We start from the raw sequence: 121,896 nt of genomic DNA on the forward strand, positions 1-121,896 counted from the left end.
CATTTTCAGATCACAATGCTATGAAACTTGAAATCAACCACAGGAAAAAGTTTGGAAAACCTCCAAATGCATGAAGTTAAAGAACATCCTACTAAAGAATGAATGGGTCACCCAGGCAATTAAAGAAGAAATTAAAAAGTGTATGGAAACAAATGAAAATGAAAACACAACAGTCCAAACCCTTTGGGATGCAGCAAAGGCGGTCCTAAGAGGAAAATATATTGCGATTCAGGCCTATCTCAAAAAAAACAAGAAAAATCCCAAATACAAAATCTAACAGCACACCTAAAGGAACTAGAAGCAGAGCAACAAAGAAACCCCAAAGCCAACAGAAGAAGAGAAATAATAAAGATCAGAGGAGAAATAAACAATATAGAATCCAAAAACAAACAAAAAAACAGCAGCAGCAACAACAACAAAGTAGAACAGATCAATAAAACTAAGACCTGGTTTTTTGAAAAAATAAACAAAATTGACAAACCCCTGGCCAGACTTCTCAAAAAGAAAAGAGAAAGGACCCAAATAGATAAAATCACGAATGAAAATGGGTTTATCACAGACAATCCCTCAGAAATACAAGCAATTATCAGAGAATACTATGAAAAACTATATGCCAACAAACTGGACAACCTGAAAGAAAGGGACAAATTCCTAGACACCCACACACTACCAAAACTCAAATGGGAAGAAATAGAAAATTTGAACAGACCCATAAGTAGTGAAGAAATTAAATCAGTTATCAAAAATCTCCCAACAAATAAAGAGTCCAGGACCAGATTGTTTCCCGGGGGAATTCTACCAGACATTGAAAGCAGAGTTAATACCTATCCTTCTCAAGCTGTTCCAAAAAATAGAAACAGAAGGAAAAATACCAGACTCATTCTATGAAGCTAACATTACCTTGATTCCCAAACCAGACAGAGACCCCACAAAAAAAGAGAATTACAGGCCAATATCCCTGATGAACATGGATGCAAAAATCCTCAAGAAGATATTAACAAATTGAATTCAACAGCATATAAAAAGAATTATTCACCATGATCAAATGGGATTCATTCCTAGGCTGCAGGGCTGGTTCAATATTCACAAATCAATCAATGTGATACATCACATTAATAAAAGAAAGGATAAGAACCATGTGATCCTCTCAATAGATGTAGAAAAAGCATTTGACGAAATACAGCATCCTTTCTTAATAAAAACCATCAAGAAAGTCAGGATAGAGGAACATACCTAAACATCATAAAAGCCATATATGAAAAGCCGACAACTAATGTCATCCTCAATGGGGAAAAATTGAGAGCGTTACCCTTGAGATCAGGAACACAACAGGGATGTCCACCCTCACCACTGTTGTTTAACATAGTGTTAGAAGTCCTAGCATCAGCAATCCGACAACAAAGCGAAATCAAAGGCATCAAAATTGGCAAAGAAGAAATAAAACTTTCACTTTTTTCAGACTACATGAAACTCTACATGGAAAACCCAAAAGACTCCACCAAAAGGCTGCTAGAACTGATACATGAATTCAGCAAAGTCGCCGGTGAGAATGCAAACTGGTGTGGCTACTCTGGAAGACAGGATGGAGGTTTCTCATAAAGTTAAAAATAGGCTACCCTACAACCCAGCAGTTGCACTACTAGGTATTTGCCCAACGGTTACAAAAATACTAATTTGCAGGGACATATGCATCCCAATGTTTATAGCACCATTATCAATAATAGCCAAACCATGGAAACAGCCCAAAAGTCTATCAAATGATGAATGGATAAAGAAAAATGTGGTATGCGTGTGTGTGTGTGTGATGGAATATTACCCAGCCATTAAAAAGAATGAAATTGTGCCATTTGCAATGACATAGAAGGAGCTAGAATCTATTTTGCTAAGCTAAACAGGTCAGTCAGAGAAAGACAAATAGTATATGATTTCATGCATATGTGGAATTTAAGAAACAAAGAGGAACATAGTAGAAAGGGTAAGAAAAAAAGAGAGCGAGAAGCAAACCATAAGAGACACCTTACTATAGAGAACCAAGAGAGTTAATGGAGGGGGCAGGGTGGGGGATGAGCTAAATGGATGATGGCATTAAGGAGGGCACTTGTGATGAGTACTGGGTGTTGAATGTAAGTGATGAATCACTAAATTCTATATCTGAAACCAATATTACACTATATGTTAACTAGAATTTAAATAAAAACTTGAAATAAGAAATGAAAAAAGCAAACAAAGACAGTTACCATGTGATAAAAAAAATCAACAATTCATGTTTAAATGGACTTCATAGCTCACAGTCTCAGGAGAGAGCCCTCTATTGCTTTTGATTTCTCAAAAGAAATGATTTCCAGTGAGTCAGTGGAAAGGTTGCTTTTAGTCTGCTTTTTACTAAAAGTATAATAGTTACCAATTGCTATTGCTGTATTAACAAATTTTCATAAAACTTAAGTAGCTTAAAATGACATAAAATAAAATTAAAAAGTCATTTTATGATCTCACGGTCTCTCTGGGTCAGAAACTTGACACTGGTTCCCTGGGGAAGTTCTGGCTTAAGATTTCTCAAGTGGTTGTAGTTACATAGTGACTGGAGCTAGAAGTGAGGTAGGGGAATGGGGTCAGAAGGAGCAGATGGGAGTTGGCCAGGCATCTCTCTATATATATAGTTTCAGGGCTTCTCCATGTGGTCTTTCCACATGGGATAATTTGAGCTTCCTCATAGCATGATGGCAGTTGGACTGTTTACATGGCAGCACAGGACTCCAGCATACATATTCCAACAAACAAAGGAAAAGATGCATCATCTTTTGTGACCTAGACCTAGAAGTCATGCTGCATCACTTCTGCAGTCTAATTGGTTATAAGTGAGACATGAGAGATTTAAGAGAAGAGAAGTTAGACTCCACCTTTTGATGGTGGGGCAAGTATCTATAAGAACATGTGGAGTGGGGATGTCAGGTAGGCTCAGTCAGTTAAGTGTCTAACTCTTGATTTCAGCTCAGGTCATGATCTCATGGTTCATGGGTTCAAGCCCCACATTGGGCTCTACACTGACAGAGCTGAGCCTGCTTGGGATTCTCTCTCTCCCTCTCTCTCTGCCCCACTCCTGCTTGCCGTTGTTCTGTCTCTCTTTCAAAATAAATAAACAAATAGGACAAGTGGGCTTAGAAATATTCTTTTGGCCACCTTTGGAGAATGTAATCTGCCACAGCAGCACTTATAGGGCTCTAGCTTGATTCAGGAACCTCATTTCTTTTTTTTTTCTTTTTTTTTTAATTTTTTTTTTCAACGTTTATTTATTTTTGGGACAGAGAGAGACAGAGCATGAATGGGGGAGGGGCAGAGAGAGAGGGAGACACAGAATCGGAAACAGGCTCCAGGCTCCGAGCCATCAGCCCAGAGCCCGACGCGGGGCTCGAACTCCCGGACCGCGAGATCGTGACCTGGCTGAAGTCGGACGCTTAACCGACTGTGCCACCCAGGCGCCCCTCAGGAACCTCATTTCTAATGTATACCTTGCATAGGCTCAGGTTATCATGATGTCATGCGACAAACATGTTTCTCTGATTTCAAATTACCTCTTTGTTTCAAGCATTCAAGGATTTCTATTTCTTTTCTTTTTTTTAGAGAGATATGATTTAGTTGTGTTTCTATTCTCGTATTTTATCCATCAGGCCCATGTGTTAGTAGTGGGAGGAGAAACAGCCCAGTTCAAATGCCCAAAACTGGATTACAACTCTGTTCCTTGTCTCTGGAAACTTCAGTCCCATTTGGCAAAGATTGCCACCAAGATTAAGTTTATTCTCAAGTTTTAACTTGAGACAAAAAAGCACATGGATTCATTAGCTTACTGTTTTAGTTCTCTTGTCAAAGGTGAACCCAGATATAAGTACAATGAGTCTTGAGCAAAATAACTAAAATAGAGTCACGCCTATATGTCAGTGAACTACAGAACATAAAAAATATGAAAAAGTCTTGGGGCGCCTGGGTGGCGCAGTCGGTTAGGCGTCCGACTTCAGCCAGGTCACGATCTCGCGGTCCGTGAGTTCGAGCCCCGCGTCGGGCTCTGGGTTGATGGCTCAGAGCCTGGAGCCTGTTTCCGATTCTGTGTCTCCCTCTCTCTCTGCCCCTCCCCCGTTCATGCTCTGTCTCTCTCTGTCCCAAAAATAAATAAACGTTGAAAAAAAAAAAAAATATATGAAAAAGTCTTGAAAGCAAGGAGAAAAGATACATGACCTACAAAGAAACAGTCAGAAATCACTCATTTCAAAAGTAACAATGTGAATTAAAATGCAGTGAATATTGCCAACATGTTGGCCAACAATAATTATCAATTAAGATACTATACTGAACTAAAACATTATGTGATTGAAAATGAAAGTGACAACAGATTAAATTAACAATCATTAGCCATATCAGAAAGAACTACTAAAAAGGAAAAGAAGGAAATTAAATTCAGAAAGAAGTGAGTTGTAAGAAGCAATGATAAGCATAGAAATTGTAAACATACGGGGCATAAATCAGCTCATTCAGAAGTCCTTTCAAGTCATTAAGGCACAGACTAAATACAATAATGGTCAAGACACATCCCTGATAATATTCCTTTCAACATTTTATCTGATACATTAGGTGGTGTTTCATACATGTGCTGACCCTTGCAGAGGGTAACCACAGATCCTGGAACTCTATTAATCTCTGTTAATTATGACAGGAGAGACAGAGAAATAATTACACGCAAACTAAACTCTCAAACTCATTTCAGTGATTGGTTTCATCCTTGTTTACTACAGTTCGTAAATTATGAAATATACTCCTTTTGGTATTCCCCTGTATTTCCCTCCACCCAGATAGAGGTGCAAGTGAAAAGTTAATACAACACTTCTAGTTTTCTTCAACATGTAGAGAGCTTAGAAGTCAAATCTCCCATCCTTACAATCTAAAAAAGCAAAACAAACTGAAAAACAACTTTTCCTGGGCCCATCAGGGAACTGACACTGCAGGGTAAACTGCCAATCCAAAATCTGGAGAGACAGCAAAATCCAGAGTCACAGATGAGATCCGCTTCCCTGGAGGAGGAGCTGCTGGCACTAGAAGCTGGTAGGAAACGATCATTGTGACAAATTGCTGAGGCTGACAATCGAGCAGCCTGAGACTGAGAAACTCCTGGGGGCCACACTGTTGGGGGGGGGTTCCCCCCACTCCGTTGGATTTTACCTTCAAGAAAACTACCAAGTTCTCATGGTGAAGATCACAGAAAGACTGGGTGGATTTGGCAGAGGAAGGAGAATAATCATTATGAAAAATGTCCAAAGTGCTCTCTATAACACAGGTCTACTTCCCAGGGAAAGAATGAAGCAGAGCTTTATCCCACCTGGGGGGGGTGGGGGGGTCAGAGGATATTCCTCCTACTCCACCTCATCTAGCTCTCTGGCCTCATGTCAGGAGGGAAAAAAAGCTCTTCCACCCTATCAACACTTAAGAAGGTCACAGCCCTGAGACATAAAAGACTTATGGTTTCATCTTAAAGTTGTACAATGCTTCCCCTCGCCCATACCATACCAGCTCCCCAATAGGCCTCCACTATCACAGCAGGTTACAGATGTAGGAACTATGACATGCAGACTCTAAGAGTTCTAGGGAAACCCAAAATCTACAGGAGAGAGACATCAAGGGCATTAAAGGAATATGAAGCCTCTGGTACCTATAGCTACAGCAAACATGAAATGCATGCTACCTCCTAGCCAGGTTAACATAAATTTTCCCAAATCCTATTGAACTCACTTCCTATATTACCCAATACAACATGACCAGCTTTCAACTAAATCTTACAACCAAAGGCAAAATCAAAGGAAAGAAAAAACACACTCCAAAGAGAGCAAGCATTAGAACCAGATTCAGATATGACACAGTTGTTGGAATTATCAGACAAGTAATTTAAAATATCTGTGATTTAATATGTTAAGGAATATGAAGAGTAGACAACATGCAAGAACAGCTGGATAATACAAGCAGATAGATGAAAACTCAAAAAAAAAAAAATCAAAAGGAAATTATAGAAATCCAAAACACTGGAACAGAAATGAAGATTGATTTGGGTGGGCTCATCAGTAGACTTGACATGGCTGAGAAAAAAATCAGTGAGCTTGAAGATAGGTCAACAGAAACTTCCCAAACTAAAAGGCAAAAAAGAAAGAAAAAGAGCAAAACATCTAAGAGCTAAGGGACAATTTTATTTTCAAAAGGCCTAATGTGCATAATTTGAATGTCAGGAAAGAAAAGAAAGAGAAAGGGAGGGAGAAAGGACATCATTAAGCTCATTGTTAGGTTAATGTAGATATAGATGTTTACACATAGAAATATTTGTAAATATGTATAGGTACACAGTCTAATATACACATATATATTTGCTTGCTCTATTAGCTAAGAGGGCATGGAAGCAAAGACACTCCAGTAGTAGTTAGCACACTTAGTGCTCAGAACTTGATTTCCAATACCATTCTCTACTAAAAGGGCTGGTTAGGATTCTTTGGAGAAATGGCTAATTCTATACTGAGAGCACAAGTGCTATGCCTAGCCAGCCGCACTGTATCACTCAGAAGCTTTAGAAATGCAGAATCTCAGCCCCCGGAGGGGGATGGGGGCGTGGGGGAGGGGGTACCTACCAAGTAAGAAAATGTATTTTAAAAAGATCTATGGGTAATCTGTATGGATGTTAAACTTTAAAAGGTATAATTTAGGGGCACCTGGGTGGCTCAGTCAGTTGAGCTAAGCATCTGACTCTTGACCTCTGCTAAAGTCTTGATCTCAGGATTGTGAGCCCAAGTCCCATGTTGGGCCTGCCTGAATTAATGAATGAATGAATGAAAATAAAAGGCACTGACTTAGTGGCTACCAAATATAAATCGCCTATCCTCACCTCCCCCCAGCAAAATTCTTCTACTGGTAAATCTCAAGAATTTAGTTCTTCTGATAGACACATTTGCTACAAAAGTTGTTGAACTTACCAAAGATTCTAACTGTAAATATATTTCTACCAGGACTAAATTTCTAAAGAAATTTTTAACCTTACTCTAAGTTCTGTACTAGTTAACCATCCTTCTAACAACTTAAAGAATTGGGATAGGGAGTGCCTTTTTAACAAGCTAAGTATGCATTAATCAGTTCAAGGTATTGATATACATGAGCTGACTCCAAGAGAGGGGGAAAAAAAAAAAGGGCTTTTTCCTCTGCCCAGGTGAAGGTGTGTTCACCTCTATCTACAGAGTAGAAAATCAGGCAGAGTAATTACAGGTGGAATAAGGACTATAAGCTCCAGATTACTCTCAGGAAACATTTCTGAGTCTAAACGCACTTTTTAATTAGCTCTTCCAATAGCATCATGCTAATTGGCTAATTTGGAAATGATATGAGACCCTGTGCGCTTTAAAGAAAATCTGTTTGTTGATATATTTATTTGCACCTGAGACAGTCTTATTGCTGGCAGGACAGATATTATTAAAACAGAATCACCTGCTTATTTTAACCAGATTTTTTTCAACGAACACACATGAATTGGATTATCCCTAGGGTTTCAGGAGGAAGTATTAACATTTTGAGTGATAGGAAATTGCCACTTAGCTGGGAAATAAATGAGCTTTAAATAGATCCCATTATTTTTTACAAGGCTATTATTGTAAATGTTTCATAATAGAAGAAATGCCCTTCAAGTCTATCCTCATTGGTGGTTTATGGTTGGGGTGTTAACCTCTAAGTAGCCCAGCCCTTCACATCCAGCCACAGTGAGTTTTCATATTTTGACTATATAAAATAAAATTACCTTTTATTGGCCCACATAATATTTCCAACAAGTTTCTCTCTTTGTTAGCTATGTTGTAAAGAAAATGTATTAAATTCATTTGCCTGGGCTAGGAAACTGGCTTTTTAAAGTTTTCATGGGTTTAATATATTTTACCTTTAACAAGACTATCTGAACACTATAGAAATATGGATTTAGGTGAGAACGTGGTGATATATTTGGATATTTATTTTTGTCTCACTTGAATATTTCTCCCTGCTTTACTTGTGTCACTCAGAGATAACACTTTATAATCCAAACAAGCCTCCACTCTAGCTTACTATTTAAAATGTTCCTTTCCAGCCTAATTACTGCCACTAAATAATAAAAGAAGAAACTGCGTGGATCATCCTGGATTTCACAAAGTACAGTGGTAAAAAGTCTCCTCCCTCCAGTTTAACAGTCTTTTTACTCAGTATTATTGAGCCTCTGCAGCTATTCTGCATGTGGGCTAAGGCTCCTCAGTAAGTTTGGAAATGCTAGGGTGCCCCCTACCGTTGTAAATGGGGAAGCATGTTTCTTTGCATCTCCATTCAGAGAACAGCATTCTCCTGAGAATGCTATTTAACCAAAGTTCAGATGCGGGATGGTTAGTCACGTGGTAAGTGGATGGATGGATGGATGGATGGATGGCAAGAAAATAAGGATATACATGAAGCCCACCTGAGGATAAAATTTAAATTTAGCTACTTAAATGTTTACCTGGTCTAGAGGTCTATCTATGGGGGGAAGAAGGGGAATTGAGTATTACATGACCAAAAATATTTGCGTGTGTTCTTTTCTAAAATAACAGTGTATATCTTTCATCATGATTTCAAAGGGATATGAAACCAGGGTCATTCTCTCTCTGTTACCTTCCCTGTCGTCTTTCTTGGTGGTATCAATATCCAGGTAGGTGATCCTTCTGCTTAACAATGGACTTCTCACTTTTTGTACTCCTTTCCTTCAATGATCCTATTCTCCACCTGTTTAAGTCATGCAATCCTATTATCACATCCTAGACATTGTCATTACCAACAACTACCACGTACAGAATTTCACTTTGCGAGCATTCCACTTTGTGATCACCAACTCCTATTTTATATATAACTTTTTCATATATATATATATATATATATATATATATATATATAACTTTCCCACAATTCTTTGACTGGGATAGCCCAATCCATTAATCCTGCCATTTTTCACTATCATTTATTTCTGAACTTCCTCTTTACTCATCTTAGTTTCCATGTTCTATCACTGGAATCAACTCCTTGCATACACTCAACTCCTTGGTCCCTTCCTCCCACCATTTTATTCACCAGGTTAAATTCCACCCCTAAATTCATATCTCCACTTATTCCAAATCTGAAGTGCAGCAGTTGCATATGAAGAAACTAACCAAAGAAAGATACAAAATCAAGTGATTGGTCTCACTTTCAATTTATGATCACCAAATTCAGGAGGGCTGGCAATTTTGCTATATTATTGATAAATCATATTTCACCAAAATTTTAAGCTTATGTTCTTTGAAAGACACTGTTAAGAAAATAAAAAGGCGGGGCACCTGGGTGGCTCAGTCGATTGAGCAACCGACTCCAACTCAAGTCATGATCTTGTGGTCTGTGAGTTTCAAGCCCCACGTCAGGCTCTGTGCTGACAGCTCAGAGCCTGGAGCCTGCTTTGGATTATGTGTCTCCCTCCCCCTCTGCCCCTCCCCTACTCTGTCTCTCTCTGTCTCTCTCTCTCAAAAACATTTAAAAAAAATTTTTTTAAAGGCAAGCTAAATACAGAATAAAATATCCACAAAACACATATCTGATAAAGGATTTGTATCTATAATACATAAAGAACTCACAAAACTCAATAATAAGAAAACAAGCCTTTTAAAAAAAATAGGCAGTGAAGTGCATGCATGGCTCAGTCGGTTAAGCGTCTGACTCGATTTCTGCTCAGGTCATGATCTCATGGTTCGTGAGATCAAGCCCCACATGAGGTTCCAAGCTGACAGCACAGAACCTGCTTGGGATTCTCTCTCTCCCTTTCTGTCTACCCTTACCCTGCTCATGCTTTCTCTCTCTCCCTCTCTCAAAATAAATAAACTTTTAAAAAAACTAGGCAGCATGTTAGAATGTATACTTTACCAGAGAAGATATATGCATGGCCAATGAGCCCATAAAGGATGCTCAACATCATTAGTCACTACAAAAATGTAAATTAAAACCACCATGTGCTATTACTTCAGACCTATTAGACGAAAATAATTTTTTCAAACACGATACCAGGATGAACTAGAACTCTCATAAATTGCTGGTGAAAATGCAAAATGATAGAGCCATTTTGAAAACAGATTTTCAGTTTCTTATACAGTTAAGCATATGCTTACCATATAGCCCAGCAATCTCACCCGTAGTTATTTTCCCAAGAGATGAAGACTTAGGTTTACACAATACCTATTCACAAGTGTTCATAGCAGCTTTATTCAGAATTGGTAAAGACTGGAAACAACTCAGATTTCTAACTGGTAAACAGATAAATTGTGGTGTATCCATACAGTGGAATATTACTCAGCAATAAAGAGTGAACTCCTGACCCATGCAATGACGTAGATGGATCTTAAAATCATTACTAAGTGAAAGAAGTCACTCTCAAAATGCTAGCTACATATTCCACGATTCCATTGATATGACATTTTCAAAAAGGTGAAAACTACAGGACAAAGAAACAAATGAGTGGTTGTGAGGGGCTAGAATGTGGAAGAGGAGATGTTTACCGCAAAAGGGTACCAGAGAATTTTGTGACGTGATAGAACAGTTCTATGTTGTGTTTGTGACAGTGGATCTTACTGCATGTAAATGATATCTCAATAAATCTATTTAAAAATTGATACATTGATGCCTGGGTAAGTCGGTTAAGTGTCTGACTTCAACTCAGATCATCTTGTAGTTCATGAGTTCAAACCCCACATGGGGCTCTCTGCTGTCAGTGTGGAGCCCACTTTAGATCCTCTGTCCCTCTCTCTCTCTCTCTGCCCCTCCCCTTCTCCCTCTCTCTCTCTCTCAAAATAAATGAACTTTAAAAAAATAAATACTTTAAAAAAATAAAAAATAGAATAACAACATGAAAATGGATACAATGTATTATAAAATCAAGATACCAAATACCTAGGAATAAATCTAACAGAAAATGTACAATATCTCAACATGGAAAATTGAGAAGAATTACTGAGATAAAGAAAAGTTCAATGAATGTATGAATGTATCATATTTATTGTTTGGTAGTCAAAACATTATAAAAATGTCAGTTCCCCCTAATTCATCTTTACACTCAATGCAATCACAGTAAGAATCCCAGTATATTGTTTGTGTACACATTTTTTTAAAAAATAATAAAATGAGGAGCTCTGCTCAAAACATAGTGATAGACATGCCAGGTGGATTCTAAATTACCTAGAGCAGTAAGTCAGTGGGGATTATCGAATCTGCCAAAATCAATGGTGGACACTTACTTAAGAAAAAGAATCAGGGGGATGACAAAACGAAGAAGAAGTCAACATAATTATATTAATATATGGAGAACAAAATAGTACTTACAAGTAAGTGAGATGAGCTATGACCTGAATCACGTCTTTTGACTCATATTTATTGAGCTAAAATGGTTCTAGGTGCTCACATATGCCATCAAAGCTGCCTTACAAGTTCATAAGGGACTTATATTATTTCCATTTTGTAAATAAGAAAGCCACAGCTTTGTAAGTTTAGGTGTCCTTCCTAAGGTCACGAATCCAGATTTGTTATTCATATCAAATGCTCTCAGTTTGCTCCTCAAGAAGAGTCTGATTGATAAACTAAAATTGCTAAGCATTTTATGACACCATGTGGCCAGATTTAGTGAAGCATGAGGGCCTGAAGACCGTGTCATGCCAGGACCGTAATTCTTACAAATAGGAATCAAGAAATCAGCACTACTTTTCTGATGCAACACAATCTGGGGGAAAGGATGTCACTTTAGCAAAGAGTGGAAAAAAACTAAATGATGAATTAGAAATCATTGAAGGCATGAAACTTGATTGAGATGACAGTTCCTCATACTTTCTTAATATAGCCAAATACAAGATGTTCATCTGCATGAAAAGAAAATCTCCAGCATCATGCACCTCACAGCATCCCAAGCACCATGAGCTGTTTGATTCCAGGAGCTGACCTGGTGCAGTGCAGCTGGTTTCACGGTTGGGCTGTCCGCTTTTTGCTGAACCCTGGTCAGAGATGGCATACTGCTTACGGCAGGTTAGTTCACATATTAAAGGCTGGGTTTTTTACCCCCCAATTATAATTAACATACAGAGTTATATTAGTTTCAGGGGTATAATAAAACTATTCAACAATTCTCTACAGTTCTCAGTGCTCATCAAGATAAGTGTAATGTAAACCTCTTTTTTTCACCCGTCCCCTCACCTACCTCCCCTATGGCAACCTGGTTTGTCCTTTTGTCTTTATTTCTTTGTTTTGTTTCTTAAATTCCACATATGAGTGAAATCATACGGTATTTGTCTTTCTCTGGCTGGCTTATTTCACTTAACATTACACCCCCTAGGTTCCTCCATGTCATTGCAAATGGCAAGACTTCATTCTTTTCATGGCTGAATAACATTCCATAGGTATGTATGTATACCCACATACCACCTCTACTTTATCCATTCATCTATGGATGGACACGGTTTGCTTCTGTATCTTGGCTGTTTTAAATAATGCTGCAATAAACATAGGGGTTCATATATCTTTTTGAATTAGTGTTTTCATTTTCTTTGGCTAAATATCCAGCAGTGGAATTACTGAACCATATGGTAATTCTATTTTTAATTTTTGAGGACCCTCTATACTATTTTCCAGAGTGACTACACCAATTTGCATTCCCACCAACAGTGCACCCAAAGGTTCCTTTTTCTCCACATCCTTGCCAACACTTGTTTTTGTTTTTGTTTTTTGCATGTTTTTTTATGTTAGCCATTCTCACATATGTAAAGTGATATCTCATTGTGGTTTTAATTTGCATTTCCCTGATAGTGATTTTGGCCATCTTTTCATGTGTCTGTAGGGCCATTCTAATGTCTTCTTAGGAAAAATGGGTATTCGGGTCCTCTACCCATTTTTAATTGGACTATTTTTTATTGTAGTTTTAAATTTCTTTTATTATTAATATTTTTTTGGTGTTAAGTTATATAAGATCTTTATCTATTTTGGTTATTAACCCCTCATCTGATGTATCATTTGCAAATATCTTCTCTCATTCAGTAGGTTGCCTTTTTGTTTTATTGATGGTTTCCTTTGCTATGCAAAAGCTTTTTATTTTGGTGTAATCCCAATACTTTAATTTTCCTTTTGTTTCTCTTGCCAGAGGAGACATGTCTAGAAAAATGTATCTATAGCTGATATGAAAGAAATTACTGCCCATGTTTTCTGCTAGGAATTTTGTGGTTTCAGGTCTCACATTTAGGTCCTTAATCCATTTTGATTTTATTTTTGTTTATGGTATAAGGAAGTGGTCCAAATTCACTCTTTTCCATGTAGTTGTCCAGTTTTTTCAATACCATTTGTCTTTTTCCAACTGTATATTCTTGCCTCCTTTGTCATAGATTAATTGACCATAAAAGCATGGGTTTATTTCTGGACTCTTTATTCTGTTCTATCGATCTACGGTGTCTATTTTTGATGCAGTGTCTTTTGTGGTTCCATATGCATTTTAGGATTATTTGTTCTAGTTCTGTGAAAAATGTTGGGATTTTAATAGATATTGCATTAAATATGTGGATATTTAATGCTTTGGGTAGTATAGACATATTAACAATATTTGTTCTTCCAATCAATGAGCACAGCATCTTTCCACTTGTGATTTCTTCAATTTCTTTCATTAATATATAGTTTTCAAAATACAGATCTTTCACCTCCTTGGTTGTTTATTTCTGGGTACTTTATTATTTTTGGTGCAATTTTAAGTGGGATTGTTTTCTTAATTTCTCCTTCTGCTACTTCATTAATAGTGTATAAAAATGCAACATATTTATGTATATTAATTTTATATCCTGTGACTTCACTGATTTATCAGTTCTAATAGTTTTTTGGTGGAGTCTTTAGGGTTTTCTATATTTAGTATCATGTCAACCGTAATTAGTGAAAGTCTTACTTTTTCATTACCAATTTAGATATCTTTTATTTCCTTTCCTTTTTTAAAAAAAAGCTTATTTATTTTGAAAGAGAGAGAAAGAGAGTGCAGAGGAGGGGCAGAGCAAGAATCCCAAGCAGGCTCCATGCTGTCAGCACAGAGCCCAATGCGGGGCTTGATCTCATGACTGCAAGATCGTGACCTGAGCCGAAATCAAGAGTCAGACCCTTAACTGACATGACTATTATACATTTTTGATTTGTGGTTATCATTAGGCTTATATATAACATCTTATGCACATAGCAATATTGATTGTCAAACATAGGGTGTGAACCCATTCTAAAAGCACTAAGTTTTTACTCCCCACCAACCATGTTTTATGTACATAATGTCATACTTTGCAACCTTTTATTTTGTGAATCCCTTGACTGACTTTTGTATAATTGATTTTACTGTTTTTGTGCTTTAACCTCCATACAGTTTTATAAGTGATTAATCTACTTTTTTAGTTTTTTTTTTTTTAAGTTTATTTATTTTTGAGAGAGAGAGAACATGAGCAAGGGAGGGACAGAGAGAGAGGCAGACAGAATTCCAAGCAGGCTCTCCACTGTCAGTGCAGAGCCCAATGTGAGGCTGAACCTGAGCTGAAATAGATATGTAACCAACTGAGCCACCCACGTGCCGCTTGTCTAACTTCCTGTGTTTGTTCTTATGTATTAGGAGAGTCAGCTATGTCCCTTAGTCTTGAAAATAGTGGCTTTATGGGGCGCCTAGGTGGCTCAGTTGGTTGCATATCTGACTCTTGATTTCAGCTCAGGTCATGATCTCACGGTTCATGGGTTCCAGTCCCACCTCAGGCTCAGTGCTGGTGGCATGGAGCCTGCTTGGGGTTCTCTCTCTCCCTCCCTCTCTCTCTCTGCCCCTCCCCTGCACTCATGCATTCTCTCTCTCTGTCTCTGTCTCTCTGTCTCTCTCTCAAAATAAATAAACTTAAATATTTTTTTAAATAAATTACCCATATAATAAATGAATTATAAAATTACATTTTCTAGAGAATGGGCAGTTTTTTAAACTTTAGGTCTCTCTCTCTCTCTTTTATAAGTAATGGTAGACTACACTGTAACGACAGTATCTTAAACAGTAATTTTTCATACTAATAGACAATGAACAACAAAATTCAAAGTCTGTCACAGAAAAACATTGACGGAATACATTTTATTGATAATTCAATTAATCAAGTTGTATTACTAATCAAGCTTCAGTGGTGGCTTTAACCCACACTGGTGCTTTTGATGTACAGGAAGAACACACTATGCTGAGGTCACACCTTCTCACCATCCCTGCTTCATCAGGCCAGAGCATCAGAGGGCCAAGGCATGAGAGGAAATGATTGTGTGCAATTTGCTACTAAGTGTGCTCTAAAGCTGCAAGTAATGGTGGGTCAGCTGTGTCCTCTTCACAGACTTTAAGGGCAATATGCTTTTCTGGCCATAGGAAGACTTTTTTTTAAGTTTTTATTTAAATTCCAGTTAATTAACATACCGTGCACATAGATTTCAGGTGTACAATACCTGGTGCTTATCACAAGTGCACTTCTTAATCCCCATCACCCATTTAACCCATCCCTCCACCCACCTTTCCTCTGGTAACTATCAGTTTGTTCTCTATAGTTAAGAGTCTGCTCCTTGGTTTGCCTCTTTTTTTTCCCTTCACGCATTTGTTTTGCTTCTTAAATTCCACATATGAGTGAAATCATATGCTATGTCTTTCTCTGACTGACCTATTTCATGTAGCATAACACACTCTAGTTCCATCCACATCAGTGCAAATGGCAAGAATTCATTCTTCTTCGTGGCTGAGTAATATTCTAGTGTGTGGGGGAGGGGGTATGTGTATGTGTGTGTGTGTGTAAACACCACATCTTCCTTACCCATTCATCAGTTGATAGACACTTGGGCTCTTTCCATAATTTGGCTAGTGTGGATAATGCTGCTATAAATGGCCATAGGAATATATTAAAACTAATGGCTATCGTGTCATTGTTGGAACCCCAGCTTTTCTTCTCTAAATTCTGCTCCTTGTGTTTGTTTTCCTCAGATGCTAACACGGATTGAAAGCTTGCTAAGCTTACATTCTGTCATAGTGACACCTCAAGAGAAAAATAACAAAAGATTGAAGGCAAAATTTTGTCAACCTAGTATCACAAACTAGACTTTGAATTTCATTCAACCAACTAAAATGCATAGACTTCTTAAGCATCTGTCTACAATGCTTTCATTACAAACATCTACATCATTCTGAACTAGGCCTTTGGTGAGATGAAAGATTAACTCTAAGTGCTCATCAAGTTGTTTGGTGTTTTACAGAAAACAATACAATAAATCTTAAAATCCCAAATCAAATTTATTAGCAATACACATAGGCATATGAGTCCTACTTCAGTGACTACTGACATCTAACATATCTAAAACCAGAGTGGACTCAACATTTTAATGTTGAATACAGATTTAACATTTCTTTTTTTAAATGAATAAACTCCAAAAATATCACATGGTTGTTTTACACTTGATCCGGTCTGCATGTTGTAGCTCGTCCAGAACATTTCTGATGGTCTCTACAGAAACTTCTCCTCTGTGATGTTTTTTTGATGCAAGATTCCATACATTTTCAAATTCTTCATCAGAAAGCCTGACACCAATGTTACATAATATCTCTGCAATCTAGGGGAAAAATTGAAAGTCAGACTGAGATCTATGTTTTTAAATTTGTATTTTAGTATCTTTAATATTTTTAGAGTGCCTGGGTGGCTCAGTCAGTTAAGTATCTGACTCTTGATTTCAGCTCAGGTCATGATCTCATGGTTAGTGAGATCTTAATGAGCCATGTTGGGCTCTGCGCTGACAGACTGAGATTCTCTCTCCCTCTGCCCCTCCTCCACTCACACTCTAACTCTCTCTCTCAAAATAAATAAATAAGCATTAATGCAATTAAGAGGGTATTCACCTATACTGACCCATATATAAAATTACTTTCAACTATTTAAGTGTTTCTGGTTATTTTAAAAGGTAGTTGGTGCCTGAGTGGCTCAGTCGGTTAAGCGTCTTTGGCTCAGATCATGATCTCACAGTTCGTGGGTTCAAGCCCCATGTCGGGCTCTGTGCTGACAGCTCAGAGCCTGGAGCCTGCTTCGGATTCTGTGTCTCCCTCTCTCTCTGCCCCTCCCCTGCTCGCACTCTGTCTCTCTCTCTCTCAGAAATAAATAAACATTAAAAAAAATTTTTTTAAGGTAGCAGCCAAATTCAAGCAGAAAGAATAAAAAGTTAGAGAAGACACATTGGATTTAAGTTCCATCTCACTCACTTCTTGTCACTAGGATCTTGTGTATGTCATGTAAACCCCTTGAAAATTCCCTTCTCTAAAATAGGATCATTTATAAAATGTCCCTAACTGGCCCGATATAAACTTTACAGTTGTGAATGTGCAAATGCCAGAGAGATAAAGCATGCATGAACAACTGAGCAAACTAAAATCTGAACATACTGAAAGCCAGCAAACTTTGGTTAGCAACCTCTCTGCAATGATAATTATTAAGGGAAAACATAAGGAAGGAAAGATAAGACATAGACGTAGAAAGAAATGTTAGAGTGAGTAGAGGAAATAAAAGATTTGAAAAAAAATTAAATTTAAAGGAGGAAAAACATTTATTATGAAGCACACAGAAAAAAAAAAGCAGAGGGAAATAGAAAGAAAGGTTAGACAGTGAATAGGAAAGCCAAAGAAATAGAAGAGTTGCAGAATACATCTATTAAGCAGAATCTTAACAATTTAAAGATCCTGGAGAAATGATGTGCCCTCCTGGGAAATTCAGGAGAGCTGCCAGAAGCTGCAGTTGTACAGCAAAACACCTCAGTGCCCCTGTGCAGAACAGCGTTTTCCTGCTGCCCCACCCACAGTGACAGGTAAGGAGTGTCCCCACAGAGTCAACTCCTGAAGTGGCCTCCTCCTCCACTTCCTTTCCCCCTCCTCAGGAGGCATCCCTCCCTTAGGTCCCCATTCCATTGTAATACACAGATTAGCTGATCTTTCCAGAAACCCGTCCATTCTCACTCCAACCACTCATCTGGGTTCTTTTTTTTTCCAGATGTGTGAGACAAAGGATGACTTCCTAGTTAAAAGAATTTTAGGCAACATGCAACAAGCAGGAGATTTTTGTTTCTTTTGGCAACCCTGAACTTCTATTTCATATGGCCGTTAGAGTAATTAAGGGATGTGAAAACACAGTCTGGGGTGTCCCTTCTCTGATCCCCTGGGGTGGTCCCAAAGGCCAGGCAAAAGGCCTCTCCTCTGAGTTTCTCCCTTCCACTGTCCCCTACCTCAGTGGGGATGAATTGTTACAATGAATCTGTTATAATTAAGGTAGGAGTTAGTAAATTTTCAAGTAATCAACTCTTCATCTGAAGTCTCAGAAAGCATCATATGTCTACATGTCTCCTCATATCATTCCTAGCTCTGGATATGAGAGTTCTGAAGCAGCAGTTGTGTCCTAGAGTACACGCTGCCTTCCACGAGTGCAGATCAAGCAGGCTGACCATGCATTGCTATTAATCCTTGGCCCTAAGAACCCTAGTGGCTATTCTGATGTAGCTGGTCACTCCTGTTTTCTAACCCACCTAGGAAGAAAACCACCTGGAATATGAGGACCATGTTTTCTAACAAACAAAACAGAAACAAGATACATGGGCTGACAAAGGACGTGGCAACAGGATGGAATATTTTAAATCAGATAGCAGTATATAAGGAGGGTGGCAGAGTGGCCCTTCTCATGCCTACTCTTTGGTTTTGGAGATATAAAACCATGAGATACTTACACAAGGAAAGGAGTGATCCCTTTTGATTGAGTTCCTTAGGAAAACATTTCTTTTTATACATAGGTCCTAGTGGATGTATCATATGAGAGTAATGTTTCCTATCACAGAGGAAACTCTGCTCCAAGAATTGTACCAAAATGTCACAACCAAACTAAATAGTATCCTTAAGAATCCTCTATTTGGGGATCCTGATGACTTTTGTAACATAAAAGCTCAACTTTTTAAAAGTCTAAAGTTAAATAGTTGTTGATAAATAAGCATTTTCATCTTTCTGTGTTTATGCAAAGTTGACATGTCTTTCAACTCTTTTGAAATAATACGCTCTACCTCTTTTTTAGATCTTGTCTTGAAGAAGTCTCTTTCAAACACTCCTTTCTGGCCAAAGATGGTAGGATGTAGTAATGAATAGGCATTGCCGTCTTCACCATAATTAGTTCTATCACTGATGCGACGAATTCTGGGGGCAGGGATATCAGACCGAATGGTTGGAACACCATAGATGGGATAACCTAGGACATCAATGAGAGAGGAAAACAGACATTCTACAACTGAGCTATACAATACAGTAGCTACCAGTCACCTGTCACTATTGAGTACACACTTGAAATGGGGCTAGTCGGGGGTGCCTCGGTGGCTCAGTCCGTTAAGCATCTGACTCTTGATTTCGGCTTGCGTCATGATTTCATATTATGAGATTGGGCCCTGCATTGGACTCTGCATGCTTGAGATTCTCTCCCTACCTCGCTTGCATGCATGCACTCATTCTCTCTCAAAAAATAAAAAATAAATATTTTTAAAAAAAGAAAAAAAGAAAAAGAAATGGGCTAGTCCAAGTTGAGATGTGATGTAAGGGTAAAATACACACTGAATTTCAAAGATTTAGTACTCCCAAAAAAGTGAAATATTTAATCATATTGTATTGATTACTTATTGAAAAGGTATTTGGAAGATCTATGTATTATATATAAAGTGTATATACTATTAAAATTGATTTCACCTGTTTCTTTTTCCTTCTTTTTTTTGTGAGAGAGAGAAAGTGCAAGCAGGAAGGGGCAGAGAGAGAGAGGACAGAGGATCCAAAGCGGGCTCTGCACTGAGAGCAGTGAGCCCAACATGGGGCTTAAACTCACAAACTGTGATCATGACCTGAGCCAAAGTTGTATACTCAACGACTGAGCTACCCAGGCGCCCCTCCCTGTTTCTTTTTCTTAATGTGGCTACTAAAATTTTTTAAATACATATAACTCCAATTATATTTTTATTGGACAGTACTATTCTAATGGGAGTAGAAGCTCATTACACCAGAATATATGGCATATCTAAAAAATCCAGTTAAGAAAAACATGCAAATCCTTAGTCATGTCCTTAGTCTCAGGAAGTGATCTTAACCAACATAAAATAATCTTTCTAACTAACCAAGAATCATCATGTTCAATATTAAGATAATGAGGTGTTATGAGTTGAACTATATTCTCCCCAGATTTATATGTTAAAATCCTGACCACCAGTACCTCAGAATGTGACCTTATGTAAAAACAGAGTAATTGCGGGGTGCCTGGGTGGCTCAGTTGGTTAAGCATCCAACTTCAGCTCAGGTCATGATCTCACGGTTTGTGGGTTTGAGCCCCACATCATGCTGTATGCTGACTGCTTGGAGCCTGGAGTCTGTTTCCGATTCTGTCTCCCTCTCTCTGCCCCTCCCCTGCTCATGCTGTGTCTTTCTCTCTCTCTCTCAAAAATAAACATTAAAAAAAAGAAAATAAATAAATCATGAAAAAAATACTCATTGTATTTGTGATTAATTAAGATGAGGTCATACTGGAGTAGAGTAGGCCACGCATCCAATGTGAGTGGGGTCCTTACAAAAGGGGGCATCTCACACAGGAGAACACCATGTGAGGGTGAAGGCAGGTATCAGGGTGATACAGAAGAAGCCAAGGAACACCAAAAATTGTCAAAATCTAGGAGAGGAGCCTGGAACAGATTCTCCCTCACAGCTCTGGAAGGAACCAACTCCCATCAATACCCTGGCCTCAGACTTTCAGCCTCCAGAACCATAAGATGATAAATATCTGTTGTTTGAGCCATCCAGTTTGCAGTACTTGTTATGGCAGCCCTAGCAAACTAGCAGAAGGAGAATGAAGATACAGAGAAGAGTTTTGTGACAGCTCTTCAAATATTTGAAGGCAAATCTGTTTGTAGCTAAGAATCACATGGTTTATAAGTCTCCTAACAGTTGGTGAAGTCTGCGTAATATTCAATATTCTGCTCATCATAGATCAATTTCATTAGTGTTGAGAGAATCATATTATTTGGGTCATCATTAACAATAGTTCAGTTCTCCCTACATTTACTGAGACCCCCCTGGTTGCTTCAAATACAGAACTGAATGAAAGGTCCTAGGCTTTGAGAAACAGCCTAATGAAGATAAGAGACTGGGGATAATACAAGGACAAAGAACACTTCTATGTTTGCTGATCCTTTTAGAACTCAGCAAATAACGTGACATACTCACAAAGAGAAGGAACAGCTCCTACAACCGCATTGATCTCAGAAGAAGTTGTCTTATAGTGATTAGAAACTTTATCACTTGGCCTCAGAAGTGTCCGGAGAGTCTTTTCTGAGCTCCCTGGTTCTTTTAAGACAGTATCTTCTGGCTTTATCAGGAGAGTTGGTTCAGATTCTTCAATATTAGCCTCCGCAGGGTTTGCACAATCTGGTTTTCTACCTTCAAGTAAAGAGGGAAAGGCGGGGGAGCCGGGGGGGGGGGGGGGGGGGGGGGCGGGAAGTACAGGAAGAAATTACTACTTGGTGCTTACTGCTCTACAGCAAAATCCATTTTCCTGGTTAGTCCCTCCTTGCTGGTGGAGACAGAGACTGGGCTGATGGAAACCCTCCACTGAAGCCAGTGTCCCACTGTGGGAGAGCAAGGGCAGGCTGATGACATATATGGGAATCCCAATGTAGCCTAAGGTTTCTTCTTGCCACTCCACTCGCTTTACTCTAAAATAAAGCTTTTAAATCTGAGAGACCAAATGAAACCATGGAACCTATTTCTCCTTAAAAAAAAAAAAAAATTAGAATTTATTTTCATATTTAACTTGAACTACAGGATTACCAGAGTTGTTTCCAGAGTTCTCCCCCAAGGAGGGAGGGAGAAGACATATGGGGGTTGTAAATTCCACCCATGCCTGATGGTGGCAGGGAACCCCATTTATTGCAACATTTGGACTGGCAGTGAGAACACAGCGTGAGCTCAAGAACCGATTATATAAATCATATAGGGTTAGGTTATATACCTCCTCGAATCGGTATATAAAAGAAAACCCTGAGGTAAAACTCCAATTCTAAGACTCTGTCTTTTTGAAGATTTACTTTACTGAGTCATTCCGAAATTTAGGACTGAATTCCTGACACAGCTTTTTCACAGACCTGGTAGCTACACAGGCAGCACTAGAGGGCGCTGTGGTCTTTCAATTTCTAGAAGAACTCTCAGGGTTCTGGGAAAGCCCAAGCAAGGGTTGCAAAGGCAAATGGAACCCCAGTATCAGATTGGGGTGAGAACCATGGCAAACCAGAAAAGACATGCCTATCTAAAGTCTGCAGCCCCTATTCAGCTCCTGCCAATTGTTGCCATGAACACTTTCAGACCTTGTGTTCCAAAACCTCTAATGCTGTCCCTGCACCCCTCAAAAGGCAGAAATCTGGACAAAGTATGAGAAACAGTTTCTCAGAAAACTGTTAGAAAGCTACTTCCTTATTAACTAACTGGAATTTTTTTTTTAATTTCAAAAGTAAAAAAATAATAAATAAAAAACAGTAACTTGAAAGAAAGAAATGAAGGAAAGGAAAGGAAAGAGAAAAGAAAAGAAAAGAAAAGAAAAGAAAAGAAAAGAAAAGAAAAGAAAAAAGAAAAACAAAGAAAGGAAGGAAGAAAGAAAGCCACTACCTTAGAACACTTACCTCTTTTCCTCTAGAAGTCAACAGTAATATAGAATTTGATATAAGAAAATTCCTGTCAGGGGCACCTGGGTGGCTCAATCAGTTGAAATTCAGTTGAAACTTTTGATTTCAGTTCAGATGGTGATCCCAGGGTTGTGGGATCGAGCCCCACGTCAGGCTCTGCACTAAGCATGGAACCTGCTTAAGATTCTCTCTCCCTCTCCCTGTGTCCCTCTCCCCGCCAACCCCTACTCACCTGTGCTCACACTCTCTCTCCAAAAAATTAAAAAAAAAAAATTCCTGGCGAAACATTCCTGAGCCCTTCCTGACTAAACCACTGGCCACTATCTTAGAAGATTCTGAGAAGGTGAAAAATTTCAAGGACTCCATTGAAAATGGCTGATGAAGTCAGAACCCAAAAACCAAGAACAATTTGAAAATCTGGTTTCAAACCAGCTTCAGCCCTCGGCCACTATTCCATGAGTTGTGCCAAGAAGAAAATAAATCTATCAACCCTTTGTATTTCTGAGAGGACGAGGGTAGAAATGTTTTCCATAAAATCTTCATTAGGCAGAGAAGAACTTCCTGCTTTCCTTGTGGTTAGAATAGAAAGGCCATCTCAGAAACCCATAAGGGGTCACACATCATCAATAAAGCCCCAAATTTGGTTTTGACCTTGCAGGAAGGCATGACCCAGAAATAAAAGTAAAAACAGTAATAACTTCACTTTTTAGAGAAAAATATTCCAAGAGAAGATAAAAAACGTAAACAGTCTTTTAAAAAAGTTAATCTTCCTTAATAATCAAGATTGGAACATTAAAGCAAACAAGGTATCATAACAACTAAATTACAAGAATGTTTGAAATAATACTCAGTGGTAGCAAAGTTAGGGTCAAACCTCAAAGATTTTGCTGATACAATCACAGACTGCTACAATCATTTAGAAAAGCAAAATGAAAATACAGAGTTCTTCTGGGACAATAATAACATTCATAAGAAATGAGATATAATTAGAAACAAAGCTTTTTGAGTGTTATCAATATTACTTTCAAAATATCTGGAAACAACCTAAATTTCAAAGAGTAAGGAAATGGCTTAGTAATTCATAATATATCAGCATGAGGGAACTGAAAATGAAATTTACAGAAAAGTTTACCATAAAACTATTTCTTAATTCCATAGAAATTTGAAAGCTGAAGTTTAAAAAGTCAAATAAAAATGGTACATTCACTGTGATTTTAGCTACATTTAAAATATACACACATGTCCATATACATAGTATATATGTCTATCAATATACGGTTAGTGATGTAGGAAGTCAACGTAAGAAAATGTAAAAGAAGAAGTGTTCTTACGTCAAATTCTGTTTTACTGTTGACTTTTCCTGGGGGAGGGGAGCTAATTAAGACAATGGTTTTCCAACAGTTTTCTGAGGAACTGTCTTTAGTGTTTTAGGTCTCTGTGTAAACTGTTTTGCTTTTAATTTTTTTCTTCTGAATGAGGAGTACATAGTTCCAAATTCAAGAGATACAAACACCTAGATTAAAATGTGAGTCTTGCTGCCACCGTGTCCCTTAGCTACCTGGTTCCCCTTAAATGTCATCAAACTCTTTCCTGTCCTTCCACAGGTATTCTATGGATAAACAAGCAAATAATATATGTATGTGCATATTTAATATTATATATTAAAGTTGACAAGAGTCAAGCTTCTAGAAAAGTAAAAATATAAAAGTCCCTTGAAGAAGTTAGCAAATCTTCAAAAATTAAATACCTTTAATAATGACCCTCTCTTCATACTCTTTCAGAGGCATTTTATCTTTCCAGTTAAGAAAATTTGCAAACTCTAGGTAGTTAATCAGTCCATCTTTATCCACATCACAGTAGTCAAATAGCTGGGCCAGGAGCGTCTCATCTAAGTGCAAGCTGACCTGATCACAAGCCTCCCGAAGCTCAGCTTTATCTATCGCCCCGTCTCCATTCTGTTAGACACAAAGCAGAAAACGATGAAACAAGCATCATCTTTAAGAGCAGAGTATGCAACATCTATTATTTCATTTAAGAAAAAAAAAGAGATCTATCACATAAATTCAATGAATTTGTCTTATTTTTTTACAAAAGAGCAGGCAGTTATTAAGGTAAGTCTTCATTGTGTCATCCTAACATGCGCACAGTAATTCCAACGCTGGTTGGAGCAGGGTGTGGCTCAGAATCTTTGTTCATTCTATTTTAATAATTTTTTTTCCAAATACTTTTTTTCTTTAAATCACGTTGTGGTAGGGCAGGTGTAACCATGATTTGTGCTTGACATTTCATTTAACCAACATCTTGTGCTTTTGACAGCTTTCTACTATTCCCCATACTTTCAAAGTTTTTAACACCTCTGGTGCTCAAACAGCACTAAATGGCCCTCCACTCCACTCTCTGGTAATGAGGGGAAATTGGGGAAGTAATTGTAGGCCAAGTGCACGGAGGTACAGCAGACAGTTGCCTGCTTGTTGTTAACATTCCTATGGGCAAGAGGGACATGCTACCAATCTGGCCCATTGTAACAATCAGCACTAAGATTCATCCTGGTAGGGGAAGCAGGAGAATTTCTACCTTCTTCCAGACAACAGCTAAAGGAGTACCTACACTGTGTGTGGAAGGAGGGAAATTTATGAAGGCTATGGGCAGGAACCAGCAGGTTTCCCTTGGGAACTAAAGGGGCAGAACACGTAATGCTTGTTAAGGAGGAAGGGCAAGAGCTGAGACGTCTTACCACTCTGGAGACTCCTCCTGGAGTCTATCAACCCTTAAGTGCATTTGGAGAGGAGAGTAAAAGGTCTGAGTATTTTTGCAGTGCGTCCTAGCTGCTATAAGGGAGCTTTGGCCCTCTCAGAGAAATTTCCCTGAGACAAACTCCCAAGAGGTGATAAATGACTCATTGACTAGTATTCAGCTCTTACATTCAGGACTGGGTTTACAGTGCTGATGAAGGTGATCCCTGGAGAATGAGGAACTGACCAATAAACTCTAGATAAATTCCTGCAGTCAGATCCCTAGTCCTGGAAAACATCCCTGATGCCTGTGTTGAAAGAGAATGAGAATTTAAAACATATTATCTCGACAGGGGGGCTGCAAATTCCCTGGACTAATGTAGACTACTTTATAAAAATCTCTGCTGCAAGCCCAAGTCAAACAAAAATGTAAACCCCATAGCCCTAGCTGAAAAGCTATGTAGGATATGGCTGTTAAATCAAAACTGAAACAGATGGTGCCAACAGTGATGACTTCAATGCCCAATATAGGGATTTGCGTGGAATGAAAACTTTGGTGGTTTGTTTCATTGAGCTACATACCACTCAAAACTCAAAGTGAATGTTTCTTATTCACCAGGTAGTGAGTCACTCTCTCCCTCTGCACCCTTGATTCCTCCCTCCTCCATGCGCCAACCTCAACTACTCTAAGGAGAAAGATGACTAGATGTGGGACCAAGGTCTCCCTGTCCCCAAGGGAGATCAAATGCCACATTCATCTGTTCAAGTAAACTGCCTAACTTCAGAGGGGCGAAGTCACGTACTTTTATGGCCTCTTTGGATATGAGTGCCAAATTGATCATCCTACTCAGTCTCTATGGGGAGGAGATGTCTGGATTCAGCTAGTGGGGTGTGGGCAGGGTTTGCTCAAAGTGGAGAAGGAAAACTAGCAATATATTATTTCTGTAGCAGAATATATTATTCCACTACTGAATGTATAACTGGTACTGATGCTTTACGTGTTTGTATTATGAATGAGCCACAAGTAGAGGATGCTAGTACCTTTGGGGTCACACAACCCTAATGACCCCTTTGAGTTACAAGTCTCTGTGACTAATGATTTTGACACTTAGAGTCTCTGGGTCTGGTTTACTAACATGCTGTGGTTTTTAACCTCAATGAGAGCTATGGAGGATCAAAAATGGACAGTCAATCTACTCAGTGGGCAGAACTCAAGGCTACTCTCATTGCTCTGGCCAATATTCCCCTTGATGAACCTGTTATATTTTTACTGACTCTTGGACTATTGCCAATGGCCTGCTTGTTTGGTTTGCCATTTGGAAAACTACAGACTGGAAGATTAAAAACACTTCTTTTTGAGTCTGAAAACTATGGTAACAAATCATAGCTCCTGGCTGAACCATGTGAGTAAGTCATATAGATGCCTATGATAAGGGTCCCTTCTCTGCCCATTCTCAGACTGAAATCAAGCTTCTGACTGAGCGTAAATCATCCACAGTGCCACCATTGCTGCCTGGATCCGTTGTTGTACCAGACACGACGACACACCAATCATTACAAAGAAAACCACTCCACGTCTCTGAGGCAGAGGCTACCACACCACACGCCTTACTTTGACTCCTGCCAAAAGTTGTCCAATCTGTCTACATGGAACCTGTGTCCCCTCTCAGAGCTATTAGTGGTGCATCACACTGTTGACACATTTTCAAGCTATGGAGTTGCTATTCCAGTTTAATCAGCCAGCTCCAGGCACAAGACGATGGCCCATGAAACTAATCTGAGTCTTGTGTTTTGCTTTCTGGGCCATTTTCAGCCTGACAATGGTGTGTCTTATAGCAAAAGTGTTACTCAACAATGAGCTACTGGTCAAGGTATTCAGTGAACCTTTCCTACACCCAACCATCCATAGCCATCTGGTAGGACTGAGCTTTGGAATAACCTTCTCAAAAATTGTCTGTCTACCTCACCAGCTTCTGGCTCATATCCAATGGGTCTCATCACTGAATACTGCTGGCCTTAAAAGGAATAATGTCATCTCAGCTACTTCCTGGGTAATACTTAGAATAAAAGGATTTGGAATGATATAGACCTATTTTGAAAATTTGGGACTCTGCTGTGACCATGATGAGTCTTTTTATTTCCCTTCTAGATTTTAAATTTCTGAAGTCAAAAGTCTACACATAATCTGGAACAATGTCTGATGTACAATGAGAGTTCAATAAAATAAAGAATTAATCCTCTAAGCTAAGAAGATTCATTCAGGAAATCATGGCTTGTTTATTCTGTTTCGTTTTGTGTGTTTCATTAAACTAAATCTGGGCATCCAATCATATAAGATTCAAATAATCAAAAATTATCCTACAGCTGTACCAGGAAGACCCACATCTTATTACCCTCTCAGAAAAAAAGCTCCTCGAGGACACTGAGCACTACATTGTACATATTAAAAGTTAACTATTTAAAAGGTATATCAAAATTAAATAATTCTCAGTAATTTCCTTTCTGCTTAATTTAATTTTATCATGAAGAATGTGCCTGGTGGTTCACTAAGATAATCAACAGCTATTAAGATGATCGTCTTGCCTATAATTACATTTTAAATGAAGAATTTTTAAAAAGCAGAACACCATGTATTGTGGTAGATTCTCTTATTTGTATCAGTGCTATCTAAATTTATCACACATGGGGCACCTGGGTGGCTCAGTCGGTTAAGCATCCGACTTCGGCTCAGGTCATGATCTCGCGGTCTGTGAGTTCAAGCCCCGCATCGGGCACAGTGCTGACAGCTCAGAGCCTGGAGCCTGTTTCGGATTCTGTGTCTCCCTCTCTCTCTCTGACCCTCCCCTGTTCATGCTCTCTCTCTGTCTCAAAAATAAATAAATGTTAAAAAAAAATTTTTAAATAAATACATAAATTTACCCCACTATGATCTTTGTAAGATACTTGTATTTGAGTCAAGTTTAAAATGTACTTATTTTAGCTTACATATTTTAAGTCTGAAGATTCATTTTTAAATTACCTGTAAATAGAATTTGTCTCTGTTAAAAACCAGAGAAACAGTTGAATGCTTACATTTTCTTTAAACACAACTTTGCAAGAAATGCAGTGGGTGACTGATTGGTGTTTGTCCCTGCATAATTGGTACAAATATAAATGAGACAGTTAACCCACTTTTTATTCATCAGTACAACACAGGCACACAGACCCCTAATCTAAAAAAACAAAGAAAATGAATGGATTAAACTGAATAAGCCAATGAGTAATCAAGATTTTTTTTTAAGATAAAAAATGTGAAGTGTAACTTTTCCAAAACTGTGCTCAACATTGGAAGGGAGATATAAACATTATCTTTTCTCTTTAAGATAAACTAAAATCATTCTGCTCAGGGTTTTTTCTTCTCAAATCAAAATTATGATGCACTGCATCATTACAGGTTTATTTAGGAGCTTTTATTTGTTTATATTGGACTCATTCTAAAATAGTTTGAGGCTGCCTAGAAAAATGAGTACAATGAAACAGAGCCCGAAAAGTGAGGAAATCAGAGCAAAGAGAAAATAAAGATGGACTAAAATAAGAAGAAACTGGAATAAAAAGAGTACACAAAATGTATGCTGTAAGATCGTGTTCACAAAACTAGATGTGTGTTGTTGAATTGGCTCTGAGCTTCCTGGAGGCCAACTCAAAAAGGTATTCACAATCAGTACAAAATCCATGCTACTCATGAGGTAAAAACAAACCAGATACTTAAATGAAACACAATTATTTCCTTTAGAAAGAATGGGTTTCTCTATATAAAGAGGATGCATGTGACAAAAATAAATAACAGCCTCATCGGCATACTAATAAAATTGTGCCATATTTCACAAGAGATTTGCACAATAGTGCACCTTAGTATAAGCCAAAGGCAGTGCAGCTCGGTAAAAACAATCCTGTGATGGCCTAAAATGGTGTGAGGTTATTACGCAGCCCTAGCTTTATCTGACTTTTTCAAAGGTTACAATTTAGAGTAGATTGAAAACTGAATGATTTTACACTCTCAAAACTGAAACCACAACCACTCCCCCAGGGGAGAGACGTTCTAAGTCTGACTTGGACCTTGACAGCACTACGTGTACATACTCAGCTTTAGGTATAAATGACCTAGACCCAGGAAGTCTTCCCTGGGGACCTAGGGTGCCACCCCCTCCCCTTGCTCCCAGCACAGTACAGTTAAATCTGCCTCAGCGGTTCTCAAATTGAATGTGTATCAGGGCTGCAGGGCTTGTTAATCAAATTGAATGTGTATCAACCTGCAGGGCTTGTTAAAACACTGTCGCTAGGCCCCAACCCCGTGTTCCCCAATACAGTAGGTCTGGGGTGGGCCTTAGATTGTGCATTTCTAACAGGTTCCCAAGTGACCCTGACAGTGATAAAAGAACCACATTTTGCTAACCACTGATCTACTCCAGGGGTCAGTAAACTTTTACCGTCAAGAGCCAAAAAGCAAGTATTTTAGGTTTTGCAAGCTATTCAGTCTCTGATGCCCTATTCGGCATCTATAGTGCAAAAGCAGCCATAGAAAATATTCAAAATAAATTGGCCTATAAAACTATTTACAAAAACAGGTGGTGGACTGGATTTGACCCATGGGCCTTAATCTGCTGACCCCTGATCTACACCAACCTGCCAGAATCTGTAAGCCCATGCATAGTCCCAAAAGTTCTGTTCAACTACTGACCTTGTCATAGTGCCTGAAGGCTGCCAGCAAAGTGTCAAAGTTCTGGTAGTTAACTTTCTTCAAGTGGTGTCGCACTGCTGCAATCAGGGCTCTCTGTCTATCCTTGCCTCGAAGATACTCACCCGGAAGTCTGTTATGGATGAGATCACCAGCTCCTATTAAAGAGGGAGAGAAAAAGTCTTTCATCTGAATTCAGATAAAGTCTGTCAATATTATTCCCATCCTAAAAGAGAGAATGATCTTCTTTGAATGAAAAAACCTCATGCCTAACTCTGATTCTATTATGCAGTGTGTTAAAAACAAAAACAAAAATCTTGTATATGAGGGGGACAAAACATAAGAGACTCTTAAATACAGAGAACAAACTGAGGGTTGCTGGAGTGGTTGTGGGTGGGCGGATGGGCTAAATGGGTAAGGGGCATTAAGGAAGACACTTGTTAGGATGAGCACTGGGTGTTATACATAGGGGATGAATCGCGGGAATCTATTCCGGAAATCATTATTGCACTATATGCTAACTAACTTGGGTGTAAATTAAAAAATAAATAAACTCGGGGCGCCTGGGTGGCTTGGTCGGTTAAGCGTCCGACTTCGGCTCAGGTCACGATCTCACGGTCCGTGAGTTCAAGCCCCGCGTCGGGCTCTGTGCTGACAGCTCAGAGCCTGGAGCCCGTTTCCAATTCTGTGTCTCCCTCTCTCTCTGCTCCTCCCCTGTTCATGCTCTGTCTCTCTCTGTCTCAAAAATAAATAACCGTTAAAAAAAAAAATAAAAATTAAAAAAAATAAAATAAAATAAATAAAATAAAAAATAAACTTTAAAAAATCCTTGTATATAAAAAAGAACATAAAATAACTGATAAAACGTAATACTTCTGACAAAATGAATGTGGGGGGAGGGGATTCATCAGACCTCCTAGGCTGTCTTTCTTAAGATCGTGAAGCCTTGCCTATCTGCCTCTTACCAAACATTTGTCTACAATGCTGAAGATCTGAAAGTGGGGCAGAGTCCATAAGGGACCACTCTATATGCCTTGAAGTTAATAAACCTCTGGGATCCCTTATAAAAATGGAACTCAAATTACCTACTCCCTTCTAATATGAATTTCCAGTCTGCCTTCATTCTGCATATCAAGTTTCCATTTCTCAGCCCCGCTTCCCCAGTACAACCACCTACACAGGAGACCAGCCCTCATCACAGTTCCATTAATTGAGTCCTGACCCACAATCCCCTCAGTTATCTGGAAGTAATAAAGTCTCCAGTCTACCTACTACATGCCCCCTAGACCTGGACCTTGCTTCCACTTATCCTTCACGACTTAAACGAACTTCCCCAGATTATGACACAAAGAAAGTACAAACATAAACTCTGCCTCTAAGCCCCATTCCTTGTCAGAAAATGGATTCCTTGGATGTTAATGGTGACAGAGATCAGAGTAGAGTTGACCCCATTGCTTCAGATGTGATGGCTTGGTGGATGTCACCAGAAGGAACCTTTTGCCTCCATTCATGCCAATGCCCTTCCTTCCTGCTTTCTTGGGGGCAGGGTCGTGTTGGCAGTTGACTGTCATATCCTAGATGGAATCATTTAAATCACTACATTGGTGCAGTTTGCAGCAACTAGTATTTATACCTGCTCTGTGTAAGTCCCTATATTAGGCTCTGTCAAGGGTCTCTTTTAATAGGTGCTCGTTGCACCTCTGAGATTCGTACTTACTATAAAATCAGGCGCTAATCCCACCTATTCTGATAAAAGTCATGTTTTTACGGGTAGATATGGGTGAGAAGCCTACAACTAAGGCTGGCTCCAGGAACTTGGGAAGTGCCTCAGAACAAAGTCATCTGAAGTGGAATCAGCTATCATCGGACCACCCTGAAGTGGGCAAAGCATAAGTGGCTTTGTGAGAGGAAATCATGACAGTGAAAGTGATTTTTGACAGGTAAGCATGGCTTCTTCTGTTCCTCCACATTCCTTCCCCCTAATATAAACCCTGTGGGTGGCTCTTCTGTAAAACAGAGGTCCTCATTCCTCCATAAGATGGCTCTTGATTGAGTTTTTACCTTCAGAGGCCTTCCCTCTCCATTAACATCCAAAAGGAACATTTGAATGATGGTTTTTTTTCAACTCCACCTGGTTTTGCCACTATACTCTTCACTAGGTATAACCCCTGGTGAGTGATATATATGCTGATATCTTCTCCTGGCCTGGCCCTGAAAGAATATTTTATAAAGCTCATGTCAAATCACTTGCAATTACTCAAGAGTCATCTCTAAAGAGCTGAAATCAGGAGTAAAGTTCCGGCCCCGAGAGACCGTGACCTGGCTACCATTCCACGGCCATCAGAAAAGCCAAGCAAGCTCTTTCATTGTACTCTGCCTGCAACCAATTCCCATGATGCAGCACTGTCCACTGGTCTTGGTTCTGGTGCATACTCGGAGCTGGGCACAACCCTTACACGCTTCCTGGAGGCATCTTAACATACCCAGTAACTCCAGGCCTTAAGGATGAGACATTCTTTGCACAGCTGCCTTTATTTCCATAAGTAAGTGTAAAGGAGAAATTCAGGCCCAGTAAAGAAATCAGTAAGTCCCTAGAAGCAGGAGCTTTCTGCAGAATAAATGCTATTCATTGACCCCAACAATGGTCACAAAAGGTGAGAACCTACAGTTAATCTGTCTCCATCCATAAACTCCAGAAAAAGTCCAGAGAGGACTTATCAGTCCCCTTTCACAGTTCAACTATGCAGCACCAATGCTGGTACTGATACTTACATCTTTTTAAAATTATTAATGTCAGTGTTCTTCCTTTTCATTTTGTAACACTATCTTATTCAATTTGTAAGGATAACTTCGATCAACTATTAGGAAACTTGTCAGTGCTGTCAAACCGTCAAAATGATAAACTATGTGTTGGATTCACCAACTCATGCTATAAATATTTGTGAAAAATGTACTCTATGCTAGACCCCAGGGATCCAACAGATAGCAAGATGAAGCACCCACCAGCATGAAGCCTACCCTCGAGTAAGCGGAATTTACCATGATTACCTATTTACTTTTCAGGCTCATTGATGCATTTCCTAAATCATCTCTTAACCACTCTTACAGGTAAGAAGAGCCTCTAAGACAGTTAGGCATACATTAAACATGCAACAATTCATCTAAAAAACAGACCCAAAATACAATCTCCTAATTAATGTGATTAATGTTGGTCGAAAACACTATTGCATAAGCTCAATAAATATACATCTTATTTGTCAGTGAGTGGGCTTTAGCTAAAGCCTTTTCAACAGCCGTTCTTCAACTTGAGTTTAAGCATACATAAGAGCCTGCTTGATCAGCATGTCTGGGCACAGGTTCCAGGAACCTGCATATTTCATAAATTCCCTGGGTGATTTTAATGCAGGTAGACTGCAGACTCTTTGAAAACCACTGATAGACAGCCTAATCCTGTCAAGCCTTAGCCTAGTCTTGCCTTTGGATATCTACCTTACAGATGGCTCAGAAAGAAAGACAAAATCCTGGCAAGTTTCTTCTGCCACTTTATGGATTAATCGATTGATTGGCTGGTGGGAAGAGAGTGGTTCTTAATTATGTGATTGTAGAGTAGAGGGGTTTCTCAAATTTGAATGTGCCTACAATTCATCTGGGAATATTTCAAAATGCAGTTTCAGATTCAGTAGGTCTGGGGTGGAGCCTAGGACTCTGTATGGCTTAGAAACTCTCAGGGGACACCAACATTGCCAGTCTGCACACCACATTGAGTGACAAGAGCCTCGTCCAACGTTTGAATTCACCAAAAAGCTGCTTCGCTCACTTTCGTGTATTTAATACAGGCCATATTTATTTTCTAAATAAAGTTCTGAGCCTTGACTACACTTTAGGTATTCATTCACAAAGGCTTTAAACTGTACATATTGCAAACGTAATATGAACATTTTTTTCTCTCCTGTGCTACAAATTGTTCTCATTAATGTTAATGTAATGTTTTAAGCCTTTAAAATTAGAAGCTTTGAGGGAAGGAGATGGTGAATTTAACAGCATAACTTTGTGGGGATGTTGCTGTTTGTTTTTTAAGGGGAAAGTTTGTATATTTACCATACTCCTCGGCACGGAGACAAGATCCAAACGTGTGGTCTGGGGGAACATTCATTGTTTCTGCAATGCTATCAAAGAAAACAAATCCTTTAGTTAAAACACTCAGCACATGGCATCTCTGGAATTTAGAATACACTTGCCATATGTTTTTAATAGCCTATATTTCTCCTATAACCAACTATGAAGATCAAACAGAAGTTCTCCAAAAGATCTTCTGTCCAACCTCCCCCTTGCATTAGCAATGGCTATATATGCTTTCCCTGGCCTTCAGAAGCCCAGAGTTAAGAAGAAAATTAAGAACAGACTCAAAGCAGAATACGGAAATAGAGACAAACAGGCAGACAGACAGACACAGGGAAGAGAGAGAGAAAATGTAACATGATAAATTAAATTTCTAATATCCCAGAAATAAAGCTTTACACAAAATTCTCCCTCCCTTTTCTCCGAATGCCCTCTTCATTTCAGAGGACTCAGCACTTTCCTTGAAGCCCAGGCTCTACGGAGTAGAGTCCCCTGATTAATATGAAAGATGACTTTTTAAATTAACGGATAGCACCTAACAGAAAACAAACCAACATGTACCACAAGAGCACTGTTTAAATTCCATCCAAAGACACTATCAATTCAAAGTTAATTATTAACTTACGGATCTAAAACTCTTCCAAGTTGATGTTGAAACTTTTCTGTGAAATCATCAACTCTCTTAGATACAACCTTAGCTCCTCTTTTCCTATAAAATTAGAAAATTGTCAACCTAAGTATTCTTGGTTGCCAAATACACATATGGTGAGGAATACCATAGTATCATTTGAGTCATCAAAACATACATCCAGTTTCAAAAAAAAGCTGTATGCTAAAAATATCTGTATATGTTCATTCTTCTGTCATTTATATTCTATTATAAAGATAAGTTTATAGTAGAATATAAAATTTTGTGTAAAGAATAAGACAAGCAGATTTAACATTTTTTTCAGTAAACACAACCAAGGTGTTAATATCATTATCACAAATGCAACTCCTAAAATTTCTAAGTTTAAGCAACAAATAAATAACCAAAGAATATAAATAGATAACTCACATCTAGTAAGCAAATATATGGAGAAATTATGATACTCTCCAGTAACAAATGTATAATAAAAGAATAACAAAGTGGCACTTTTAACATAGTACATAAGCAAATATAGAGACAGACAGACAGAATACCTAACATTGGTACAACTTGCAGTAAAACACTTGGTAAATGCAAATTACTGTAATCTTTTTGGAAATAATTTGGTAATATGACCCAAAAAGCATAAAAACGGTCATTCCCTTTTATCTATATCTGGGAGCCAATCATAAGAAGATAATCCACATAACAACTTAAAATGTGGGAAAGTTTTATATATATATATATGTATGTGTATGTGTATATATATATATATACATACATATATACATACACATATATATGTATATGTATATATGTATGTATATATATATATTTGTAGCTCATTGACTACAAATGAAAAAAAAGGAGATAAATGTTTAGTCATGGAGGGTGATTAAATTATGCCACAATAACAAGAATACACTCTGCATGCATTTTAGATGTTGGTTATTAAGAATATACAGCAATATAAAATTATTTTATGTTAAGTGAGAAAGCAGGGTATAAAATAGGATCGCATGGTGATTAAAGCTATGTCAACATTTACACAGGAAGCTACACTAGAAAGAAATACATTAAAAAGATAATAATGGTTGAATTTTGGTGACAGGATTATGGCTGATTTTATTTTGCCAATTTTCTGTAATATAATTTCATTACTTCTATCACTGTGATTAAATGAACAAGGTTTCTTTTGAGAACTATAAAGTATAACACTACTATTTAATAACATTAAAATTATGGGGCGCCTGGGTGGCGCAGTCGGTTGAGCGTCCGACTTCAGCCAGGTCATGATCTTGCGGTCCGGGAGTTCGAGCCCCACGTCAGGCTCTGGGCTGATGGCTCGGAGCCTGGAGCCTGTTTCCGATTCTGTGTCTCCCTCTCTCTCTGCCCCTCCCCCGTTCATGCTCTGTCTCTCTCTGTCCCAAAAATAAATAAACGTTGAAAAAAAAAAATTTTTTTTTAATTAATAAATTATTGTTTTGCTAAGACTAAAAACAATAAACATTAAATTCTTAAACTCCATTTGCTTTTAAAACTGTTTCCTGTGGGGCGCCTGGGTGGCGCAGTGGGTTAAGCGTCCGACTTCAGCCAGGTCATGATCTCCCGGTCCATGAGTTCGAGCCCCGCGTCGGGCTCTGGGCTGATGGCTCAGAGCCTGGAGCCTGTTTCCGATTCTGTGTCTCCCTCTCTCTCTGCCCCTCCCCCATTCATGCTCTGTCTCTCTCTGTCCCAAAAATAAATAAACATTGAAAAAAAAAATTTTTTAAACTGTTTCCTGTACTATAGAAACACCAAGCCGTATAAATTTCTGGAGAAGAGTGACACTCTGTGGAGAAACAATAGATGAAATATAAAGTAATTCATCTCTTATATCTCCATTAACTTCCCCTTGGTTCAAAAAGGGGGAAAAAAGAACAATATGGGTAAAGTCAGAATAAATCAATGGCGGTTTAAGGGCCATAATTTGAACAAATAAGGTTGACATTCTAAAAACCACCTCCAAAGGGCATAATTAGGAACATGTAGGGATGAAGTGGGTAAGGATTATAAATCACGGAGCTTACTCCTTTCACCCTAAAAGTGCCTAGATTATGTTTCTGGGAGAACTATGAAGTATCTGTTAGCAGCCATGTCTGTCGGAATATCCTTAACTTCAGCATCATTGCACAACCTCACAGCATTTCACTAAACAACTCAGAATAAAGGCCTCCGTGTGAATTTTCACACACACACACACACACACACACACACACACACACACACTCTCGCATCATCTGAAGATTCTGATTCTTCAAACCAAAGATCGTAAACAGACTATAGATAGAGGTAGCTTTACAGAGGAAATACATCCCTTAAAAGCTGAGCGTAAACCAAATTTACATTAAAATATAAAACTGAGATACCTTAAATTGTAAACATGCTTAACTCCAAAATTATAATAGACATCACACTGTAGAATGAAGAGGTGAGTTCTTTTTAAAATCCAGCAACCAGGGGCACCTGGGTGCCTCAGTTGGTTAACTGTCCTACTTTGGCTCAGGTCATGATCTCACGGTTTGTGAGTTCAAGTCCCCGCATCAGGCTCTGCACTAACAGTGTGGAGCTTGCTTGGGATTCTCTCTCCCTCTCTCTGCCCCTCCCCTACTCTCACCCCCTCTCTCTCTGATTTATATATTAAAACAAACTTTTAAAAATCCAGCAAACCAGAGCAATGAAGAATCTCTCTATTGCTTTTGCAATAATTAAGTTTCAAAATACAAGAAATATGATCAAATAAAGCATTGTTCCATCAATGATGTCTCCTTGGGGGTAGAGACAAGTTGGAGGAAAACGATCCCTGCATGTTACCTGCTTTTACAAATTCAGTGTTTGTTTGTTTGTTTTTTTAATTTAGATATAATTGACACATAACACTGCATTCATTTTGGTTGTATTCAGTGTATATTTCTATGACTATCCCACCAAATCATTGATAAATATGTCCTTGTTAATAACCTAAAGGCTCTGCTCTAGGACATTCTTAAGGACCACATTGCCATTGTGTTTATTTTAGATCTTTTATAAATTGATAACAGCTTTACATTTCTAAGCTTTCAAAAATGGATAAACCACATTTTGTTATCTCCCTTTAGGCATTAATTTCTATATTTAATTCATATATCTATAATCCTTAATAATCCTTAAATAATGGTTTAACTACTTTAATATTAACAAGTTAACCAATGTTTGCTATATGGGTTCTTCTTCTGTACTCTAAAGAACACTATTTCATATGGGTTTAGTATATAATATTACAAGAATTTGTTTTGGGTTTATGTTTTACCATTATTGCTTTGAATAATTCAAGCATCAGAAACTCATAATAAAAAAGTAGACGAGGAATGGAAATCAGTATTTCAGGCCTGTGATCACAGAGTCCAGTGCCTATAAACCTGGTATGGGGGTTAGAGGCAGCCTCTGGAGCCACGCTGCCTGGGTTTCATTTCTACCCCTAGTATTTTTTAGCTGCATGATATTGGGTACACGATTTAACTTCTTTGTACCACAGATTCTTCATCTGCGAAATTGAAAGGATAAAAATTATAACACAGCTACCTCAAAGAGTTGTTGGAAAAATTAAATTAATAACATGTAAAGTATTTAGCACCTTGCCTCTAACATAGGGAGCTGCTATCACAGGGGCCACACAGATGAATGAGCCAGGCAGGTTGAGTATCTGTGGGCATGCAAACTTTGTATGCACACTGAGGCCCATGGAGACTTGGATGGCCAGTGTCTCCTTTAAAGAGGGCAGAGGGCAAAACAAATCTACTTCCACAACTGGTGTGCAGAAGTACAGGCACGATGTACTGGGTTCCTGTGGTTGCTGTAACAAATTCCCATAAACTGGTGGCCTTAAATGACAAGAACATTCTCCCACAATTCCAGGAGGCCAAAAGTTAGAAACCAAGGTGTCAGCAAAGCTACATTCTCTCCAAAGGCTCTAGGGGAGAATCTATTCATTGCCTCTTCCAACATCTGGAGGCAAATATCATTCTTTGGCCTTTCTTGGCTTGAGGCCACATCACTCCAATCTCCCCCATCTTCACATCACCTCTTCTCTATGTGTCTTGTCCTCTTCTGTCTCAAATCTCCCTCTGCCTTCCCTTATAAGGACACTTGTCATTGGATTTAGGAACCACCCAGATAATCCAAAAATGACCTCTTCATCTCAAGATCCTTAACTTAATTACACTTCCAAAGACCCTTTTCTCACATAAGGTAACACTCATAGGTTCTAGGAATTAGAATATGAACAATGTCTTTTTGAGGGACCACCATTCAAGCCACTATATCAGTATTTCCAATCTTATGGTTTTTTAAGCATAGGAGGAAATATGAATTATTATCAGTAATCTCCCAATGCTTAAGTGTTAATCTATATATAAAACATAACACAGAAAATGAAAAATTAAGGAACTTTATTTTAATTTTCTAGGCAAGTAGTCCTATCTAGAATTCAGGCATAAAAAGGTCACAGTTTGCAAGAATTAAGTCAGATACTCAGGTGCCCAAATAACTATGAAACAAAACTGAATGATAAATAACAATTCAGTTATATATGATATGACCATCTTATAGAGATATGAAAGCCCACATCTTTAAGAAACATGAATAGGGTTGATGCTATAGATTAAAAATACGTCTTCAGATTTGCTTGCAAAGGCATGAAATAACCATAGAATGATACACATACACACACACACATACAGTATCATGGTTATCTCTGGGAGAACTGGGAAGTTTGGAAGACATATCACTGCATATCTTTTTCTATTAATTTTATGTTTGAACAATATCAATGCATTGCACCTCTTCAAAAAATAAATTTAATCAACATACTATTCTTTAAGTACATGTTCCATGATATTTAACACCTGTTTCAGGATACAATATAATTAAACTTACATTTGTAGTTCATGGAGCCAATATAAAGTTTTTGCCATGGCTCGTCCATCATTAAAATGTGGTGTTGGGACCCCATACAAGTTAAACCTATGGAAACTTGATGGGTTATACTTTCGGTTCTTTGCTTCTCCTATGATAAAAAAGAGGAAGCAACACAAATAACCTTATCTTGCAAGAAGCACATTATGCTCTCACTGACAATGAAAATGAGAGTGGGAACCAAATGGAATTGTAACAGTGCCAGGATTGCACAGATTTGGCAAGGGAGGACAAGCATCCTCCCACGTGAGCTGGGAGACTGGTGGAACAAGAGTCCCTTGTCTTCATATCTGGAAAGTAAGTACAGAAATGATGTAGGAGAAAGACATATGAATGATGAAAAATCCAGGCCCCATTAACGTTGCAGAAATCTTAAAGATCAGGGGAGGTACTGCCGTGCTTTGGGATCCCAAGATTCCCTTTCCACTGTGCTAAGATTTGAGAGCCTGGTGTTTTGTACTTGCTGATTTGATGAGACCATCAGAACATTGCAACCCTCCCATTTCATTGTATTCACTTATCTCATATTAGAAACTGAAACCTGAGAACCCAACAGGGAGCTTTTTATAATTAACATCTAATACTGTACTTTTTCCATGTCATAATGTGGAGTTAGTCTTCTAGATAAAAATCTTCTAGATAAGGTGTTAGTCTTTCTAGATAAAACTAGAGATCAGCTAAAAGGTTAAAAAAAGGATGGAGATTCAGCCTCACCAGTAATCCAAACAATGTAAATAAAAACAATAATGTGAAATCATAATTTGTCTCTCAAGTAAAAATAAAGAAGATTGGCAATGCTCACTGTTAAGGAGGATGGGAAGTGGAAACTCTAATACACTATGGGTGTGCGGGCAAACTGGGGCACCTATTTTGGTGTATCTTTTGGCTTTCAGAGTTAGTATTTCAAATGTTCATAAATCTAGGAATATATCCTAAAAACATCACATTCACAAAGATATATAAGCAACATATTTTGTGATACTGAAAAATACAATATAGATACTGATATGGAAAAACAACTACAGTGTTACATTAAATGAGGGGGAAGCAAGTAGAAAAAAGCATATATAGTGGGGAAACAAAACACACATATATACTCCTATGTGAATGCACAAAAAAAAGCATCTATGAAAGTATCATCTGTGAAAGACTGGGAATTGTGGGAGATTTTCTTTGTATTTTATAAAAGAAATATGTATTATTACAGTAATGACTAAAATTAAGTGTATTTGAAAGATGTTATATATTTATTGTTATTGAATGGTGCCCTTCACATATTATTTTTTAAATATTTATTTATTTATTTTTGAGAGAGAAAGAGAGAGAGGGTGCATGTGTGCAAATGGGGGAAGGGGAGAGAGAGAGGGAGACAGAGAATCCTAAGGGGCTCCGTGACTCAGGGCTCAAACTCATAAACCATAAGATTATGACCTGAGCCGAAATCAAGTCAGATGCTTAACTGACTGAGCCACCCAGGCACTCCATTTTTTTTTTGACATATTATTTTAAGTAAAAAATGTTTAATGTATATACATTAAAGTTCCCCAAAAGCATGGAGAATATTACGCCGTTCAACTAAAGATAGATGGCTTAGTGCATGCAGGTTAAAAAGATGTTTAAGATATAAACTGTAGTTATCTCTGGCTAATGGGATTTCAAGGTTACATTTACTTTCTCTTCCAATTTTTTTGAGATATTTAGGTATGTATGTATGTATGTATTTGTTTTAATATTTATTTATGCAATATGTACCCCCCAGTGTTGGGTGCAAACTCATGACCCTGAGATCAAGATTCACATGTTTTTCCAATCAAGCCAGCCAGGCACCCCAAAGATTTAATTTTTTTATAGTAATCTCTATACCCAGTGTGGGGCTCAAACTTAAAACCCCAAGATCAAGTGTCACATGTTCTACCAACTGAGCCAGCCAGGTGCCCCCCATTTTTTGAGATTTTTAAATTCTCTACAATTATTATATATTTTTTATTTTTTAATGTTTATTTATTTTGAGAGAGAGAGCATATGTGTATCTGCCATCAGGGAAGGGGTAGAGAGAGAGGAAGAGAGAGAATCCCAAGTAGGCTCTGTGCTGTCAGCACAGAGCCCGACATGGGGCTCAATCTCATGAACCATCCTGAGTTACCCAGGCACCCTGGATTTTACACCTTTTCAAGAGGCCAATGAAACTTCCATAAAAAACAGCACATGGGGGCACCCAGGTAGCTTGGCTGGTTAAGCGTCTGGCTCTCAATTTCGACTCAGGTCACGATCTCATGGTCCTGAGATCAAGCTCCACCTCGGGCTCCACACTGGGTATGGAACCTGCTTAAGATTCTCTCTCTCTTTCTCTCTCTCTCTCTCTCTCTCTCTCTCTCTCTCTTTCTCCCACTCTCTCCACCTCACCCCCCTCAAAAAAATTAAATTAAAAAAAATTTTAAATCATCAAATGAAAGTAATGTCAGTCATTTTATAGTCCATTAGAGCTCTTCTAAATATAAAAAAAAAAATCTATGCTCATTTTCCTCTAATTGCTAAATATATATAAGGTATCTAGTTACAAGTTGTCTGTATTATGTTGTACATACATATATGTATATATGTTTGATCACAAAAGTGCTGGATTTTATTGTGCAATACATGCTCAGCTTTTTCAAAAAATGAATATAGTATTTTCACAAAAAGGGGGAAAGGGAAGGAGGAATAAGAGGAGGGAGGACTGGAGGGAGGAGAGGAAGAAAGGGAGGGAGGGAGGGAGAGAGCCAGGGAAGTAGAAGGGGTACCCACGACTGAGTGAGGGAAGCAGTGGTGTGAGAGTGGGAAGGCAGAAATCATCTCAGGACTGGATGTGTTAAAGTGTAGGGAATCAGCAGAGATTGGCCATGAAAGAAGAGAATGACAGATTCCGACAGTGGAGCAATGAAAATAGGAAACAGGCCCAGCTACCAACAGAATTAGGAGGAAGAGCACAGAGAGGGACTATGGTATGAGAGGGTGGTAGAGGAGAAAAAGTAAAGAAGTAAGAGAAAGCAAGGGAGAGAGGGGCCTTGCGCTGCAGTAAAGAGCAAGCCTTGCTTCTAGCTAATGAAGACTGAGTTCATGAATCAATCACATATAATCCATCAACTTTCTCGGGACATATATCGGAGTCTGATTCTGTCTTCTATTAATTTCATCAAGATTCCACTTAGCACCGACATGCCAACAATTAAGCTGTATTTCACAGCACTCTAAATATCTAATGCCTTTTAGTTGTGCTACAGAATAGTTCTAGTGATATGCTACATCAGACAAGATTACATCATAATAGTAGGAGTAGGAGTGGGAATAGGAGTAGTAATTGAGCCCCTTCTATGTTCCAGGCACTATGCTAAGCATTTTGCAGGCACTCCCCTAATCCTCACAATATTATCATCTCCATTTAAGAGATTAGAATAGATGATGGTAGGATAATTAAAATATCCAAGATTTAGAGACAGTAAATAGATAAGCTAGCACTTGAACCTGTGCTATCTGATTCAAAAAACTGTGCACTTGACCATTACCCAATCTTAGTACTTAGAATAATCCTGACCTTTGAATAAGAACAGTATTTTTTTAAACCTAAAACTACCATGTAACCTTTCTAAGATGTTTTTTTCCTTTTAATAATACATACATTTCTACATTTAATATACAAAATGCATAAGTATATATGTACCTAGCTATCAGGGGTTATGACCTTATGATTAATAAGTTATTATTTACTGATCACTTATTATATGCCAGGCATTTAACCTTATACACATAATCTTTATTCCTCTCCACAAATCTGAGAATCCTATATGCTCAGGCCTATTTTACACTGGAGGGCACTTACCCACATAATAATCATTGTGAGAAACAATATACAGATCATGTCCTTCTTTTCCTTCTTTACATACTTCTTCATAGGGTTTTGGTGGATTCACTACATCTCTAGCAGATAATTCTAAAGGAAGAATTGATGAAATCAGGTTTAAGGTAATTTCCATCTATTTATAACATATTTAAATTGACTAGAACAAATGACAAATGAGGTATGCCAATGGCATAGGCTACATGGGCACTCTGAGAGAACACAAATGAAGATTTAGCAAGAAAGACAGGGCACAGCCTATACACAAATAGTGAAGAATACCAGAAAGCGGGTCAACTCAGAATAATCCTGTAAGACAGTACTTTTTGTCTCATAGATGAATTATTACAGCTATGAATAGACATATGCACATTTTAGAACATTCTATTATGTATTTAAATGTGGTATACCTTGACACTACTTTCACATTGAATGGTGTAATCCTAGATAGCAGTTATGATATAATAATTATAATGTTGTAATGCCATGCCTACATAAATACAATTTTTAAATACTAGTATAAAGGAAAAAGATCATCTATCCTAAAATACATTTTTTTCAAGCCTCAAATTTTGCCTAATTTTAACTTTAGATCTGACATGATGAAGTGTAGATTTTGCAGATTTTTCATCCCAAGAGAGAGGCATAATTTATTTCCAGAGTGGGTGTTATTATGTTAAGGAAAATAATCTATTGGCCCTTTGGGTGAAAACAAAGGTAGGGTTCCTGAGATAGAGCCTTAAGGGGTGCAGAAAAACAAAGAGAACCAAACTTCTTTGCAGGATAAAGAAAAATGTAATTTGAGGTCTCCTGTGGTAAGATTCCTGGAGAAAGAGGAGAAGAGACCTGAAAAGGAGAGGAGGGAATAAATGTGAAATGGGTGTAAGGAAAAGCATCCAACAACATGGCAGGAGGCTGGGGCTTCAGAAGAAACAATGACCTGTGACCAATTCCATTTTAACTTATTGTTTGTTGAAAGATGTGCTCCACTCCTCTCCAAAGAAGAGTGAAGTTCTGCTCTACACACTGCCTACATTTGGTTAACATACGGTTGACACTGTGGATCTGCATGGATGGAGTGTGGTACACAGCACTGGTCAAACTTACTTGTTCTGTGGTCTGTTTCATAAAAAGTTAAGAGTTATGAGCACATCAGAAGCATCGGTGGAAATAAAACACACAAATGGATGTCCATAGAGATGGGATTGCAGACTTCATAGCTGGCTACAATATTAACTTTCTTGAATCTCTCTCCTGTTTTTATATCATCTCTTGCTGAATCTGCCTCCAAAACCTGAAATTTTACTGCTTGGTACACATAAACTCTAAGGATTCTGGGTCTGAGACTAATTTTCTTGCTATGATCCCATCTTTCATTCTGAATCATCATTTATTTGTACCACCACCAAATGCCATGTCAACAAGATATTCAATTCCATTTTCTAAGAATTCTTTTTCTTTCTTTTTTTTTAGAAGACTCATTTTATCATCCAGCTCCCCACCATTTTTTTTTATTACCTCTGACGACTGCTGTCCCAAATGTCGTATGGAGTACATCCAGGCCTTTAGGTAATCCTGGCGTTTGATCATGAGATTTTCCTAATGGTGCCCTTTGATTGCTGAAATATACTGATTCCTTTTTATCTTTAATTTTCTGTTGAAATGTTGTAATGGGCTGTGGATTTATCAATACCTTTGCCTAAAGAAATCATATAAAGCACAGATGTAACAACAACCAAAAGCAAAAATCTGAAAACTGAAACTAATCAATAACTGGGAAGAAGAGAATATGATTATGGAAAAACATTTCATTGTCCTTGCCTTTGCTCATCTTCAAATGAACTGTCAGAATTGGAGCTATGAAGCTGAACCATGCCTACACATGAACCTTCAAGGAGGCTCTAAGGTTTATGAAGAGAGCTCCGTGGTTACTTGACTCAGAGTCTAGAAGTATGGGAACGACAAGTGCAAGAGCCACGAGGCTGCCACAAGCTCTCTCCAGATATATAGATGAGGGGTTCTGAATCTGGACTGCCCAGTCAACATTCAGCCTGCTCCCTGCAAAGTATACACAAGCACCATGTAGTGCCTCAATGTGGTATCGCCCAGCCTTCATCCTCTCTGTGTTCTAACAAAGCCCAACAGCATTTCTCTCTACTCGGAGAGAATGGAGAGCAACTTGGCTCTTAATTATCTGAGGGGAGAATGTGTAGTTTATGGCTCAGACCATTAATATCTTGTGTCTTGGCTGTTGCTGCTTGGATTTTTTCACTACTCAAGAGTATGAGAGGGAAGGAAACTGGAACTGATGATTTCATTAATACCTCATTTGTGCAATTTCACTTCGGGAAGTTAATAACATACAGGGAAAAAAGGAAAAGACGTTACCGGTATTGAAGTTTTAGATCTTATTCCATGTGTCAAATAAGGTGCGATTTGGGGATCATTTGCTCTGCCATAAAATACTCTTTCAGCTCCAGCAGGTGGATATCTATAGTTGAAAAATTTTTTTGCCTCAGGTGGAGTAATTAGCTACAGTGAGACAAGAAAATGAAACTAAGTAGTTTTGAAAATATTAGCAAGATTAATCTATACCAATCAGTGAGCACCCCCCCTTCATTGCATGAGTAGAGTAAGTACATGAGGAACTATAGACCCAAATAATGAAACTTCCTAACATGTGTTTGTTTTGTAGAAATAAACATCATATTTTAAAATTTATATTAGAAAACAACCAGGAAGTATTCAAGTTAGAAAGCATAACATAAATGACTATTTTCTATAGAAATAAACAGTATTTTCAATAGTTTTTGTAGAGCTGGAAATTTTAAGCCTGAATTTTTACTTCCTTGGACAAAATCAATAAAAGGACTCAAAATACAGTAAATAATCAAAATTGACCACATTAAGTTTATACAACTTTCATAAGAAATGTTGGGAGTTGTCTAATGCTCACAAAAATCCATATTGAAAACGCTCACCCTGGGAAGTTTTTCAGTCAAACAGGTTGCAACTCTGTCTCCAATAGGAATAACTTTCCCTGCCTAAGGGGAAAAAGAAAATAAATAGTTGGCCATGTCAGTGTAGAGGTGGAACATTTTAAACAATGGCATTTATTTCAAATTTGGGCTATGCTTCTAATGCTACAAAGTTACTTTCAACTATTTAACACAATTAAGAAAAAAAGTAAGAAATATAGCAAATCTACAGTAATCCTGATATATAACATAATAAATATTAATTGCTAAATATACCACTATATATATTATACCCACATATAGTTTTATACACACACACACACACACACACACACACACACACACACACACACATGCATATAGTGGTAGTATTGTCAGTGATCCTTCCAGTTATGGGATCTCTGTGAATATGCTGAGGGAGTCAACTTTTAGAAATAATGTTTATCAGTTGCATGATATAATCAGTACAATGAGAGTACAGCTGCATTCAAACTAAGCTCAAGAAAAAGTATTAGGTACTTCTGAATGTGTGTGGTATGTTTGCATTTGAGTGTATTTCTACCAACACCCAACTTTTGGCATATGCAACTATGTCCTTCCTGGCCAAGCTCCTTCAGTGAATGGCCCCAATGCACTTGGTTTTGTTCACTTAATTCTAACTTGGTTCTTACCTGTTCTTCCTTTGCCCAAGACAAAGATTATAATTATTTATTCCCAGAGATACACTTTTTATCTATTTCTCCTTTGTCATTTCAAGGCAGCTGATAGTTATTTGTGCAAAGCATAAGTTTCTTTTTAAAAAAATTAGAGAAAGAAACTTCCCATAAAGAGTGTTCTGGGTCTTTGGAGGGTCATGGAGGAATCAGGATGGAGAAAAGCAGAAAGATTGAGAGTTGGGTGGATGGATAAATGTGAGATGTTGGCAAGGGGATAGATAGATTAAATGGATAGCTGGATAAAAATATAAACAGATACATGGATATAGATGGGTATGTGAAAGCTTTTTATTATGTTAAGTGTTGAGTACAGAATTCCTCTTAGGAGGAGAACCAGCAAGATTTAAGACAGTATCTTGACAACATCTCTGGGTATAAAAGAGGAAGCCCACAGACATGGGCAGAGAATTTAATTGCTTTGCTAAAAAACAGGAGAGCGGCGCTTGGGTGTCTCAGTTGGTTGCATATCCAACTCTTGATTTGGGCTCAGGTCATGATCCCAGAGTGGTGGGATTGAGCCCCATGTCAAGCTCCATGCTGAGCATGGAGCCTGCTTGAGATATTCTCTCTCTCTCTCTCTCTCTCTCTCTCTCTCTCTCTCTCTCCCCCCACCCCCGTCCTTCCCCTGCTCATTCTCTAAAATAAAAAAAAATTAATGTGAAAAAATATGAACTATTGATGGGCTAGACTAAGGAAGGATTAAAGGAAACGACAATATTGAGGAGAAGGTGGGAAAGGCCTTCAACAAGTGAGAGGCCAGGAGGACCAATACAAGAAATTGGCCAGTGAGAAGCTTTAATGCCAAATCTTAAGTAAATTCAATTTTTTAAAAGTCTTTAACACATGCTTATTTATTTATTTATTTATTTATTTATTTATTTATTTGAGAGACAGAGAGAGCATGAGGGGGGGAGAAGGGCAGAGAGAGAGAGAGAATCTTAAGCAGGGCTCCATCTCACGACTCTAAGATCATGACCTGAGCCGAAATCAAGAAAAGGACGTTCAACAGACTGAGGCACCCAGTCATTCTAAGTAAATTATATTCATACAACTACATTATGTGAGAACACTGTGTGAAAAAAGGGAAAGAGACTGTGTTGTAAATTGGGCTAAAGCAGCATACAGAAAAGGGAGGACACATACAAGTGATTTTTAATTCAGCTAAAAAATTGTAAGAAACCTCAGAGATATCAAGGAACATAAAGTCTCTCCTGCTATACCTGTTATAGGCGCTCCAGCCATTCTTTTAAATATTCAATGGAAAGATAGCCTCATGAGGCTGAAGAATATGGGAACACTCACGCAGCTAATTATGTGGGTGATAGACAGTTACAGAGATAGAAGCAAGGATGGATTGATTGATGGATCAATCAGCCCATGGCCTCATACAGAATTCTACCTGTCCTTCATACCGGCTTCCCTTCCAAGTGTTTGACGGTAGATATTCTAGGTTTTCATCATTGTAAACATTTTGTGGGCAGAAATGCCCTTGGGATTCCTCATAGAGTTGCCTACATGAAAAGCAATTTGATTGCAGATCAGTAGCTATGAGTAGGTTGATGTCCTCATGCCATTTGACTGGGGACACAAAAATGGAAGCCATTATGTCTGATTTCTATCTAGTGTCATATAATATGTCTGACAAGTCTCCTCCACCCCACTTCAGTCATGGATCTCTCTTTTTACTTCAGTTGTTCTCAAGGATGTCTGTCCATCGCTTTGAGGTATGAAAGGTAGCAGAAAAAAGATTATTCTGAGCGGACCATTCTAAGAAACAGCAGATGGGAAAGAAGCTCTGCAAACAAGAGTAGAAGTGACCCTTTCATAAAGGATATTTATGTTTTACAAAGGAAATCATTTGTAAATGTGTCTCCCTCCCAGTACCAGGAAGAAAAGGATGGCTGTAAGACTCCACTCTTATCAACAGGGAAACACTGACTTAAATCTGCATGACAAACCTAACCCTTGTTTACTCTACTTTTCTTGGCAACCTCCCACAACTGAACTTCCCTTTGTCCCAACACCTTTCTTTTGTTTTTAACTTAAGATGGGGTTTAAGGAGGTGGCTTGAGCTATCTTGGGGAGTTACTCAGTTTTTCTGGGTATCTCTCATGTATGCATGAGGTATACATATTTAAAAAACTTCTGTTTTTCTCTTGCTAATCTGTTTTTTATGGCAGGGAGTCTCAGCCAAGAACTCAGAAGAGTAGAGAGAAAATTATTTTTCCTCCCCTAAAGTTTCTCCATCAAGCCCCACAACAAAAATACATTCTGTCCTTCATAGCCTACACCTGAATTTGGCTATCCCAAACATAGGCCCCAAGTTTGGTGAAAATTTATTGTGTCATTTTTCATGTGGTCCACTAAGAGACAATAGTGTTTTATTTACATAGACATAAACAAGCTCGGAGCCTGGAGCCTGGTTCAGGTTCTGTTTTAGGTTCTGTGTCTCCTTCTCTCTCTACCCCTCCCCTGCTCACACTCTGTCTCTCACTCTCAAAAATAAACATTTAAAAAAATTATATAAATGTAAACACACTAAATATGGAAAAACAGGCAAATGGTTCAATAAATTATGGTATCTTCAAATGACATACTATTGTGGGGCACCTGGGTGGCTCAGTCGGTTAAGCACCTGACTTTGGCTCAGGTCATGATCTTGCAGTTTGAGAGTTCAAGACCCCCAGTGGACTGTCTGCTGCAGCACAGAGCCTGATTCCAGCCTGTCTGCCCCTCCCCTGCTGGAGTGTTTTTTTTTCTCTCTCTCTCTTTCTCAAAAATAAATAAAACATTTAAAAAAATAATATACTATTGTATAATCATTTAAAATGATGGATATAAATAATTTTGAATAGTATAAAAATGTTCATGACATAATGTGAATTAAAACAAAGATGTAAATTTGTATCATACGGATACACACAGGCAGCTCTTTCTGCCCACAGGTCCCATCCCCATGCTTTAATAAAACCACCTTTTCTGCACCAAAAAGCAAACAAACAAAAAACCAAAATACACAGAATCACATCTCTATATGCAGCAGTACACGCAGAACACATAGACAAAAAGTTGCTAGTTGTGATTCTATTTGAGTGGTGAGATTATAAGTGACTTACTTTCTTCTTTATACTATTCTTCTTAATATTTTACTACTATATATTGCTTTATAAAGCAAAAGAAAGCAATAAAAGGTTATCAAAAAGCCTACAAACAACATCAAATAGAAGGAAAACAGCAACAAGAGCACCAGAAACTAAGAATAATAATCAAGTATATGCAGGCCCAAGACAGAATTTAGAAGCAGCTTTAATGGCCACCTTGAGTCTACTTCCCGAACTCTAAAAGGTAGCCTAGGGGGGTCCTAATGACCTTCCTAACCTGAGGAAGAGAGCAATGATCTTCCTGAAGATTTTCTGTTGACTCAGGGAGCTTTGGTGTCAGGATCCAGCCAAGAAATGTAAACAAACATTAAGTATAACCCTATCCCCCAACACACCATAAAACACACTCTCCAGGACTGTGAACTCCTAAGAGGGACCTCTTCTTGCACCACCAGGGATGGGTAGAATTCCTTAGCCCTGTTTCTCAAACTTTAGTCACATGAACACCTATAGTTAATGTACGTATTTTTAAAATTATGCTGGCAGGGGCGCCTGGGTGGCTTAGTCGGTTAAGCATCCGACAACTCTTGATTTCGGCTCAAGTCATGATCTCACAGTTTCATGGGTTTGAAGCCTGAATGGGACTCTGGGCTAACAGAGCAGAGCCTGCTTGGGATTCTCTCTCTCTTCCCTCTCTCTCTGTCTCTGCCCCTCCTCCACTTGCACTCTCTCTCTCTGAAAATAAATAAACTTTAAAAAAAATGAAAATAAAATTATGCTGGCAAAAACTTGGGAAATGCTGGATCTTTAATATACTAAGGTACATTTTAAATCTCAAAAGGAAGGACCATTTAGTGCTCTACCATTAATTTGACCTCGGAGGTTTTATTTGTCTGTGTCACTAAATTAGCCTTGTATGAAAAGCCATATATAGGAACCCCTAGTTGGAGTTTCGTTTCTTCAAGTGTTTCTACCACTGACTTCATTTATAAAATAAAAGGCTATTTCCAAGGTTGGTAATCGAAGAAAAAATCTCCATATAGGTAAGACAGTGGGTTTTTAATAACATAAATCTTGCCTCCTTTCTCTGAAAGATTTCTTCCCAACTACTATCTCTCAACCACAGATTGGTTTCAGAGGAAGAAGTACTGCCCTTTTAATCCTTGGTTTCAAACTTATTCCCCATAATATGATTAAGGCCAGCCTGGAATAAACACTTTAATAAATACTAGTAGATTTTTCAAAGGAGAGAGAGGAAGATAAAGTCTCAAACCCAGGGAATAAAAATGAAACCAAATAATCTATTTTACAAGGTATATTCATGTACATCTTTGCAGTTTCTATAGCAAGGATTCCCTACCTGATTTATCACTCATCATTTATCACTTATTTTAGCACCTATCATCCAGAAGGACAAGCCTATGCACCCCAAGTTCAAGTCAAACATGTATGTACACCATACAGATGTGTCAAGATTGCCATCTGGTCTGGTTCAAAAGACTTAGAAGAATGAATGTTATTTTCTCTCTCTTTTTCAAAATTAACTTTGTCTAAATAATACATGTACTCTGTTCAAAAATCAAAGGGTTGTAATAAAAAACAGCATTTCCCCACCCCACTTGCATCTAGTCCTACCAACTGTCTTCTACACTTTCAGCCACTTCTGGTATTTATCTGCACGTTTCTAACCCTTATACTGATACATAGTGATTAGTCTTAGACATCATCTACTGGTACCCTTTTATGATGGAGAAGGCTGGAGCTCTTATACCTCTCAGTACAGTTACATCATACTTTTTGATAAAGTCAATGGTGTTTACATTATGATAATTAGATTATTGTTCACGGCTGAAATAAGTAAGTATATTATATATTGTCATGTTATGTTATGTTACATTATTTTTTCCTAATTGTTGCTTTTGCCTTTGCTTTTTGTGTTTTTTAATATGCCTATTTCTAAATTTTTCCAAGTACTCCAACCAAACTGTCAAATTTCTAGGGTGTATTTGTTTGTTTTTTATTTTTTTATTTTATTTTTTTTTTAATTTTAATCCCACTCTAAATTTTTTTTTTTAACGTTTATTTATTTTTGAGACAGAGAGAGACAGAGCATGAACAGGGGAGGGGCAGAGAGAGAGGGAGACACAGAATCCAAAACAGGCTCCAGGCTCCAAGCTGTCAGCACAGAGCCCGACGCGGGGCTCGAACTCACGGACCTCGAGACCATGACCTGAGCGGAAGTCGGCCGCTTAACCGACTGAGCCACCCAGGCGCCCCTGTTTGTTTGTTTTTTAAATAAGCTCTCCTATAGCACTTTGTCTTCTTGCTTTAATCTCAGCTGGTTGCTCTTAAGTCTGGTACAGAGCTCTTGTCCTGGGAATTTTTCCTTTGCCATGCTTCAGAGTTAGGTTTGCCTATTCCCTAAATCCCATCTATCCCCATTTCACTGAAGTAAATTCTTTAGTATTTTCCTAAAAAAGAATAAAAATCAACTTTTGATTCCTTGCATGTTAAAAAACAAAAAAACAAAAAACCAACAGGCTTAAAATGGAGCCATTTGTGCTAAGCCCCATGTTAGCAAACTAGGACTCAATATATAACCTAATTGCAGTTTCAGCCTTTCCCAGGAGTGGAATTTTAAATCAGTCTGGAATTTCCTGATCAACCCTTGTGAGGTCATCTGCTTAGTAGACCCCACCCTTACCAAAAGAAAGGTGACCTTGCCTGAAGTAATCCTTTCTTTTTATTAATGACTTCCTTATCCCTGCCCCTTCTGCTTATAAAAGAGTTACATTTTGAACAGCTCCTCATAGCTCTTTTCCACTTACTAAAAGGGATGCTGCCTGATTCATGAGCTGTTAGAAAAAAGTCCATTAGATCTTCAAATTTACTCAGTTGAATTTTTTTTTTAACAGGTTCCTGAAAATATCTTTATGCTACTCTTTACATTTGATTAGTGGTTTGGCTAGGTATAAAATACAAGGTAGCAAATAATTTCTCTCTCAATTCTGAAAGCATTATGCCAATATCCTTTAAGAGGTGATCTAAGGTGGGGCACCTGGATGGCTCAATCAGGTTAAGCATCCAACTTCAGTTTAGGTCATGATCTCACAGTTTGAGTTTGAGCCCCACAGTTGGCCTTTCGGCTCTATGCTGACAGTTGGGTTCTGTGCTGACAGTATGGAGCCTGCTTGGGATTCTTTCTCCCTCTCTCTGCCCCTCCCCCACTTGTGCTCTCAAAATAAATAAACTTTAAAATACAAAAAAAAAAAAAAAGAGTTTGTCTAGGGTACCTAATGGGCTTAGTCAGTAGAGCATGCAACTCTTGATCTCGGGGTAGTGCATTAAACCCCCTTGGTGGGCAAAGAGATTACTTTAAAAAAAAAAAAGAAGTGATCTTGCTAATTAGATGTCTAAGGTAGTTCTGAATTTTTCCATTATATGTGATTTTTTCCCTCTATGGATGTATTTAGAATCATCTCTATATCCCTAGTTTTCAGAAATTTCATAGTAATGATCCATGGTATGGGTATTCTTTCCTTCATTTGGCTTGACCCTTAATAAACTACTTGCAAACTTTTTTAAACATTTATTTATTTTTGAGAGAATGCTTGCACAGGAGGGGCAGAGGGAGAGAGAGAATCTCAAGCAGACTCTGAGCCGAGCTCAGAGCCCAACTGGAGTCTCCATCTCACCAACCATGACATCATGACCTGAGCCGAAATCAAGAGTCGGACACTTAACTGACTGAGCCACCCAGGCACCCCAACTCCTTGCAATCTTGATTTGTATCCTAAAATCAAAGAAATGTGGCTGTATTTTTTGATAATTTTCTCTACCTCGTTTTACCTATTCTCTCTTTCTGGCCCTACTATTAAATCAAATATGATGAGAGACCATAAGGCAAGCTGAGGGCCAAGCACAAGCTAGCACAACCCCCTTCCCTCCAGGGGGGATATGTGTGATATTCCTCAGCCACTTCTGGTTGCCCAAGGACATAGGAAAGGGAAAGAAAACCAACAGTTAACTGATAGAGGTCACAGTTGGGTAGGAAATAAGTCTCTACCAGTTTACAAATATCTTAGTACAATTAGAAGAAAAGGGGGATCTTATCAATAGCCTAATCTCCAGGAACTCTCTACTCTTTTTTGTTTTCCTACTGTCTTAATGATAGTGTTTTGCTAGAGGGAAAAACAACTCTAGCCAGACAATAGCTAGGCCTCCAGTAATCTGTGAGTCTTCTTTAGCATATGGAAATCCCTTTAAGAAACTTCTTGAATCTACCTCCCCCAGCTCCACAGTATGTAACCAGTCACTCTGCACAACCCCAGTGCAGCTCTTTCTGCCCATGCATCCTGTCTCCTTGCTTTAATAAAATCACCTTTTTGCACCAAAGACTTCTTCAAGAATTCTTTCTTGGCTGTCAGCTCTGAATCCCCATGACCACTCCAAAAACCCATCAAAATGTATCTGAATATTTGTGGGGTGCCTGGGTGGCTCAGTTGGTTAAGCCTATGACTCTTGGTTTTGGCTCAGGTCATGATCTCACAGTTTCCTGGTTTTGAGCCCTGCATCAGGCTCTGTGCTGGCAACGTGGAGCCTGCTTGGGATTCTCTCTCTCTCTCTCTCTCTCTCTCTCTCTCTCTCTCTCTCTCTCTCTCCATCTGCCCCTCCCCCACTCACACTGTCTCTGTTTCTCTCAAAATAAATAAATAAACTTAAAAAGTATTTTTTAAGATGTATCTGAATATTTCTAATCATTGTTTTAATGTCTGGGAAATATCTTTGATTTCATCCTCTGAGAGAGAAAGCCAGGGAACCTGCATTACAGAAAGTATATTTTTATTTATTAATGACCCATTTTCAGCATGGAGCTACATCCCTACCTTATCTTGGCCTTGGCATTTTTTACTCTAAAATCTGCTTTGGGAAAATAAATCCAGATTTGGTGGAAGGGAGTGGGAGCTGGTGCAGAGAGGTAGGGAGTCAGGCTAGCATAGGATAAAGAAGTGGAACCAGAAGCCCAACTGTGCTGAATATCAACTTACAACTGATCTTTTGATTTTCAGATCCAAACTTTACTACACTTTCTCCCAAGGGCTGGGCTTCTCAGGGATTATCCCAGGTTCCTAATATTGCCTTGTCTTTCATGACCTTGACATTTTTGGAGAACAGGCCAGTTATTTTATAAAATGTCGTCCTTCGGTTTAGGTTTGACTAGTGTTTTCTTATGATTAAAGTTATACGTTTTTGTCAGGGGTGTCACAGAAACAATGCTGTGTTCTTCTGTCAGGGAGCACATACTGTCAATCTGTCCGATTACTGATAGTGTTAACTTCAGTCACTGAATGAAGGTGATATCTGCTACATTTCTCTACCATAAAGTTATTTTTCCTTTGCAATTAATAATTATTCTACGTAAATATTCAGTTCCATACCAAACTTTCACTTACTGTTTAAGATCCATTGATGATTTTTGCCTAAATCATTACTATCATGATGGTTGCCAAATGGTGACTTTCTAATTCCATCATTCCATCCATACTTATTAATTGGCATTAATTATACTGCAAGGAAACTTTCTTTTCTTGCTGGCTGTTCAATTTTTCATGTATTTACATAAGTCTGAGTTCATGGATTTCTATTTTACTCAATGCCCCAAACCCAACAGTTTGGTTCACTAAGAGCTCCTTCAAGCTTGTTTCTGTGCCCCTTGACACATCTGCATTATTCTTTGAGAATTTTCTTACTTTTTGGCTCCCAAAAGTGTTCCAAGTTCATACTGTACTGCACCAGCCCTAGAGTCAGCCATTCTTCCAGAGTCCTTATTCCTTTTAATACAGATGATATTCAGAAATGAAGGTCTGGTTTTTGGTATGTTCATTTGTTACCAGATAAACATTGCTTCTAGATCCTCTTAGAGAATAGAGGTAAGGTATGTATGTATGTATGTATGTATGTATGTATACACACACCCCCATACTGGCATCTATATCAATTTGATAATACCCTGTTTTATAAAATGCATGCAGATACATAGACATGGATTCAGACATGGACATAGATACAGATATACCATGAGTGTCCACCAATTAAAATCCAACCAAGCAGGATTCCTTCTATCCTTTTCCTTTTTCATATTGGTAACTTTTTTCTCTATCAGTGAGAAACTTGGCTGTTTTCCTCAATATATCCACTCATCTTCTCAGGCCCTCTGTATGTAATCAAACTTCCAACTGTACTGACCACATCCTTACTCAACCACCCCTTTCTCAGTTCCTAATCACAGCTGTTCTGCTTCATTTGGCCACCTCCTCAGTCAGTTCCCACTATTACAGCTTTCAATCACCATGTCTATGATTGGTTCCCAAGATTCAAGTCCACTCAGGAAGGTTGATACAAGACCATTTTTAGGGGCACCTGGGTGGCTCAGTTAGTTAAACATCTGACTCTTGATTTTGGCTCATGATTTGTGAGCTCGAGCCCTGCACTGGGATTCTCTCTCACACACAAAATAAATAATAAACTTTAAAAAAAAAATAATAAAGAGTTAAAGAGACTCTTCCTTCCAACTTGGGTCCCTGCTTAAAAAAAAAAAAAAAAAAAAAGAGATCATTTCTAGCTGCTAAAGACCCCCTGACCCATAATCATATGCCACTTTCCCCCCTCCAAACTCAGTGTGGGCTACCACAATAGTCTCATCTCTCCCACGGGGCCTTGGTCAAGATCACTCTGTTTTACCCATAGATACCCTTAACTCTGAATATCTCAGAGAAACAGGAGTGATAACATCAATTTCTTTCTGCCCAAAAGGCCCTGAACCCATTATGCAAATGAAACCACTCAGTTCTCAGAATTCTGCAGAGATTGGTTCTTTGCAAATTCTGACAAAATGAATCTTTTCCCCAAATAGCTATCAGCTACTCTTATGAATGAAAAAAATAATAAGGCATCCCCATTACATGACATTTACTGTATTATAAAATCATTTGTCTATTGGTCTCAGGTCTGTAGACTCTAAACTCCTTGAAAGTAGGCATCCTTGTAGCACCAATGCCTAACATACTGTCTAATCATTGTAGATACTATTTTTACTTATTTATTTATTTATATTTTTAGACAGAGAGCATGTGCAAGTGGGGAAGGGGTAAGAGGGGGAGGGAAAGAATCTTAAGCAGGCTCCATGCTCAGAGATGACACAGGGCTCAATCCCATGACCTTGGGATCATAACCTGAGTGGAAATGGAAAGTCAGACACTCAACCAAATGAGCCACCCAGGTGCCCCTAGTCATTAGAGACACTATAATTTTTTTAACCTTTATTTGAACCTGTACTTCCTTCTTCCTCTTTCTACATCAGGGCTCAACACTATGTACTTTGTAAGACTCAGTTTTTTGTCTAATAACCCAGCGTTTCTGCCATAGTCAGTATATTAGTGGTGATCAAGGGACAGTCTGAGGATGTCTTGGAGAAATAACCATTACAGAGATTTTGATCTCTAACAGAGTGCTTTCTAAGAGCCAACAGCCCTTTTATGGGCTACATATAGAAGACCTCTTTTTACCACAATCCTTTTAATTCTTGAGGGACACTCTAAAACTCTCTCTTTGTAGGCCACCATTTCCTGCAAACTTTCCTGAAGACAGGTCCTTGCTGCTATACCAATGCCTTTTACAAGAAGGTCTAGAAGGCCTAATGGAGTCTCATAAATCCATCAGAGCAGACCTTCACATAAAGATCAACACCAACTTTGGGCAGCAACTTCATGTGACAACAGGATGAGTGTCTTTACCTTGAGAAGTATTTACTCCCCTTCCCCCAACCGGAAACGGCTCTGATTGAGATGAGCTCCCCAATTCCCTGAATGTACCCTGATGCAAAGCAATTGTCCTCAAGGATTGATTTTAGCAGGCTCTTCACAATAGGGATTTCCATCTGAACTCACCTCACAGCCATGTGCTTGACACTGGGTTTTAACTCACCCAAATGCACTTCCTTCCTCCTGTAAGATTGGATGACCTCAGGGGCATCAAATACGTTACCATTATATTCCTTGGTGACAATGATGAGGGATCGCCTGTCTTTCCTCTTTTAGCTATGTGAATTCTACCAAGCCTACCAAGAAATAGGTAATACACATAATGGATAAACTGATGCAAGCATAAAGAATGGGAATGTGGAAGGAATTCTTTTTATACCAGCATTACTCCCATACCAAACTCAGAGAAAAATGGCACAAAAATAAACACTAGTGTCTGATCTTATATGGGATCATAGATGCAAATATGCTAGTAAAATACTAGCATAAATCCAGGAATATGTTATAATTATAATATATGATAACCGGGTAGGGTTTAGCTCAAAATATAAAGATGGTTTGCTATTAGAAAATTAATGGTTTCAATTTGGAAAATATGTATTTCAACAAATGTGGAGGAAAGCTCTTAAGGTTCAAACTCTATTCCTGATTTTTAAACATTTTGAGCAAACTGGGAATGAATATAAATATTCTTAATTTCATATATCAGAAATCTCCACCAAAAATAATACTTGATAGTGAAACACAGGAATTCTTCCCATTAAATTTTGAAAAGAGACCTTACTTTCAATATTGTATTATTGATCATAAGCAATACAGAGAAACAGAAAATAAAGATAGCAGGTATCCATACTGAAGAAGGAAAGGCAAAGTATCAATATGCCTACCTAGAAAATCCAAAAGAAATAATTGTTAGCTAGGATGCAATGGGAAGTTGCTTAAATAAGGCGACTGAAAACTATCATAGAATGGAGGACAGGAAGGGACAAAAGCAGGGAAGGAATGTGTTTTGCTTCACAGAACCAACAGTTCCAGCCAAGGAGATGCCCAACTAGGTGTTTCAGCCAATAGCCCTTTGACAGGTGTGTCTCACTTGGTGACCCCTTACTTGAGCCAGTTTAAGCTGAATAGGCATTAAGGACCTACAGAGGAGGTCCCAAGGTGTCTTCAAGTCACCTTTAGCTCATTAGAATACTAAGCTCTCCTCCTATGAGCAGAGTTTTCCATCATTTTTTTGAACATACAATGTATGTACTAGCATGTTGACATGCTAGGCATGAGCAGTTGAACCAAAAGTGCATATGCAAGCTCCATGCCCCCTCCTCGAAAACGCTGGGAGACAGTGCTTTGAAAGCTATCTCCCTGTCTTCTTACTTATAACAATAAAAAGCTCTTTGCTTTCAACATTTCCTTGGATTGTGCTCAACATGATGCACCCCAAGTGGCAAACCTATATAATGATAAGCAATTAAGATAATAGGAGCTCACCAAGATAACCAGATATAAGAATAAGAAAAACAATGAAACAGGGGTGCTGGTGTGGCTTAGTTGGTTGAGCCTCTGACTCTTGATTTTGTCTCAGGTCACGATCCCAAAGTCATGGGATCAAGCCCCACATCAGGCTCCACACTGAGTGTGGAGACTGCTTGTAATTCTCTTCCTCTCTCCCTCTGTCCCTCTCCTCCATGCTCTCTAATAAGAAAAAAAAAAAAAAAAAAAAGAAAAACAATGAAAAGAAACATATGAAACAATTTTCAATCTCATCACATAACCAATAAATGTGAATTAAAACAATGCCCTACAAACCATTATTAATTTTTAAAATTCAGTGGTACAATCTTTTAGGAAGGGATTTGGCAACAGTAACTAGAAAAAGATCCATTTGTTGGCTTCTGCTATAACTCTATCCTAAGGAAATATTCCAAGATATATAAAGATGTTCACAGACTACTTTCATAGAAAACAGAAAAATCTGGGGAAAAAATCTAATGTCCAACAAGAGAGAGAATGAATTAGCTAAAAAATCATATATTGGCTTAAAGAAATATATTTTTTAAATTTTATTTATTTTGAAGGAGGGGAGCAGGGAGGGGCAGAGAGAGAGGGAGAGAGAGAATCCCAGGCATGTTCCACATTCAGCACAGACCCCAATATGGGACTCGATCTCATGACTACGAGATCATTAGCCAAAATCAAGAGTCAGCTGCTTAACCGACTGAGCCACTCAGGTGCCCCAATATTGATTTTTTTTTTATCAATAAGAGATCTTTGAAGGTCTCTGTAATAACACTGAAATATTATTAAATGATAATTAGTGAAAAATCAAGAAAAACTATGTTTAGTGTAACAACTACATTAAAATGCATTTGGAGAAAAGTGTCACAAGAAATGTCGTATAGTCAACAATACAAACTCTTGACTCTGAAGTTGTGACTTCAAATCCTGAGGCTAACACCTCCTAGTAATATAACTTTGGCCAAATTACCTGATTTGCCTCAGTTTCTCACCTATAAAACAGAATTTAATAATAGCAGCTGTTCCTTTTTCCAAAGAAGACATCCAGATGGCTAAGAGACACAGGAAAAGATGCTCAACATCATTCATTAGCAGAGAAATATAAACCCAAACCACAATGAGATACCCCTCACATCTGTCAGAAAGGCTAAAATTAACTCAGGAAACAACAGATGTTGGCAAGGATGTGGAGAAAGGGGAACACTGTTGCACTGTTGGTGGGAATGCAAACTGGTGCAGCCACTCTGGGAATAGTGTGGAGGTTCCTCCAAAAATTAGACATAGAACTACTCTAGGGGCACCTGGGCGGCTCAGTTGGTTAAGCGGCTGACTTCAGCTAAGGTCATGATCTTGCAGTTTTCAAGTCCAAGCCCTATGTTGGGCTCTTGCTGACAGTTCAGAGCCTGGAGCCTGCTTCAGATTCTGTGTCTCCCTCTCTCTCTGCCCCTTGCTCTCACTCTGTCATTCTCTCTCAAAAGAATAAATAAACATTTAAAAACACAGAACTACTCTATAACCAGCAATTCCACTACAGGGTATTTATCCAAAGGATATAAAATGCTACTTCGACGGGGCACATGCACACCAATGTTTATAGCAGCACTCTCAACAATAGCCAAATTATGGGAAGAGCTCAAATGCCCATCAACTGATAAATGGATAAATAAGATGTGGTGTATATATGAACAGTACTCGGCAATCAAAGAGAATGAAGTCTTGCCATTTGTAACATGGATAGAACTAGAGTGTATTATGCTATGAAATAAGTCAGTCAGAGAAAGACAAATATCATATGATTTCCCTCATATGTGGAATTTAAGAAACAAAACAGGTGAACATAGGGGAAGAGAAAGAAAAATAAGATAAAAACGGGGGGAGGCAAACCATAAGAGACTATTAAATAAAGAGAAGCAACTGAACGTTGGTGGAGGGGAGGTCAGTGGGGGATGTGCTAAATGGGTGATGGGCATTAAGGAGGGCACTTGTTGGGATGAGCACTGGGTGTTATACGTAAGTGATGAATCACTAGGTTCTACTCCTGAAACCAATACTACACCGTATTTAACTAACTTGAATTTAAATAAATAAATTTAAAAAAATAATAGCAGCTGTCTCATAGAGTTGTTGTGACAGCAAATGAGTTAATACCTGCAAAGCTCCATGAACTGTGATGTTGATATGGTAAGCTGCTAATAAACATTAATGTGAATGCAGCAGAGTGCTAGTAGGCATTGTATTAGGGAGATAAGATTCTGAGTGTTTTCATTCCCATTTTCTAAACTTTCTATGATATTATTTTTGTTTTACAGTAAAAATGCATATTTTAATATTAAAAAATACTATTTCTAATTCATGCTAATCTCTCCTCTTGCCTATATTCTAATTCCACTCCCTCCTGTTTATCTAGGACCTGGTTCCATCCATTATCTCTTTTCTGTTATCTGAAACCCCTCTAATGATTCACTAAATAAATAGATTCCTAACTGTAATCTTTACTCTCTTCACTGTCACACTTCCTAAGGAAAAAAAAATTCACAATAACTTTCTTCAATTTGAATTTCCCATTCACTCTTCGGTATATTGGAATCTGAATTCTCTTTCCGTTATACCATTCTAACAATGCTGTTAATTTCCTTAACATTCAGAACTAATTAATGTATTCCTATTTACCGATCACAAGTGTTTTAACACTTCTAGTCACTTTCTCCTTGAAATTCTCTTCACTGTCCTATCACACTTAGAAAGGAGGATGTGAGAGGAGGAGGAAGCACAGGTTTTAGAATTGCCTCTGTTGGAAACCGAAAGCTGGTAGCCTGTGTCTGAGATCAGGTCTGAAGCCATAGACTGTAGAACCAATCCAGCAAGGAGAAGCAGGTGTGGTCAAGTGAAAGCGCTTGGCTGGGGAAATCCAATAATGGAACCAGAAAGCAAAGTGGGTCAAAGACAAAAGAACACCCTGAATCCCAAGGGGAACAAAAAAGTCTGCAGTTGCAGAAGAAAATCTGCAGAATCCCCGTGACCACTTCAGCAGAACTGTATTGTCAAATCTCAGTGTGTGGAGTCTTTTATTCTCAGAATATCTTAAGAATGCTTTTTTTATGTAACTCAATACCACCCTCTCAGACTCACCTCTTTCTTCTCTAACTGTTCATTCTCCCATTTATTAATCCAGCCTTCCTTCCATTTATCGTAGACTTACCAAATGATCACCATAAGCCAGGCATTGTGATATGCCATGAAGCTGCACAATAAATAAGGTAAAAGTCCTTCTCAAAAGCTCACCCAATTCATATTTCTTTCTCTGACCACCACATTAATGTGTTTCCCAAGGTTCTTACCTAGACACTTCCATGCTACTCATGGCTCCAACTGTCTCACATTACCAATGGGCTCCCTGGCTTCTTCATCTGATACTTGTAGATATTTCAAACTCAGGACGGCCAACACCAGACACTCATTTGCCACCAAACCAGAAGAGATCATTATCAACCTAGAAACTTTTAAGTCATGCATCAACTTTCCTGTCTTTCACCACATAGATGAACAAATGGATAGCAATTCTTAACAATATCATCTCCTAAAAAGCTTTCAAAACTGCACTCTCCTCTCTATTCTAACTCTACATTAATTTCAGTCCATAATTACTTTCATAAAGCCTTCTGTTTCCTGTCATCCATTATGTCCCCCTTCCAGTTCATCATTACTACTGATGTCAGAATTATCTTTCCAAAAGACAAATTTTATCCACCATTGCTTTGTATCCATATGTTTTACCCCTGCATTCTGGACATTTAGATTTTGTCCACAGATTTCTTTTGTTGTTGTTGTTTATTTATTTTTGAGAGAGAGACAGAGTGCGAGCAGAGAGAAGGAGACACAGAATCAGAAGCAGACTGCAGGCTCTGTCAGCACTGAGCCCTACATGGAGCTCAAGCTCACAAACCGCAAGATCATGACCTTAGCCGACATCGGATGCTTAACCAAGCCACCCAGGCACCCCCATCCACATATTTCTTTTTCATCTGTATCTCTCAACACCATGCTGGATAAAAAGAATTGCTTATATTTCCCAAACACAAGAAACTTTGGTCATGCTTTATGCCTTTCTTTGCCAAAAATGCTCCAACCTTGTTTTCCATCTGATATGTCTAAATTTGCTCAAATATTACTTGCTAGGCAAAGTATTTCCCATCTCCTTCAGAACTGTCCAACTTCTCCACGGAACTCTGTGCTTAGAGTATATCTCTATTAAGGAAGAATCACATTTGTTTTGCATTCATTTGGACATCTATATAATACTTGTTAGCTGTCTCCAACATTGAAATGAGTGCCTAAATGTAGATTGTAGAGATCATGTATTTTTTATTTTATATTTTCCTGCATCCAGCAAAATGGCCACCACAAGTCTTTGCTGAAAGAATGAATAACTCACAGAATAAATAATGAATAGGAGAAAATGTGTTTTTCTTTCCCTCCGTTACATGACTACGAGGATACAACATGTATCTCAGTGAAAGGGCTGAGAAAATGCAGATTGAGAAATAGAATGAAAGTCAAAAGAGAAAGGCAGGAGAAATCAAGAGGAATCACTGGCGTGCACAGAAACAAAGCTGACATCTAGGAAGAGAGGCAGAGCATGAGAGGAGATCAAAGTGAAAGCTGGAAAGAATCCAACAGGACAAGGAATATCAGAATCCCAATGAAATCTTTGCAGTTTGACTCCACGAACCCAAACAAGTCTCATCAGTTTGTCATCCTGGTAAAGACAGGACATTCCACAGTTCCTAGGAAAAGAACTAGAAAAAAAAACTTACACTTGGCCAGCAAGGCATCCGATCAAAAAATTTCCCAGAGTATATAGGTCTGATGCAATCTGGAGGTTCTACTCCAGGTTCATTGTTTTCAGTCTCTTTTCTCTCTTCTGGTTGTTGGGCAAACTGGCACTCAGAAGGTTCTATCACCAAGCCTGTTTCATCTGGCTCTTCTAGACCAGTGTCTACCACTGCAGGAGGCTTCATCTCTGCACTGGGCTCCATTACCACACAGGTACCTCTTCCCAGTTCCTGTCTAGGATCCATATCCAAAGCAGGCTGTTTCCCTACCGAAGCCCCTAACGCTTTAGGGGAACCAGCTGCAGAGCCTCTCCTGCTCCCTAGAGCCTGTGGACTTTCGCCTCCCATGCCTAAGCGAGGCTGTATTATCCTTCCAGAACACCCTGCCAGAAGACACTCATTTTCTAAACCCCCTCCTCCTGGCACCGTACCCAGAGGTTTTGTTTCCCGTGAGGCTGAGACCCCATAGACTCCTAAATTACTCCTCTCCGTGAGGGCCCTAGACGTATTCTGTCTTTTTAATTTCATTTCAAGCTCCTTGCTCAACAGAGATTTTGTTTCTGGTGATGCATTCCTCTCAAATTTATTACTAACCAAGAGGTTCTCCCTACATGGGGAATCTTCTTTTCTTAATCCCACTCTCAACCCTAACTCTGTGGGAGATTTTGTTCCCATGACGACCCCCCTCTCTCCTAAATCATCCTTCCCTTCGTGAGTGGGCCCATCCTCTATGCTCTGGGGAGATTTCCTTTCAGACACCCCCATTCCTCCAACAGCACTCATCTCAAAGGGGAAGTCTATACCTGGCTCAAGGAAAGTTCCTAATCCCTTGGGGTGCCCCAAACCTTTGGGGGACCCCACTCTCACGAAAGAACACATCTCAACTCGGACTCCCTGCCCACAGCTTCCTGCCTACGAAATAACACCTAGCAGAAAGGAGACTAAGGTCTGTTTACCCAGTTACCTAGGAAACAGGGGCGTGGCTTAACGCGCAATTGTTTCTCCGGGCAGGATCCCACCCATTTCTCCCCGACTTTCTCCAGTCAGTTTCCCTCTCTCTCTCCCCCTTCTTCTTTTTCTCCTTCGCTCCCTCTCTCCTCTCTTTTCCTCCTTCTTGACCAAATCTGGAGGGCAAGAAAACAAGGAGGATGTGGTTTTGGGCACTGGAGAAAATGTTCACTAACTTGTCTTCGGTTTCTCTAGCAAAGCAGTCCCCTCAGGATGGGTTCAACCCTGGGCTTCCTCCTCCGGGCCATTGGCCTACTAATTTTATGGCAATCAGGATAAAAGTAACCACTTCTCTGGTTGTGACCATTAATTTAGGTCCTTCCTTGTGCATGTACAAGCACAGTGCACGTAGTTCTTTCAGCCTAAAGAACTACTTTAAATTCTGTGAAGTGGGGCGCCTGGGTGGCGCAGTCGGTTAAGCGTCCGACTTCAGCCAGGTCACGATCTCGCGGTCTGTGAGTTCGAGCCCCGCGTCAGGCTCTGGGTTGATGGCTCAGAGCCTGGAGCCTGTTTCCGATTCTGTGTCTCCCTCTCTCTCTGCCCCTCCCCCGCTCATGCTCTGTCTCTCTCTGTCCCCAAAAAAATAAATAAACGTTGAAAAAAAAATTAAAAAAAAAAAATAAAATAAAAAATAAATTCTGTGAAGTTATTTGGTACCTGTGTTACAGAAACTACTTAAAGTCTTTGAGAACATTTACATTTTAATAAATAGGCTTTAAATAGTATTTAAATATGTTAAAGTTTGAGGGGTGTTATACAATAATGCATATCAACTTCTTAAAATATTGTGCAACTCAAACTCTGGAAGGTAAGCATGAGATTTTCTTTAAATTGGGGCTACAACTTGTCAGGTTTTAATGAAAGTGTATTTAGTAAATATTTGTCATGTTTTACACATACAGGGGATACAGAGCACCTAGCTTAGAATCTGAATGGAATTTATAAGATTCCAGTCTTTTAGAAACTATGAAAAACTTGTAAATGAAAAACTAAAAAAAACAAATGCTTAAGAGACATTTCACATTTGAACAAATTGTGTAGTGTAATTTTCATATAGTTAATATAAATATTCATCTCCCCCAAGCACTTTAAATGACTTGAAAGCGTGTAAATGAAGGGATGTCTGTATGTATAAGCGTTCATTCAATTCTTTCATTTTTACAAATAACTATTGAGTACCTACTTTGTGTCTATGATGGGAATATAGTGAAATATAAGCCAATCCCTCTCTCTTGGAATTTATATTCTAGTGGGGATAAATAACCATCAAGTAAACCAATAATTAAGATCATTTCACATAGTGATAAATGTTACAAAGAAAACAATACTTTGATATAAAGAGATGCTACTTTAGAATTGGTGGGCTTAGAAGTTCCTTAGGTACATGACAATTGAACCGAGGCTTGCATTTAGCCGGGCAAAGACACAAACTTTTTAAACAAGACTAGCTCAAGTTCCCATAATTTTTTTCTCATTGCCTTGCCATCATGCCCACGTTTCCTTATGTTAGAATTACCTTTAGGTTTGCCTCCAGGTAGTCCCAGTTAAAACAAAATGTTACCAGTCATTACTATCTATGATTCATTCTTCAACTACACAATGGGGGAAAGACGTCCTGGAAGAGAAGGTAGAATATATACGGTTAAGAGTGCCAGGGGTGACAGAGAGACGTAAAGTGCTGGGAATTTGTGAGTGGATGTTTATAGATTTGAGAGCAAAGGAAGCACTAAGGGCTGTGTTCAAGTCTATAACTTTATTTAGGGTCTGTCCACTTTGTAGCTTGCTTAACAAAATCTGTCAATTAGTAGGACTCCACATTTGACACTAAAATATATGCACTTATCAGTCCTCCCCAGTTAACTGGGGCTAGGGAAAAAACACAGGCATATTGTGAGTGGCAGCAGCAAGAGAAAAGCTTTACTGTGGCATTTCAGTCTCTGGCAGCAGATCTTAAAAGTGCTTAGCCACTGGCACCGTACTCTTTAAGACAAACATTATGACTAAACTACAAAATATTGTGGAATGTATTCATGAAGGAGGTGAATTAAAAGACCAAATTGCTAGAAGAAAATAAATGAGGAAGCAATATCCTAGAACAATGAAATGGGGAGTTCCTAGCAATTTATAAATTTCCGCATCCCTGTTATTTGTGAGGTCTTCTCCAATCAAATGCTCACCACTCTAAATATAATTAGGTTCACAAATATTTTTGAGGCCCTTGTTATCTCAAAGATGCTTTGTGAGGAATTGAAATGATGAATAAATAACGGTCTTGGTCCTTTAGAACTTTAAAATCCTAAGGAGATTTTAGCTTCCCTAATGGGAACAAAAACCTGAGGAGAAAAGTGTAGGCACTGTAAAATAAGGCAGATAGGTATTAGAACCACTACAGAGAGTAAAGTGAAGTAGCATGAAACTACAGGAAAAAATAACTAAATCCAGTAAAAGTACAGTTAACCCTTGAACAACACAGATTTGAACTGTGTGAATTCATTTATACGCAGATTTTTAAAAAAAAAATTTTTTTTTTTTTTAATGTTTATTTATTTTTGGGACAGAGAGAGACAGAGCATGAACGGGGTAGGGGCAGAGAGAGAGGGAGACACAGAATCGGAAACAGGCTCCAGGCTCTGAGCCATCAGCCCAGAGCCTGACGCGGGGCTCGAACTCACGGACCGCGAGATGGTGACCTGGCTGAAGTCGGACGCTTAACCGACTGCACCACCCAGGCACCCCACGCAGATTTTTAAAAAATAAATCTATCAGAAATTTTTTTGGAGATCTGCAAAATTTTGAAAAAATTTGCAAATGGCATAGCCTAGAAATACCAAAAAAATTAAGTGAAAGTTAGGTATTATTGTAAGAGTGCAGTATGTAATACATTTAACATACAACATGTTATTGGTAAGGCTTCTGGTCAATACTGGGTTATTAGTACTCAAGTTTTGGGGGAGCCAAACATTACATGCAGACTTTCAATTGGGTGGGGTCAGTGCCCCTAACCCCTGCATTGTTCAAGGGTCCACTGTATCTTCAGATGCCATCCAGAGGAGTTGGTGTCCTGGCCAAAGTGAAACCTGCAGTGATGGGTGGTAACAGTGTTCTGGGAGGGAGAGAACAAAATGATCAAAAATGCCAAGATGATAACATACCAACAACATTCTGGGAACAGAATAGACCAGTGTGATTAGGATACAAAGCAAGTGTTTGGGGAGAGGGAGACCACAGAAACAGAATGAAAGAAATGTGGGACAGGACTACAGAAGTTTGGACTCTATTTTGCAAATGAGATATCCTTGAGCATTTCTGAGGAGAATGACTGGCTGAAGCGCACAGAATGATTGAAGACAGGTGTGTGCATTAATTCCTGTTTATATTAATACTACCACAGCCTGGGTGTTGGGATTAGATCACAGATTTGGGGATTAGAGAATTTTTGGTATTAGAATGGACAATGGTTTATGAGGGAAAACAGGAAGAGTGAAGATGATTCTGGCCTTTCATGTTCAGGTGACTGGGAGGCTGTTAATACCAGTCAACAAAGCAGAAGCAGGTTTGGGGTGGAATAGGTTTGGTTTACATACTGTTGACATGTCAAAACTGATGTGACATATCCTATTTCCTGATTCTTCCTTGGATTGTCCAAGAGGTATTAACGTGACTAACACACTATATTGGAACAACCTCTTGGGATAAAGTGCCACAGATACCATTTAGGTATGACACATTATGCTCTTCTGCTTAGTAACTGGGGAGTTGATCTAGAAGACTGGCTGTTCAAGGATTCAAATCATCTTCATTGCATAACGTTGACTGAGAAGCCTCAGGATACCTTCCCTAGTACACATCCTAGACAATCAATATCGATGTTCTCAAAATGAAGCTTATAGGGGCGCCTGGGTGGCTCAGTCAGTTGAGCATCTGACTTCGGCTCAGGTCATCTCATGGTCCTTGAGTTCAAGCCCCACGTCAGGCTCTGTGCTGACAGCTTGGAGCCTGGAGCCTGCTTCTGACTCTGTGTCTCCCTCTCTGTGACCCTCCCCCATTCATGCTCTGTCTCTCTCTGTCTCAAAAATAAATAAACATTTTAAAAATTTTAAAAAAAAAACGAAGCTTATAAATGGTATAAACTGCAAACTGAAAAGTAGTCCTTATCCTGAGGGAAAGTCAATTTAACATTCCACCAAATTACAGAATGAATTTTGTTTTGTTTCAGATACCTGGCCAGAAACTACTCTATGAACTTTAACAAAGCAAGGTGTGTATGTAGGTCTGCAGTGGATGGTAATGAAAGTTTAAGTTGTACTGGAATCCTGCTTAAACTCAGGCTGTGGAGCCAGCCTTCAGGTTAGAATACAATTCATCACCAGCGCAGTGGGGATTTTGGACAAGTTACACAATCTCTCTGCCTCAAATTCTTTACCTTTAAAAAAGGCACGCCTCATTCATTAATTCCACACTTGACTGAAGATTCTGAGCTGGCAGGTACTATGCGAGACAGCGTTGAGGACCACTTTGGGGAGTTAATATTCTAATGTAGGAAGGCATTTAGTTTCAGATACTAGTTTCAGAGTGAAACCTTCTAGTATAAAAGTAAAATGGAAAAACTCCTCTAAAGCGTTTCGTACAGTAATTCGCAAAGGAAAGCCCCGAAAAAAGCGACCTATTATTTTAAGATTTGCTCCCCCCCCCATCAAAAATAGGTACACCTAATGAACAAAAGCAAGTTATTAAGATTTCCTCGCCTAGAGACAACTTCTGGTACGGGGTCTAACCCTCTTCCCTGGGTAAATAACCACACCTTTACAACACATCCATCCCCCCCCCACCCCGCAGGACATGTTCGGGGGCTCTCCCGTGCTAGAAAAGTACACCCCTTCCCCCACCCACCCACCCATTCCCCTTAGCCAAGTTGCCAGGGTTGGGGTGTTGCAGGGTAGAATAACTGGGACTGTGTGCAAATATTCAGCGGGAACTTCGCCGCCCCCCATGGCGGGGAGCAACAAACCCCAGTTTTCTCACGCTTCCCCGAAAGCCAGGGAGTAAAGGAGTAACCCCCCCCCCCCTCGCCCACCCCCACCCCCAACGCCGGCCGCCGGGAGACCGAGACCGCCACCGAGATAACAATGGCGCCGACAAGGGCGGGGCCGTGCTTGCCTGGGATGTGGGAGGGAGGTGGGAGGTGGCTGAATCCGACGCGGCCTCTCGCCGAGGTCACGTGACACGGCCCACCCGGCCCCGAAAACCAGGCCCGGCCGCCAGGGCTTCGACAAGGGGCGGGGGAGCAGACGGAGAGAGCGCACTGGCGACGGCGGAAGTGACGAGGAGGCGTAGTTCGCTACGTGCAGCGACGTGGCGGCGAGGCCGGCGCCTGGCGGCGGAAGTGGCTCCCGCGCTGGGACTTGAGTGTTTGTGTTTTGGTTCGCGACGGAGCCGCCGGCTGGTCTGAGGGGAGGAGGCAGAGGAGGGAGGAGGAGGAAGAATTAGTCGGAACTCGAGCGCCGGCGGTGGCGGAGGAGGAGAAAGGAAAAGAGGAAGGCGGAGCGGAGAGAGGCGGAGACGGAGCCGGACGGGGGCGGCACCACGGCACGATCCCGGCACCGTCCAGTCTGAGGGGAGCGGCCTGAGGAGGAGACGCGCCGCCGCCGTCTAAGCCACAGCCTCACCCTCTCCTCGGGCCACGCCTGGGACCTGCTGCTGGGAGGCTTCAGCCCCGCGGCTCCGCGTGCTGCGGTCTCAGGTAACCAAAGCGTCCCTCCCCTGCCCGGCGCCGGCCGGGACCCCAGGTTATACGCTGTCCTCGGTCTCTCCGCGGCCCTGCCGGCACTGAGTCCCCCGCCCATTCTTCCCCGCCCGGCGCCAGTACCCAGAGCTATCGAGCCTGGCGTCTCGTCCTGCCGGCCCTGGTGATTCATTCCTCAAGCAGGTCTGGAGACCAGGATTTGCAGACTGGCTGAGGGAGCGACGGGTGTCACCCTCTTCCCTTCTCAAGATGGCGCCGTGAAAGAGTGCCGGAGGCCGCGGTTCCGTCTGGCCCCTGGCCTGGCAGTCCCGGAGGGGGTGGTCCCAGCCCGAGCCAGGCCAGGTTGGGGGAAGCAGGATGGGAAAGAGGGCCAAGGGGCCTGGCGGGTCCTGCTTGTTCAGGCCGTGGGGAGTTTGGTATCTGTTACTCAGGTACTCTCCAAGGAGCAACCGGGGCCTACAGCAGGTGTGAATGGGGGGGAGCTCCGCCTACCTGCGACTTCCAAAGACGGGTAATGGAGGGGGGAGGCGCGTCAACATGCTATGCCTAGGGACTGTCTGGTCTAAGAAGGGTGGTGAACCGCAGCTTAAAAGAGCTCAAGACAGCTGGGCCGCTGCACCCGCACAGTGGGTAGAGACCTTATTAAACCTGTCTGCTGTTCTCCTCCCTGGGAGCTGGTTACCCCCGTGAGATTTTCAGACTGTAAGCTCTAAACGTCGCAATTCACATAGTTGGGGTTTGGTTTCAATGCTGATTCGGATGCCTTTCAGATAACTGGTTAAAAAAAAAGAAACGTGGACCGCCCTGTTTTAAGTCAAGAGAGCTCAGAAACTTTATTTTTAATGCAAAATTGGGATAACAGGAGCTCATAGGGTTGCCGTAAGCAAAATTCATGGAATAATGGTTGGCACAAAATAAGGGTCTGGTAAATGTTAGCTGCTGTTATTGATGCTATCTTTATTAACGAGCTCCTAGAGGACTTCACAGGATACCGGTTGTTCTCAAAAGATTTTAAAATGCATTTTATGCAGAATCTTCGTTTTGCAAAACAAAAGTTTCGGTAGCGAGTAAAAATGAATGCCCATGATTTTTAACCTTACTGTGCTAACTTTATACCTTTATTTCCTGCTCTAGAGTGTTGGAGAGAGATCTATTCCAACAGCTTTAACCCTTAAAAGGCACAGCAAAAAAAAAACAAATTAATTTTTTTAATGGGAGTCTCATGTTTTCCCTGAAATTTTGGGCCTTGAAAATTGGGAGCATGTTGTCCCTGACGAGTATTTCAATTTGCTGTTTTGTGGGTAGTGAGACAACTGGGAAATATTTCAATTGGTATTGAAATATCTAAAGGTGTGTTCACATGTTTAGTCTGCATGATGTTCTGTTTATTTTATCAGAGAGCCACTCTAATTGCCATTTTTCAGTCCCTGTTATGTGTCGGCCACTGTATTAGAGACTTTTTTTTTTTAACATATATTCTCTCATTTAATTCTGCAGCAGCTATGTAAGTTAGTTAGGTATTTTGGAAATGGGGACTTCAGTATACCCAGTCAAGATTACATCACCAAATCCAATATTTTTTAATGTGGTGGGGAGTCAGTGTGGAGATTGGGGCATTTTTTTATTACAGAAAAATGTTAAAGTACACAAAAGAGGGGGAGAATAGTAGAATGAACCCATCACCTGCTTTAAATTATCTATGGCCAGTAGTGTTTTATTTATATCCCTACTGTTTACAAACAACTTAGACATACCATTTCGCGTTTAAATAGTTCAGTATGTGTTACTAAAAGAACTCTGCAAAGCTGCTGTTGAGATAAGGCAGTGGTGATTTTATTGTCTCAAATATAAGGTCTCATTGGTATTTATTAATCCATTGTCGAGAGGGAGTTTTATATAACCTCATTTCATGGGGAAAGCAAATTTCTTACATGAGGTACCCAAATATAACAGTGATTTTTAGGGGGAGGAATCATCAGGTTTAGTATTACTAGTAAGCACATAATCAGATTTTGACTAAAGATAAGAAAACTGATTTTTGAGTAGATTGGAAGAGAGTCCTTTTTAATGTTCCCTTATTCCTTTCAGATTGAAAATTAGCAGTAGGTATTAAGAGACAGAAGTTGCCATTTAGGCCAGTTTTTTCTAAATGTGTTAAATGGAAAATAACGACTTAATTATTAGCCCCGAAACTACAGAAGAGTGTAAGTAAATAAGACACCAATAAGCTAACCACATAGAAACCACTGTTAACACTTCCATGTATGATGTATTTGAGCACATGAGGAAACAGTTTTAAGTCTTTTAGCTACTAGACACACAAACAAAATATTTGTTACTTTGACATTACCATTAATCAAAAACTGTACAATTTAATAGGGGCCTTCAAATAATAATAGCCAACATTTATTGAGTTCTTACTATGTTCTAGGATCTGTTGTAAGAACTTCCCATTTAGGAACTGAATTTTCCCCAAAACTGTTTTAACCCATCTAGGCTGGCTCCAAAACCTGAACTCTTAAGTCACCTCTCAGGTTGACTGGGTTTGAAACACAGCTATGTTGTGGCTCTGTCATGGCTCTGTCACAGTAACTATGTGACCTCAGTCAAGTTACTTAACCTCTCTGTGCCTGTTTCCTCATTTTTAAGGATTGTAACAGTCTATAGGATTGTTGAATGACTATGTTAAGTACTTAACTACCTGGTACAAAGTTGAGTCTTAAATGAAGATTAGCTTTAAATCTTTTTTTGATCTGAAAATTATAGCAGGATTTTAGGCTTAAGTCTCATACTTTTACATTATTTCAGTACAAAGGTGGTGAATTTAAATACATGGGAATTGGTGTCCTGTCGAGGTTACAATTATTATATGTGATAGGCAAAATTACTGAAGTGATTAACATTAGATTTGTTTACTGATTTGTGTGTTTAATAATACAATATTTGTTTCTTTACAGGTTTCTCTACATCCAGAAAGAAAAAAATTTGACACCTTGCATCCTGGAAGTTCATTTAAAAGACTGAAATTAGGGACTTCTTTCAAATTTGGACATGGCTAATCGAGGAGCAACAAGACCCAACGGGCCAAATACTGGAAATAAAATATGCCAGTTCAAACTAGTACTTCTGGGAGAGTCTGCTGTTGGCAAATCAAGCCTAGTGCTTCGTTTTGTGAAGGGCCAGTTTCATGAATTTCAAGAGAGTACCATAGGGGGTGAGATTTTCTTTTTTCCCTTCATTTAATTGAATCATACATTGGCAAAAAAGATTTTGCAGTTCCAATTGTGTGATGATGAATACCTAAATAGGTCACACAGTGAAGAAGACCATTCAGCAGACCTCAAGCTTTAAAACTTATCTTGATTTTTGTTTAGGTAGTATCTTTCTACATTTTGATTTCCTGGTTATCCCCAAGATGATTGTATAAAAGCTGGACTACAGATACAAGCATGAACAGAGTCAGTGTCCCAAGTAATTAAATTTGATCCGATACCTGTTTCTTGATAATGATTAGAAGCTTCTTCGAATTAATACGTTTGTGCTGAATAATACTGGCTTTGGAATGAATAATGAAAATAATAAATAGTGAAGGTTAACCTTAAAATCCTAATTCTAAATAACTAGACTATTTGTATATTAACACTGATTAGTAAAATTAATTAAATTTTGTTAAACTTGAAGAGAAAAAGTCAGTGGTCAATGGAAAGGGACATGAAAGGGAAATGGGACCTGGAGAGAAAGATCAAAGATGAGGAAGAGGTAGAGTAAGCCATGGATACAGTGGTTTTGGTAGGGTTGAGATGGGATGAGGGGAAGGTAAGAGGCAGGACAAAGGAGACAACTAATAGTGCAGTGTTGTGGATAAAGACAGGAGATTGGTGATTGAATTAATCAGATTCACAGCTATATAGCATTGGAGCAAAACTTTTTTCAGTGCCTCAGTTTCATCTGTCAAATGAAGCTTTTGAATTAGGTAATATCAGAGGAACCACACAGCTCTAAGATTCACAATATTTTGCAAGGTGTGTGTAATTAAGCAGTACTATGTTTTTAAAGGTATACGTAAATAGATTTTGAAAAGTCAAACTTCTGAAATATGTGACCCAGCTAATATGTAGCAACTTTAGATCTGTGTTTTAGGAATATAACTTTATGTTGTGCATTTAGCGTATGTTCTCAGGTACACTTGATAATTTTATTCATAGTTCAGACCTTTCTAATGAAATAGTTTGTAAAACTGTACTACCTCCTGACTTCCCTGCGTACAGAAAATACAGCACATAGGTGGTATTTCCACTTTAATGGATGTAGCAATGTGTTTGTCATCTTCTTTCATTTGTGTATATATCAAGTTACACAGTGTTCTATTGTTTCAGTGTTTTATGTTTTTTATAATGGGTGACCTTCAAAAATGTAGTCCACATCATTGAGCTTTTGAGTTAAAAATGTAATGAACAACATACATTCTTTGTGATTTTTTTGTTAGAACATTTACACACACACACATTTGGTTTAGGAATGAAATATCTCTCAAGGTAGTATCGCTTGTCAAGTAATTGTCAGTGGCAGCATTTCCCAAAGTTCATATGCATTCTAGGCTAAATACCTGGGCCAGATAGGTTTGGGACTGGCTCTGTGCCACCCTCCCCCTCTTCACAGTGCATAGTCCATTAACAACACTGAAGCGCTATATAGTAAAGAACTTAATTCCTGGGGAACTGCAAGAGCCTCAGGAGGGTAAGACTAGAATCTTTGTTTTTGTTTTGGATATTATGGTCATCCAAATGTACTTTGTCCTAATGATATTTAAAGAAGGACATTTGTAAGAAAAATTGAACCCTGTCAGTGAGTTGTAAATACACAGATGTGATAAATGTTGTATGCGTATATGTAATCTGCATTTCTATTTAACACAAATCAGGTGATCTGCATTTATGGATTTTTCAAGTGTTTTGTTCCTATATCTAAAGCTTCCTTAATATTTTCTACTTGTGCAAATTGACTTTTAAAACCAACTTTAGAAGGGATTTATATCCAAATTTTTCTGTTAACGGTTGTTGGACAGTTTATGTTATAGACCAATTTTTAGGAAGTCTGACAGTGCCATTATGATTATAGCTGTGAGCACTGGGTTTTTGTTTTTGATTTGGGACATAGTTGACATAGTGTAAGCTTAAGGTTTAAGACATTGATTAGATATGTTTTAATAGTGAGTGCTGTTTTATGCTCTTTGATAACAGCTCTTCGCCCTTAGGGACAATACTAGTATTCTGTTGTAAGGATTTCATGGTTTGAGCTATGTAATTATCAACACCCCAAGTCCATAACTTGTAAGTAATATATATTTTTGTTTTGGCTGATGTGTGGTAAGACTTACCTAACAAATGAACTTAGCCAAATGTTTGCATTTTATTTTTTGATGGTTTATACCTACTAACATTAGGTATGGTCTGAAGAGCTAACTTAAAATTTTCATGTTTGAAATCATATGCTATTCTCTTGAGTTTGTGTATTCTAGAGCCTTACCTTCATCAAGAATATCAGGGTAGTTTATGCAGTTCTAAACATGATAGCTCGATTTAAGAATCAATGTTGTCTCACTGCATCCTATGCAATTGCCCCTTTGCCCTATAGCACTCATAATAAAGTTAAGTAGTTAGGCGTTGGGTTTAATACTTCGGGGAGTTCTAGCTTATTTGTAGGGCTTTAAAGTCTGCAGGACATTTATGTTCTTATTGTTTAAGACGAACCCAGGGGCGCCTGGGTGGCTCTGTTGGTTGAACATCCAACTCTTGATTTCAGCTCAGGTCACGATCCCAGAGTCGTGGAATCAAGCCCCGCGTCAGGCTCCCGCTGCCCTTTCCCCCACCCTCACACACACACTGTCTCTCCCTCTCTTTCTCTAAAAAGGAAAAAAGAGAGCCCAGAAGGTTAGCAAGGAGCATTTGGTTCATATGGTTGTGTTCCTCAGTATCTCCTCAGTAAATATCTGTTGGATAGGGCTGTTCATCTTTCACTTAACACCTTGAGTACTTTAAGACTTTAAAGGTTTCAAGTGAGTTACTCCTGTCAAAAAAAATATTGTTTAAATACATTTAAATGCTATTTATAAACAAGTGGATCTTCAACGTAAGTCAGAGCAAGGTTAAAATATGCAGTGAAGGGGCATCTGTGTAGCTCAGTGGGTTCAGCGTCCACCTCTTGATTTCAGCTCAGATCGTGATCCCAGGGTTGTGAGATTGAGTCCTGTGTCAGGCTCTGCACTGACATTGCAGGGAATGCTTGGGATTCTCTCTCGCCCTCTGCCCACTCCCAAAATAAGTAAATAAACCTTTTTTTTTTTAATATGCAATGAAATAAGATGCAGTCATTCAACTCTTCTTCATTTCTTTTGAAAGGTAAATGATACCAGAGTTTAATTTTGAATGCACTGATCATCAAAGGAATGTCAGACAAGTTTAGGTCACAGAACTGTACGGGAGAATATTAACATTCCTCCTGCAGGTAACTGTTATTTTTATGGTTTGGTTTAGCACACTGGTTCTCAGAATGTTCCGTAATCCAGAAGCATCTGCATTACCTGGGAACTTGTTAAAAATGCAAATTCCTATGTCCTATATTGAACCAAAACACTGAAGTGGGACCAGTAATCTTAAATGTTAACAAGTCTCCCAGGTGATTCTGTTGCATACTGAAGTTGGAGAACCACTGCTTCTTGTGTTCTGAGTAGTCAGTATTACATTTACACTAAAGTTTTTGGAATAATTGCTTTTTGTTAAACTGCAGTTTGAGTAGGGTTTTTGAAAACATGTTGTTTGTTCAGCTACTCCAGTTTGAGGATTACAAGTATTGTGTCCTGGTAACATCACACATGACTTCTATCTCTTTGTATGGGAACCCCTTCCCTCAACTCTGTTAACCTGGTAGGCCCTTTAAGAGAGTATGGCCCCTTCTCTGTCCCATCAGGGTTGCTCTGCTTTGTCTCTCTTTACTAAGGGACTTTGTATAGTTTTCAGTTATCTGTACCAGTGCTGTTCTCCTTTATTGCCAAAAGTAATCAAGGACTGATTATACACTAAGTTAATTAAAGAAACAAGTGCCTTTTTAAATTGTAGTTCCAGCACATGGCACATATTAGCTGCTTGATCATAGGTAAGTCAGACTCAGCTCTCACATGAAATGGAAATAATGTATCTAACTAGAAAAGTTTTTAGTAAGGGTTAAATGAAAGTACATATAAATTTCTTGGCACAGTGCGTAATACAGAGTAAAATGCTTATTAAATGTTAGCTGTTACCACTACCATCACCATTACTTTTTGCTGAGTCATTTTTATCATTGTTATATTGCTACAGCATGACATTACTTTGGAATTATGACTATTCCATATAGTGCATGGCATTTGATTTAGGATATGACAGTAATAAGTTTTTTCTGTTTAGATTTCCTTTGTTGAAAGATGAAACTTTTTTAATTTTTAATGTTTATTTTTGAGAGGGAGAGGAGGAGACAGCGCGAGTGGGGGAGGGGCAGAGAAAGAGGGAGACACAGAATCTTAAACAGGCTCCAGACTCTTGAGCTGTCAGCACAAAGCCTGATGCTGGGTTCTAACTCATGAGCTGTGAGATCATGACCTGAGCCAAAGTTGGATGCTTAACTGACTGAGCCACCTAGGCACCCCTGGAAGATAAAATTTATAGGAACAAATAAGACTTTAAAAACTTTATAAAAGCAAGTACTTAACTAAATTTGAGCCATCCTAAAAATGAAGGTTTTGCAGATTCATTCAAGTGGATAGTATAAGCATGTACAAGTTTCTTAAAATTCTGCTTGGTAAATTCTTACTAATTTTTCCCTCTCCATTTATTGGTTTTCACAAAACTAGTTAGTCGTGTATATTACGTTAAATGCATGCCACCCACATGAACTAAGCTATTTGTGGAAGTTTTCTCAGAGGGGGAAATTACACTGTTAAATAGAATACTAAATGTATTCAGATATTAAACTTGTCTCCTAAACTGAGAAAGAAAAGCCAGCCAGAAAATTTAAATCTGAATAACTTAAGTTCTTCCTGTAGTAGTAAACTTTCTACTGTTGCCCTTCACTTGTTAGCCTTCAGAAAGACTGATTTGTATACAAATGATCCCCAGTTTACAGTGGTTCTACTTAGTTCAACTTCATGATGGTGTAAAAGCAATACAGACAGTAGAAACCATACTTTGAATTTTGATTTTCTTCCAAGCCGGCAGTATTTGGTACAATACTCTTGTGATGCTTGGAAATGGCAGTGAGTTCTAGCTCCCTGTCAGCCACGTGATCACAAGGGCAAATAACCGATACAGTCACAACCATTCTGTACCGGTAACAGCCATTCCATTTTTCATGTTTAGTACAGTATTCAAAAAATTACATGAGATATTCAGCCGTTCATTATAAAATGGGTTTTGTGTTAGATGATTTTGCCCAATTGAAGGTTAGCATAAGTGTTCTGAGTACATTTGAGCAAAGGTAGGTTAGGTGTATTAAATTAATTTTTCATTTTTACCAAATTCTCAACGTGATGGGTTTATCAGTATTAACCCCATTGTGACTTGAGAAAGGTCTGTAATTGTAACCCTTACATTTATTACCTTTATCTTTTTTCATCACATTGCTCTCAATTAAAAGTACTTTTGAGAAAGGATGGAAGACCTAGATAGAGACAGACCATAAGCATATGGTTTTTGACTCATTAGAAAAATGGTGTTTGAAATGTTCATTGTTCTTTCTAATACAGTGAGAATTAAAATTTGTGGAAGTTAATCATTGGTTTCAAGTGAAAGAATATTATCTTTATGCATGGTACTATTTCCTTCTAGAAAGTATGTATTCAGTATCTGAGATAGGTTGTATTACTGAGAGAAGTTGGTAGAGATTGGCTACTTTATATCAGTTTATACGAGTTTTGTCCTAAAAAATGATTTTTTAATAGAATTAACAGTAATTTTTTTTCTAGTATCCTACTTGAGAATGTAATACAGGAGTATTTAAACATTGCTGCCACTTAGGAGTCTGTAATCTTGTTTTTAGTCTTGGCAACCTTTTATGGACACTTTGTGAGCCCTGTTCGAACATTTGTAAAATGAGAGGATTGTAAGTAAGAATTCTTCTAGAGCAGGCTTTTTTTTTAGTGTGTACTTTCCACACTAAACAGTATAATCAGTACATTTTAATCTTTTCCTCCTCTTAAAATTTATTTCATAATTTCAGTTTTTGAACATCAGTTTTTGTCCTGTCTTACTTGATTCATTGATTGCCCTCTGGTGCTGCTTAAGTGTTCAAAGCTATTTGGTAGAATGGTTTTTGCCAGTTAGCTCTAACTATAACGAACAGCCTCTGTTGATTAATTTGCTGCTTTTATTCTCTTACAGACCAGGAAGTAAGATTGTCAAACTTCTTTAAAATTCATTTATTCAACAAATTTACCAAGCTCCTAACATTGTGCTAAGTACTAGAAATCAAATCTTACAGTTTAGGATGGGAGACAGATTGAGTACACATAAGGTAGGAAAAGTGGTATTACATACCACTATTTAAATTAGGCCTAAATTTCTGACTGATCTTTTTTATTTATTATATATATATATATATATATATATATATATATATATATATCCCAAAAAAGGATACATACGTATATATAAAGGAAGTATATTCTCAGTTACATACTGAAGAAATATGTAAATTTGCGTAAACTTTGGTGCTTGGACTTCATGACATCTATTTTGGCTGCATTCGGACTATTTTTGCTACCTTTCTGTTGTTGACTCTGTTCTGAACATTTAAGGTTTGTGGATAATTGACCTTCGGTAGACACCAGAGGCACATAAGATACTTGGTTTGAATGATTTGATGTGGTGGGTTGGGAAACTTTATTTTTATTTATTTATTTTTACTTAAGGTTTATTTATTTTGGGAGAGAGGGTGAAAGCAGGGGAGGGAGAGAGAGAATGGGCAGCTTTTTAAGAACTTCGTTAATAGAATAAGAATTCTGACTTGATAAAAATAGAGAAAACATTGTTTTTGAAAAATGTTTCTTTTCTCCTTTTGCATCTTACACTATAATAATCAGCTGTTACTTATATGCAATCTTGTGATGCGTACTGAATTTAACATAGGATAAGCTAATTTGGAGTCATCATTGAGAGCTTTTATTACAGACCTCTTGGTGGAGAGAATAAGAATGTGTAAGAATGAGAAAAGCAATAGGAAATAATTTCAAGAGGTTTTGGGAGTTTGATCATTGGCTAGCTTGATATAAATACGAACTAGCTAGCAAATTATTAAATTTCTCAAGATGAAAGTGTTACTGAAGCTACATATTGGATTTTGGAAATGAGTATTCTTAGTGCTTTACAAGTTTTATAAAACAATATTTGAAATAAGTTGATAAACAGCATTCACCCTCTTTTCAAGGTAATACAGATGTGGAAAGTAGAAGCAGGATGAGGAACCAGTTATTCATGGTTTCTATCCTTGAGGATAGCAAGTGCTTTTGGACTCAAAAAGAAGAGGATAATCTGATGATATGGGACTCAAGTCACTATATTAATTATTGGGTACCTTTAGCATTTCTCAGCATTTTACGAGGACCTTACTATGGTTATATGAGGTTACACTAAAAATTCTCTTTCCTATATTCTCCTAACCCACTGGGTTCTCTCCGTCCCCCACCCAAGACAATGTAAATTTGTTATATGCCCTTGGGAAGTTACTATTACTTTTAATCTATATAGTCTCTTCCCCATTTAATACAATTTGAAACATATCAGGGCTACTATAATGTAGCTTATATTTTTCACTTTAATATTCACGTGACTTTTTTTTTTTTTTTTTTTTTTTCTTAGAAACAACCACAAAACTTGATGATTTAGAGCAAAATCATTTCATCCTCTCATGGTTCTGGGAATCGAGTGGGCTTTGTAGATGGTTTTCTGATCATTCATGGGTTGCCATCAGTGCTGGGGCTAGATAGACTCAATCTCAACTGCTGCTAGCTATTGGTTGGAGCCTCAGCAGAACACCTGTCTTGAGTTTCCTCACAGCTTGATGGATTGGTTCAAGAATGAGTGTCCCAAAAAGTATAGCATCAATCATGTTCTAGTTACAGACTCACAGATTCAAAGGAGGGGTGTCAGCATCATGTAAGAAGAATGTGGTGTGGGAGATCTTGTTGAGGCCATCTTGGAGAACACATTCTGTCAAAGATCTATCCATATCATTTTATGAAGAGCATCTTCATTTTTCTTAGGTGTAACAGTATTCCATTGCATGGATCATATCAATGTATATTTAAGTCACTTCTCTAGTTTTGAATTTGCACATTGTTTTAGATTTTTGGCTGTTAATATAATTTAATTTAATATAATGTAGTATTGCAGTAAATAATTCATAGTAATTTCAGATGTATCCCAAGTATCTCTATGGTATAAATTCCTAGAATTGATTGCCTATATAAAAGGTTACATACATTTGTAGTTCTGATATAATTTTCTGACAGCCCTTCAACAACAATGTACAGAATGTGCCTGTTACTGTATATTAGCTCAAAAGAGACTTGTAGATTTTGCCATTTTGCCATATTATGAGGAAGATCAAGAATCTTTTCATATTTTTAGAGCCCATTGTGTTTCTGTTAACTATAACTTCATGATATTTTTATGTGAATTCATTTTTAATAGATGCTATTCTATTTCATTTATTAATGTTAATTTCTCAGTATCTCTGTTTTATTCATACTTATTTTAGTAACTGGTAATCTCACATTTTTTTACCATATTCTTATTGTTGGACATTTAATATTTGTATTTTTGATTGCTGTTTTAAGTAATCCTCTAATTGTGGACATTTTCTTGGAATATTTTTTTCTCTCTGGAGTTAATTCTGTAAGATAGAGTTCTAGATGTAGTTACTGAACCAAAAATAATTTTATCTAATGATTATGGGATCAAAAGGATTCCAGTCTTTTCATCAATTTTTTCCTCCCTTGGAGATACTTCCAGTTGTTTTTTTTTTTTTTGTCATTGCTCAACTTAAATATGTTTTAAGATTACAAGTTTCTTGTAACTGTTAACTCTGGGAGTTAAAATCTTCCTTGCCTTTTCTCCCTTCTTTAAGTTGTCCTTTTCCATTCCTGTGTTGTAAAATTCACAAATATTAGAACTTTTAAGCTTCCTTAGTGGATAGGTTTATTGCTAAGCATTAAAGAGTCACTTCAAGACAGTTATACTTTAATGATCTGAGAGGTTCCCTTGAGGTTGGGGAAGCATTAAGTGCTAGGTTCTTAAACCCAATGCAGAAGGTGTATCACTAAAGAGAAGGGGGAAAAAAGAAGCTTCCCCCTTTTCAAATAAGCATTTTCATATTCCTTTAGGTAAATACCTAGAGGTAAGAATCCTGGGTTGTGTATTACTATTTTTAATATTTTTTAATGTTTAATGTTTTCCATAGTGTCTTTATTAGTTTACATTCCCACCAACAGTGCACTAGGGTTGCCTTTTCCCCACATCCTTGTCAGCACTTGTTATTTCTGTTTTTTTTTTAACTGGTCACTCTGACTGATGGGAGGTGATATTTCACTGTGGTTTTGAATTACATTTCCCTGATGATTAGTGACGTTGAGCATCTTTTCGTGTGTCTGTTGGCCATCTGTATGTCTTTGGAAAAAAGTATTTAGGTCCTCTGCCCATTTTTTAATCAGATTTGGGTGTTTTGAGTTGTAGGAGTTTGTTAACGTATTTTGCATATTAACCCCTTATTGGATACATCATTTACAAATATTTTCTCCTGTTCAGCAGGTTACCTTTTCATTTTGTTGATGATTTCCTTTAAAGTACAAAAGCTTTGGGGCACCTGGGTGTCTCAGTCGGCTAGGCATCCGACTTCGGCTCAGGTAATGATCTCAGGGTTCGTGGGTTTGAGCCCCGAATGGGGCTCTGTGCTGACAGCTCAGAACCTAGAGCCTGTTTCGGATTCTGTGTCTCCCTCTCTCTCTGCCGCTCCCCCACTGGCGCTCTGTCTCCCTCTGTCTCAAAAATAAACAAACATTAAAAAAATACTAAAAAAAAATAAAGTACAAAAGCTTTTTAGTTTGATGTAGTCTGGATTGTTTATTTTTGCCTCTGGAGTTTTTAACTCTGACTTGGCCACACTTAATTTCTAGCAATTTGTCAATTACAGCTTAGGTTTTTCTACCTGAGCTGGTTTGCTCATCCTTCTGCTCTGAGGTTATCCTTACCATATCCACCTTTCTGTACAATTTTGGGAGTAGCGTATTGCCTTCTCCCCTCAATTTTCTTACAGATCAAAGAAGAGTTGACAATTTTTCAGTTCATCTTTTTACTTGTTAGGATGGCGTGGCTACTTCTAAGCACCATACATGCAGACCTGGAAGCCAGAAGTGTCTTTTCCTTGCATATTACGGGAATTTAATAAAGTACTGTTTAAACTATTTAATAAAGTACCTATTGTCCACAGATAAAATGTCTTTCAAAGACACACATGCCTTAAAGCTAAGTTAATTTCATTAACTTTTTCTGTATTGATGTTCCTTGGAGAACATTTGTCTGAAAACTAGTTAGTAACTTCTCACAACCTCTCCCCTTTCTTCACCTTTCCTCTTTGTAATGTGTTCATTCTGCTTCCCGGTTTATTGTTTGATACATCCTTGTTATATAAATCCAATCTGGTGAGAAAAGACTTTATAAGGTTTGGGCCTGTGGTGGGATAAGCACAGATTCTTAGCCTTGAAGGTTCATTTACTGATTTTATCAGTCCCATCATAGAGTGCTCAGGTTTGGGGCCCTAACTTAATACTAACCAAACTCAAATTCTTAAGACTAATTTAAAAACAATGTTCATAGTTTGGTATCAGAAATACCGTGGTAATGTTCAGCAGGTAAGATGTGACTAGCTTATGTCCTGCTTAGTAGATTCCTTTAAGAGAGTTAGGTATCCTTAAATATTTTCCAAGATTGCAATTCATTTAGCAGCAGTTGCCTTTAGGTGTTGTTGGATGTTTTTTGTTGTAAAATATGCATGACATAAAGTTTATAATTTAAACATTTAAAAAAAATAAAAATAGGAGCACCTGGGTGGCTCAGTCGGTTAAGCGTCCATCTTCGGCTCAGATCATGATCTCTCCGTCTGTGAGTTTGAGCCCCGCATCAGGCTCCATGCTGACCACTCAGAGCCTGGAGCCTGCTTCAGATTCTGTGTCTCCCTGTCTCTCTCTGCCCTTCCCCTGCTCACACACACACACACACACACACACACACACACACACACACACACTCTTTCTCTCTCTCTCTCCCTCTCTCTCAAAAATGAATAAGCGTTAATAATAATGAAAGTAACAAAAGTAAGTAACAGTTCTGGAACATTCAGTACATTAACGTGCAGCCATCAGGACTGAACATCTTCAGAACTTTTTCATCTTCCCCAACTGACACTCTGTTTATTAGGCAATAACTTCCCATTCTCCCCCACCTTTATCCAGAGCAAATAACCATTCTATTTTCCCAATAAGAATTTCACTGTGTAGGAATCTCATATAAGGGAAATTATACAATATTTGTCTTTTTGTCATTGGCTTATTTCACTTAAGATGTCATTAAGGTTCATCCATATTCTCCTGTGTCAGAATTTCCTTTTTACAATGGAATAATGTTCCACCATATGTATAATAAAGACCACATTCTGCTTATCTTCCGTTGATCCTTCATTGTGGATTTTGGGTTTTCTTCCACCTTCTGGGTATTGTGAATAAATACTGCTATGAACATTGGTATACAAGTATCTGTTGAAGTCCTTGCTTTCACATCTTTTGGGTGTATACTCAGGTGGAATTGCTGGATCATCTGGTGATTCTGCTTAATATTTTTGAAGAATCTGTCATTTTCCACAGTAGTGCCCCATTTTATATTCCCATCAGTGCACAAGAGTTCTAATTTTTCCATATCCTTGCCAGCTCTTTGATTTCTGTTGTTTTGATCATAGCTGTCCTAATGGGTGTGAACTAGTGTCTCATTGTGGTATTGATTTTCATTTTCCTACTAGTGATGTTAAGCATTTTCATTAGCTTCTTGGTCATTTGCATATCTTCTTTGGACAAATATCTATTTCTTTGCCCAATTCTTAATTAGATGTTTGAGGTTTTGTGTTGTTGAATTGTAGGATTTCTTTACGTATTCTGAATATCAATCTCTTATTAGATGCTCATTGATTAAGAATGAATCTTATGTGATTAGTGATTTATAGATCATCTCATAAGATGGATTTGCTTTTAGAAATATTGCCATCTTTTTACATAGTACCCGTCTAGTAAAAAATTTTTTTAGCTTGGGGCACCTAGGTAAAGTTAAGTCAGTTAAACGTCTGACTTCAGCTCAGGTCATGATCTCATAGTTTGTGAGTTCAATCCCCATGTTGGGCTCTGTGCTGACAGCTCAGAGCCCGGAGCCTGCTTTAGATTCTGTGTTTCCCTCTCTCTCTGACCCCTCCCCTATTCATGCTGTGTCTCTCTCTCAAAAATAAATAAACATTAAAAAAAAAAAAATTTTTTTTTTAATTTTTTTTTACCTTGTTGCCAGGCTTTTGGAGTATTTTCTTTTTGGGTTTAGTCACTGTATGTTTTCCTGTCTGCCCTAGTCTTTTTTTATCCCCCTTCTGTTTCTTACATTAACTGAAATGTAACTCTTTCCTGAATACGTGGTTTTTGCTGTCATAATCCACTGGGTACTCTTCACAATGCACATATGATTTTAATGGGAAATAATAATAGGCTTAGTTTTTTTATTTTGCCGGCTGTTAGCTTTAGACTTCCGTATGTTCTTCTCTGTGTACAATTTTATTATCTGAAGTCAGTGCTTATCTGAGAAAATCCATTATACTCAATTACTGCTATTGATACTCTTCCCAACAAGCCAGTTTCTACCCTGATAATTTTGGTACCTGCTTCTTGATGCTGCTCGGTCAATTCCTGCCATCCTTCTCCCTGATTGGATATTCATCTTGGAGTTTGATTCAGATCCATTGAACTCATTTATTAAATTCCTTGCCTCTAAAAAACTTTGCTTCTGCAAATCACTCCCAAACAGTCTCTAACTTGGATTTTATGATCTGCTTCTGAGAACCTCAACCAAGACCCTTCTCTCTAGCAATTCTATTCCTTACCTTTCAGTTTTGAAAGGCCTCATCCACTACGTATAAGGGAGAACATTCAGTCATGATTCTACTGTGAGGAGACTACTGTTATTTTAGTTTTTTCTGTGCATTTCTGGTCATGTTCCTACATAGATGTACCATATACCTACCAGGAATTTATATATATATATTTTACTTTTTGGCAATTAAAGGTTATTTTATAACCATTTTTAATGTAATTGCTATTTAATACCTACGAAGTCACCAGTAACTTTGCATTTATACATTTCGGTTGTTTCTAATTGTTAAGTACAAAATTCTTTCTTTCTAAAGGTTTCTTCTTCCTATTCTCCTGCTCCCCATACCACCTTTTGGAGATTCCATGAGGTACTAGATTAACAAGTGTCAGCATTTTCATTATTTTGCTACATGTTGGCAAAATTATTTTCAAAACAGATCACCAGCAATGTGAGTTTTTGCCACACTTTTTCAAGGTTGTTTTTTTTTTTCATAAGGAAGTAAAATAACTTTTCTTTCGACTTTTTGCTGTAAGGATGATTTTGTTACTAGTGATGTTGACTTTTTTTTTCTTAGGTTATATTTCTTTTGTGAATTTTCTTTACACATTTATCCTTGATGCTTTGGGAGTTTTGCTTAAGATTTATATGAGCTATCTACATATTAAAATTTAACCCTTTAATATTCACTGTAGAAATTTTCCAAAAATGTGTTCATCCCTGTGTTATGGGTGTATGATACATGTTGGCAGATAAAATCTCAAATTTTTTTATGTAATCAAACTGATAGTCATATAGGATTTTTGTTCAATTCTAATAACATAATCCTTTTCTATCAGATTTGATACAAAGTTGAGGGTTGGGGTGGTATTGGTTCCTTGGTTTTTCTCTATTATGCCCTTCTGTTCAATTCATGTAGAATCATTTTAGTTGTTAGATTAAACTCTGATTTATTAACCTTTGGACAATGCTATTATCCGGATAATGCTTTGGATATTTTTCCCCTGGCTCATTGTATTGCAGTGTCTCTTCCTTGCTTATTATTTACGAAGGTCTTGCACACTATAGGCCTTTGGTATTTGCAGATTTAACATTTACAGTTTCAGCTATCTCAGCTGACTGCAAGGTCTGTGATTTGCTAATTTGTAGTTTTGCTGAAACTGAAATGTTACTTGCTTGCTGCCAGGCTTACCAATAGGAACTGATCTTGTAGCTCAAAGAGGGAGCCTATTAGACAGGCCAGCACCCACATCTCAACACAGCTTTGTTTTTCTCTACTTGTCGTCGCGTACACAGTAACTCTCGAAGTGATAAAAGCTGTTTCTTTGTGAAATATGGGCCCGAAAAGAAAACCAACTGCTAGTGCTGGTGATGAAGTGAAGAGAAAATGAAGAGGTCTAAGAAAGTGATGGTTCTTAGCCAGAAAATAGACGTTTTGGATAAATTAAAGTGGTTGTGCAGATTAAGGTAAGTTGGTGGTGGTTAATGTTGCTACAGTATCGATGTAGTAGTGTATATTTTGAGTGTCAGAATTTATTTTTATAACTTTATAAATGATTAGCAATGTGATTTTAGAAGCATTAAGGATTTGAAGATGTCAGCTGTACTTCACTGAGTTTTATGGGGGAAGTTAAGTTTTACGGGGGAGGTATTTGAAAATTTGCGAACATTAGGGAATCATGATGGCCTTGCAGTATGTAATGTTTCAATAACACTGAATTGTCCCATAACATAATATTTCTGTTCTTGTGGCACTACAGCACTTTTAATTGTTTTAATGTGGTTTTGATGTACCCTAAAACCCCATCCCCCTGGCCTCTTAATACTGTTACTTTTTTTCCACCCCCATCATTATGCTCTATCATAGCACATGAATAACAGTATGGTGTTAACCAAGTTAAAGAGATCTTGATGGTATTTTGTTTGATACTGTGTTAGTTATATAATAACTTGGGTAGAGAGAGGCCTTTTGAAATGTCTATTTTTTTTTCCCCATTTGGGAACTATTTGTCTATTCAGATGTTATCAAAGATACCCCCAAAATAGACATATCTTTTATGAACTTCTTTTAGCAAACATTTTCAATATTTATATGAACTGGGATTTTTATTATTGGGTATGGAGAAGAATAGCTAACAGTAATTTCCCAAGAGACTCCTAGTCTAGAAGAAAAAGATTACATAAATCAGTGTTTATAAAAAATGTGAACATGTTCATGGCACAGAGTTGGGGGCTATTAAATAGGGTGTGATGAAGGATGCTAAGAGGAGTTAAGTGAATTGATTGTTCTTGTTCTTTGTTAATATAATTGGGATCCATTTTCCTCCAAGCATAACAACTAAAACCCTGGTTATTGCCAGTGTGTTGTAAGGCTGTTGACTTTGATCTGTTCTAGCCCATTTAAAGAACTCATTATTTTAACTGTTCTTTTTTAGTTAATGCCTTTGGATTTCCTTGTCAGTCATGCCTCTTAAAAATAATCTCTTTTCAATAATATTATTTTTTTTTAATTTTTTTATTTTTACATTTATTTATTTTTGAGAGAGAGACAGAGCACAAGTGGGGGAGGGGCAGAGAGAGAGAAGGAGACACAGTCTGAAGCAGGCTCCAGGCTCTGAGCTGTCAGCACAGAGCCCGATGCGGGCTCGAACCCACGAGAACTGCGAGATCATGACCTGAGCCCTTGAGCTGAAGTCGGACGCTTAACCGACTGAGCCACCCAGGCACCCCACAATAATCTATTTTATTATAAGGATATTTGAAATGTTAATAAATAATGGTGATGGTGGACATTCTTGTTTGGTTTCTAGATTTAGAGAGACTGTTTAAGTGCTTTCCTATTAAGCAAAATGCTAATTTCAGGCTTACAATAGACACTTGATAAACTTTAAGGAAGATTCCTACATGTATATTAGGAATGGATATTGCCTCAAATGCCCTTTTGTCATTTATTTAAATACATGGTTTTTCTTTTTTAGCCTGCTGGTGTGAGTGCTTTGTGATTGTGAATCTACAGTTATGGGTTATTGTTGTTTTAATGTATTTGTTGAAATTTCCTTGCCTGTATTTTATTTGTCATTTTTGTACATGCATTTATTAAAAAAAGATTGGTAGCCTTTTGTAATATCTTTAACTGGTTTGAGATTCAGATTATATTTCCTTTAAGGCAACACAACTATTAATTATGTCTCTGAGCCTAGAGTTGATTTATGGAAGTGTAAATGAATGTTTTTACTCCCAGTGTATTTGTGAACATAGAAAAGAGAAAACAGTCTGAATGCAAATTATCCAGTTTTTTTTTTCCAAGTTGCATCAAACAGTATAGTTTGAGAAATAGCCTATAGTTTGTGATGCATCTTTTTCCTTTTTTCATTTTATGAAAAAAAGGAGTATTGTTTTTGAGGCTTAAGTGTTTAAAAATATTTTTTGATTCTGCAGAAGAACTTTTCATGACTGAAAAAGTGACGTGGTGCTTTTTTTGGTGTCCTTTACCATATATACAGGATTTAAGTAAATGGAATATTTTTGCTAATTTTGTATGTTAAGGTCAATGAATTAGAACATATTTTAATTGTGATTAGCTACTTCTGAGAATTCACAGAACTGTTCATTAGAATCTGCTTAAGATAAAGATATTTCCAATTATGACATTTATAAAACTGAGAAGGTTATAGTTGCTAATATAAAGCCAGCAACCAGTTGACCTTATAAAAATACAGTGAAATATAAATACTATATTTAAGGTAAAATAAAATATCTAATTAGACTTGGCTTATTCAGCACATGTGATATTAACTAGTGAATCACTTATGAAAAATTGACATCACTAGATAAACTACAGTTTACAGAAATGGATCATAATTCTCTTGCATGGTAGGACAGTGTTTTAGAAAAAAAAAATTTTAACCTTTATTTATATTTGAGAGAGAGACAGTGTGTGAACAGGGGAAGAGCAGAGAGAGAGGGAGTCACAGAATGTGAAGCAGGCTCCAGGCTCCAGGCTCCAAGCTGTCATCACAGAGCCTGATGGCGGGGCTTGAACTCATGAACTGTGAGATCATGACCTGAACCAAAGTCTGACATTCAACGGACTGAGCCACCCAGGCACCCCAGAGTTTTAGAAAATTTTATAACTTAATTCTGTGCCAGTTTGGGAGAAAGTTGAATAATCACACCTTGAGCTGAAAGTAAAAGGGAAGGGCATACTAATTTATAATGAATGATAGAGTAGCAGAGGATTAATTACCAAAGTTAACGAAGGAAAACAACTGTAAGATGTCAGCATGCTGCTAAAAAATGGCTAAGTGTAGGTCTGGTTCTAAGTATCTTTATTTCAGTGCAGCTAGCTACACTTAGAAACTTACTCTAACAATTTTTAGTTTATTTTGAGAGTGAGAGAAAGAATGAGTAGGGGAAGGGCAGAGAGGAAGAGAGAATTCCAAGCAGGCTCTGCACTGTCAGCACAGAGCCCAATGCAGGGCTCTATCTCAGGAACCATAAGATCATGACCTGAGCTGAAATCAGGAGTTGGATGCTTAGCCAACTGAGCCACCCAGGCACCCCCTAACAACTGATATTTTAAAGTTCAGTTCACTTGATTATAAACTACCTTTTATGAATCGATTTCTTTTCATTTTTTTAAAGTATCCGTTACAGTGTTTTTCCTGATGTTTATTCCTAGAGCTAAGAGGATTATGATGGAAATTTTACTTCCTATTCTCAAGAAGCAGTTCAGAAAATAAATGATATGTAATTTGCAAGATTGGACAGCGAACTTCTTAACCTTAAAAGAAAAATATCTCCATAAAATAATACTTTACTTGGCTCAGTAGAGCTTGCAACTCTTGGTCATGAGTTTGAGCCTGATGTTTGGTGTAGAAATTACTTTTTTAAAAAAAGGATACTTTCTTGTTAAAATCTAAGAAAAGAACTGATGAAAGAGCACATATGCAAAAAGTCCTTATGGCAAGGACTGAAACAGGAGTTAATATTGAATCTGAATTTAACAAATTAAGTTTAGGTTGAGTTCATAACGATTATGAAAATTAAAGTTTTATCATGTTTTGAAGGAAAAACATCATAACAAAAAATACTTAGTCTTAAAGGACTGGAACTAAATCACCAGACTATGCCAATAAATACCAGGAGAATGGAAGAGGGGGCGTGGGGTTGACAATGTAGGTGGTGTAGTTATAGGTATGCCCGTCCTCTCTATCAGCTCCCCGCCCCTTGCAATTTTTCAAGAATATCAGTGTATATTTCTTGAACTGTTTTAAAATTAAAAAATTCTTAAATTTGTAATGTGTAGAGCGATTTAAGAAATGTTACTAAACCTATTTAGTGTTACAATAAACTTTTTAAGAATATAGAAAAATCTTTGAATCTGATTTTACTATGAAGGTCTAACAAGCATGTATGTATATCAAGATTTGAAGCACAGACCTTTCAGGTGTCTAAAGCCACTATTAACTGTGCATGTACAGTGTATCCTATGTCCAGGTGGTTTCTATACTGTGAAAATATTAGGGGGGAAATGATGCTAAACTTATTGCAGACATTTTCTTCTTTCAGCTGCTTTTCTAACCCAAACTGTGTGTCTTGATGACACAACAGTAAAGTTTGAAATATGGGATACAGCTGGTCAAGAACGATACCATAGCCTAGCACCAATGTACTACAGAGGAGCACAAGCAGCCATAGTTGTATATGATATCACAAATGAGGTAAGTAGAAATGTATACTACACTGAAACTACTTTGACTATACATTTCTTGTATTCAGAATTTCAATTAGAGAAAAGTTTTTTTTTAACTTTTTTTTTTTTCGATACCCAACCATGACATTTCTGCCAAAGCTTTCATGAAATGGAAGAACTGATTAAAAAAAAAAAAAAGATGAAATTGTCTCAAATAATACAATAATCCTAAGCACTTCTTTCTGAGTTACATTGAAGAGTTTGTAGCTTTGTCTTACTTACAGAGACTCTCCCTAGCCATTTTTTGAGCCTGTGCCAAATAGCTGTTTCTTTGTTTCCCAGGAGTCCTTTGCCAGAGCCAAAAACTGGGTTAAAGAACTTCAGAGGCAAGCCAGTCCTAACATTGTAATAGCTTTATCAGGAAACAAGGCTGACCTTGCAAATAAAAGAGCTGTCGATTTCCAGGTATGTTTGAAGGCACATATGTATTGTAAATTTTCCTTCTGTATCTACACTTGAATTAGTTATTTTAAAGCCATGCAAATAATAGAAAATATTTTTTTAAGGAAATGTTGATCTACAGTATGTAATAAAATGCTTCTCATGACAAATCTGAATTTATTTATTTATTTTTTTTTTAATTTTTTTTTCCAACATTTATTTATTTTTGGGACAGAGAGAGACAGAGCATGAATGGGGGAGGGGCAGAGAGAGAGGGAGACACAGAATCGGAAACAGGCTCCAGGCTCCGAGCCATCAGCCCAGAGCCCGACGCGGGGCTCGAACTCCCGGACTGCGAGATCGTGACCTGGCCGAAGTCGGACGCTTAACCGACTGCGCCACCCAGGCGCCCCGACAAATCTGAATTTTTAAATATCTTCACATAATTGTAATATGTAAATACTCTCAAAGATTTTGTTGATCTAAACAATTACAAAAGAAGTGATTTTTCACAAATAGTGCAGAAATCTATAAAGCAAAAGATTATTGATTGCCTCCTACCCTAATCCCTCCACCCCCACACATACTTTAGTATCCTTCCTAACCTTTTTTATTTATCTGCCAATGTTTATATTAGCATACATACACATATACACATACAGCTTATACTACGTGGTTCTTAAACGGGCCTTCAAAAATGAAGGCTCAAAAATCCACTTATAGGTTATTTATTCTAGCTAACTAAGAATGTTCCCTTCTGCAAAATAAAGCACAATTATTTATTTACTTACCTGTGTTTATTTTTGAGAAAGAGCATGAGTAGGGAAGGGGCAGAGAGAGAAGGGGACGGAGAATCTCAAGTGCATTCTGCTCTGACAGCAGCGAGTCCAATGTGGGGCTTAAACTCACAGATCATGAGATCATGACCTGAGCCAAAGTCATACACCCAGCCAATGAGCCACCCATGCACCCCTAAAGTAAAATTATTTAAAACAAATGTCCCTAGTTAGACTTTTTTTTTTTTTAATTTTTTTTTCAACGTTTTTTATTATTTTTTTGGGACAGAGAGAGACAGAGCATGAATGGGGGAGGGGCAGAGAGAGAAGGAGACACAGAATCGGAAACAGGCTCCAGGCTCCGAGCCATCAGCCCAGAGCCTGACGCGGGGCTCGAACTCACGGACCGCGAGATCGTGACCTGGCTGAAGTCGGACGCTTAACCGACTGCGCCACCCAGGCGCCCCTAGTTAGACATTTTTAAACTTTCCCTCTTCTCTCCCTCTTTAGTTTCTCTACTATATGTGGTATATAGTAGAAACTGTACACTGCATACTATACTGTATATATATAGTGTGTGTATGTGTATATACTATATATATATAGTGTGTGTACTATATATATATAGTATAGTATCAGTGGTGGCATAATTGTCTTTGATGATGGCTGTTGGTGGAGTACATGGACTGAAAGGGAACTACTATTTCTTGCACCATTAGGTAGTAAGCTGAGCATATTGCTACCATTGCAATTGTGATTTTATTTAATTCTGGTTACAGTCCTATGAGGTATAATATCTATTACCCTGAGATGGTTCGTCCCCAGCATAGAGTGTGGGAGATAGAGCAGTTGTTATAGTCAAAAGTGGCCCTCTCACACAATTCAAAGGAACCTCATTTTTTTTCTTTAAATTGGAAAGATAATTGGTTGCTCTTCACAACTGTGAGGCTTAAAGGCAATAATATATGTAAAATGTAAAGCATGACAAAAATATAGTAATTTTTAAAGGAATGGTTCATGACATACTCAAAATATTGTTAGCCATTTAGTGTTTGAAGCCAGTGTTAGATACTAGGATTCCCTTTGTCTTCATTGTGAGTAATGAGCATAAATAAAGTTTGCTATAGAGATCGAAGAGACTTTTATATTTAGAATAGGAGAGTTTTCCACTCTCTGGAACTCACTATTTGAAATCAAATTTTAATGTCAGATCAGATGAATCAGAATGGAATAGTGCAAGAAGTTAAGGCAAAAAGAAATTTGAAAAGGTATCCTACAAGAGTGCTGTTATCTCCCTATTACCTTTAGTAGTAATTGCTTATTACCCAGTTGCTGATTATAGGTAGTCAAGTTGGAGTAGTAATAAGCCTCTTTTTCTATAACAAAAATAAGGCAGGTATAGTATGTGCAAAGTATTTATCTCATTTTTTTGTTCTATAAACAGGAAGCACAGTCTTATGCAGATGACAACAGTTTATTATTCATGGAGACATCAGCTAAAACATCAATGAATGTAAATGAAATATTCATGGCAATAGGTAAGTTTTCAAACAGTAAATGTAGGCAAAACAAATTACACTGGGGCATATTTGGTTTGTCTTTTTAAAATTTATTTATTTATTTGTTTTGAGAGAGCACTAAGCATGCAAGCACAAGCAGGCAAGGGGCCGAGAGGGAGATAGAGAATCCCAAGCCGGCTCCATGCTGTTAGTGCAGAGCCAGAAGTGGGGCTTGATCCCATAAACCATGAGACCATGACCTGAGCTTAAAGCAGGAGCCAGACACTTAACTGACTGAGCCACCCAGGTGCCCAATCCTTTTAAAAATTCTTGATTTTTTTTTTAAATGATTCTTCTCTTCTAGATCCGTTCCAAGAATTATTTTGTTAGTAATATTGTTAAATTTGAAAGACTATTATCTATTTATTAGGTTGTAGCACTTTTTAGTTTAGTTAAATTTCTTCTAGGTGAGTTGAAAGCCTGGACTTTGAGCTAATAGTTCAAGCAGATATATGTCTAAAGATTTCAATGAGAAGTTTGGATAAATATGTTTTTCTATTAGATTATACTTTTTATAGAAAAGGAAAATAAGCTCAGAGCAATATTTATCAGGGCAGGGGCACCTGAGTGGCTCAGTCGGTTGAGTGTCCGACTTCAGCTCAGGTCATGATCTCGCTGTCCGTGAGTTCAAGCCCCGCGTCGGGCTCTGTGCTGACAGCTGAGAGCCTGGAGCCTGTTTCAGATTCTGTGTCTCCCTCTCTCTCTGCCCCTCTCCCACTCATCCTCTCTTTGTCTCTCTGTCTCTCTCTGCAAAAATAAACAAACTTAAAAAAAAAATTTTTAAATATTTATCAGGGCAAAATATGGGCATAAAGAGATTTCTTTCTCACTGATGAATGACTGTTTTCATGTGCTCTTTGCCCTGAACAAGGGCTATTTTTCTTTCTCACGTTCTTTTCAAACCACTGATTGACAAATATAACTCAAGTATGCACATGTTATGTAAGTATGCAAATTATTGTAATCAAATATTTCAATGGAGAAAGTTTCAAAGCACTGAGGCACAGAGGTGCTCTGAACAATATAAACAACACGCTTGGGGCTCCTGGGTGGGTCAGTTGGTTAAGCATCCATCCGACTTTGGCTCAAGTTATGATCTCACAATACATGGGGTTGAGCCCTGCGTTGGGCTCTGTGCTGGCAGCTCAGAGTCTGGAACCAGCTTCAGATTCTCTGTCTCCCTCTCACTCTGCCTCTCCCCTGCTCACGCTATGTCTCTCTCCAAAAATTAACATTAAAAAAAATTTTTTTTAAATATATAAATAACATGCTTTATAGTAGCTCAGTGGTCATTTGACCTACCTAGTGCTCTTACTTTTTCCTTTAAGGTAATTTTAACTAATAATGATTGTGATTCCACATTTGTTGATTATAAAGCAATGAAGTTAGCGTACTAATAAGGATGCTTTCTATTTTCTGTAACAAAAATATAAGTATTTCTATTGACCTTAACCTCCTTCCAGTAATTTTTTTTTTTAATGTTTATTTATTCTTTGATAGAGAGCACAACCAGGGGGAGGGGCAGAGAGAGGGAGACACAGAATCCGAAGCAGGCTCCAGGCTCTGAGCTGTCAGCACAGAGCACAAGAGATCATGACCTGAGCAGAAGTTGGATTCCTGACTGACTGAGCTGCCCAGGCCCCCCAACCTCCTTCCAGTAACTTTAAGGTGTAGATTCTGTGAGAATGGTCTACTTGGTGGCTCTCGCATTTTATTCTCTCTGCACTATTCGTGCACCAAGCCCTTCTCATTCCCAAACATTTTTATTATATGGCAATGATTTTTTTTTTTAATTTTTTTTTTTCAACGTTTATTTATTTTTGGGACAGAGAGAGACAGAGCATGAACGGGCGAAGGGCAGAGAGAGAGGGAGACACAGAATCGGAAACAGGCTCCAGGCTCTGAGCCATCAGCCCAGAGCCCGATGCGGGGCTCGAACTCACGGACCGCGAGATCGTGACCTGGCTGAAGTCGGACGCTCAACCGACTGCGCCACCCAGGCGCCCCGGCAATGATTTTTAACTGGGGCGCCCATAAACTTATCCCCAAATAAGAAATATTCTTTTTTTACAAAAGTCATACAAATTAACCAATTAACAGCTGATTCAGAGGCTAAAAAACAGAGTAAATGCTGCAAGTACTGTCAGAATATCTTTCACTAGGCAAGAGAGTTTAATGGTGGCTCATTAGGAAAAAACCTTACTGTTGTATAAAATAATTTACTGCAAAACTCAGGTTTGAAGTTTATTAGGGACATACTTGTGAAGGATTGGGCAATAATACGCTCTTTTTATTAATAGAATAGATTATACCCAGAACCATATCTAAAAAGCTAGTTACAAATCAAGGAAATCTCTGTGCCCGCTGTGGGGCTTGAACTCACAACCCTAAGATCAAGAGTCACATGCTCTACGGACTGAGCCAGCCAGTTGCCCCCAAATGGGCTTTATTTAATTTGTACCTTTTATTCAGATGTGCTAATAATAATGTTTTTTTCCAGTCAGAAAGTCAGAGAGTAGCCTACATATTAGAATTGCCAGTTTTTTTCCTGAAATTGCAGTGTTCCTTCCCTTGAAAGAAATACCAAGCATAAATTGATTTGTGGCCTATTTCTCTTACCAGGTTAGTAACTTAGATCACACAGTGCACTCATATTTTCACTCTTACTGACTTAGGGAGTAGTTACTTAGTGGGAGAAAATCTACAATAAACTTATCATCCTCTTTCAATTTGATAAGATCATGATTGCATAGCTTCTTTCGTTGCACATCTTCATTAGCTTGATCCAGGATTTTAGCCTGTTAACAATCCTAATTCAGAGGCAAATTGGTAAACTCCAATTATCCATATACCAAACAAATAGTATCAGCTTCACTTTGGTAATGCTTAATACGATAGGAGACAGGAGACTGCTTCTCAGAGTTGTGTTTTAGTTTAATCTTTGCACAGTAAACCAATAGAAGCCAAAATTCCTCATTCCAATTTATTTCCTGCAACCTCCTAATTTCATTCAGATCTAATTACAGAAAGCCCATGGAGTATACTAAAGGGAAGAAATGATCACTCAGTCCAAAACCTAACTTAGTATTATAATAAAGTTTATAAATGCTAGCCTACTCTTTGTCCCTACAAGGCTTTGTTTGAAAATACATTTGACTGGAAATTTGCCATTTTATTACCATTTACCCTACGATCCATAGAGCCATTTCTAGAGAAGTGGCCCGAGGTGAAGGCTTTTCTTCCCAAACTTCAGTGTTCCTGGTTCTCACTTCCATTGAGGTGGAATGGGATTCTAAATTGTTGGGGATTCTAAAGATGGTTAATGTTCATGGCATTCAGATACTGAAGTAGAACATGTTTAACTTTTGTTTAACCTGAGCCAAGGCTAAGGTAAAGCTAGAACTCAGCCATAGTCGTCCCTCTCCAAGGTTGATAGAGACCAATGTATCTAGTCACCTTTATAATCCATACTCTTAGAGTTAGTTAATATTTAGTGAACCCACATCAAGGATCTTTGGGATCTAAGCAGAGTGTATGTAACAGGTGAATTTTTAAATCAGAGAGATCCAGGCTCCAGAGAACAGCCATTAGCTGTATGGAGTTTAGCAGAACTAAAACCCTGATTGCTGGTTGAGGGCTTCATCCAAATGTGGCAAGCCAAGATCACCTGACTCAAAATTGGGAAACAGCTTTTTGAGATAGAGCCTTCAGAATCAAGGCAACTCATAACTAGGCAGAGCTACTGGTGAATCGGATTAGGGTTCTTGATCAGACATAAAAAAGGAAAGCGGTAGATGTTTGAAGGGTAAAGTCTGTGTAACCAGGAAGAAAATAGGAGATGTGACCTGCCAGAATTTGGGATGATAATTAGGTAGCACAGTAAGAAGACAGGTTCTTACGGGATGATGGTGATGGTACTTGTTTATAATCCCAAATTGTTCCAGAAAAGTATTTATGGCAGTCTAGAGAATATTGGTAAAAGCTAAGATTCTTTATAAACTTACTGGCTGGCCATCATTATTAACTTAGATTTTCTTAAACAATAGAAGTATTAATGATTATCAAATAAAGTATAACTTTTCTGGTATTATTAACTGAAAATATATAAAGGATTAAATATAGCTCTAGTAAATTAAGTTTTAATTTTATGTGTGTAACTCCACTGACCTAAGGACTGACCAGTCCATAGTATTTGGTAGGTACTCAGTAAACATTTGAAAAGAACGAACATACTGCTGTGTGATTCTTTGGGTTAACGTAGCTGGAAAAAAAAAAAAAAGTTTAAGTAAGTAGATGAAAGTAATTCTAATATGAATATTCTAATTGTGTGTATTTTGACAATTTGTCTCTCAGCTAAAAAGTTGCCAAAGAATGAACCACAGAATCCAGGAGCAAATTCTGCCAGAGGAAGAGGAGTAGACCTTACTGAACCCACGCAGCCAACCAGGAGTCAGTGCTGTAGTAACTAAACCTCCAGTTTGAACTTGCTGGAATACTCTTCTGCTTCCTCGATGTTAATGACAGTGGAATTGGAGCATTTAACCAGCCCAGTATGACTTCCAAAAAGAAGAGACTTATGATAGAGTCAAGTTTCTAATACAGAATTATTTTAAGTGTTTTGAACTTAATTTTTAATAACATGCATGTGACCCTCTGACTAATGTTTCAGAAGTAGAAAGGGGGAATGAGAGCTGTGTGTGTATGCTTGTTTCCTTGGACGGTTAGGGGGAATCATTTCTCATCACCAGGGATAGAGACAAATGATGATGAAAACCCACAGTTAACCAGCCACTTCTATGAAAAAGATTTGGAACTTATTAATTTGGGCTTTTCAGAAAACGTTCTTTTTTTAGGAGATTCTAAGGATATTTATGCTTAGCTATGGTATTCAGGCAACTGGTAATTTCTCTTAGTATGCATATTTAAAATGTACATTCCACATTTTAACAAATTAACCACAAGAAAACAGTGCCACATCTTTAGTGAAAGGGTGAAAAAAATGAACATTAGTGGCATCTAAATTATAGCTGTCCTGGTATTTTTAGTGGGGTAAAAAAAAGTCAAATATAATCTCTTGTTTTAGGAATATGAAAACTGATCTTAATGGATAGTGTTCCCTTCAAACATGTGAGCTCTTCAACAGAAATGAAACAAACCAGGTGTCTATGATTTCTGTTCAATCACTGCTGGCCATTACATAGGTTTTGTTGTTTGGGGGCAGGGAGGGGGCTTTCGTTCCCTTTGGACGTAATATAGTCAATGCACTAACAATTATGTACATTCAAACTTGATTATTTTAAATTTGATCCTCAGCTGTACTGTAAATAGGGTACTGCACTGTAGTCTCCATATATGTTTATTACTTTTTCTGTAATATTTAAGAGTTGCTTAAAAGTATACAAAATGTACAGTTACTAAAACAGCTAATTTTACCTTTTCTCTCCCTTTGAAAGGAAGGGGCTCCAGTTGTTCCTACATGGCTAGAACCATAATAAACAATGTACCAGTAATTTGTAACATAAATATTGCCGTATGTTAGTAACAATCTTGCAGCCTTGTTTTCCAAAGTTCATTTTATTTTGATCAGTTCAGTATATTGCACTAATTGTTTTAGGTATTTTCATTATATGAAATCTACCATGTGTCAGAGATGATTTAATCTATTTAAGTGTTGAACTGCTAGCAGAACTTGTACATTTACAGTAATTCAGAATTAGTAAGGAAAACAGTTCACCAGTGTTTAGTTTTATATTGAGGTGCTCAGGTTGGAATAAAGTGGTATAAAAAGCAAGTACTGGTTTTTCTCTTTTTTTGACATGGAACAGTGAACATATATAAATGGTATGATGTAACCTGAAATATGCTTTTATAGTTTCTTTAATACATTTGTAAAAATGATTTGCATGGTATTGATGTATGATCCTAACATCTGGGTCTTGAAGAATTGTCTTTACGTTTTTATATTCTGGATCATCGGAACTTCAACTGTCATATCAAAAACTGATACTCGCTTCCATTGAGAAGTATTACCATGACTGTAATGTTGTCCCTGGAGCCAGCCACTAAAGCAGCGTTCACAAGTTCATGGCTAATATACTTGGCTGCATCTTCATAGAAATTTTTCGTGCGTGAGTCTTTTTCTTTTTCACTTGAATCTTTTGGCACATCATTTACACTGGTTGGTCTTTTGGTTTCTTTCTCACTGCAAAGATCGTGGTTAGTCTTTTCTGGTGGAAATGTTTGTGCATTTTTAGAACTAGAACATTTTGAATCAGACACATTTTCTTCTGAATTTGTAGTTGACACACATTTTGTAGATTCAGGTTTATACTGAAATAGTATATGGATACTACTTTCTGATTTAGTATTACTTGGTCCGTTGATTGGGAAAAGCAGAGGCTCTTTGGATGGTAAAGATTTGTTTTGCTTGACAAAACAGTAGGTTTCTTTATACACTTGAAACATGGTCATTGCCAGTGCAGTGACTTCCTTTGCATCCAGAACTTCCCAGAGTCCATGAGTAGCTAAAATAAGGAATTGGCATAAGTCATCTATAGGGACAGAGATAGTATGAGGTGCTGGAATAATGGATTTTTTCAGTTTGAGATTTCCATGAAACCCAAGTCCTCGTGTGGTTTTTATTTGCCCTTCTAGGAGCCCATGTGGTTCATTTGAACTAATCATCGCTCCATTCTGAAGTAACCTTCTTCTTTCGGTTATGTTTCGCGTGGTGTGTTCTTTGGTTATGCAAAAGCCTTTTCCATTTCTGCATAAGACTGCTTGTACATTACCTAGAAGATAATTTGAAAAATTGATCCTGAACTAATCGTATCAAAGTATGCTGTTGACTTTATTAATTCTGTGTTTCAGTGCATAAACAGCAAGAAATTTAAAAATATTTTTTACATGTGTGAAGTAATGATATGACTGAACGATTTATGGCCATTAAGATCTGAAACTGGAAGGCCAGTTTATCCCTCATTTTTAAGCAACCTAGTGTTTAAAATACTGCACTTAATACTAAAATAACTAAAGCTACAGACAATAAAAATAACCATCAAGTTTTTTATGAACCAGCTTCTGAATATTTATTTTAAAGAGCCAACAGTTGAAATTTTTTATAACCGACATATATTCCACAGAGCAGACATTTTTTACATGTTCAGATAAATGCCTTCTTAATTAAAAACGGGCTTTTTTTGTTGTTGTTTTGGGGTTTTTTTTTTAAGAGTGGAGTTTGATCTTGAACATATTGTAGGTTTGGGTGACGTAAACAATACCACTGTTAACGTTGATATTACTAGTTACATGTTGTGTAGTTAAAAAGAAACTTAAGTCAATTAGCCCTAGTAAAGCAAAAGTAATATGTATTGTTAATGTATTACATTGATAATAGTCAACATTAAATTAAACTCTTCGATTGAAAACTGACATCTTAAAAGTAGATCATAGTTTGTTCATGGTTCAGATGAACCTGTGATGTGTGCTTCATTGAAATCTGAAAATCTAAACAATGCTCTGAACAGATTAAGGGACGGTTGTATTACCAAAACTTTCTTTGGTTTATTAAAAAGATATACAAAATTTGTTGTAATTTCTTAGAAAAATTATTTTCCCAAATTTTTAGGAATAGGATTATATATTCTAACATAGGCAATAGTTTTTCTTGATATGGAATCATTTATCATTTATAAAAGGTTATACTAATCTGAGATGGGGTTAATGTTTGGATTTTTTTTTTAAATGTTTATTTTTGAAGGAGAGAGAGACAGAGTGTGAGTGGGGGAGGGGCAGAGAGAGGGAGACACAGAATCTGAAGTGGGCTCCAGGCTCTGAGCTGTCAGCAACGAGCCCAACGCAGGACTTAAACTCAAACCGGGAGATCATGACCTGAGCCGAAGTCAGACGCTCAACCGACTGAGCCACCCAGGTGGCCCAATGATGTTTGAATATTATAGTACCTTTGAGAATTAAAATTCCTGAGATCATGCAGAATTTACATTAGGATATTCTGGTTTCGAGCATAATGCTATACCTGAAATCTGAATTTTGCTGCTACAGGGGTTCAATTCTAACCTCCCCACCTCGGGTTTTGAGGCAAAGAAATTGAGATTTCGGAAGACTAAAGTCTATACGACTAGTATGGTTGGACAGAAAGGGCCTAAGTTGGTGATGAAGCATTAGTGGCCGTGATAGGCTGAGCCCTATTGGCTCATTTGTGTAATGGGAATTCTAAAGATGATGTATGTGGAAAATGTTTTTAAAACCAGAGAATAGTAAGTGACAAAAACTACGTTACCTCTTTTACATCTCTGTGGTTTGGTTATTAATACTTTGCATTGACTTGTCTTTTTTGCTAGTCATTCTAAACACTCTACAGAAGGTGAATCAGTAAAATAATCCTTGACTTTTGCTAAACTGTAAATTATTTCTGTACCAGCAAAGCATGGAATAATAGTGAACGTGTCACCTGGGTAAACTGAATTGTTGTATTCAGAAGACAGGATTCAATACCTCTTTTAAATTAGGAAATTTCTTTATGTGTGTACATATACATGTAAATCGCTCTGAAAACACAGGGGACATCATTTGGCTCAGAACGGTCAAATCCACTGACTTCCTAAATGATAATTTGCATGTGGCAGGCCAAAGCCCTTTTAGCAACAAGAAAAAATACTTTTCTCTGTTGCACGATTTGAAAAGAACTTAATACAGTAATTATGTTGCTACAACGGAAAGGTGGTAAACTGGTATTTTTATTTAAGTTGCCTTTGCAGAGGTTGGTAAGCATAGCCTTAAACTATCTGCCTTCTCCCACCCCCACCCTCAGTAGCTGTGTTTATTTTACTATTGTGAACATCCCTCTGGGTCAACATAATAGAACTTTCTAGAAGAAGGGATATTAAGTTCTGTCTGCACTTTTTGCTCTACAATTTACTTGCTGTCTGACTTTGAGTTAGCTGATAGTTTGCTCACCCTGATAAAAAGGGAAATAGTGCCTTCTGAATAACTTGTATCCTTACCTATGTGAATGGTTCATGAAGGAAAAAGTGAAGGGGGGGGGGGGTACCCACTGTATCTCAGCTATTCATACATTACCCAGGAAGTAGAGGATACATAAGATTCAGGCCCTAGAAGAGTACCGTTGGAGGAAATAAGAAAAATTATATGTGCAGAGTTCATTTATATCCTTTGCATAGGTTGCATGTGCTGTCAGCTGTAAATGAGGTTGTTATAAGCAGTTTGGCTGCATTAAGCTGAAAGCTAGGATAGACTAGTGAACAAAAAGGCCCCAGGGAGATGGGAAATTAGAAGATTTAAATAATACTGTATTGGCTCAGCCGGTTAAGCGTCCGACTTCGGCTCAGGTCATTATCTTGCGGTTTGTGAGTTTGAGCCCTGCATTGGGCTCTGTGCTGACAGTTCAGAGCCTGGAGCTTGCTTCTGACTCTGTGTCTCCCTCTCTCTCTGCCCCTTCCCTGTTCACGCTCTGTCTCTCAATAATAAATAAACGTTAAACAATTTTTTTTTAATAATACTGTATGTCCAAGTGTGTGGAGAACTGAAAGAGGAACAGATTATGACACTTTAAAAGGGAGGACAGATTGGCTTTAAAGAAAGGTTCTTGGAACATCTATTTGGAGGGAATGAGAATAGGCAGTGGACTGATTTGAAAACCCACAAAAGTTTCTGTGAATCTGGGCATAAATAATTCAAATTCCTAGACAAAGTTACTAACTTCAGTAGTTTGGAGAGATTGTGCTGTTCAGAAAATGTTATCAGAAAAAAAGTGGAACAACAACAACAAAAAATGCAATCTGATTTAGAAAAAAAAAGTGGAACAGGTTACTGGAAGAGGACATTAATTATATGGGGATTAGAAAAAGTGCTTTGAGATGATACTCAAGCTTTTTCAAGATGGCATGTATATAGTCAGGCAAAGTGTTCCCTTATGCAGGGAGCAATGGTGTAGCTGCCTCCTGCAATTGCTGGGTTATCTCCAACTTAGGAAAATGAAGAGTATCCCTGTAAACATCAGAGTGACCTTAGAATCCCAAACAAGGAATTCTAGATGTGAATGAGCAAGATCAAGATATTTTTTCAGATAAAGCCACTTACTATTGAAGATAACAGGAAAGTTTTAGAACTGGAGGGAAAAGGAAGAGAAATTGTATATGGTGGAAGGAAAGGAAACATACTTAGGATGCAGGAGTGCCCAGGAAAAAAAAATGTTGCCTTGGTTTGGAAGAAACAGAACACTTGGGAATCTGACACACTTGGGCTTTAATAAATTCCAACTTTGTGTTTGATCTTCATTTAGCCACTTTATTTCCCTGAGTTACAGTTTTCCACCTGCAATGTTATTTTTTGTCAAGGTTATTGTGGAGATTTAAGAAAGTAATTCAATAAGTAGAAACTTGATAAAGGTGGTTTTCCTTTGTGTTCCAAGAAGGGGAAACCAGAAGAGAGGCTATCCACAAAAGATAGAGACAAAACTATAAATGTTTCATTTCAGACCCGTTTATAAAAAACTTTCAAGAAAATTTGGGACGCCTAGGTGGCTCAATCAGTTAAGTGTCCGACTCTTGGTTTAGGCTCGGGTCATGATTTCCCATGATCTTCCCTGCTCTCTCTCAAGTTTATTTTGAGAGAGAGGTAGAGCGGGTGGAGGAGGGGCAGAGAAGCAGAGCAAGAAAGAATCCCAAGCAGGCTGTGCACTGCCAGCACAGAGCCCAACGTGGGCTTAAACCCACGAAGGGTGAGATCATGACCTGAGCCAAAATCAAGAATCAGGCACTTAACCAAATGAGCCACTCAGGTGCCCCGGGGGGGGGGGGGGGGGGGGGGGGGAGTTTTAAGAAAATTCTTGTGAAGTAGATTTATAGGCTTAAGTAAGGAGCAATAACTTGGAGCTTGGGAAATGAATTATTTTAGAAAGTTAGTGGAGAAAGAAAAAGCAATTGAAAAGGAGCATGAACAAATGTGAAATTGAAACATGAGTGAGGTATACCTAAAATGGAATCATAACAGAAATGCATGTAAATGAGGTCAGGGAAACAATCTATATCCAGTTTGTCTACAAGACTTTCATTTTGCAGAAAAGGCTGAATTTGTTTGTATGCGTGGACACTAGGTTTATATCTTCCAACTGACGATTAGCATGAGAGTCTTGCTGATGTGGAGCTAGTTTTCATTGGTTATTCAAAAGATCCCTTTGTTCATTTTGTAGGATGTATGAGCATGAAACTCATGTTCACCATTGTACATCTGGAGCCTAACAACACTTTACACATCGGCCTCAACTATCTGTCAAGTATTTGTTGAATCTATTTTTCAGAATCAGGTGTGTATCACCACCAACATACCCCAAGAAAGGGAGAGGGAGGAAGAGGCACGTAAAAGGTCAGTGTTATTTAAGAATATGGTTTCTTCCCTGCGTAAAATAAGGTGAATCTGAAATTGAATTAGGTTTTACAGAAAAAGGATAGGGCTGGAAATAATTACCAGAAACTACTTTTGTTTCCTAAGTGACCCAGTTTTCTGTCCCATGAGTTCATTGTAGATCCAGAGACCAATCATAGCTTTACCAAATACTTTCCTATTACTCACAATTCCTTAATTGTTGGACACCTCAAGCCCCAGTCCTTTCCTTCTCAAGGTTACCAAGTGATTCCTTTAATCCTCACAGCCTCTTGAGGTAAGGGTAATCACATATTAATACGTAAGAAGAATGAACCTCACCAGTTATATTAAGGTTGCATCACTAGTACAAAAGTAGTTTCTGGGGCCTCATTAAAAGGAATTTTAAGAACAAATATTTATAATCTAGACATAAAGATATTGGAATCGATACACTAAGTCACTACTTTACCAATGCCCATTTACCATTCCAGAAATCCTAGGGCCCTTAAGTATGGTCTTGAGAAATATACTCTGCCTGTGCTCTATAAATGGAACAATGAAGCCTAGATGACAGTGCAACTATTTATAATACGATTTACTGAGTATTTTAAGCCTACTCTTAAGACCTACTGCTCAGGAAAAAAAGATCCAAATATTACTGTTCATTGACAATGCAGCTGATCAAGTCACCCAAGAGCTCTGGTGATGTGCAAAAAGAGTAATGTTGTTTTCATGCCTGCTAACACAACATCCATTCTGCAGCCCATGGATCAAGGAGTCATTTTGACTTTCAAGTTGTAACTTCAGAAAGAGTTTTATGAAGTTATAGCCAGCATAGATAATTATTCCTCTGATAGATCTGGGCAAAGAAAATTGAAATCTTCTGAACATTCATGATTCACGGGAAGAGGTCAACATATTGTCATCAACAGGAGTTTAGAAGCAGATTCCAGCACTCATGGATGACTTTGAGGGGGTTCAAGACCAGTGGAGGAAGTCAGTGTAGATGTGGCAGAAATTCAAGAGAACTAGAATGACAAGTGGAGCCTGAAGCTGTGACTGAATGGCTGCAATCTCATGATAAAACCAATGGATGAGGACTTGCTTCTTAGGGATGAGCAAAGAAAGTGGTTTCCTGAAATGGAATCTACTCCTGGTGAAGAAGATACCGTGCAGATCATTGAAATGACAACAAAGAATTTAGAATATCACATGCACTCAAGTTGATAAAGCAGCAGAAGGGTTTGAAATGATTGACTTCAATTTTGCAAGAAGTTCTTCTGTTAGTAAAATACTATCAAACAGCATTACAAACTACGGAGAAATAGTTCATGAAAGGAAGAGTCAATCGATGTGGCAGACTTTATTGTTGTCTTATTTTAAGAAATTGTCACAGTCTCCCCAGCCTTTAGCAACCACCACCCTGATCAGCCTTCAACAAGGAGGCAACACCCACCACCAGCAAAAAGATTACATTATTAAGACCTCAGATGATACTATTTTTTAGCAATGAAGTATTTTTAATTAAGATATGCACTGTGGCTTTTTAGCCATAACACTATTGTACACTTAGTAGACTACAGTATAGTGTGATCATCACATATGGACACTGGAAAACAAACAAAAATTCTTTTCTCTCGCTTTGTCACAATATTTTCTTTATTGTGGTGGTCTGGAACCAAACCCAAAATATGCTTGTATAAAAATAGACAAGTTTAAAAAATAGATATTTTATACATATAAACAAACTCATATATATGTCATATATATATATCATATATATATATATCATATATATATGTCATATATATATGACATATATCATATATATGTCATATATATGACATATATATCACATATATACCATATATATCATATATATCATATATATATCATATATCACATATATATATATCATATACATAGGGAATAAGATTCTTACACCTTATATATGATATATATATATATATAGTCTGGGAAGGAAGAAATAAAAGTATGCTGTTGTAAGAATCTTATTCCATATGTAAAATGATATAATATTTGAAGGTAGACTGTGAGAAACTAAAGATGTATACTGTAAACTTCTAAAATAACAAAGAGTTATAGCTAACTACCCAACAAAGGAGAAAGATAGGAATAAAGAAATCAACTCAAAGGAAAGTAGTAAAAGAGATAACAATATACAACTGTATATCCACACAGAAAGGAGGGAAGTTGGACCCCTCATCATGATCAAAATGGATCATAGACGTGAATGTAAGAGATAAAACTATAAATCTCTTAGAACAAAACACTGGTGTAAGTTCCTGCAGCCTTGAATTAGGCAATGGTCTCAGATTTGACACCAAAAGTACAAGCATCAAAATAACAAAGTTGATAAATTGGATTTTATCAAAATTCAGGTGTTTTTGCTTCAGAACACAAGAAAGAGAAGAAACCCATGTAATTAAAATATTTCCTAATCATATATCTGATTCTGTGTACAGAATACTAAAAAACCTTGCAACTCAATAGACAACCCAATTAAAAAAAAATGGACAAAAGATTTGAGTAGACATTTCTCAGAGGAAGATAGTGAAATGATTAATAATCACATAAAGAGGTAGTCAATAGTCAACATAGTCAACAAAGAAAAGTGCAAATCAGTACCACTTCATGCCCACTAAGATGGCTAGAATCAGAAAGACAGCACTGGGAAAATGTGTAAATATTAGAGCCCTCAGACATCCATGGCAGGATAGTGAAATGGTATGGCCACTCTGGAAAATGGTGTGGCAGTTCCTCTAATGGTTAACTGTCAATTTATCTTACAACCCAGCAATTCCACTCCTGGGTATGTACCCAAGCAAGTGAAAACATGTCCACACACAAACTTATCCACAAGGTTCATGCCTACATTATTCGTAACGGCCAAAAATTGGAAACAACGCAAATGTTTTTCAACTGATAAATGGATAAACAACATGTGGCACAACTATACGGTGAAATATTATGCAGCAACCGAAAGGAAAGAAGTGCCGATGCAGGTTACAACATTGGGTGAACCTTCAAAACATGCAAAGTGAAAGTGGGTAGTCACAAAAGAACACAAGTCATATGATTACGTTTCTATGAAGTACCCATAAGAGGGAACTGTATGGAGACAGAATGTAGATCAGTGGCTTTTTGGACCTGGAGAAATGTCAGGTTAGGGAGCTGATTGCTAAAGCGTACTGAGCTTCTTTGTAAGAAGACAAAAATTTTCAAAAATTGAATATGGTGATGGTTGCACGTATCTGTAAATGGAATGTACTAAAAACCACAGAACTGTACACGGGTGAATTGTATGCTTTGTGAATTACATCTCAATAAAGCTATTAAAAATAAAAGCACTGGGGAAAATTAAGGGCTCAAATAAGAATCCATTCTGTTTATAAGGAACTAGTGTGGTTAATTAGAAATGTAAAACTTGTGGTTTATTTGATGTTAGGGAAAATGTGTAATTATGTATTCCGTGTAAATACATTTGTTAGTGTTTTAATTCTGTGAGGACTAATTGAAGTAAAATACGAGAGCACCAAGAGAAATTATAAAATGCACTCTAAATGAGATGTGCTAAGAATAAAAACTCAAGAATGTTGGTTTGGAAGTGTCTGTTTCCACATGCACACATTCAACATTTATTCAGTGGCTTCATTATTGCACTCATGTTTCATTATAAAGCGAGTTTTTTGTTTTCTTTTGTTTAATTTCAGAGTTGTGATGGCACTGGTATTTTACAAACTTCAAAAAGAAAAAAAAATACCCTTGCTATAATTAGAGGTCTTGTATCATAAAATACAAAACATGCTCTTGGTGAATTTCTGTGAACATTTTTTTGTAACCCATTTAAATTGCTTTCTTCCAGGAGCACTCTTTTGTCATTAATCACAACCTCCTTTTCACAAGCTGGATTTTTTTCCCCTACCTATTTGTTTTTATTAAAATGAAGGATGCCTAAATGAAAACAGTTTAACATAATTATGTAGCCTGGAGATTAGATCCAACAAAAGTCTGACCTGGAGATTAGAACCAGCCAAACGGCAGTGATTCTGGAAGTAGTGAATCATAGTAAATTAGACATTTAATGATAGTGTCTAGTTATTCACTATCTCATAATTCTTCCTTTAATTTTACAAGAACCTTAATGTGTAATGACATTTTCTAATGGAGGTCCCAAGTCCAAGAATATGGGTCAGTTCCCAGATTGATCTGAAATCTGAAAACTGTCTGTGTATGAAGTAGACCTGCTCTGAAGCCATCTGGAACCTCAGCATAAAGCCTGAGAAATGATGAAAATTGTGAGGGAACTAACTGGCATTGCACTTGGCATTGCTTAATGGGAGTTACCCATCTTGGGCTCAGAACCAGAGCTAGAGCAGAAACAGGCTGACTTCCAGGGACCTTGACATTATAGTGGTCTTCGTGATTGTCTGGTTTTTGTTCAGAGCCATCTTGATCACAATGTCCCAGTCTCTGAGGGCCAGCCTCCTCAAGCTTTGGAAGCAATCGCCTTCAGATGCAGTATGACATAGCGGGGTTAATTTCCAGCTCCAATTCCTATTACCTCTGAGGCCTTGAACAAATTATCTCACCTCTCCCAGTTTCTGTTTTCTCATCTAGAAAACTGGGGTAGGGGCACCTGGGTGGCTCAGTCGCTTAAGCATCCAACTTCAGCTCAGGCCATGATTTCATAGTTTATGAGTTCGAGCCCTGCATCAGGCTCTGTGCTGACAGCTCAGAGCCTAGAGCCTACTTCGGATTCTGTATCTCCCTCTCTCTCTGCCCGTCTCCCACTAGTGCTCTTTCTCTCTCTCAAAAATAAAATAAACATTAAAAAAAAATAGAAAATTGAGGTAACAACAGATACTAGGGCAGGGGTATGGATAATTTAAGGGTCCAAACTTGCAGCAAGTAATAAGTCCCAGAGATCTAATGCACAATATAGGGAATATCAAGAACAATACTGTATGATAGTCATCAAAGTTGCTAAGACTAGAACTTAATTGTTTCAACCACTAAAAAGAAATGGTAATTATGTAACATGATAGAGGTGCTAATTGTCACCTGAACAGCAATCATATTATAATATATAAATGTATCATATTAACATACTTTAAACTTGCACAAGGTCATATGTCAAATACATTTAAAAAAATAATACTTAGAATATATCTTTAGATATCAGGGTTCTTGTAAAACTAAATGAGAAATTAGGCTATCTTCAATATTCAATAAGTGAATGCAATTATTAATAATAACTCTATCCAACTCTTAAAAACTGAGAACAAACTGAGGGTTGATGGGGGGTGGGAGGGAGGGGAAAGTGGGTGATGGGCCTTGAGGAGGGCACCTGTTGGGATGAGCACTGGGTGTTGTATGGAAACCAATTTGACAATAAATCTCATATTAAAAATAATAATAATAACTCTATCCAGGGGCACCTGACTGGCTCAGTTGGTAGCCCATGCGATTCTTGATCTCGGAGTCATGAGTTCGAGCCCTGCACTGAGGGTAGGGTTTACTTAAAAAAACAATAACAACAACAAATAACTCTTCTGTTCATGAAAGGGGTAGTGGAAACCTAATTAAGCATCTCATGGAACTCAGCTTAACTTTTCTAAAACTGTTTAACCTATGTGCTTTCCATTTTGGCAAGCTCCTAAGCTAGAAGTTTAACACTTAAAGTGAAAAGAATTGTTTCTTGAAATAAAATTCTCTTTTGGAGAAGAGAACATATGCCTATAAAATTGAGGCATAAAGTATTATTTCTCTAAAATCAAATTGATGCTAGTTGACCGATAAGCACACATGACCTATTGCAATTGTGTTATCAGAATAACCAGTTCAGACTGTAACAATCCCCAAAGAACTTTCCATTCTCCTGGAAAAGGGAAGTATGGGAAATGTTTTTTGTTTCATTCAGATCTAAGCAAATGTGCTTTTCCTTTATCAACAGCTGTATTGCTACCCCATTTAGGAAATTTAACATTTTGGTCACATCATTATGTGTATGTTCCTCCAAAATTACAACTGTTTTTTGTGCCTGCAATCTGCATTTAATCTGTGGTTATTGATCTTTTCTTAAATTAGCCAATGGAATTTCTAGGCATTAATAAGTCACTACGTTATAGGTCGCTAAGTATTTCTGGAAGCAAGAGAAGTTTTGCTGCCAGGAATAAAAAAATAAATGTAAGGTATAGTGTGTACAACTCAATGTACATACCAGTGTTTGCAATATGCAATACTCCAGAAATTATCTGTGGCATCAGCTGGGAAGGGAAACTCTCGGCCACACTAACATGCTTATGGATTCTCTTCTCAGCATAGGGATTTTTAATGTTGCCTTCCAGTATACAAGTAACTGCAGAACAGCCACTCCATCGAACCCTGGATACTTCTTTCCTTCCAAGACGTAAAAGCCTGTCCATTCTCCAAAATGCTTTTGCAAAGGCTTTGTGTATGTTCTCATACTCACATTTCAATGTTTTTGTCTTTTTCGTTATGGAGGAGAAAAGTTCTTCTATAGCTATGTATTCTTCTCTAAACACTGTGTGAAAGGATTCGATTATGTTTTGCTCTTCAGGGGTCATTTGGTAAGAAGGATCGAATCTGGAAAGTTGATGGAGAAGTAAAAACTGGGAGTTCAACTGATGTCAGCTCTGCTGCTGAGACACCATGATGTCCATCAAACAAACCAAAGAAACACACATTGTGTTTATTGCCAAAATTGTTCACTACAGTGAATTTATCATTCATGTCAGCTCTCCATGTAGAATTTCTATCTTCACAAATGGCGACACCTTTAATCAATAGATGACAGATAGTTTGAGGATGTGTGGAACTCCTATGAATGCTGTCAACAATCTTATAGTATGCTGGTATTTGTTTCTTCCAAAGTAGCTCAAAAGCATTGTTAATGCTCTGTAGGATTTTTTCGGTGAATCTAGAAGATGACAATAGTTTGGCGATTATGAGCTGTCTCTGAATGGCAATCACTGAGGGCCCTGGTTTCTTTTCATCCATCCACTGAAACCCCAGGGTGGCCCAAGCCACATGTTGCTTTTTATGGAGGAAAGTTTCACGTACGTCAATTTCGTGCTTGCATATGGAACAGGGAAATGTTATCATGTGATCACCGACCTGTTGCTTATCATACTCTTCAGAGTCTCTGGATGGTCTGCCCTTTTTCTTCCTCTTAAAATACCTTCTTCTCAATGAAAGTGGTATTTCCTGGTCTGAATTAAATGTCGACTTTCTCACATTCCATTCCCTTGATTTCCAAAACACTCTGCAAACAGGATAAAAGATATTTACGCGCTAGGAATGACACAGAAAGTCTTGTCAGGCAGACCTTTATCTTTGCGATTTGCTTTAGTTCCTCACAGTTTTGTGTGGGCCTACCGCTGAATATTCTGATGCATCTTTCTGTCATTCCCAAAAGACCACAAAAGTGGGACTCAAAAAATTGGTGACTGAACTGTGTGTGCCTGAATAAAATTAGGCAAAGTCTCTACAAAGTCAACTAGAAATCTAAGAACAAATACTCCGAGAAATCAACACAAGATTGTATCCCAGCCATTTGAAGGTATATGCTGAGACCTAGGTATTTGATTTAAAATTGGGCATGATTATTTTTTTTAAGTTGATTTATTTACTTTGAGAGAGCGAGCATGGGGGAGGGGCAGAGAGACAGGGAGAGAGAGAGAATCCAAGCAGGCTACATGCTGTCAGCAGAGAGCCCGACTGGGGTCTCCATCTCACGAACTGTGAGATCATGACCTGAGCTGAAATCAAGAGTCAAACCTTAACTGGCTGAGCCACCCAGGTGCCACAAGCATGAATATTTTTGTATTCCATTTTATCTTGCTGAAAATATTGTTTTGTTCTACTTAAAGAATTTGCAACAAAATGCATAGGAGATGGCCAAACCAAGCAGACGAATAAAAAGAACTATAGGACAGAATTTTTTAGGACTACGTGGGAAAGGGGTGTAGGCTGAGGAAAGCAAAGAAAAGCTGTGGAGCTGAACGATAAATATCTGGACAGCAGGCTCCTTTCTTATACTACTTCCCAGAAGTATCTAGAACAGTACTCAGCACATAGGGCAATTTTTATCCACATAAGCACAATTCATGAGGCCCAGGGAAATGTTAGAGATCTGAAAAAAACTGCTTTAAAGAATATTTTAAAACCTGAAAAATCAAAGTTAGTAGCTTTAAATGTTTATGACATGCGACATCCCGTTAACTTCAACTCAAGTCATATAATTGTATGTGATGTGAATACGTTTAATATAGCAGATGCACCTACAATAATATGCATAGTAACAGGTATTCAAGAATGCTGACGGTTGTCAAAATAAGAAATGAGCCCATTTAGTACTAATGACAAAATAATAATGTTTTACATAAAAACAATGCATAATCATTTTTAAGTTCATGACAGAAAGATACAAACTAGAAATGAAAGCGTGTTCTGCTTGTCTCCCCAGCCCCACCCCTAACTCCCAAATCCCAGGCTCAGTTAACTGCCTGTTATCTATCTTTCCAAATATGTGTGTATGCATGTGTGTGTGTATATCATTAAATATATAATGATATGATATATTAATGTTAACATTAATTCCATAAATATATTTACATATATAATATAAATATGTCATCTTTTCTGAAATGTAAGTAGGGTCACATTTTGCATGCCGTCCTAGAATCTGCCATTATCACTCAATATTAAGTCATGGCCTCATATTGAAAGTTTGAATATGGAGAGACAAAACAATCTACTGTAAACAATGTAGACTCTGGATTAAAAGGAAATCTGTCTTGGGGCGCCTGGGTGGCTCAGTCGGTTAAGCGTCCGACTTTGGCTCAGGTCATGATCTCACGGTCCGTGAGTTCGAGCCCCGCGTTGGGCTCTGTGCTGACAGCTCGGAGCCTGGAGCCTGCTTCGGGTTCTGTGTCTCCCTCTCTCTCTGACCCTCCCCCGTTCATGCTCTGTCTCTCTCTGTCTCAAAAATAAATAAACATTAAAAAAAAATTAAAAAAAAGAAAATCTGTCTTCACTTACAAACTATATGGCCTTAGTCAAGTTATTGAGCTTCTCTGACCATCTGCTTTCTTTCTGTAAATTAACAGGATTACTTTTAGCATCAAATGAGATCAATGGAGAAGCAATTGGCAATAGGGGACACTCAGAAAGTGCCTGCTCCTTCTACCCTAAGCAAAAAGGACACTGAGAACCATACCAAATGAAAACATATGACATAAAGACGTGAAATTGCAATGCTTAGGGGGAAATGTATTCTATATAAAAACTAATTTAAGGGAAAAAATTAGTAACTCAATGGGAGAGGATTTTTTTTTAAGTAATCTTTATACCCAATATGACACTTGAACTTACAACCTCGAGATGAACAGTCACATGCTGTACTGACTGAGCCAAACAGGCACCCAGGGAGAGGATGTTGTTAATAGCAGAAACTGAATCTGAATGTTTCAGAATTCCTTGATGTGTATTTATTAATATGTTGTGGTAAGTCGTATATATCATTGCTTGGCTACAGTTATGTTAGTTTAACAAACAATAATAAAAATAAACTGGACATACAAGATAGAACACAATTTATGGGCACCTGGCTGGCTAAATTGGGGGAGTATTTGACTCTTGATCTCGGGGTCATGAGTTCAAGCCCCATGTTGGGTGTAGGGATTACTTAAATAAATAAAAACATAAAAAAAAATAGAGCCTAATTTTGAGAAATGTATGTAAATGAGAAATGAATGCATAAATAAAATAATACGATAGCTCTAGAAAATAGGCAAATATCTTTAAGATTCTTCCCATTAGAATTTTTATTCTATATGCTATACAAAAATCTTATTTCTAGGAAGGAAAATTTTCTATGATAAATGATAAATAAGATGATGTACTATGTGATAGGCAAGGGGTTTTAGTAACTTTCATATATGGTTTGCACATGGTAATATGAAAAATTAAAGAAACAAGCAGAACTCTGAAAAGTTTGAAACGTTTTGCTGCTTTCCTTATTTGTATTTAATTCCCTGAAGGGCACAACTGTATAGTAAAATTTTATTTACAAATTTGCCTTTCACAAATGTTTCTAGAACTCTTAGCATATTAGTAGACCTTCCTAGCTTTGCCTCAACAACAAATTTTTGTGTTTTATTAACAAAAAAATTTAAAAATACACAAAAATAGAAGAGTATAATGAGCCCCCATATAACCATCGCCAGCTTCAACCATTACCAACACTTTTTCATTCTTGTTTCATCTTTGTCTTCAACCATTTTATTTTTTAGTTTCATTTTATGTATTCCTATTGGAATATTTTATCTTTTTAATGTTTATTTCTTTTATTATATATATATTTTTTTAAGTTTATTTTTATTTATTTTGACCGAAAGATAGAGAGCAAGTGGGGGAGGGGCAGAGAGAGAATCCCAAGCACAGAGAGAGAATCTGACAGCACAGAGCCAGATGCGGGGCCTGAACTCAAGAACTGTGAGATCATGACTTGAGCTGAAATCAAGGGTCAGATGCTTAACCGACTGAGCCACTCACGTGCCCCAGTGTCTATTTATTTTTAAGAGAGAGAGAGAGAGACAGAGCACAAGTGGGGGGAGGGTCAGAGAGAGAGGGAGACACAGAATCTGAAGCAGGCTCCAGGCTCTGAGCTGTCAGCACCGAGTCGAATGCAGGGCTCAAACCCATGCACCGTGACATCTTGACCTGAGCCAAAGTCGGAAGCTTAACCAATGAGCCACCCAGGCACCCGTCTATTAGAATATTTTAGAGCAAATCCCAAAATTATATAAATTTAACTGGTAAATACTTTAATCTCATCAACAAATTTGGTCAGCATCCAATCACTTCTTCAATACCTACAACAGGCCAACTAGTGTGCATGGTGCTGAAGATGCACAGACAAAAAAGGCTTGAAGCTTCCAGGGGAGGAGTTCACAGTGCCACTCATACCTTCATACAAAGAATTAAACAGGTCAGATGAAGCCCAGGACAGTACCCAACCAGGGACCTAACCCCTCATCTGGCTAGGAATGGCATCATGATATCTGAGAAGCTGACCTAGAAAAACTCACAGGTGAGAGATATTAACAAGGTCCAAGGTCCAAGGTCCAAGGCAAATCCAAGGGAATGACCAGTTAGCAGGAAGGAGGAAGAGGACCCACCAAAGGAAACAGGATGCAAAAGCAAAGAAGTAGGTGGAGAAAATGAGTACAAGAAAACATTGGTTTGAGAGCATAATTCATTCCAGAAACATGCAGGTAATCCAAAGCATGTGGATATCAAAGCAAATTTCAAGAACCTTTGGCTCAGTTGTGATCATGTGACATTCGGCGTCAAGGCCCACTCATATTGCAAGACATCGTTCGTTTATCAAGTTAAAATTGGGTAGAAATGTTTGCTCCTCTTGTGGAACACTTGCAGAACAAGTCATTCACAATCCAAGGTTATACTGTACTGGCAAAGCTATTAAGCTCTCCTGGCCAAAATGTAGAGCCAAGATTTTTAATTGCTATTATTTGGTAATGTTCATGTAAAGGGTATAGTTTTTCTGAGGCTTAATGAACTGTTGGGACAATATGTAAGGCACCCTATGACTGTGATTTGACATAGAGTCAACCCTTTACACCAGAAGTTTATTTTTCTGTATATAGGCACTAGCCGTAATACAGTTCTCTCTCACCTCTCACTTGGAGTCATTCTTAGAATGTAATGTGTCATTCAGTTTTCAACAAATACTCGAGTGTCTGAAATATGCTAAGTACTGTTTTATTTGCTGGAATACAGCAGTGAAGAAAACAGGCATGGTCTGTGATGAAGCTTATACTGACACAAAGGCAGACAATAAATAAAGGAAGCATGTAAACATATATTCCCAGATAGGGGTAAGTACTAACATGAAAAATACAGCAGAATAAGAGCATAGAGAGGGATTGAAGCCCTCCTTTGTAAAAGGTAGTCAGAATAATATATCATTTGCCCCTGTACATAGTCTAACAGGACGCCAAGATTTCATTTGATAACTAAGAGTGGAGGAAAAAGAATACTGCAGATAAAACTGTTCATTGACTTACAGATGGCCAACAGACACATGAAAAGATGCTCAACATCACTCATCATGGAAATGCAAATCAAAACCACAGTGAGATACCACCTCACAGCTGTCAGAATGTCTAAAATCAACAGAACAAGAAACAAGTGTTGGTGAGGATGTGGAGAAATAGGAACTCTTGTGCACTGTTGGTGGGAATGCAAACTGGTGCGGCCTCGGTGGAATACAGTGTGGAGCTTCCTCAAAAAATTAGAACTACCCTATGGTCCAGGAATCATACTACTGGGTATTTTACCCAAAGAATACAAAAACACTAATTCAAAGGGATACACGCGCCCCTATGGTTTTTGCAGCATTATTTACAATAGCCAAATTATGAAAGCTGCCCAATACCCATCAATAGATGAGTGGATAAAAAAGAGATGATATTATTCAGCCATTAAAAAAAAAAAGAATGAAATCTTGCCATTTGCATCAACATCGATGGAATCTAAAGGGTATTATGCTAAGTCAAGTCAGTCAGAGAAAGACAAATACCATATGATTTCACTCATATGGAATTTAAGAAATGAAACAAATGAGAGGCACCTGGATGTTTCAGTCAGTTGAGCGTCCGACTCTTGATCTCAACTTAGGTCTTGATTGCAGGGTCATGAGTACAAGCCCCACGTTGGGCTATGCACTGGGTGTAAAGACTACTTAAAAAAAAAAAAAAAACTAACAAAGGAAAAAAAAGACAAACCAAAAAACAGACTCTTAACTATAGAGAACAAACTGATGGTTACTAAAGAGGAGGTGAGTGGAGGGATGGGTGAAACAGGTGAAGGAGATTAAGAGTACATTTATCTGAGTGTGGTTTTGATTTGTATTTTCCTGATGAGGAGCAACATTGGGCATCTTTTCATGTGCCTGTTGGCTATCTGCATGTCTTCTTTAGAGAAGTGTCTATTCATGTTTTCTGCCCATTTCTTCACTGGATTATTTGTTTTTTCAGGTGTGGAGTTTGGTGAGTTCTTTATAGATTTTGGATACTAGCCCTTTGTCTGATAGGTCATTTGCAAATATCTTTTCACATTCTGTTGGTTGCCTTTTAGTTTTGTTGATTGTTTCCTTTGCAGTGCAGAAGCTTAGACAGATACCATATGTTTTCCCTCTTATGTGGATCCTGAGAAACTTAACAGAAGACCATGGTGGGGGACGGAGGGAAGGAAAAAAAAAAAAAGGTTAGAGAGGGAGGGAGCCAAAACATAAGAGACTCTTAAAAACTGAGAACAAACTGAGGGTTGATGGGGGGTGGGAGGGTGGGGAGGGTGGGTGAGGAGTATTGAGGAGGGCACCTGTTGGGATGAGCACTGGGTGTTGTATGGAAACCAATTTGACAATAAATTTCATATTTTAAAAAAAGTACATTTATCATGATGAACACTGAGTAATATGTAGAATTATTGAATCACTATCTTGTACACCTAAAACGAATATCACACTGTACGTTAATTACATTGGAATTTTTAAAAAAATGTTAGTTGACTACATTTGTTGTCCACTAGAAATGAAAAAGATTTACCTGAAAGCACTATTAATTTCCATACTTATTTGGAATTGTTGCCTCCCTTTGCTCTCTCTTTACTGCCTTTCCCCAGCCTCTGTTCCTCCAGATTGGATAATGATGTTGACAGCAGTAGTGGAGGTGGCTGAGATGGTGGGAGCAATGGTGGTGGTGTGGGGGCAGTGGTGGGGGTTCCACGGATGTGATACTACACCTCTCTGTGTGGAATGTTTATTACATCACTTGGAACCTCAGTCAGAACTCTCTTTATGATGCTGAAGGACTTTGAAGCAGGAGGGTCACAAACCGTATTAACAAACTTGTCTTTGAAGTTTCTGAAAAGGAGAATCATTCATTAAACATACTGTCTTGTGCCTCCATAAGAGGATTAAAAAATAAGAGGAGTAACTGTCAAGTAAGTTTTTGTCTTACAAGTCATGAGACTTTCAAAATTCTGATTTGAGAGGCTATCCCTAATGTATAGACCAATTCTCTCCTCAGTCAGAGGTAAGGTTTCTCAGGCCATCTCTCCAGGACACCACCTCTCACCTGCCCTGTGGGGCCTGCACACTCCATCTCGCTGCCCC

General features: G+C 38.1%; 3 protein-coding genes across 5 annotated transcripts; 1 reads left to right on the forward strand and 2 right to left on the reverse strand.

The window, feature by feature from the left end:
* Window positions 1–16,353: 16,353 nt before the first annotated feature.
* Window positions 16,354–65,795, reverse strand: EFHB (EF-hand domain family member B). 2 transcript variants are annotated; one of them, XM_043595501.1, is made up of 13 exons: window positions 64,807–65,795; window positions 46,844–46,906; window positions 46,251–46,394; window positions 45,381–45,561; window positions 43,845–43,955; window positions 39,950–40,079; window positions 34,994–35,077; window positions 34,348–34,415; window positions 30,253–30,407; window positions 24,551–24,758; window positions 21,353–21,565; window positions 19,165–19,346; window positions 16,354–16,689 (listed from the first exon to the last, which is right to left on the reverse strand). In XM_043595501.1, exons 1-13 carry the CDS (start codon window positions 65,701–65,703, stop codon window positions 16,516–16,518), a joined length of 2,610 nt encoding a protein of 869 aa, XP_043451436.1. In that variant the 5' UTR covers window positions 65,704–65,795; the 3' UTR covers window positions 16,354–16,515. The 2 variants fall into 2 exon arrangements, with proteins under 2 accessions (XP_043451436.1, XP_043451437.1); XM_043595502.1 differs by lacking the exon at window positions 43,845–43,955 and having other exon boundaries at window positions 64,807–65,781.
* A 5,283-nt stretch (window positions 65,796–71,078) lies between these two features.
* RAB5A (RAB5A, member RAS oncogene family) lies at window positions 71,079–102,036 on the forward strand. Of its 2 annotated transcripts, none has more exons than XM_043595504.1 (6): window positions 71,079–71,572; window positions 74,533–74,789; window positions 93,346–93,497; window positions 93,812–93,934; window positions 96,131–96,224; window positions 100,599–102,036. In XM_043595504.1, exons 2-6 carry the CDS (start codon window positions 74,627–74,629, stop codon window positions 100,712–100,714), a joined length of 648 nt encoding a protein of 215 aa, XP_043451439.1. In that variant the 5' UTR covers window positions 71,079–71,572; window positions 74,533–74,626; the 3' UTR covers window positions 100,715–102,036. The 2 variants fall into 2 exon arrangements, with proteins under 2 accessions (XP_043451439.1, XP_043451440.1); XM_043595505.1 differs by lacking the exon at window positions 71,079–71,572 and adding an exon at window positions 71,782–72,086.
* Window positions 102,037–102,233: 197 nt separating this feature from the next.
* On the reverse strand, window positions 102,234–121,511 carry PP2D1 (protein phosphatase 2C like domain containing 1). The gene is given in 4 exon segments (XM_043595503.1): window positions 102,234–103,036; window positions 113,893–114,301; window positions 114,303–114,957; window positions 121,328–121,511. Coding segments are annotated over 4 exon segments (1,890 nt in total). The 5' UTR covers window positions 121,351–121,511.
* Window positions 121,512–121,896: the final 385 nt, after the last annotated feature.

This window comes from Prionailurus bengalensis, chromosome C2, assembly GCF_016509475.1.
Source record: "Prionailurus bengalensis isolate Pbe53 chromosome C2, Fcat_Pben_1.1_paternal_pri, whole genome shotgun sequence".
NCBI lineage: Eukaryota > Metazoa > Chordata > Mammalia > Carnivora > Felidae > Prionailurus > Prionailurus bengalensis.

Coding starts and splice junctions, on each gene's coding strand:
- EFHB (XM_043595501.1), bottom strand. CDS start 65,703: ATGTGTTCTTTCGTGAGAGTGGGGTCCCCCAAAGGTTTGGGGCACCCC. Junction 45,562..46,250: donor GATCTAAAACTTCAATACCG/GTAACGTCTTTT, acceptor TGATTTCTTTAG/GCAAAGGTATTGATAAATCC. Junction 35,078..39,949: donor TGGCTCCATGAACTACAAAT/GTAAGTTTAATT, acceptor CTAATTTTATAG/GAAAAGAGGAGCTAAGGTTG.
- RAB5A (XM_043595504.1), top strand. CDS start 74,627: ATGGCTAATCGAGGAGCAACAAGACCCAACGGGCCAAATACTGGAAAT. Junction 74,790..93,345: donor TCAAGAGAGTACCATAGGGG/GTGAGATTTTCT, acceptor TTCTTCTTTCAG/CTGCTTTTCTAACCCAAACT. Junction 96,225..100,598: donor TGAAATATTCATGGCAATAG/GTAAGTTTTCAA, acceptor TTTGTCTCTCAG/CTAAAAAGTTGCCAAAGAAT.